The sequence below is a fragment of the Hemicordylus capensis genome, chromosome 6 (genome assembly GCF_027244095.1).
Source record: "Hemicordylus capensis ecotype Gifberg chromosome 6, rHemCap1.1.pri, whole genome shotgun sequence".
Taxonomy (NCBI): Eukaryota; Metazoa; Chordata; class Lepidosauria; order Squamata; family Cordylidae; genus Hemicordylus; species Hemicordylus capensis.
The window spans coordinates 51,434,787-51,578,965 of NC_069662.1; the positions used below are offsets into that span (position 1 = coordinate 51,434,787).

Sequence of the window (144,179 nt, forward strand, 5' to 3'; positions counted from 1 at the left end):
TCCTACATCCTTTGAGTCAAATAAATCTTTTAGTCTTATTTGGGTTTTTTCTGAGGTGATGATCTGGTTGGCAGATCTTACCACTTTGCACTCCTGTGGTTGGTTTATGATTAGAAAGTTGACCCATTGTTCCATCATTAATACTGCTCTTGTGGGTTCCTGTTTTTGGTTGTTAAAATTATCTTCTTACTATGCAACCCTTCATATTCCATATACATCAGTTGACATCCTAATGAAGCACTTGTGCTCCACAAGGATATTGTGCTAGTGCAAGGCTGCAGTGCTAGCATATTGCCCTACGTCCATCACTTGTATTCCAGATTAGTGCTGCTTTAACGCATGCACGTTTGGGTTTGAGCAATAGTTGCATAACTTGTGACACCCCTCATATTTTGAGGATCTTGAGCCAATCCCCTTGGCTTTTTGCACTGGCATAACTTTGTTCATTGTGCTGGTCCACCAGTAGTCAGGATGTCAGCCATCAAATTTAGAATGGAAGACAAAGAATTCAGATATACATGTAAGTAAAGTAAGTAAATAAATAATGAGTCCATTGTGAGCTGTTTTCCTGGTAAACATTTTCTGGACCATTTGGAATGCCATTTTAAATCAGATAAGGTGGCTCAAAGGTGCCCGGATATATTAATAGATCAAAACGCCTTACTGTCACAAGCCTGCTTGAAGGAGAAGGTCTTGGTTGCATTGCCTACAAGGTTCTGTGCTGTGCAGGTGATATTTAGATCATCATTATCTTGCTCATTGTCCTGGATGACAAGAGATTTCCCAAGAGGGAAGATGTCACTCTTCCTGGCTGAAGTCCAGTGGTATCCCATGGAATCTTCCCAGTTTCGGGCAGAGCAGTTCACATGCCAGGTTTGATTCCCATCCATGAAAGCTACTTTTGCACAGTAGACCTCCAGGTCAGTCTCCACAAGGCGCTCTGCAAGAGAGTTGGGGGAAAGGATGTACAAATTAATGCTAATTCATAAAAAGGCCATTGTGATGGGAACTGTAGTCCAACAGCAGCTGGGGAGCCTCAGATTGGCCAACCCTGCTCTAGAGGCTGCAGTGGGACAGATTGCACCCGAGACCATCATATCAGAAGAGGATTTGCTCCACATGCTGACAATGAGGGCGGCTCAATTCTTGTGCATTCAGAACAGGGCCTTCTCTGTTGCTCCCAGGTGCTGGGATGCTCTCCCAATAGGTATCCATTTTCTGACTTCTTTAGTTGTTTTTTAAAAAGTAGCCACAGACTTTTAAAAAACAAAAACTTGTTCAGGCTTTTACAGTCTCTCTCTGTCTTGGTCTTATGGCAGATGCTTTTTAGTGTTTGTTTGTTCTTAATTTATTTTTAAAATTGATTTTAATGTGTTAATATGATTTTTTTGGCATTTTGTTATATTAATTTCTGTAAATTTCCTTAAGATGAGTTTTATGAAAGGTGATACAGAAATTGATGAAGCAAGAACTGGAATTTGAACCCTAGGCCATCATACTGCACCTAACTCTGCATCCTAGGCAATCATGCTGCACCTGAAACTCTTTTAAACCTTCATCACTACATAGCCTAGGAGTCTGCCAACACGAACTTGAGAGAAGGATTATGCAAACATCCACTCTCCCTATGCACAGGTATCTACATTTGACTTGGGTAGTAGGGAAATGCATGACACAATGCCAACTGGCAGGCATGACGGTCCAAATACTTACTGTACAAATCCAGGTTAAATATCTCCTCTTCTGGGCTAGCTTTGGGTATTTGTATTAGTGCTGTGTATATGCCAGAGTCATCCTGACAGAGATTCATAATCTCTAGCATTTTACAATCCTTGGAGACCTTTATTCGCTCTCTAAGTTCAGGTAGGATTACCTGGAGCTCACATGGCTGTTTTGGTTTCACAAAAGCAATTGTCTTTAAGCCACCTGCTTGATTTTTAAGCCAGGAAATGAGCTTGATTTGGTTTGTAGTCCGCAGATAGAAAGTTACAGATTCTCCCAGGACTCCAGTCACTTCCTCAGAAGCTTCGTCTCCTCCTGAGGATTCTGCAAGACCTAGAAGAGGACAGAAGAAATCTTCAAGGACCAGATACATGATATCATCACTGTGGTTGAATCCTCTATCAGAACTCCTAGTCCAGCTCCCCAAAGAAACTGCTGTGGGCATAGGAGAACGTTTAAAATGCCTCTTAGGCTCCTGAGCAAGGTACTTGTGTAATAACTCCAAATGATGTCACAGGCACCCTACAATAGGTGCCTAACACATTCATGCAGCAGACATCCCCACAAGGAAAAATCCTCACTGGTTGTGTCTGTTGGAGCAAGAATTACAATTCTCCAGCAACTGCATTCTCTGTAGTTTGTGTACTAGGGTGGGAATGGTGCTTAGCTGACAATGAATCCTCTAAGGTTGTCCTGATAGCAGCTTCCATTCCCTATGTTCCATAAGTGAATGCAGTGAGGCAAAAATTGACTACTGCTGAAGAAGTCCTTATGAGTTATGATCGCACATGTAAGGTGCGATTATCCATCCCACACAACTTTTAAACAGGAAGGAGCTCCCTCCAGCCTCTGCGGCTAGTAACCCTAGTGTGTGTGCAATGCATGCATGAATTTATTTTGGTCCTAGGATGTTCATAGACAGGATTTCAGACTCTTCTCTGAGACATTTCAGGTAATAGAGGTAGCCTGATCCTGACCATACTTTTCCTCACCTGTGTAATCTGTTCTGCATACATTTGTGCGAGTCCAACCTTACTTGAGTATATCCATTGTGCACGTGACAGGCATATTTTTATCTAATCTCTTTTCTTATTTTGGAAAGCTAATGAAAAACTTGCTTGAACAAAGATAGTTTTCCTGCAAACCATCAGATAGTTAAACCAAATCCTACAGAAATCCTCAAAACATGCAATTGTAAGCAGGGGTGTATCTAGGGTAGGGCAGGCAGGGCAGGTGCCCCGGGCACCACTTGAAGGGGGGTGCCATTTTTAAAAATGAAAAAATAAAAAATAAAAAATGGCCACTGAAAACAAAATAGCCACCACACATGCTCAAATGGCCTCTGTGAGACTCTAAGCCATGCCAGGCCTCACAGAGGCCATTTGAGCATGCACAGAGGCCATCTTGTTTTCAGCGGCCATTTTTTTAAAAGAAATTTAAATTGTCACCACACATGCTCAAGTGGGCTGTGTGAGGCCCTAGGCCTTGCCAGGCCTCACAGAGGCCATTTGAGCATTTGTGGCAGCCTCCAAAATGGCCACCGCGCCTATCTTTTCAGGCCCAAACAGGCCCAAAAATCAGCCCGGGATCGGCTGCTGCGGTGAATTAAGAAGCCAGCGGGGGGAGAGGGAACCTTTGCAGACCCCCCCCCCACAGCCTTTAGGAAGCCCCCCAAAGGGACTACAGGTAAAAATTATTTTTAATTTAATATAATATAAGTCACTGTACACATATTCAGTTTGGCACTATGTGCAGAGAATCAGGGTTTGTGAATACTGAGCTGAAGCTTATGAGCTAGGATTGTATTCATTTCCTCTTGCTTTGCTTCTTGTGATAAGTGAGTTAAATGTGATGTCTTTAAAATATGGCTATTAATGGTGAGTTTGTCTTTGAATCCATGTGAAATCCTTTATATTAAGGCCACTGGGAGTTTCTTGCTCTCTTTCTCTCATTTTAACTGTCTTTCTGAAATACTAGAATATATTCCAAGCACAGTTTATTCTGCATATCCTTTAATTATTTTCAGAGTATCTGGGAAAAGCCAAATTCTCCATTTATTTTTAAAACGTATGTAATGATGCTACAATGTATAGTAGAGAATTAGACAGGCACTTCTGTTTAGTTTTCCAAGTACACCTCCACATAGTATTTGGGTATTTCATGAGCCCCAGACTACTGAACTTTGTAGTTTTCCAGCATTTTTTGGTCTGGCTAGTCCACTGCTTAAAAGATTAGCTAGCTTGACTTATATTTTGGAGCTGATATTATGGTAAAGTTATCTGAAATATGGGTGTCAGATATTTGGACATGGGGCGCAATTTAAGTGCTTGCCCTAGGCGCTATTTCCCCTAGATATGCCTCTGATTGTAAGACTCAGGCCTGCTCAGTTTAGGTCCCCCAGATATTTTTGGATTACAACCCTCATAATCCCCAGACACAGTGGCCTATAGCTAGGGATTATGGAAGTTGTAGGACAACATGTGCAGGAGGGCCGAAGTTGAGCAGCCCTAGACAATTCAATGTTCCATGCAAAGACAAGTGTAGGGGGAAATGCAGATATTTACCATTGACGGTCAATTGGGTCCCCTTACTGGAAACAGAGGGAAATTCTGCATCACCAGCCATACATACATAGAGTCCAGAATCGGCTATATCAGCTGTCTCCAGAGTGAGATGACTAAATCCTCCGAGATTAACAATATGAGTCCGGCCCGTGTTATGTATTTCCACATTCCTATCCATTTCCTTCTTATACCACTTAAGGAACCAGTTGGTAGAGATGCTTCCCTTGATACTACATGTCATGCTCAGGGTGGATCCTTCTGCCACATTCAGAGAGGCAGGCATCTGAATTACGGAAAAGGGTGGAATTTCCAGTGAGGATCCTGAAAGATATGAAGAGACAGCACGAAAAGATGAAGGATTAAACTGTGACACTCTCTCACACTCACACTGCATCCATTAGGAAGCAGATTCTGGAACATAAGAGCCCTGAAGGTCCATATAGGCCAGCATCCTGACCCTAATGGTAGCCAGGCAGGTGCTTCTGGGGAGCCCATAAGCAAAGCATGGAGGCAGCAGCCTTCCCCTAGCAACTGGCATTCAGAGGAATAAGGTCTCCAGTGTGGAAATCCCATTTAGTGATCATGGGAGACCATCATGTTACCTTTTTAACATAAAAAGGCACCTTTTTAATGTTGTGATTCTCTTTATTTAGCAGGGGGAGAGTAACTGGCCCTATCCACCCCCAGCACAGTACCTCCTGTGATTGTTGCTGGTGTCTATCTTATGTTTCTTTTTAGATTGTGAGTAGGGATGTGCACAGAGATCTTTGACGCCAGCGGGGGTAGCGCTTTAAGGGCGTGGGAGGGTGTATGCCGCATTTCCCCCGCCGGCGCATTTCCCCCGCCAGCACATTTCCCCCGCCGGTGTGCTGTCGGATTTAAGCCCCTCGGGGCGGCAGCGTTCCTCCATGCTGCCCCGTTTCTGCCATTGGCCGGAAGTGGCCGGAAGTCGCGAGTGCGCGTGCGCCTGTTGTGCGCGCCCCTCTGCCGTGCACGCGCGCGCACATACAATGGGCGCACGCGCACTCGCCACTTCCGGCTACTTTCGGCCGATGGCAGAAATGGGGCAGCAGGGAGGAACACTGCCGCCCCGAGGGGCTTAAATCCAACAGCGCGCCAGCAGGGGAAATGCGGCAGGAGGGGTGAGTACACCCTCCCCCGCCCTTAAAGTGCTACCCCCGCCGGCGCTGAAACGGCCCCAAAACCGAAATGTTTCAGAGGCCTTTACAATGGCCTCCGAAACATTTCGGGCACATGCCTAATTGTGAGCCCTTTGGGGACAGGGATCCATCTTACCTTATTTATGTATTATTTCTCTGTGTAAACCGCCCTGAGCCATTTTTGGAAGGGTGGTATAGAAATCGAATTATTATTATTAATAATAATAATCCTCCAGTGAGGCACTACCTTGGCATGTTTGTGGGGCTTGCGTGCTCTGAGTAAGGTGAGAGCTATGCCAGAGGTCCAACCATACTGGACAGGTCTCACCAGAGGAGCCAGACAAAGAGTGCCTCTCCCATCAACAATATGGTGAGACGTAACTTTAATAAATCTATACCGGATCGGTCATCGCCCGGGTCAACAAGGACCGCACCAGGTGCTGGAGTCCCTGGACATCTGGTAGCAAGTGGGCTACAGGACTCAGGATCTTCAGTTGAGCAACCAGGGCTGGGGACTGCAAGGTTACTGGAAGAAACGTCGCTTAACCAGAAAAAAATATACAAAAATGCCAACAAGGAAATAATGATCTGCCATTACAAGTCTAGTCCAACTAGAAGAGGTTATTTTAAAAGAATGTACCAAATTTGGAAAGAGAAGCATCCAGATACAGAAATAACAGAACAAAGGCTAGCAGACCAGAGAAGATTCATAATAAGAAATAAAGTCTTCACAGAAGTTGAGCTGGAAGAACTGCAAAGAGCAACACAGTCTCAAGATATGGAAGAAGAATTATCACCAACTGAAGAAGTTGCTCAGGCGCAGGTGGAGGAGGTGTTGGAAACAGAGGATGCCACTGTTGCTGAACTGTTTCAAAATCAAAACCAGGCAACCTCCCCTTTGCCTTCACCTCCCCTCCCCTCCGCCATATATTCAGTAGCGATATAGCAATGGAGTTTGGACTAGACAAGTGTGCTGCATTAATAATGAACAGAGGAAAAATAACAAAAACAGAAGGAATAGAACTGCCCAATGGAAGCAACATCAAGAACCCAGAAGAGAAAGAACATTACAAACACTTGGGCATTCTCCAGGCTGATAACATTGCACACACTGAAGTTAAAAGAAAAATTGGAAGTGAATACATCAGGAGAGTTAGAAAAATCCTCAAGTCCAAACTCAATGGCGGGAACACCATGCAAGCCATAAACACCTGGGCTATACCTGTTATCAGATACACTGCAGGAATAATAGACTGGACCCAGGCAAAGCTAGAGACGCTAGATCGTAAGACCAGGAAAATAATGACCATCAATCATGCTCTACACCCCTGCAGTGATATAGATAAGCTATACGTCCCTCGCAGCTCAGGTGGAAGAGGAATGCTACAAGTCCATCAAACAGTAGAGGAGGAGCAGGGGCGTATCTAGGGTGGGGAAGGCAGGGCATGTGCCCTGGGCGCCACTTGAAGGGGAGGCGCCATTTCTTTCTTTCTTTCTTTTTTTAATTAAAAATGGCCGCTGAAAACAAAATGGCCAACGTGCATGCTCAAATGGCCTCTGTGAGGCCCTAGGCCATGCCAGGCCTCGCAGAGGCCATTTGTGTATGCGTGATGGCCATTTTGTTTTCAGCAGCCTTTTTAAAAAAAAATTATTAAAAATTATGAGCGTGCCCCCACCCAGGGGTCTGCTTTGGCCGAAATGCCCCTGGCGGGGGCCAAGCAGATGCCTACAAATGGGCACGAAAGCAGCCCCCTCCCCCTGCATCACAGTTCAACCCACACAGCGCTAGCGGGGAGAGAAGCCAGAGCACTGAGAAGCCCACCCACCGGCCACCACAGCCACATATAAATTTAGAGGAGGAAGTGCAGTGGTGAGGCTGGAAAATAGGGGGTGTGGCTTTGGTGCTGGCATGGGGACCCCTCAAAAGAACTTTGTCCCCGGGCCACTGGGGGACTCCCTACAACTCTGGACATACTTCTAAATAAACATGCACAGGATTGTGCTGCCTACCTTTTAAAAGTCATGTCATTGCTCACAGTAACTCATGGACATTTACATTTCACTATGAATGAGGGTGAGGAATGGCACAACCATTAAAAGTCGATGGCCCTGATCCAGAAAGAAAGAGAGGTGTGTACAAAGCCTTCCATGGTTATCAGTTATGCTGATGTGTGAATGCCACACCGTGATACCCATCTGAGCACTGTTTTGCTGTCTAGATGTATTTTTAATGCATTCACACCCAGAGCCAAAAGTTACCATGTGTGATGAGTTGTCTATAATTACAGTGGCTGAAATACTGTGCAATATTCCACCTGCCTTGTAATGGAATGTGTATGCAGTTGCATAAGCACAAAATGCAACAATTGTGCAAATGCAGTTGTGCGATGAATGGCCATTGGAATTAAGTTATTAAGTTTAGTTATATTGCTTTTAAAAGGTATAATGGGATATCACCCCAATCTTAAACTGTATATATGTATATACATATTTTAATGTTTACTGGTTTTTACTCTCTGTTTGGTCAATGACTGTAAATAAAATTACATTACATTACATGGCCTTCTGCCATGCAACTGCATTTGTGCAATTCTTGTGTTTTGCACAACTGCACTCTCACGCAACTATGCACACGTTCCATTACAAGGCATTGCGCAGTATGTCAGCCAGTTAGATTAGTGCCACTGCCAGCCACTGTAGACATTGGGGACTCCTGAGATTGGGTGAGTGGCGTGCAGGTCAAGTGATGGGTGGAGCCAAAGTGGGTGGTGCCAGTGATGGTGGGTGGAGCCAAAGCGGGGCATTGCTAAAACCTTTCCTCCCTAAAAAAACAAAAGCAATATAAGCACTGCGGAGAAAGCTTCAGCTGGTGAGCTTTCTCCTGTCCCCCCCCCTCCGCTGACTTTTTACTTGCCCCCCCCAACTACCTATATTCCTCCCCCACTCCCCTCCACCCTACATACTGGGTGAATATGTATGTATAATTGAACATATTGTATTCTATGTATATCCTGCATTCTTTTGTTGCTAAGGTAAGAAGCACTGCAGCAGGCCTTTTGATTTCACTAACAATTCAACCAACCAAACCACAACAATAACTATAGCCCCCATAACAAAGTTCTCCACAATAATTGTTACAGTCTTGGGCCTAATACTTGCGTTAAAACTAGCAGTCAAAACAACCCTAATATTACACAAACATAACCAACTATACAACTTTTCAAACCAACTTGAGTTCTTTAACATGACTGCCCACCACAACCTACCAAAAACAACAGTCTTTATTGGACAAAATCTCTCAACCCATCTAAACAATGTGTTATGAAAGCTCCCGGTGGGCTCTCTCCTGTTTTCCCCTAGTGGGAAAGCTTTCTGACCGACCGTAGTGCCAAATGGAGCCCAGTTATAGTGACTACACCGCCTTAAGTGGTGCAGCGGGGAAATGTTTGACTAACAAGCAGAAGATTGCCAGTTCAAATCCCCACTGGTATGTTTCCCAGACTAAAAACCTATATTGGGCATTTCGACTCCTGGCACCCACAGAGCCCTGTAGTTTTCTTTTGGTAGAACACAGGAGGGGCTTACCATTGCCTCCTCCTGTGCAGTATGAGACGATGCCTTACAGCACCTTCCTATATCACTGCTGCCCGATATAGTACCAGTGGAGATTCGAACCGACAACCTTCTGCTTGTTAGTCAAGCATTCCCCACTGCGCCACTTAAGGTGACTGATAAAACAATATACTGGAGAGTAATTGCAGTGCTGTTGGTGGCAGCAGCCGCCAGAGGGGCAGGAAGTGAAGGATACATACCAGCTGACAGAATGTCAGCAAGACATTAAGCAAAAGCACTTCCAACAACAACAACAACAACAACATGTCGTTTTAAAACAGAGGCAAAAATAATAGCTATAAGCGAGCAATAGCTAGAATGCTCCTGGCCTATCCCCTAAAACTGTAAGAGTAGCATCCTTGGGAGGATTCATCCATCCACTGTGGGGCCATGAGCTGCCATGGTGGGTCTTTGGGGAGGCCAATAGGCGGTCCCTTAGTCCAAGGTTCATTTTGATGTGCAGCTGGGTGCATTCTATGAAGTGCATTTTTTAAAAAATGTGCAGTGGAAACTAAGATGTTGTGCAGTTGGGCCTATGGAGTTTAATAAGGACATACTGTAGGTTGTTTCCAAAGATGTAACGGGGTGGGGTGGGGCAAGATATTGAATATTGTTTGTTTTCCATTTCATAACCTTATACAAAAAGTACATTACAGCCTTCTGTTTCTCTCTCTCATTCTTTGTGAGGCACCATCATTTTTCTTGCTTCCCCTCTTTCTTTGTCCTTCTCATTTCCCCCTCCTTCCCTCTCTGTCACTTTCTATTCATTTGCCTCTTCCCTTCTGTTAGCAAATGCTGAAGGAAGGGGATGCTTGTGGATAGGGGTGGGCTGCAGCCACTGCTAGTGCAGAGTTATAATAAACCTGCATGAGTCCTCTGTAACATCTGAGTCCTCTGTAACTCATGAAAGAGTGCAAAGGCAACAGCCACACCCATTGCATGTCCCCAGCATCTGGGATTCAGCCTGTGCACCTGGAGGTTCTCTATAGCCATCCTGACCAATCACCACAGAGGGGCCTCTCCTCCTCCATGAATGTTTCTAACCCCCTTTCAAACCCATCTAAGCCAGGGATCATCACCACACCTAGTTCCACAAGTAAATTGGCTTTCTTTTTTGTGTATTCTGAACAGAGACGGGCCTTAGTGCTAAATGTGATGTAGAGGGATTTCCTAGCTAAGGGACTTCAGCAAGTAATTAGGTGGAAAACATGTGGGAAGCAGGGAAGGCAGGACAGGGGTGACTCTCCCCTGGTGCTTTGACACTTTGAGCTGACAACCAAGACAGTGTTTGGATTCAAACCAGAACCAGCATGGCCAGTAACTGATCTTGCGATCTCACAGTCAGCCACAGAATTCTGCCGTCATGGTCCCCCTTGGAGACCTGCAAGGATTCTGCAGGAGGCTCACCTGGCAGCATTCTAGATAAGCTGCAGCATCTTTGATAAATTGGCTGTCAGTTTATCATCTGCTTATCATCTTAGCTGTCAGGATGGGTGGCTGCTGGTCATGGGTGAACTGTAGGTAAGTCTCCGGCATGATGGGGAAGCAAAATCTAATGGCTGCCTGGATTTGGTTTTTAAAGATGCCCTTCCATTGTTTTACATGCCATTGCGCTCCCTATGTGAACTTCAGTGGTCACAAGTTCACCACCAGTATTCACACCACACAGCTTCTCCTTGAAATGCAGGTGGCCCTCGAAGGTCACTTGCTGGGCTGATTTCCACTGTATTTCTTAAGCTTACAGGTCCTAGACCTGTGAAACTGTAGCACCCAGGAGCTACTGGCTGGCCCCTGTGGGCCCACTTGGGGTTTTTTTTTTGGGGGGGGAATCCTGCCCACCAGTTGAAGCTGACTTCAAAAGCTGCCCCCCCCCCAAACCCCCATGTTATTTCCAAGAACATGCCTAACCTTTTCTTCTTTCATGTTCCCATAGGTCTCACCCAGAGGCAGAACCAAAGTGAGTTGCTTTCCCCCCTCTTGACTCCTCTTAATGCTTTTGGCTCTGATGTGGCCGTCTGAAGGGATGGGTGTGGAGGGGGTTGTTCAGACATAGCCCAAACCCAGGTAAAAGTGTGCCATCGAGTCGGTGTCAACTCCTGGTGACCACAGAGTCCTGTGGTTGCCTTTGGTAGAATACAGGAGGGGTTTACCATTGCCATCTCCCACACAGTATGAGATAATGCCTTTCAGTATCTTCCTATATTGCTGCTGCCCGATATAGGTGTTTCCCATAGTCTGGGGAACATACAGGCGGGGATTCAAGTTGTCACAAATATAAACCCTCTTATTCAAATTTTAAAAACCAAAACAGTATGTATGTTCTTTTAGCTGAAGTATCCCCCTTTGGGGGGGGGCGCTTTCTAAAAAGTTGAAAATCTTCTCTGGAGAGGAGTGGGAAAGCTGGCCGCATATCTATAAACTACGAGAGTGGGTCTGCCCCCTGCCCTGTCAACCAGTCAATCCCCAAGTGAAAACAATCTGAGCAAAATGTAGTGAGTGACTTTCAATAGCAATTACTTTCACTGCTCCCAAGTATTGAATCATCCAAAATTAGCAGGGCCTTCTAGAAGGATTATGGGTGAGGGCATGCTTGGGATGGCACAGCACCCCCTAGGATTACTGGGGGGACCCCTCAATTTCCTGTGATTCGCTACTAAGAATGTTTCTCCTTATCTCTGCAGGGATGAAGATGAAGAGGGGGCACAGACTGGTAAGTGGATGACGAGAGTGCTTGCTTCTTCTCAGGGCTCCTCAACCCCCCAGGGAGTGTCTCCTTGGAGACCTGTTTCACTTTGACAATGGAGAGAGATAGGCAGATGTCCATCTGATGGATGAATGGCAGGAGGGCAGGTTCATCCACCTCTATCCTTTGCTGCTGGCACTTGTTGCAGACAAAAGTGTTGGAGGAGACCAGGGGGCCTGGGCGAGTCACATCTGGATACCCTCCCTTCTAGGAGAAGATGGGGAAAGGGCTATGGCAGCAGGCAGGCAGGTTTGGTAATTCTCCCTTGGAGGTGGTGCACTTCTGGAAAAGCCCTGCAAGAACCTTTGCCCACACCCAGCCCCAAGACATCCTCTGGGCCTTGTTCCCCCTGCCTTGGAGAAGAGGAAGCTAAAGAATGCTGGTGTCTTGTTTCCAAAGCATCTCTTTTTTTGACAATTACATGGGTCAAGATGGAAATGGAGGCTCACCTGCAAACAAGGGCAACATTTCCTGGCCAATGAGCTCTGAGATCAGTCCAAAGAGACTCTTTCTTTCTCTGATCCCAGTTTTCTGCCCCTCGGAGCTGGGCCTGCATTCCTCAGATCATAGCTATGCTTCCTGCTTATGGCATCGAGGCAGATTTTCAAGCCCCACCCCTACCCCCGCACATAGGTCAAAAGGCTGTAACTGGGGGTTGTTGCTTCAGCCAGAGAGCAAATGCATTGTTTAGTCCATCTGAACCATCAGCTCCCACTCTGCCCAAAGGAGAAGCCTCTTTCCTCACAGGTATGGGAGGGCCCATAGTCCAATAGTGGAACAAATGCTTTGCATGCACAAGGTCTTGGGTTGAGTCTTCTTCATCTTCTGTTAAAGGATTTTAGCTAGCTAGGAAAAGGCTTCTGCCCAAGAGCGGCTGTCAGCCAGAGTAGGGCAAAGTGAACCAGGGGTATGACTTGGAAGAAGGCAGCTGCATTGGTATGTTCAGCAGATAGAGCCTGGCCATTGCACTCCCTTCTGAAGCGTAGTTGGTGAGGGCTGTCTTGCCAGTGCTATGCAATGTATTCCTCTTCATCCCTTGCTTGTTTCCTTGGGTGGACCGCCTCACCCACAATCCCAGGCTGCATCCCAGCTGGTTAACCTAGGCAGAAAGGGGAGGGAATTTCTATCAGGGCTATGGGCCATCCTCATTTCCAGATTCCTGCTTTATTTCCTCTCTTTCAGGTCATCCCAGAAATCCGACCCATGTTGCCCCGTGTCCTGGGGGACCCATGTTGCACCATGTTCTGGGGGACCCTCTGGGGGAAGAGCCCAATGAGGCAACCTTGGTGCCAGGACCCCTTCCAGGACTTCATGTCCCCACTGACATTCTGGGGAAAGAGCTCAATGAGGAAACTTCAATGCTAGGATCCCTTCCAGAACCTCGTGTCCCCACAGATATTCTGGAGGAAGAGCTCAATGAGGAAACGTCGGTGCCAGGATCCCTTCCAGAACCTCATGTCCCTACTGATATTCTGGAGCAAGAGCTCAATGAGGAAATGTTGGCGCCAAGATCCCTTCCAGGACCTTGCATCACCAATGACATTCTGGGGGAAGAGCCCAATGAAGCAACCTTGGTGCCAGGACTCCTTCCAGGACTTCGTGTACCCACTGACATTCTGGGGAAAGAGCTCAATGAAGCAACCTCAGTGCCAGGATCCCTTTCAGGACCTCACATCACCAATGACATTCTGGGGGAAGAGATCAATGAGGAAACCTCAGTGCCAGGTCCTTCCATCTCCACTGGCACTCCAAAAGAAGCAGCTTTTGTGTCAGAGCCCTTACCAGAACCTTCCACTGCTGACAATTATCTTGAGCAAGTAGTAGAAATCCTCACAGGATTACAGCATGACTACGTCCAGCAGCGTAAGTATTGTGGCACCTCAGAACCCTTTTGCATAGACACCCAGCACAAAGTTCAGCTGGAGTTTTGATACTCAGCCCAGATGATGGACCAAGCACTAGCACTGCCCCTTTTTGCAAGACACCAGCACTCGGCCTGGTCAGAACATCAACACTTGTTCCTTTTTGCTCTCTTTGTTGCAGAAATGAGGGTTCGCCGCATTTCCCAGCAGTTCCCTCGTTCTCTCCGGGCCATCAACCTGCAAATTGGACACACACGGACAAGGCTCATCCGCAGTGAAGTTCAGCTGCAACGGTGGGGAAAGGAAGGTACGTTTGGAGCATACCCCTGAAGTTGCTGCTGGGCTAAAAATTGTTCTTTTGCTCTCTGTTTCCTTCTCCTGAATGTTGAAATGTTTGATTTGAGTCTGCATCTAAGTTTCGGAGGGGAGGCCTGTGGGTGGGTTGTCAGTGCTTGCTGAACTGTTCCTTCGTTTTCTGTCTTTCAGGTGACCAAGCTCGGATGCCTGTAATTCAGACAGCTTCTCATGGTGAGCAGTGAGGGCAAGTGATGGCGGATGTGGTAGTATGCCAGCGTTTGCGGCTGACCACCTGTTGCTTCTTCTCTCTTGTAGATGTTCCTGAAGGCCCTGCTGCATGTCTCCGCCCCCCTGGGTCCAGTTCATTATTATCTTCTGCCTCACTGGAAGTTGGCTCCATCCCACCCTCCACCTCCACCTCTTCTTTCCTCCTGCATCCCTCTCCCCCTCCTCCTCCCCCACCTCCTTTAGAGCCGGACCTCAGCAATGTAGAAGAAACTCTGCAGAGTTTGATGGATTTGCAGTTCCATCAGCTGAATGACCGTAAGTTTCATAGAGGCAGCACCCCTTTTCCATCCTCATTGTTGTTTTACAATCTAAAACACTTATAGTCTAAAAACAGAGATGGGCAAGCAATAGAGGAAGGAGAGGGAAGTTGAGGTGGGACAAGCGGGGGAACGATGTGTATGTATTTCAGCTGCACCTCCTTAGGACCAGGGAGACCCGGGTTTGAATTCTCATCCAGCCATGAACCTCGCTGGGTGACTTTGGGCCAGTCACTTGTCCCGCAGTCTAACTTAACTTTTAGGGTTGTTAGGAGGAAAAAAATAACCATGTATACCTCCCAGAGCTGCTTGAGGAAGAGCAGAATGTGAATACTAAATTCATGAATGCTAATAATATGAATGCTAATATCAGCCCTTTTGAGTTCAAGCTGGGCTGAAACAAGAAACCAAGGAGGATGACATACAATTGTGCTTATCACAATCCTCCTTATAGCATCGTCAATGTACATGGGCAAAAGTTCCCGGCCACCAGGAGCATACAGTCTAAAGTTTGGCTTTGGAGAGAGAAGTGAGGAAGAGGAAGAAAGCATAAGGGGCATTCAGTTCAAGCTGATGGAGCTGCCTCTGCTGAGGCATTAAGCCAAAAGCTGCACAGAGGAGGTGGGTTGCATTGGAAGGATAGGAGAGAGACGTGAGCCCACATGAGTGGCGGTTCCAGACCCAAGGGTCAGCGAGGGAGAAGAAAAAGAGTAGTTTTAGAGAGCAGGAGACCTCCAGGTGGCTGAAGACAGAAGCTGGAGGAGCAAAAACCAACCTGACGGGGTGCAAGTTGGAGGAAGGGGGAGGATCAGTGCAGAGGGACAGGGTGGGGCATAGCCATGGTGGGTTTTCAAGGTAGAGAGGAGAAGTCTGTGCTGGGCATGGAAAGGGACTAGAAGTCAGTGCAGGGACTGGTATTGTGGAGGACTGGCCCCTTGACACTGTTTGTTTTCTTTCCTTCAAGGCCAAAGAGACCTCCGCAGCTGCCAGGAATGTTTGCAAAACCTCAAGGCACTGAGGGGACAGCTCCGGAGACTGCGGAGCAGACTGGCAAGGGTGGAAGCCACTATGGGGATCCTGGTTCCTCCAAGGGAGCTGGATATTGATGAGGAAAAAGAGAAAGATAAAAACCAGACAGTGCTTCATACATAGGTAGCAACAAAATGCTGCATATTTATTTTAAAAATATTAAACATTTGTTTTAATAGGATAGGATGTAGAGATAAAACAGCAATAGAACATGCATATTTACTGCTTAAAAATTAAAAAGTTGATTTTAAAGAAAATAAAGTTGTCTTACTTTGAATATTCTTTGGGCAGAGTTGGGTAAAAATGTCTTTGGGTCAAACCCAGCCACAGAAAAGGCTCTATGGCCAGTCCACTTGGGGCCAAGAGATGTTCTGAGAAGTTCAAGAGGTAGCTCAAGATAGACTGCTCCTTGCCAGGAGGCTTTTACAGAGCTTGTCTGCCCCAATATGTATGGCTAGGAGGCCTGATTTTGGCCCTGAAGAGGGATCTGCCTCTTGTGGAAGAGGATGGAGTGGTGATGCAGAAGGGGAAGCTTGATTTAGGGCAGGGCTGCACAACACCAGCCCTCCAGCTGCTGTTTGACTACAGTTCCCATCAACCCTGCCTATTGGCAAGTGCAACTGGGGACTATGGGAGCTGTAACCCAACAACAGCTGGAAGGCCCAAGTGGTGCAGCCCTGGGTTAGGTGAACCAATCAGGGCTGCTGGGTGGCAGGAATAATGGAAAAGAGGCCAAGTGTTCCAAATGGGAAGGAGGCCAAATGTTATTCTCCAGCCCCCTTATTTTCCACCAAGAGCCAAAGCAGCGGCTGGAGGCTTGGATCCAGGCAAAGAGTCAAGCTGAGTGACTTATTTGGCCCTGGGGGAGCAGCTAGGAGGTGCCCCCCCATTTCCTTTGCAGGAAGAAAAGCCATGGGGGTGGCTCTCTGTAGAGCATGACACTCCCAGTAGAGAACAAAAAAGGCAACATCGATATCTGCCTCCTCCCAGGGCCTTCTGGCCCTGCTGATCTTCCAAGGAAAGAACCAAAAGAAGCAACCTCCATATCAGATCCCCTTCGAGGATGTTCCATCCCTGCTGATCTTCCAAGGCAAGAACCCAAAAGAAGCAACCTCTGTATTAGGCCCTCTCCCAGGGCCTTCCATCTCTGCTGAGACTCAGAGAAAAGGACCTAAAGAGGCAAACTCTGCATCGGGTCCCCATCCAGAACATCCCATCCCTGCTATGAGCAATCTCCCAATATGGGCAATCCACACTTGGGGGAAATAACTCAAAGAGACAGGAGACGACCTCTATATCATGGTAGCTCTGCACCAGACCTCCACCCAGGGCAATCCATCCCTGCTGATACTTCAGGGAAAGACAATGAAGAGGCACTCTACATAGCAGGCCCCCTCCCAAATGCAGGATCAGCAATGAGAATATACTTTTAGCCTCCAGGCCATTTTTCTGCAAGAGGAGAGAGAAGGAAAGCCTGAATTGGAACACTTGTCACTGCAGATGCTAGATTTGATATGACTATGAAATAAGACAGCAATGCAGGAAACGCTGCATTTGAGCCTATCTTAGCTACACAGCTCAGTGACCAAATGCCTGTCCTTGACCATCTCTAAGAGCCCTTAAAGATGGTCAAGGACAAAGACATGTTTGCTCTTGATGCTCATCGTGCATGCATTGGGAAGAGTCATTAGAATCAACAGAAGGTGCCTTGTGAATGGGATACATTGGGCTTAGTACCTAGAAAAACACTTGAGCATAAGAGTGCTGTGTCCATGAATGCAGTAATCATGGGCGGAACTGGGGTGGGGCAGCAAGGGCAGGTGCCCTAGGCGCCACTGAGGGGAGGGTGCCACGTCAGTTACTGCCACCCCCACCCCATTGCCCACCTGCCCAGCCCCAGGGCCCCTCAGCCACTTGCCATCCTGCTTGCCTTCTGCGAGGCCTAGGATCCTCCAGGGGCTGGGCCTGCAAACTGCAGAGCAGCTCTTCTCTCCCCGCCTCTCAGCTGATCGGTGGGTGTAGGCCTCCCTGAAGCCTGAACTCGGCAGGCCCCAAGGAAGCCAGGAAGAAGAAGGCAGGCAGAGTTCTTTGCAGCAGCAGACCCTCTGCCCAGAACATCCAGCACAGCTTTTGCCAGGTACTGTGAATTCCTTTTTGTGGTTTACTCCCCCCCCTCCCATATATAGGGATCTTCTTGCGATAGGGCTTTGATATGGTGGTGGTGGGAGTCTGAATATTTAATTTAAAACAGAGTGGAAACTTGGCTGGCTTTAAAAACAAAAACTATCTTAAAAGCCCTATAAGTGGCTTGTTTCATGGAAGAAAATTACAAAAACTTCTGGAACAATATTATATTTATTTATTCATTCATTCACTCATAAATGCACTTATGTTCAAGTTGTTTTGCAACCCAGAAGGTCTGAGTGAGAACTGTGAAGCATGTGTGTGCTTTTATTTTATTTTATTTTATTTTTCTTATGTGTGAACTGCTCCCCAATAACTTGCAGGGACTTCAGGGTAAATCTGGCCAACATGTGAATGCAGCACCTCCATTCCAGAGGAGATGTGTGTTAAAGTGCTTTAAAAGCCTCGTGTGAAAAACCTCCTGGAATCAAACTTTACTGAATTTGTTCAGAATTCTGAGAAAACAAACATAGGCTCACCCTGCATGGTTGAAAGTCTCCTTTGCTAATCTGCAGCGAGGGGGTCATTTTAATAATTAGTGTTTCTAGTGTGTTCTAGGCATTAAAAGTAGCACAAACATATAGTACTCAATGTATATCACTATATATTGTGAAGTGTGTATTCAGTGAAATGTATTTCCAGGCAGCATACTTATTTTGAAATATCAGACTTAAATCCTTGGGGGCCTGGGATGTGTGGAGGCCCTGGACTCTGAGGGGCTGGGGGCCCATTTTAAAATCTCATCTCTGGGCCCATTCCAACCTTGCTATGCCCCTGGCGGTCAAACTCCCATGTAGAAGATGTGTCTCTTGTAAATTGACCCTGAATTTTCCATCCATGACTGGGATATCTAAGAGTTACAGTCAATAATAAAAGAACAGCACGCTGCTTGTGACAGGAAGGGGCAAATTACAATGATTTCTTAGTCTGGCAGGGGCTGGTTTTGGCCCTGGCAGAACTTGGCTGTCTGCTCCTGTTGCAAATGCCTCTGTCTAGTGTGGCAAACTAATGTATCCTCCTCCCTCCTGGTGTCAAAGTAAGCACTAGTGTGGTGAATGCACATATACCCCATCATGAGCCAACTATTATCACAAGACAAAGGCTGGCAGGAATCCTTCACTGGTTTATAGACTCCCCCCGCCACCTTCTTCTTCCCCTATTTTGCTAGTGGCTATTTGGGCAGGTGATCCTCTAGGACAAAGTCATGTTTTTTAAAAAGCATGAGATGAGACAGAGAAAATGACACTTGGAATCCTCACATAACTTCTGACTGTTGTTCTACAGGTAAGTCTCTTACAGAGATGGCTCATGTTTTCAGGTTTTGATCAACAACCATGTCTAGATGGTACAGTGTTCCTTTTAACAGGGATTTCCAGATATTGTTGGCTACAGGTCCCATCATTCCTGTTTGGACAGGGGCGCAATTTCACTGCTTGCCCTAGGCACTATTTTCCCTAGATACAGCTCTGAGGAGGAGAAAAGAGGCCTTGAAGAATATATCAAGGACAGTGAAGAAGATGCACTTAAAATGGTCAAGAATGAGAAACTATTCAACACCAATGAAACAAAGCAGGCCTACAAGAAAGAACAAGTCAAGAACCGAGCAGAAAAATTGAGAAATAAGCCACTGCATGGTCAATATTTGCACAATATAAGTGGAAAATCAGACATCACCAAGACCTGGCAATGGCTTAAGAATGGCAACTTGAAGAAAGAAACAGAGGGTTTAATACTGGTTACACAAGAACAGGCACTGAGAAAAAATGCAATAAGAGCCAAAGTCAAAAAATCCACAACAAACAGCAAGTGCCGCCTTTGTAAAGAAGCAGATGAAACCGTGGATCACCTAATCAGCTGTTGTAAAAAGATCGCACAGACTGACTACAAACAAAGGCATGACAAGGTAGCAGGGATGATACACTGGAATATCTGCAAAAAATACAAGCTACCTGTAACCAAAAATTGGTGGGACCATAAAATTGAAAAGGTTGTAGAAAATGAAGATGCAAAAATATTATGGGACTTCCGACTACAAACAGACAAACATCTGCCACACAATATACCAGATATCACTGTAGTCGAGAAGAAAGAAAAATAAGTCAAAATAATCGACATAGCAATACCAGGGGATAGCAGAATAGAAGAAAAAGTAATAGAAAAAATCACAAAATACAAAGATCTACAAATTGAAATTGAAAGGCTGTGGCAGAAAAAGACCAAAATAATCCCAGTGGTAATTGGTGCCCTAGGTGCAATTCCAAAACAACTTGAAGAGCACCTCAACACCATAGGGGCACAGAAATCACCATCAGCCAATTACAAAAAGCAACATTACTGGGAACAGCCTATATTCTGCGACAATATCTATAACAACAAGAACAATACTGATAACAAAATTCAGCCATCCCAGGTCCTTGGAAAGGACTCAGTGTCTGGATAAAACAAAACAGTCAATAACACCTGCCTCACTGTGTAAGCAAGACATAATAATCATCATCATTAAATGCATCTCTCCTCCTCTGTGTATTTGCATACTGCCCAGAGATGCAGGTTTTGGGCGGTATATAAATACATTAAATAAATAATAAATATATAATTTAGCCACTCCCAGTTTCTGTGCCATCTTAAGCCCATGGCCATCACTGCTACATCCTGTGGCAGTGAATTCCATAGGCTGATTCTGCACTGTGTAGCCTTCTTTTTGTCTGTCCTGAACCTACCACCTAATAGTATTATGGGGTGGTGATCCGTTACAACATTATGAGAAGAAATTAGGTTACTTTCACACACCCTTCATCCTGTTAACTGCAATCATAGCCTCCCTCTCCCTTCCTTTTGTGAAGCTTGGCTCCAGGACGTGGGCAGGCAGTCCTCTCAACAGGGTTGGATCCCCCCTCGAGAGCAAAGCTTCAGACCAGGCTGGGGCCTGAGCTCTAGAGAGGCTCAGGTTGCCTGCCTTCCAGGCTGTGAGGCAGGGATACTTTCAAGGGGCTAGAATCTGCAAGAGCAACTTGCTTATGAAGGCTCAGAGGCTAGAGCTGGAAACTAGCTTATCAGTGTTAACAGATGGGGATAGTTTTTCCCTTGCTTCCATGGAGACCCCTTACTCCTGAGGAGCCCTTTCTGGGAGGAGGCAGGCTGAGTGACCAGTTGGTCACTTCACTGTTGCTGCAACTCCATTTGGATGAGGGAGAATAAACTGGATAAGCAAGATAGACTGGACAGGGAGAATAACTGAATAAGCTGGATGAGGGAGAGTCAACTGAAGCTGAATCCAGATAAGACGGAGGTACTTATTGTGTGGGGTCAGAACTCTAGAGACGATTTTGATCTGCCTGTTCTAGATGGGGTCACACTTCCCCAAAAGGAACAGGTTCGCAGTCTGGGAGTACTTCTGGATTCACACCTCTCCCTGGTTTCTCAGGTTGAGGCGGTAGCCAGAGGTGCTTTCTATCAGCTCCGGCTGATAGGCCAGCTACGCCCGTTTCTCAAGATCAATGACCTCAAAACTGTGGTACATAGCAATAGCACTTACATTTATATACCGCTCTATAGCCGGAGCTCTCTAAGCGGTTTACAATGATTTTTAGCATATTGCCCCCAACATTCTGGGTACTCATTTTACCGACCTCGGAAGGATGGAAGGCTGAGTCAACCTTGAGCCCCTGGTCAGGATCGAACTTGTAACCTTCTGGTTACAGGGCGGCAGTTTTACCACTGCGCCACCAGGGGCTCTTTACATCTGCTGGTAACCTCCAGACTTGACTTTTGTAATGCACTCTATGTGGGGCTGCCTTTGTACGTGGTCCAGAAACTTCAGTTGGTTCAGAACACAGCAGCCAGGTTGGTCTCTGGGTCATCTCGGCGAGACCATGTTACTCCTTTACTGATGGAGTTACACTGGCTGCCAATAGGTTTCCGGACAAAATACAAAGTGCTAGTTATAACTTACAAAGCCCTAAACGGCTTAGGACCTGGGTACTTAAGAGAGTGTCTTCTTCATTACAAGCCCCACTGCCCATTGAGGTCATCTGAGGAGGTCCGTCTCCAGTTACCACCAACTCTGGCAATTTTCAAAAAACACATGAAAACCCATCTTTTCACCCAAGCTTTCGCAGCTTCCTAATATTTCTGGGTTTTAATTTCTAGTTATTTTTAAATTGTTAAATTGTTTTTAAGCTTTTGTATATATTTTTAACTGGTTTTATGTTATTGTAAACCGCCAAGAGACAAAAGTTTGAGGTGGTATACAGATTAGATAGATAGATAGATAGATAGATAGATAGATAGATAGATAGATAGATAGATAGATAGATTTGCATCCACTGATGTTGACAGGCATGTGGACTGGGTCCCTCTTCTGGGTCAGACTCAAGGGCAGGATCAGGAGGCTCTGACACTGGGGTTAGCCCCCCACCAATGGCTCAAAGGGGGCTTCAGGGAGTTCTTGTTCCTGCGATTCTGCTTCCATAACCTCTTCGGGTCGGGATCCCCAGGCCAGGATCTTCCATAACCTTGGGGCCCACATGTTCCGATGTTGTTCTCTGGGGCAGTCCTCTGGAGGATTGTTGGGCCCTTCACTGGTAGGCAGAGCTGGAGAAGTGGGTCTCCTGCAAGCATGGCAAACTCGAGGAGTGCCTCAGACACTTCACCTGAGCTCTCCCCAGGTTGATCCAGCTGGATCATGACACTTTTTTTCTGGGCTAAATAACTCCCATTATTCATGGGATAGTGCTCCAAACTCCTAATCATTTTGATTGGCCCTTTTCTAGGCCTCCTTCAGCTCTAAGATTCCCTTTTGAGAATGAATGACCAGAACTATTTAAAGGCATTATGATACCAGAAACTGGGTTTTCAATCCCTTTCTTAATATTCTACATTCATTGCAGCAGGATATGACCTATTCATTGAGCTCTCCTCCATGAACTTAAGATCCATTTCCTGGTCAATCACTACCCCATCAGTCTATAAACTTAGGATTTTTTGCCCCTGTGTGCATTACTTGCTTACATTGAACCTCACTTGCTATTTCATTGTGCATTCTTCTACAATTTGGAAAGATCTTTTTAACAATCCTTCGCAGTCCACTTGGGTTATTACCATATCTATTTATCTATCTATCTATTCTCTAACGTGTACCCATAACTAATCCCGTGAGTGGCAGCTCTCACAAGAGTTTGCGAGCAGAAGCACCGTGGTGATTGGGCAGTGGAAATTCCATATGCAGATAGGGAGGAGGAGCCTGTGAGAGCAGAAGCACCATGGTGATTTGGCAGTGGGGATTCCATATGCCGATAGGGAGGAGGAGCCTGTGATGGTTAAGGACAATTGGAATGCAACTGTTACTGGTTGGGAGATGTTCTTGATTGTAGAGGAGAGGAATCTATATATATATAAAGGATAGTCGGCAGGGGTCTGCGTAGAGAGGGGTCATGAGGGAGAGAGGAAAGAGCCCCTTCAGGAGAAGGAGGCTGCCGTTGTGTGAATTAGATGAGGAAACAACATGAACAAGATCTGTTAACTCAGGAAGGGAGAGAGAAAAAGAGAGAAAAATGGGGGAAAGAAGGGAGAGGAAGAAAGACGGGAAGAGCGAGTGGAAGAGAGAGAAAGAGAGAAAAAGAAGGGGGGAGGAAAGAGAAAGAAGGAAGGGCGAGGGACAGGCCCAAGCTTGTCAGTGACCTGAGGGGCATGAGTGGCCATGGCGGTGCCTGTTGGCAGCAAGGAAGGGCCCAGTCAACCACTGCTGCTGTTTGGGGCTACTGAGGCCATTGGCGGAGGGAGGCAGGCAGGCAGGATGGGCCAGGGCCTTTCAGTGGCCTGAGAGGAACAAGTGGCCATGGTGGTGGCAGCAGCGAGGAAGGGCCCAGTCAACCACGGCTGCTCCTGTGGGGAGGAGCAAGAGCTTGGCTCGGGGGAAGGGAGGGAGGTCTCTGGGGATAGAGGGCTCCAGCTTGGCCAAGAGGCACCAGCAACACGACAGCCACAACAAAGATGGGTGAGGGGGATGGCGTAAAGTGATGGAGGAGTGAACAAGAGAGGTGAAGGGGGTGGAAGCAAGCGGATGGAGGAGGAGGAGGAGCAGGAGTGCGGCTCAGGTGAGGGGGGATGAGATCTCTGAGGTGAGGGGGTGTGTGGCAGTGGGTGAGGGGAGCAATCAAGTACTAGTGTGCAGATGCTCTGCGTGGGTTAAGCTAATCCTGAATAACTTGGAATCATCTGCAGACTGAGCTACCTCACTGTTCACCTCCAGATAAGAGCCAGCATGGCATAGTGATAGAGTGTTAGACTATGACTGGGAAGACCCACGTTCACATCCCCATCCAGCCAAGAAACTCACTAGGTCACTCTGGGCTTGTCACTTATAACTCAGCCTAGCTTACCTCACAGAGTTGTCATGGGCTCCTTGGAGGAGCCCATGACAAAAGAGCAACCAACAAACTTAGAAAGGTTCACTATGCAGTAACTGTAAACAAACCAAAACCCTGCGTCCACTAAAAAGACTACTCCCACTATATGAAATGTTTGTTTAATATATTACCCTTACAGAACATAAAACCATTGCTCTAAACATTTATATGAGGAAAAAATCATCACAATGGCATATAACCTGGTACTATAATTCTATAATATCATATGCAAAATGCTAGATACTGTATTTCAAATATAAATGATCAACATGTAAAGACTGTGAGGCGGGTCTCACAATCAGTGAGAGCCACTTTGTCCGGGTTAGCGGGGAGAGCAGGCAAAGCCCACAGATGACCGGGAAGCCCTGCCGGGGCAGCCGGATCGGCCACCCACACAACTGCCGGCTCCGTGACGGAGCCAGCGGGGGCTGGGGAGTTTGGGGGCTGGGGAGTTCGGGGGCTATGTTCACCATACATGGTGAACATAGGTGAATGAATACATGGTTCTGAGCAAGCACAACATGAGAAAATATGTGCATATTGCCAACTGAACCCCTCTTCAAGTAAGAGGGTTACTTGAGCGGGTTACCTGCTCAGGAACCACCAGGCTCTCAGCCAAGCCTGGTAGTTCACACGGTATGCAAAAATCGGATTAGGCTCTCTTAGCCCGATTTTTGCAGACCGTGTGAATAGCCTCTGTGTTTCAAAACGAGACCAATAAGGTCACAAATTCTAAAAATCCAAATAAGTTATTCATCAGTTCCGCATGAGAGTCTTTATGGTGTGATCTCCATGTACAGGCAGAAAGGTCCCATAAACAGTATTAATTTGTAGAGGATTTTCAAAGGAGACCGTTCAGTATTTCTCAGTAGCCATACACATTTTGACCCACCCCACTCCCGTGGGTTTTCTTCAGTGGCACACTAGGAAGCCTCCAACTCTTTCTGAACAATCCAAATTATTGTGGTCAAGATTTCTTCTTGTACTTTGCATTTCTTCCTTCTCCTTTCCATGGTTACACTTTCCCCCTACTCACTGCTCTAAAAATGGAACATGGTGTCACTCTCCTGTTGCCTCTCCCTGGCTCTAGAAAGGAGAAGTAAAAACACAAGAAAAACAGTGCACCCAAATAAATCAGAGTTGTTTCCAGCAGCAGAGCAGAAGAGTGAGCATTCAACTCTCTGCTGAAACTTAAAAATAAATGCAGCTATTTGGCTTTAACTGAAGTGCTTTTCTATATTGCCTTCTTCTTTAAAAGTCCAAATCCCAATAGCACAGATCTGAGCTGGGCATTTGGGTGTTTTGTTTTGTTTATTTAACCCAAATGAATGTCAGTTTTGCCCTACACCTCTATGAGTTCCACTCTAAGTGTCCCTCTTTCAGATGAGCTTACTTAACCAGGAAGTTATTTCACCACTTCAAGGATGAGATCTTCTGCAGTGAGCAGGGGACCTGACTAGAAAACCTAGGAGGACACTTCCAATCTAAAACTCTATGATTCTGATTCTGTCCCCAGTGTTTGCACATCCTGACCTTCCTTTTAGCATAATAACTTCTCTCAAAGAAGTGGGGATTTATTGTAGAATTCTTGTTCCCCAGATCGCTGATCTACTGTGACCCTTAGGCTCCATTTCTACTCCATGGTGGATATAGATATACCAGAAAGATATAAAAGAAAGTATTTTGTAAGCTCCATTGCATAGCATTTCCACAACTTGCTCATCTGCCCCACCATAAGATTCCCCCTGCAAATTAGGCATTTCCCCGCAAGGGATACCCCATTGCAGGCTCAGACTGGCCCGCAGGGCAACAGGGCATATTAGCAATAGCAATAGCAATAGCACTTACATTTATATACCGCTCTATAGCTGGAAGCTCTCTAAGCGGTTTTACAGTGATTTAGCATATTGCCCCCCAACATTCTGGGTACTCATTTTACCGACCTCGGAAGGATGGAAGGCTGAGTCAACCTTGAGCCCCTGGTCAGGATCGAACTTGCAACCTTCTGGTTACAGGGCGGCAGTTTTACCACTGCGCCACCAGGGGCTCCCAGCACGCCCCACCCGCAAGGCACCCCTGTGCCCCGAATCCCACCCTTAATTACCCATTCTGCTCAAAACCCGGCACCCTCCCCACATACATTCCACCGCCCTCTCAGTGCCCCAGTCTGGCCCTGCCCCATTGCATCATCCATAGCTACAAGTTGAGATCTCAAGGGTATATAAATACTGGTGGTGGTTGTTTTTGTCCTTATTTTAAAAACCCACCAGTATTTATATACTGATTTTCAACAAAAGTTTCCAAAGCGGTTTACGTAGAGAAATAATAAATAAACAAGATGGATCCTTCTCCCCAAAGGGCTTTCTGACTCACCTAGCAGAGGAGACGAGAGGGCCACCCACAGCCACCACAGCATCCTTTACCTCTTTTTCACACTGTCTAACTGTGCAGCTCTAAGCAATGCCAAGGGAGAACCTAGTAAGCCACAGGGTTCTTTTCCTGTGTGTGGTAGCTTCCTCTTTGAAGAAAACCACTCCTCATGCAGAAACATGTCAGATGAAGAAGAGAAATCAGTGCCTGACTTCATAATGATGACAGAGATCTTGAGGTCATGGTGGATAGCTCATTAAAAAGCTGTCGACAGTGCACAGCAGTTGTGAAAACGGCAAAACCCATACTGGGGATCACTAATTTATTTATCTATCTATCAAATTTGTATACTGCCCAAACTTCCATCTCTGGGCAGTTAACAACAACAAAAAACAGGTTAACACACAAAAGTTTTTTTTAAAAACCCAACCTTAAAACAATTTAAAACCACGATTAAATTTAAAAAGCTTGGGTGAAAAAAATAAGTCCTTAGGGACTTTTAAAAAGTTATCAGAGATGGAGAGGCTCTTATCTCAAGAGGGAGTGCATTCCAGAGTCTCAGGGCAGCAACAGAGAAGGCCTATCCTTGAGCGGCCACCAGATGGGCTGGCGGCAGCTGCAGATGGACCTCTCCAGACGATCACAGTTGGTGATGGAGCTCAGGGCAAAGAAGATGTTCTCTTAAATACCCAGGGCCTAAGCTGTCTAGGACTTTATAGGTTATAATCAGCATCTTGTATTTTGCCTGGAAACATCGGTAGCCAAAGCGCAGTGCACAGAATATTTTTACATCTCCCAAGCCCCCACCTCCAGTCTCTCTTATTGATGCTTGCTCAGCTGCCCATGATGGAGGCTCTTCAGAATCAGTCAATCATTCCATGAAAGCCACAAATATAATAGTACAATGAACCAATGGTCCTCCCCGTTGCAATACCCTGGCCTTCACAGGGATGCCTTGTATTTCCAAATAAGTGAATTGATTTCCAACTGTATTTTATTTAAACTTCCCTGAGTGACAGAGATTGGAAGAATAAATAAGAGAAATAGCAGCACAACCTTCATTTTGATGTCCACAATTCATCCTGGCAAAAAATATATAGATTAAACCAGCACTTGGTATCCACATCCAACTTTGTGATTACTGGAATAAAGTTCTCTTCTATCAAGTTCAGAGGTGCTCTTACCCCTGGACTTTGGGGCCGAAGTCCAGGACCTCCACAGCCCCTCCCCGCCACAATCTATTTTAATCTGTCCTGGGTGGTGTGGTCGCCCAGCGGAGCATAATGATGCTTAATTTGCAGGGGAGGGGGGCCTGCAAAGACCTTTAGGTCCAGGCTCCAAAATTACCTAGGTGCACCTCTGATCAAGTTGGAGACATTCTCCCAGAGGAAAATACCAAAATATAATACATTCTTTTAATTTCCATCTGTCCATTGTCCAACACCCACTTTTAAATATTTGTCTATATTGATGGTTTTCTTTTGCTAACCTGGCGGCTAATATAAAACTTGGACAAAAATGGGAATAAATAAAGGGAACATTTTGGTTTTTGGAGGTAGAATAAATAGTGGTAGATTTAAGTTACAGGGAGAAAATATTTATTTATAACATTTATACTGTATTTTGCTTTTCAGTAAAATCTGTCAAGCAATGTAAATATACATTTTCAATTAAGATATTAAACAAGCTACAAAATTAAAACTAAAAACTTAAATGTTAGAAGCACCCCTGCTAACTGGGCAAAGAGGCACCTTTTACCATGGTGATTCTCTTTATTTAGCAGGGGAGAGTAACTGGCCCTATCCACCCCCAGCACAGTACCTCCAGTGACTGTTGCTGGTGTCTAAACTATGTTTCTTTTTAGAATGTGAGCCCTTTGGGGACCGGGAGCCATCTTATTTGTTTTATTTCTCTTTGTAAACCGCCCTGAGCCATTTTTGGAAGGACGGTATAGAAATTGAATTATTATTATTATTATTATTATTAATAATGATAATAATAAGTGCAAGCAGCAAAATCAATACAAAAAAGGAGCCAGTCACCCAAAATCAATCCTACAAGCCTGGCAGAACAGAAAGTCTTTCACAGACATCACAAACAAGGCAAAGAAGAGGACTGGCTGACTTTCCAGGAAAGAGGAATCCCCTGTTCCAGGGCAGCAAGAAATAGAGAATAGAATAGAATAGAATAGAATAGAATAGAATAGAATAGAATAGAATAGACTTTATTACAATCATAGACCAGACAATACAACAAAAAACATTACATAAGACTCGAGCATGTAATACAAACAATGTAGCAAAACCTAGCAACATTGAAAGTTATCTCCGCAAAAGTTAGATAACAAAAACTCTAAATAAAATTCATCAGCGTGACCCGGAAACTTCCCCAAAAGAGGAGAGGATCACTAAGAGGAGATGCATTGTCGACACTTTTTCAACGAGCTATCCACCATGACCCCAAGATCTCTGTCATCATTATGAAGTCAGGCATTGATTTCTCTTGATCATCTGACATGTTTCTGCATGAGGGGTGGTTTCCTTCAAAGAGGAAGCTACCACAGGAAAAGAACCCTGTGGCCTACTAGATTCTTCCTTGGCATTGTTTGGAGTTGCACAGTTAGACAGTGTGAAAAAGAGTAAAGGATGTTGTGGTGGCTGTGTGGATGGCCATCTCGTCTCCTCTGCTAGGTGAATCAGAAAGCTTTTGGTTATGTATGCTTGAGTTGTTTCTGAACATCTCTCCAGCAAGGAGGCCTATCCAACCCACAGCACAGTACCTCCAGTGACGGTTGCTGGTATCTATCATGTTTCTTGTTAGATTGTGAGCCCTTTGGGGAGAGGGATCCATCTTATTTATTTGTTATTTCTCTATGTAAACTGCTTTGGAAACTTTTGTTGAAAATTGGTATATAAATACTGGTGGGTTTTTAAAATAAGGACAAAAATAACCACCAACAGTATTCATATACCCTTGAGATCTCAACTTGTAGCTATGGATGATGCAATGGATGGGTATCCCTTGCGGGAAAATGCCTAATTTGCAGGAGGAATCTTATGGTGGGGCAGATGATCCATCACTATAAAATTTACAGTATAAAATAACATGAGGGATAGTTTCTATGGCACCCATCCCACAGGGGCAAATTCTTAAGTTAAACGCAATCCCTTTATATCTACCATCCCTGACAGCCGTCGGAAGGGCGTTGAGGCAGGCAAGAGTAAATGGATGCCTAAATTTAGGGATAAGAATATTATCTAAATATGCTGCCGGTTTAGAATTAAAAAGTTGTTTCCCCAAATATATACCACTCCTTAGACAGCCTGTATCCACTTGTAATTCTGTATCGGCAACACGGTGCTTAATAACTTGCCAGGCCTGATCATGTCCTAATCTAAGAATTTCCTCATGGGAAAGAAATAGAGAAAGTTCTGCTTCGGATAGAACAAAGCATAAATTTGCCATAAGATGACACATATGGCATACACAGCAAAATCTGAAAGGATGACCTTCACACCAAAGGAGAACATAAGAGTCTACAGCATTCTATGCAAAACAAAATTACCTCCCCCACGCCCAGGCCCCTACCTCCAGTCTCTCTGAGCTGCTGGGGGTGGTGGGTGGGTGCTGCCTCCCGTCCTCCTCCTTCTGTCCTCCTCTGGCTCCATCTGTGGATCTTGACGGAAGTCTCGTGGGATCTGCAGCTGGAACTGGAGGAGATCTGGCCGGGGGGTGGGGGAGAGGGAAGAAGAGGAAGAGGAAGCAGCACAGTGGTGAACTGGCCAGGGAGGGTGGGGGTCAACAGAGTGCCGGGCAGTTGGGCAACAGTGGCGGGTGCAGAGACTGCGCAGCCTCCAGAAACTGTTGCACGGAGGCTTGGTGGTTGGTCCGCTCACACGCAAGCCTTAGAGGAAACAGAGGGTCCTTCACTTAGAGGGCCCTTCACTTGGACACTTCAGATCTGCACTCTCTTCTTCCAACTTAGATTACATTCTCTTGGACTCTTCTTCCAACACCAAACATGTACTCTCACTCTTTTACAAGCACTAAAATTCTGCTTAAGGTGGACTCCTTATATACACTTTCCCCCTCTACGATTTTTTTAACAAACTAATCAAATCAGCTTAAGTTCCATCCATTTTTCACAACATAACCAATAAAACCAAACTTTCACTTCCCTCCAAAATCAAACCAGTACATGTCATCACCCTCGAAAATGAAACTGTTGAACAGGAGCCATGAACTTTGGAACCCTGCACAGTTTTTTTAACACAGTGACTAAGTGAGGCAATTGCAACAGAAAACCCTATATACAAAAAGAAGAGGTTAGGCCTCGTCCCTTCACACAGGCTCCCTCTCTCTGATTGTTCATGGGAAGTTGCCTGAGTCAGACACTTAGTCCATCTACAGTAGGTCAATATTGTCTTTTCTGACAGGGTTTCTCTCCAGGGACTTTTAAACACAGCAGGCTTTACCACGAGTTTATTGGGAGGCTTTACTGCGAACTTGAAGTTCTCCCAAAAACCCAACACAAATAGTGGATCTTTTTTTACCCCAGAAACAAATCGGGCTACATTCTAACGTGCAGTGGAAAAACCTGAATTGTGTGTGAACTATTCCCCAATAACTCGCAGGGAGTTCAGGGTAAATCTGGCCGATATGTGAACACACACCCCTCCATTCCGGAGAACATGTGAGTTAAAGGGCTGTAAAAGCCCCATGTGAAAAACTTCCACGGTTTCAGGCATGGAAAGCTCTTTCTCAGGCCTTCTGCTTGAATATGCTGCCTGAAGGCTTTATGCACATGGCTTTTACTTTGAATCTCCTCCAGAATGGAGTGTGCCAGTGCACATATTAGCTGCATTTACCCTGAAGTCCCTGTGGGCTATCAGGGACCCCTACAGACATAACTCTGTTTTTCCCCGAATCAAGCCTGCGCATTCTGGCTTACCCCAAATTATATCCAGCTTTTAAAAAATCCTCTATTTCCAGCAGCTTTAAAAAAAAAAAAACCCAACTCTGAGGCTTCTGTTATGCCTCGCCTCTTCTCCCTTTATGTGTGTAGTGGACATTGGCAGTAATTCAAAGTTTTTCAAAACTCAGTGAAGGGGAGTGGCAGTTGTGTATGGTATGGTCTGCTCTGAGTATTTGCAATTGTGAGCACAGGGGGTGGGGGCAGGGTTTTAGCAGATTGGTCAAATTCTGTGGAGGGAGACCAGAAGGGGAGGGGGAGGGAGAAATTCCTGAGTTAAGCACAAGCACAAACTACAAAATGTGGGTCTTGACATAGGCTTTAGATACGCAGAATGAAGATTGCAGTTTGATGTAACCTGAGACCTTTTTGTCTGAGCTGATTCGCCTGCATTTTTCTTCATGATAGAGAAAGCAATGATTTCTACTTTGAACTTCCCTGCCTCTTAGATGGTCTGGGGTGGGGTGGGGGGAACATGAGGTGATGAAGGCATTCACTCACAAAGGCAAGTTCATTATAAAAATCAGCAAAGATTTGGTTCAGATTTGGCAGGCTCGGGTTAAGCATTCTTCTGTTTGATCCGCCTGCTTGGCAACTCATCATGCCGGTCTTCTGTTCTTAGCTGTCTAACAACAAAAATGGTCTCCCTCTGCTGCATCCTCTCTGATGTGATTTGTGATTGATTGCAGGAAAAACCCAGAGCAAGCCGGTGGGAATGCACAGGAAAAAGATCTGCCAGGGATTGCGGAGAGGAGCCAACCCTATGTGGACTGTCCATTTAATCCCCCAAATTAAACATCTTGCAAATCTGCTGTGAAGCAGATTAGCTCTTCAGATGAAGCCATGTGTGAATAACCTCCAGGGATTAAATCCAGGAGTTTCTGCATGCAGAACAGGGGCCCTAGCCCTGAGTTCCATCCGCATCCCCAGAAATTACAAGAACCCTGTAAGACAAGGTCTCCCAAGCATGGTTCATCAGATGTTCTTGGGCTACAACTTCCATGTGGCTGGAGATGATGGGAGTTGTAATCCAGTAACATCTGGGGAACCAAGCTTGAGAACTCTTGCTATACAGTAAGACAAGTATTGCTATGATCTCCATTTTACAGACTGGTGGGTTATCGATTGATTCTAAGTTTAAATATTAGCCCTGCCTTTCTTTTCAACCAGAAGTCCTCAAAGTAACTTAGCACAGAAGAAAAAGACAATGTTTGAAAATAAAAAAGTCAACCCAAAGATCCATAAAACACAATTATCACAACCACAGGAGACAAAAATCAAACACATTTCAGCAGCAGCAGCAGCAGCCCAGAAAGTGGTCTGTTGGGATAAAAACACTTTTAGAGCTTTCCTAAAAATACCCACAGCAAAGATCTGATGCCTCTCCTTTGGATGTGAGATTTATTCTGATTTCTGATTCCACATAAACACAATAAGTTTCTACTACTACGATAATGAATATTTATATACTGCTCTTCAACCAAAGTTCTCAAAGCAGTTTACACAGAAAAATAAATAATACATAAATGAGACGGTCCCCTGTCCCCAAAGGGCTCACAATATAAAAAGAAGCAAAAGGTAGACACCAGCAACAGCCACTGGAGGGATGCTGTGCTAAATATAAGAGAATCACCACTTTAAAGGTGTCTTTTTGCTCAGTTGGCAGGGGTTCTTAAGCCAGCAAAGAGAAGCTTGATGCTTGGACTTCAGCTGGTACAATCTCAAAAGCCGGAATTGGACCTGAGTTTGATTTCTAGCAGTCAGGGAGTGTCACACACTAAACTTAGAGCCAGCGTGGTGTAGTGGTTAGAGTGCTGGACTAGGACCGGGGAGACCCGCGTTCACATCCCCATTCAGCCATGAAACTTGCTGGGTGACTCTGGGCCAGTCATTTCTCTCTCAGCCTAACCTATTTCACAGGGTTGTTGTGACAAGAAACTTAAGTATGTAGTACACTGCTCTGGGCTCCTTGGAGGAAGAGCAGGATATAAAATGTAAAAAATAAATAAAATAAAAATAAATAAACTTTTGTCCTTCCCTGGTGTACAAGAAGCAGCAGATTATTGACACATCAGCAATGATGTGCAAATTTGTTTCATTCACCCTAGCAGAATTCAGGAGTATGTGTGCCTTCATCCTGGTGAAGGTGATAGCAGCAGAATTTATTTCCAATGGCAAACATGCTAGACTACAAATTACGAAGGATGGTCCTCTTTTCTCCAAGTCCCCTCCTCTCCCAGACAAAGCCTCTATGAAGTTCAGTCACAATGAGATATTATAAGACCAAGAGAAAAACAGGGATAGAAGAATTCTAACTCCTGGACAGAACACAGGAATCTTAGAGAGAGACCTTCTTATTCTCCAAGGCTGATTGGTAGTGGCAGCTTTTATTGGCCTTTTCTTATACAGTCATCCTTGCCAGCCAGAAGGGTTCCATTCCGGGAAAACCTCGAGGTTGGAGAAGAATAGAAATACATTAGAAACAAGGGGTTACGGGAATCGTGGTTGGGAAAAGACAAAAAAATACAGTTAAAAATTTTAAAAATCACCCCCTGGCCCCCAGAAATCACCCCCTGATCCTTAGAAATTGCAAAACAAAAACAACAAAAAACCCCATCCCAAATTGCCCCCAAATCTCATCAAACCGTGGTCTCACCAACCGTGGTTGGTGAGACCTGCCACAATGCGCAGTTGGTAAGAGATGACTGCACTGCTTCTTGTTGCTGCTGCTGTTTAAATTCTTTAATTGTACATGAGCAGCTGAGTGTTTTACTGTTTGATTCGCTTTAATTGTCATGTTGGAAATTTCGGTAGGAAAGTACTGAAATTCAGTAGGAACTTCAGTAGGAAAATATTTATTTCAATATTTTTAATAAATGATAAATGAGCACCAGAATCAAAATCACTTCAAAAAAATAAACAAGTATGCCCTTTAACCTCTGTTCCATCAGTTAGAATTTGACTCTGCTGTTTCATAGGAACATAGGAAACTGCCATATACTGAGACAGACCATTGGTCTATCTAGCTCAGTATTGTCTTCACAGACTGGCAGCGGCTTCTCCAAGGTTGCAGGCAGGAATTTCTCTCAGCCCTATCTTGGAGATGCTGCCAGGGAGGGAACTTGAAACCTTCTGCTCTTCCCAGAGCGGCTTCATCCCCTGAAGGGAATATCTTGCAGTGCTCACACTTCTAGTCTCCCATTCATATGCAACCAGGGCAGACCCTGCTTAGCTATGGGGACAAGTCATGCTTGCTACCACAAGACCAGCTCTCCTCTCCTCTCATTGCATAGTGCAATGACTATGAAGAGTTGATCCACCTTTATTTATAGCTGTAGCCAAAGATATATATTTATATTTTCACATGTGGGTGTAATTTAGCAAGATCTATAAATCCACGGACCAAGTGAGAAATAGGTGATTAAGTGCAAATGAGGACAGGGCTCCTGCATCTTTAATAGTTATCTAGAAGGATTTCAATGCCCCTCTCCCCCCATATGATGATGAGCTTCACTTGCCAAAAAACCCTCTTCTACACATCCCTTAAATGCACAGGAGCCCTTTCTGCCTTTGCATGCTGGTGGAAAAGTTGACCGAATACCTATTAAATATATACTTCTGGGTGGTCTGAAGGATTATATATATCCTGCCAAATAATTTCTGAAATCTCAACTTTACAAAATTGGACAATTCAAAACGGTCACAGAGAGGGTCTGTCTGTGCCTTTTAATAGCTGCCAAAGAGACAGGAATGAATAGAGAATACTTTGCCTGGCATGGAGATAGAGCAAGATATGTTTTACCAGTTGATTTTCTACCTGGCTATACATAGCTGTTAATGGCACAGAGCCTCCATCTGTAAAAGAGATTGCAACCCTTTCATGTAAGAGTTTTAAAAATATGTATGAAGTTCCCCTCAGAACTGTCCAGAGGGGAGAATGTCTGCCAAGAGTGAGTTCTCCCTAAAGTTCTGCATTAGGCCAGGAAAAGCACATCTGATGAAATCCTGCTTTGTATACAGCTTTTAATGGCTCTCAGCCTGGCAGCTCAGCTCTGGCCAGCATGGTTGTGGCAACTACACTCCCTCTAGTCAGGTTCTTTTATTTTGCATTCCTGCCTTCCCAAGCCCCAAATTGCAGGCCTAATGGGAAGAGACAGCTGATGTAGCAGGAGGAATGTAATTAGACCTCAATTAGGCATGCTCGTTCTTCCAGATAATTGAAAAAGATCAGACTAGACACCCACACTAAATTCCCTGCTCCAGCTAGTTCTGCCCCTGCTCAAGCTTCTCAGTTTGATACAGTCCATCAGGCTGCATAAACATCGCTCTGCACATGGGTGGTGTGTGAGAGGAGAGAGAGAGAGCAGAGTGATCAGATTAATTCCACCACCACCCACAAAGCTGTGCAGGGGGTGGGAAGAAGCAAGAATAGAGTTGCCTATTTTTATTTTACTGGCCCTGTTCTTGTGCCTTTATCAACAGTCTGACATGCTTGCTGACATTAAACTGGGGACATTTCCCCCCATGGCTTTATCTCCATGCCACGAGCCCTGCCAGACAGCGATTTGACTTCGGAAGGGCAGGTGTGCATGCACATATCATCCAGATTTACGTCCAAGTCCCTGAAAGCTATTGGGGAGCACTCCATTCACGATCTGGGTTTTTCATTGTGCACTGGAGCTTAGCCCAATTTATGTCCAGGGTAAAAAATTCAAATTTTGCATTTGAGCAAATTTGAAATATCTGATATGCCCGGTAATGTGCAGTGTTTCACCCCTCTTAATCCTATGGTATCACCTTAAGTGGTGCAGCAGGGAAATGCTTGACTAAGCAGCAGAAGGTTGCCGGTTCGAATCCCTGTTGGTACTATATCAGGCAGCAGCGATATAGGATCTAGGAAGATGCTGAAAGGCATCATCTCATACTGAGCAGGAGGAGGCAATGATAAACCCCTCCTATCAGGGGCGTAGCAAGGTTGGAGTGGGCCCAGAGGCCCCCCCTCACTGAAGCTCAGCTCATGAAGTAAAGAAATCTTAAATGAAGCTGGATAGTGGTAACAAAAAGCATAGTAAAAAATTATTTCTATATATTTAAACACACACACACACACACACACACCTCTCCTATGTGCCACAATAGAACATCATCCTAAATTATGTTTTAAAAGGTTTTGTAAATTGTGGGCGATGCAAGTCATTTAATGGTACTAGAGAAAGACATGCTGTTCTGGGAGCTCCAGGTAGCTCACATCAATTTTGGAGGATGAATACAACTGAAGGAAGCCCAGGCGGCTGTGCAGCTGGGGAGTCAGTCATGTGACTTGCCTCTAGGGGGGCCTAAGGCAGTGGGCCCCCAGACAACTGTCTCCCCTTGCCCAATTATAGTTATGCCCCGCCTCCTGTATTCTACCAAAGAAAACCACAGGGCTCTGTGGGCGCCAGGAGTCGAAATCAACTTGATGGCACACTTTACCTTTAATCCTACGATTAAAGAAAAACTGCCCAGGAGAACTTCACTGACTAAATTTCTTTGGGTCATACTGTTGTTAAAGGCACAGGATCAGAGCCAGGAGCAAAAAGTGGCAACCCTAACCAACATTATTGGATGAGCAGGGCTCCTACCCACTGTATCTTCTCTGAGCAGCCTCAACTTCAAGGCAACCTTTGCAGAATCAGGCTGCCATTTTCTGAACAGTGACTTGGGAGTAAGTCCCATGCAATTAGTGGTACTTACTACTGAGTAAATATGCATCCATTAGGGCTGTACATTTGTTTTGGAGGAAAGAACACTGGGAACTAATACCATATTTACCCAAATCTAAGATTAGGTTTTTGTTGGGGCTTGGGATTATTTAGCAAAGTGCCAACAAAAGAAACTACCCACTCCCATTACAGAGTAGAGTGCAGAGTTTTTATTGTTGCCGCTATTTAAAGAACACTCATGGAGATTGTTGTACAATCTAAATACTAAGTTAATTTATTGGTGAAGCACATTTGAAATAGGAAAGACCTATTCTATCTGTTGGCTGCATAATGAATAGGCAGAGGGAGAGATGTTTCTATCTTCTCTCTAGGAAGAAAGGAAGAGAACGAATTCACTACAGGAAGTCCCCGAGGAGTCGAGCTAGAGGTCATAGCATAGAGGCAAGCAGGGACAGTTAAGGAGACCTTCACTAGGTACCTCTACTCCCAATGCCCCTAGTGGTCATTAGGACAGTTGGTGCAAAAGGTCGATGCACTGGAACTCCATCTCCAACAGTTTTTCCCCCTAATACTTGCCTCTTAAATATTGGAGGGGGGGAGGTGTCATAGTAGATTAAGAGTCCTCTTTTTTTGGATAAATACAGGTATAACCTCTATCTTTTAAGGCATCACCTTACATTCAAGAGTCACCTCCTATTTGAGTGAATACGGTATGATGCTTCCCCTGCACCCCAATCTGTTTATAATTCTGCGGATAAGGAAGAAACAGACTTGTCACCGTTCTCCCTTTATACAGTAGTCAGGATGAAACTTTCCCTATTGGTGTATCTTGATGATAGGAACAGCTTCGCCTGTCAGACGTCTGCCTGCAGTGCAGCTATGAAAGGTACAGAGGCAGAATAGGAATACTACCTTGGCCACTAGCAACGGGTCTGAGTAGCTTTTAGAAATGATCAGACAGTCAGAGAGAAAAGGTCTGCCACTGTCTATTAGCCTCAAGAGCTAAATGGAACTCTGTATCCTCAATCGTAATAATCATCCCCTCTAACAGAACTCAGGGGGTTGAGTGCCTATCAGTTGAAAAGTGAAATGGGCTCCCCAGATATAATGCAGTGATTCCTGCATACTTGGAGGACTCCCTAGGTATGTGGAATTATGTACATTTGCAAATTAAAAGGGAGAGAGGGGATTCAAAGTCCAAAAGAGCCCTGTGAGCTTTCAAGACAGCTAATGTAAACGCTGCTCCTGTTCTGAGCTGGCCAGATCCCAGGACTGGATGCAGTGTTTCTCAATGTTTTTGGAGTCATGGAAATTCTCTGTGTGCAGTTTCCTGGACCAGCAGATAGTAAAGGGGTTGCTCTCCACTCCCTCCCCCAAGCACCCCCCAAAACAATTTCAAGCCATTGGAGGACCATTGCCGCCAGGAGCTCTCTGGAGCTCATTTCTAGGCAGGCAGCCCTCACTGCTGGGATAACGCTCATTTCACTTCCTCGAAATGAATGTGAACATGAATGTGCGTGACATCACAAGCAAAGAGGGTGGGGCCTAGGATCCATGGCATGGAGCCTGGGCGAGCTCCCCAGAGCGCATTTCTAAGCAGGCAGCCCTCGCTGCTGGGATGATGACGTTCATTTCGAGGAAGCGAAATGAGCGTCATCCCAGCAGCAAGGGCTGCCTGCCTAGAAATGAGCTCCAGAGAGCTTCCAGTGCCCCCCCCCAGCTTGAAATTGTGTTTGGTTGGGTGTTAATTCCTCATGGCCCAGCACAGACCGGCACTCAACATCTCACAGACTGGGCACCAGTCCGCAGACCAGTGGTTGAGAAACACCGGACTAGAGCACTATCACTAGTACTATTTTGCTCCCACTTGGGACTTGTGCCAACTCCAAAGAGGAGTGCTGTTGCACTAGGCATAGCACTGTCTAGTGCTACTGTGCTGGACTCACTCACAGGTGCCAGAAAAGTTGCTCTCTAGGGCTGTCCATAGTGCTGTGGCAAGCAGGTTGAGCCTACACCATCCCCGCAGATCAACCCAGTATGGCAGTGAAATGGGTGAGAGACAGAGCTTGGTTTTCTGCATATCTGGGCAGCGGACACCGTATTGGCCGGCCTTAAGCCATTCACTCAGGCTTGGCTCCCCCAGTTGCATAGCAGGGGGGATGCGGGGAGAGCCATGACTTCTCCAATGGGGTTGTTGCAAAGATAAAATAATCACAGTAACATCTGCAGGGCATGTTGCAAATTAAAAGAGCTAAATGGTATGATCAGAAACAGAAGGCAGCCTGAAGGCAGCCTGAAATAACTTAAGTCATAACTATTCTTGGGAATGAAGAGTTAAAATGTTCCCTCCCAGGCTAAGTCTATTTGTGGAAACAGCAGTGCTGGCTCAACAGATGGTCATGTGGGGGGGGCATGTTTGATGTCTTCTTCACGTTTGCTTCGGCTGCCTACTGCACTGTGGGCGACTTTCTAAGCAGGCATATGCCATCTTTGCGTGGCTGGCCTTAGAACCATAGAGACAGCAGTTCTCTTTGCCCTCAAATGTCTCCTTTATGGAATTATCTTTCATTAAAAGATTAATTATCTTTATAATGAAGACACAACTCTTTATCTTTCCACCCAAACCTTCCTTTCTCACACACTTCTGTCACTACTGGAAATGCTGTCATCTCCAAGCGATGCAACCTCAGATGCCTTTCAGCTTAATAGGGCAAACTGCTAAAGGCAGCAGATGACATGGAATCATAGCGTTGGAAGGGACCTTGGATCGTCCAACCCTCTGCTCATGGTTGTCCAGTCTCTGTTTGAAAACTAGAAGTAGTGGGTTGAAATTACAAGGAAGCAGAAGGAGGCTAGACATCAGGAAGAATTTCCTGACTGTAAGATCTGTTTGACAGTGAAACAGTTTGCTTCATCAAAACCTAGCCCACCACTGGATGAAACAACCTATTTCATTGTCAAACAGATCTTACAGTCAGGAAATTCTTCCTGATGTCTAGCCTCCTTCTGCTTCCTTGTAATTTCAACCCACTACTTCTAGTCTTACTCTCTGGAGCAACAAAGAACAAATCTGTTCCTTCTTCTATGTGACAGCCGTTCAGATATCTGAAGTCAGCAATCATATCCTCCCTTAGTTTTCTCTTCTCCAGGCTAAATATACCCATAAATATATGCTCCTTCCACTGTTCCTCATAGGACTTGGTTTTCAGACCCCTTACCCATCTTTGTTGTCCTTTTCTGAACCCATTCCAGTTTATCCACATCTCCCTTAAAATATGGGGGGCCAATACTAGACACAGTATTCCAAGTAAGGCAGGGGCAGCAGGCACCACCATTGTGCGAGGGAGTTCCAAAAGCCAGTCTGATGAGCTCGGGGGGGGGGGGGGGCGCGCCTGGTGCCCCACCATGCCCCCTACGTCTGATGTCAGCTCCGTTTCTCAGAAGCTTAGCCAGCGCCAGCTTCCCAGCCTGGCCAGGAACACATCTCCCTGCCTTTTAAACCAGGGAGAGCTGCTCCTGGCCATGCTGTGAAACCACGCCCCCTGCATCTGATGTCAGATGCAGGGGGCCTGGCTGGGATGGTGGGGGCTCTAGCAGTGGGCTGAACCAGGGCCACCCCTGGCCTCCCTACACCACAGAAGTGAAGTCTGATCAGCGCAGAGTAAATTGGAACAATGACTTCTTGTGATTGCATTAGGGGTTTTTTACCAGCTGCATCACTGGTGGCTGACGTTTAGCTTGTCCACTAGGACACTTAGGTCCCTTTCACATATTCCACTGCCAAGAAAGGTCTTCCCCATTCCATACTTGTGCATTTGATTTTTCATACCCAAATGCAAGGCAGGCCATTTGGGAGTGAAGGGACAGAGGGACAAATATACATATACATTCAGAAATTATTATTACTACAACAAATATTTATATGCCACTTTTCAACAAAATAGTTCTCAAAGCAGTTTACATATAAAAAGAAATAAGAGAACTCCTTGTCCCCAAAAGGCTCACTATCTAAAAAGAACCATAAAGGTAGGCAGCAGCAGTAGCCACTGGGGGGGATGCTGTGCTGGGGCGGGATAGGAACAGTTGCTCTTCCCCTGTTAAATATATGAGAACCACCTCTTTAAAAAGTGCCTCGTTGCTCAGTTATCAGGAAAATGGGACATTCCATCTGAAAAACGGAGAACGACAAGAACCTGCCAGAGGAAGGTAGTGGTAGACAGAAGTGCCAAAGAATTGCTGTGAGGGTCAGGATTGTGTGAGCCTGCTTAAAAAAAAAAAAATCTACAGCCAGCTTCAGTGCCAAGAAAAGCGACCACTATTTTATACAAATCAACCCTTATTTTGCCCATTATTAAAACTTTACTCTTAATGAATTTAGTGCAACTTTAATGCTCTGCATAATTTATTCTGGTTGTGCTTCTTGTGCGCGGGCAAGATCATGGGCGCCCTGCCTCCAAACACGCCTCTGGCTTCTGAGTTTTCAGCAAGAACTGCCCCCATGCTTTCAAGCACATATCTGAAACCATATGCTTCTAAAAGTAAAGAGGCAAACACAGGGGCGTAGCAAGGTTGGAGTGGGGCCAGAGACAAGATTTTAAAATGGGCCCCCCCCCACTGAAGCTCAGCTCATGAAGTAAAGAAATCGTAAATGAGGCTGAATAGTGGTAACAAAAAGCATAGTAAATTTTTTATATCTATACCTATACCTATATGTGCCACAATATAACATAATCCTAATTTTGTTTTCAAGGTTTTGTAAATTGTGGATGATGCAAGTCATTTAATGGTACTAGAGAAAGACATGCTGTTCTGGTGGCTCCAGGTCTTAACACTCACATCAATTTCGGAGGATGAATACAACTGAAGGAAGTCTGTGCGGCTGGGGGAGTCAGTCATGTGACTTGCCTCTGGGAGGGGCAAGGCAGGGGGCCCCAGGCAACTGTCTCCCCTTGCCCTATTATAGATACGCCCCTGGGCACACAAGTAACTGAAAGCTAGACTTCTCAGGAAGCTGAATCACTGGCCTACCCAGCATGTGGGAGGTCTATGTTCTTCCCCCAAGACACAGAGCTCCAACCCACCCACGACAGTGGGGGTCCCACTCACCCTCTGCTGCCCACTGCCGCCCCTCCTCTCCCTGCCTGCATGGATCCTCTTTCTCTCTCCTCATCTTCCTCTGCCCACACATGCATGTATGCACTGTTTACAAGCACTCCCTGCTTCCATGTGCAAGAGCCGCAGAGGAGTCGGGTGGGCCCATGTGGAGGCAGGCGGATTTGAGCATGAAGGAGCAGGAATAGCAGCAACAGTCGTCAGTCAACTGTGGCAAGCAAGAGGAGAAGGAGCATTAGGGTAGCCATATTCAAGCTTCCCAAATCCGGGTGGCCTAATCTTCATGTTATGCAAACTAATTTGCATTTTATTTATTTGACAATTTGTATACTTTCCCCTCCTTCTCTGCCTTCCCATGTGATTGAATCCAGAGTAAAATCCAGGCAATCTGGGCAGCTCATTTGATATCCATGTAAATCTGGGTGGAATTAAGTGGCCTGGTGGAGGAGCCAAAATCTGGGGCTACCCTAAATTCCAGTGGACATGGCAACCCTAAGGGGCATGCTCCTGAGGGTCAGAAGCAGTGGTTCCTCTAATTTTTTTCCATCTCTGTGTGGAATGCGTTTTGTTCTGGGCAGCAGTATGCACACCTGCATTCAGAATGGAGCCTTCCTGATTCAACCTGAGCGGGATCGAAAATGAACTGAGCGGACATCCAAAAACTTGTGAGTGTGCACACATGTGCACGCCTTAGAGGGAAGAGTGGTCAAAAGGATCCTGAGGGGTGGATGGGCCCGGGTTCCATGGACAGCCTGGAACACTGATAGCTCTGCCCCTGAGCTGAATACTGCACTCATGACCACATTTGATGCTTTGTCTGCACTCACAGCAAAAACCCACCTAACACAGCATTCTGCTGACCAGCTGAAGCAGCCAGCCATATGTCATGAAGAAGTCAACCATATGGCATGCCAAGAGCAAGCAGAGGACAATGGGAGTAAATATCCATCACCTGGTAGTCAGGAGCAGAGTGTCTGAACATAATCTGACCTTGCACTTTAGTGTAACATCCCGACTAGTCCAGGGGTGGCCAACCTGAGGCTCTCTATCTGTAATTGGACTACAACTCCCATAATCCCCCACTGCAATTGGTTCCATTTGTTAACAATCCATTTCAAGGGACACCTCATAGGTCAAACTGGGGGGGGGGGAGACACAGAGGCAGTCTACCTAAATGATGCAGAGAAGGGCAAGACTTATGGTCAGTGTGCAACCTGACTGTATATGGAGCTGCCATGCAAACTGCAATGCCTGGCTCACACTGTGGGCAAAGAATCTGCTGTGATTTCTCTTTAAATATGATGCCTGTCATTACATTTAATATACATGGCTAACAATCTACATGGCTGCCAAACCAGCAGTGCACTGTAAAATGAGAGCTCCTGGTGTCATGCAGTGACTGGGAGACTGAGGTATGAATCTGGAAATTGTTACTTTCACTCTTGTCTCTACTACAAACTCATTAGGTGGCCTTAGGCAAGCTACTACTACTTCATAAGAACACCAGACAATCAATCAATCAGTCAATCAATCATCTTTATTAAGACCAGCACAGGATATAGTACAGATACAATGAAATAAAACTCATTAAAATTATTATAAACCAGATAGATACACCTAAAATGCTGTGAATTCATGGCTATAATTAGCCTATAAAATAATAACTATAATTATGATTATTATGGTTATGATTATATTATGATTATGATTGACAAAATACAACTCTAAAAGCTGTGGGGTAATTAGTAAAATAAGATACCGCAGGCAAAGCCTAGAAGCTGTAGAGAGGTTAATACAGTAGAGATAGAACAGGAGTAAGTATACAACTAGCTTTAAAAGTAGGACATAATAAAACTCATTAAAATTATTATAAACCAGAGAGATACACCTAAAATGCTGTGAATCCATGGCTATAATTAGCCTATAAAGTAATAATTATAATTATGATTATTATAGTTATGATTATATTATGATTATGATTAGTGAAATACAACTCTAAAAACTGTGGGGTAATTAAAAAAATAAGATACAACAGGCTAAGCCTAGAAGCTGTAGGGAGATGAATAGAGTAAAGGTAAAACAGGAGTAACGATACAACTATCTTTAGAAGTAGGGCATCTAAAAATATATAGATTAGAATGGTTAAGATAACATATAAAAGCTATCATGTGAAGTAGAGGAGGAAATTAAAATTATACAATCAAGTAAAATAATCAGTAGTTAAAAGTCTGCTGCAAGGGATCTTAACTGGCGCTCAAGACCCAGAGGATCTTGCACGCTGCCCCGCAGAACCTGGCAACATTGTACGTGAAAGTCCGATTGTCATCGGAGAGCAGCATCTTGGTGTAGACTTGACTAGAGCGACCAGGATATTTGAGAAGTAGGGGAGATATGAGCTTGTCATGGCTGGCTTTATAAAAGGGACACGAGAGGAGCACATGCTCTATGGTTTCCACCTCCCCAGAGTCACAAGGACAAAGCCTTTCCATGGGTGGAATCTTCTTGTATTTGCCTTCCAGAAAGGCGGAGGGAAGGGCATGAAACCGGGCAAGGGTTAACACCCTTCTATGGCTTGATATTTCCAATTATGATAGATATGCAAAGAGGGAGATGGTAAATCTACGACTATCCGGGGCCAGAAAGCCTGGTGCCTTCCTTAAATCTGCCTGGCGTTCCGTGTCCAGAATCTTCTGTTTGATGGCCATTTTCACCTTGTCCCAGCTCATAGCAAGCAGAAGGGACAGAGAGAAGCCCAGATGCACAACTTTCCATGAAGATTGAAAGTTGTCCTACAGGGTTAGCGTGGCCAGGCCCCATGGACAAAAGGTTAGTTTGAGCCAATGCTTGAGAACTGTCATCCAAACCTTAGCCCCCATTTTTATCATGCCAGTTTCCAGCATTAGGGTGGCATTGGAGATACAGCAAGGCACTTGTAAGGTCCCTCTCAAGAATTTAGATTGAACACCAGTATAGCAAGATTGGATGGAGATCCTGGGTGGGCGTCATATAATAATTGTGCCAGCGACTTGGCTTCATATAGTTTGAGCGCTGCAGGTACGTAATGGCCGCCTCTAGAATGAAGGAACCTCAAGATGGCAGTGGAGCTCCTCTGTGCCGCTAGGGCAACGTGATCACAATGGGCCCTTCTTGAGGGACCACCCTCAGGTACGTAAAGCAGGTGACCTGCTCAATTTTGTGTCCATCAATATTCCAATGGTAGGTCTTCAGTCTTCTAGCGAAGGCCATGACCTTGTTTTTTTGTTAGTTTATTTCAAGTTGTTCACTCTTGCAGTGCTGTGATAATGTTGCCATCGCCCTTCTGAGGCCTCACCTTGCCCAACCAAGGGAGATTAGAGATTGGCCTGTAGCTGTCCATCGCTAAGGGGTCCAGAGAAGGCTTCTTTAAGAGTGGTCTAACCATTGCCTCCTTCAGGCAGGGGGGGCACCCTACCCTCCCTCAGCAATGCTTTTATGATATTAACTAGGCCACCTCCAACAATCTCCCTGCTAGATAGAAGCAGCCAAGTTGGGCAAGGATCCAGAGAACAGGTGGTAGGCCGCACCTCCCCAAGCAGCTTGTCCACATCCTCAAGAGTCACAGATAGAAACTGATCCAATCTAATACTGCAAGAGGGATTGCTGGACACCTCCTCCATAGACCTTGCAGAAATAGTGGAGTCCAAGTCAGCCCGGATACAGGAGATCTTATTTGCAAAGAACCCATTAAAGGCATCACAGCAGAGCAACTCCGGGGACTGATTGGAAGTAGAAGGAACAGAAACCAAATTCCTCACAACCCGGGATAGCTCCGCCGAGCGTGAACCAGCAGCCGCAATGTGCGCAGATCAGAATCTCTTTTTCACTGCGCACACTGCCACCGCATAAGCCTTCAAATGGGTCACATGCTGAATCCTGTCAGATTCAAACTGAGTTCTCCTCCACTTGTGCTCTAGTCGCCTACCCAACTGCTTCAGCCCCCGCAGCTCCTCAGTATACCAAGGGGCCATTTTTGCAGCAGGTCAGAAGGGACGCTTAGGAGCAATCGTGTCTACTGCCCTGTTGAGTTCCCTGTTCCAGGTTCCTACCAGGGCATCGACAGAATCACCAGCCGCACCAACGTCAAAATCCTCCAAGGCCTTTTGAAATCCCACTGGGTCCAGCAGCCTTTTTGGATGGACCATCCTAATAGGTCCACCACCCCTGCAGGGGTGGATTGTGGCTGTGAGACCAACCTTAACCAGGTAGTGGTCTGTCCATGACATTGGGGAAACCACTAGATCCGCCACTCATGGAACACCCCCCTGATCCGAACAAAAGACCAAATAGAGTGCATGGCCAGCAACATGAGTTGGTTCAGCAACTAATTGGGATAGGCCCATAGTTGTCATGGCCGCTATGAATTCCTGAGCCGCACCAGACAAGCCAGCCCCAAAGTGGATATTGAAGTCCCCCAGCACCAAAAGTCTAGGAGACTCCAACACCAACTCTGCGTCCAGCTCCGTCAGCTCAGTTAGGGAGTCAGTTGGGCAGCGGGGTAGACGGTACACCAACAGAATCCCCAATCTATCCCTAGTTCCCAGCCTCAAAAATATGCACTCAATATAAGTCAGCTGTCTCACAGGGGCCCTGGTAAGGGAAATGGTATTCTTATGGACCACAGCTAATCCACACACACCCGCCGCCCACTTCCCCTGGCCTGCTCCATGACAGAGTAACCTGGTGGGAGTTTGTCTTTGAATCAGTGTGAAACCCTTAATATTAAGGCCCACTGGGAGTTTCTTGCTCTCTTTCTCTCATTTTAACTGTCTTTCTGAAAGACTAGAATATATTCCAAGCAGTGACACAGTTTACTCTGCATATCCTTTAATTATTTTCAGAGTATCTGGGAAAAGTCAAATTCTCCATTGATTTTTAAAACTTATGTAATGGTGATGCTACAATGCATAGTAGAGAATTAGATAGGCACTTCTGTTTAGTTTTCCAAGTACACCTCCACATAGTATTTGGGTATTTCATGAGCCCCCACATACTGAAATTTGTAGTTTTCCAGCATTTTTTGGTCTGGCTAAGTCCACTGCTAAATAGTTTTTGAAATGTTAAAAGATTAACGTGCTTGACTTGTATTTTTCAGCTGATATTATGGTAAAGTTAACTGAAAGATGGGTGTCAGATGTTTGGACAGGGGGCGCAATTTCAGTGCTTGCCCTAGGCGCTATTTCCCCTAGATACGCCTCTGCGTATACCATAGGTTTTGGGTGGCTCATATGTTCTCCAGAGCATTTCTTTTAGTTGGAAAAGCATCTTACATTTTATAAATAAATAAATTTCCCTTTCTGTGGAACATATACCATCTGGGGAAGGGAAGATATCTACACCTTCCTTCCTTCACCCTCAGAATATTCACAAGGAGACTGACACAGATGTTGCCTTGCAAAGAGCTGGTGGGTGGCACTGTGCGTTTATTTGGAAATAACATCACCATGAATCAGACAGCCTGCTTTGTCAATCTGCAAATAAAGTGTTCTGCACTAGTCACAACAATACAGACATCCCCCCCCCATTCCTTCTATTATTGGCAAAACGTCAGACATTTCGTAAAACCAAAAACACAGAGCAACTAACTGTGCTGTATATGAGCCACATACAGACCTTTGGAGAAGTGAGTGGTACAAAGAAAAACCAAGATCTGAGCAGCCAACTACTAGTTTAAACATATCAAGACCAGGTTGCAAACTGGTTTCTGGGAGCCTCAATCAACAAAGTTCCCATTCAAGTGCTGAGGTTATGTTAAGAAAAACACTTAGTTGAATGTTTTGATTACATGCTTCTAAATGCAGTTATTGATGCAAAGTGTGCCATGTAAGGTTAGGACAACACATATCCCACCCCACCCCACAAGGGCACATCAGAATTTCCAAAGAGTTTTGGGCTGGTGAGCTATGTAAATACCTTCTAAGTTTAATCTTTCATTTAATTTAAAAAAAACACACACACACACACACACTACTGTGCAAAATTCTGGTTCTCCAGAGATCAGTTTGAAAAGGGGCAGGCAGCACTGCAAAAAGGATCTGGGCCAGAAACCAAAGTACCATGCATGTAACTAGTCCCGTATGCCCAAGGCAGCTTTGAGGCAGCCCTGTTCCCATATGGTGTGGCAAACCATTTTTAAAGCTGAGGGGAGTTTCAAAAGCAAGCTGTGACTGAGATATAGTGCAGGATGTAAATTCCAATGGGTATGCCTGAAGTCGTCCTTTGGATCCCAGCTTCGGAACTGCCGGTTGGTGGGGTCGATTCAGTTTTCGCCAGCATGCATGGCTTGCTGCTGTGGCCTCCTGACTTCCAGCCATGCCCCACTCTTTGCAAGCATCAAGTGCCCCTCAAGTGAAGTGCCCCTCACCGCAGCACACAGAGAAGGCTCAAGACTGGCCTTTTCTCTGTCACCATATCAGGGGTGGAGCTAGAATCGAATGGATGGATTCAAAGAAATTGGGGGCCCCAGCTCCACCCCTCCCTATTTTCTTCATTATCTCCCTCACTTTGGGGGGGCCACCAGGAAGAGGGGTGAACACAGGCCCCCTCTCCCCTAGCTCGCCCCTGCACCATATAATGCCATCCATGTGCTTGGGCACCTTCCGTAGAGTGTGAATTCAGGCAGCATTCAATCGCCCCCACAGCTCAGCAACAAGGACATGGCACAGGGCTTCTCCTAGCAGTGCCAGCTTCTCAGCTGGCGCTGCAGTGGTGACTTTCACAATTTGATGCACAGACATTAGAAAGTGACAATGTTAATCCCTTTGTGATACAAAGCTTCATTTGCTGATTTCCACATGTCTGACTCGTGTATGTGTACACACACGCACGTGCGCAGGAACAGGCCAAGGTGTTTTCTTCCCATCAGTTGGCAACCTGTGTGGGCATGGCCCCAGAACAAGAGTTGGAGTGGGTGCTATGAGCTGAAGAGATTAACGTGGCACTTTGCCCGTGGCCCTGCCCACCATGGAGGAGGATATCAGAATACCCAGTCTTAGCCCACTTCAAGCATTACATAACCACGTAAGCTGTGCACGGTTACACCAACAGGAATATGCCAGCAAGCCCTGCACTGACATGGTCCATAGTCCTGCATGCATACGTACATGCATACATACACATACACCCCACTGTCCACAAGTACAGCATTTGCCTACAGAGACAGACACTGTACTCAGGGTGAGTAGAGATCCTCCTTGTGAATGGCAACACTGGATGCCCAGCAGGGCGGTTCCTCCATGAGGCAGGGTGGGGCAGTTGCCTCAGGTGCAAGGAAGGGCACAGGGTCCTATAACTGAAGCAGGGGAGGAAAAATACCCCTGGGCCCTTAAGGGAAGAGGCCTACTGACTGGGTGACAGCTTGTTCGTCACTCTCCCCCACCCAACTCATTGGCACAACTGATGAGGTGGACTAATCTCAGCTTCCAAAAAAGAAAGAAAGAAAGAAAGATGAGCCATCCCCAGGAGGCATAGATGTAGGTACTGGTATATGTTGGAAAATATATTTCTGAGCCGGGGGGGGGGGGGAGGGGGAGACACACAGACACAGACAGTGTCTGTGTGCATGGGGAGTGTGATAGTATTTGCAGAGGAGTGAGAGAATGGCCAACCCAAGAATTTTGTTTTTCCACCATGCTCTTCTGTAGCAAAGACATTAGGCCAGAAGTAGGGGAGGCACTCACCTCACTTTTGGCTCAGGGCCCAGTCCAACCTTGCTACCCCCTGAAGTGCCAGCCCCCTACCATCATGAACACCACCCCATTGACTGCCCTGCCACCCGCTGCTGCCACCACCCCTTCTCACTCCAATGGTGTATGCATTTCGCTCTCCATTACCTCGGGGGTAAGTTTCTTCTTCTTTTCTCTCTTCCCCCTCCCTCCTACTTCCACTTCTTTTGCTCTCTTAAGCAAGCTCATCTGCACAAACACTACTAAAAAGGAACGTAGCAATAACAAACTTTCACTCCTTATTTTTATCCAATACTCTGGGAACAGGTTGGCCATCAAATGTGAATTTTTAGGACCCTTAAGTATGAGCAGGAGCTGTGTGTACAAGCCCCTCTCTCTTTCTCCATCTTGCATACACCATACCTGCCGTCGTGGGTAGACGCTAGGTAGAAACCGGAAAGCTTTGGTTTAATTGCTATAATTTCATTTCAAGTGTACTGTGTTCTAATAATAGCAAGACATGTCTCGAATTCGTCATCTTGGAACAGTTTTCTCCTGCTCTTCACATAGACGCAGATGGCTCCCTTGTGTGCTGCTCAGAGAGAGGGAAGAGCAGAACCAAAATTACCTCTTGTGAGAATAAAAAGTATTCTCTTTTTACATATTTCTAGGCCACTTTCTTGCCAACAGGCCTTTAAAGTAGTTTACAATTACAATCAAATGAACATTACATAATTAAGCATAGCATTGCCACAGTAGCATCACCACCACAGAGAAGGAAGCCAAACAACCACTCAGGGAAGGCCAAAGTTGGCCAAAAGACCTTGCTCATGCATTCCAAGCAGCAGGGACACCAACTGTATGCAGCTATGGTGTCTCCAGGGGTGCCCTCTGAAGTCCCACCCCAATGGGCTCCAAATCCATCCTCTGCTGTCCATGAGCACCAGGGTACAGAATTTGTCTCTGCACACAAACACTGGGCTTTGCCATCTGTTGGTTTATTCCATTTCTTTCAGCACTCCCACCTCACTTAATGAGGGGCTCCGAGACAGGTTCTGAAGAAAACCCAGGCCTCCTCCTTTTGGGTTTTGGGGCCTAATGGAGAGCACCACCCCCGTGCTATTTTTGCAGCACCACCTATCGATGCCCAGTGCTTACTTTCCCCTCTTTTTTCCCATGACCACTTTAGAGTCTGGAGCCTTTGCAAAAACCTATTAAATAAGGCAGAAGTTGAAAAAGAAACTGGATAAACTAATGTGTGGGCAGGCTGGTGGCGTAGTGAGCTTAAGGGTGGCCGAGGGACAAAATGCAGCTAGCCAGCCCCCTCCCCCATTTTTCCATCGTGCACATGCCCCAAGCCACATTCACCGCATCTGATGTCAGATGCAAGGGGGCGGTGCAATTAGCTGCTGTACTCACGTTGAGAAACCCACCGCCTCCTCGCCAGCATGGTCAGCTCTTTGAGTGCCACTTTGGCCACTCTGCAGCCAGCCGAGCAGGCCACTCCTCAGGCACCGCTCACCCACGGCCACTCTGCAGAAGCCCGCCCAGCACCTGCCTGCTGCTGCAGCTCTGCATGGTTGCCGCTGCTGTACAGGCAGAAAGAACTGCCACTAGTTCTTCCTGTCCAGCCTAGCCCATCTCACTGACAAACCCTGTTGGGTTTATCAGCTTTAGCACTGCCCTTTGCATCTGATGTCAGATGCAGGGACAGGACCAATGCCCGGGAGAGGGTCCCTCCCTCTTCTAGAAAGCTGGAGAGGAGAGGAGAGGAGAGGAGAGGAGAGGAGTGCTTTGTGCTCCCAGCTGGTGAGCACCTTAATCCCCAGCTGGGTGTGGGTAGCAATAGCACCTCAAGCCAGGGAGAGCCTTGTGGGGCCCACTGACCCTCTGGACCTGGGGACAATTGTCCCCCCTTGCTCAACCACTGAGCTACAGCCCAATTCCTTAAGGGAACTATCTTAAAGCAGACCGTGTTCATATATAGTCACCCATAAGATACAAACCAGGGCAGAGCCTCCTTAGCAGCAGAGACCATTCATGCTTGCTTCCACAAGACTGGCTCTCCTCCCCAGTCACAGTCTATATACCACCTGATGTGTACATTCTAACCAAAAGCATGCCACAAGTGGAAAGCAGGTAATAAAATGCATGCAGAGCACAAAGCTCTAGGGATGTGCACGGAACCGCAGAGCTGCGGTCCGGCATTGATGTGGGGGGCTCTTTAAGGGCTGGGGAGGGTGTACTTACCGCCCCCGTCGTGTTTCCTCCGCCGGCACGTTCCTTTTGTAAAGCTTTTGGAGCAGCAGGATACCTCCCTGCCGCCCCTTCCCCCAGTCGTCGGCAAAAGGCTTCAAAAAGCCTTTTGCGCATGTGCATGTCGTGCACGCACATCACGTCTCTATGTCACATGTACGTGCGCATCGCAGAGACGTGACATGCACACGCGACGTGCGCACACGCAAAAGGCTTTTTGAAGCCTTTTGCCAATGACTGGGGGAAGGGGTGACAGGGAGGTATCCTGCCGCCCCAAAAGCTTTACAAAAGGAACGCGCCAGCAGGGGAAACATGGCGGAGGGGGGGTAAGTACACCCTCCCCCACCCTTAAGGAGCCCCCCCCACATCAGTGCCGGACCGCCCTCATGTCCGGACCGGTTCAGAGGCCTTCAGAATGGCCTCTGGACTGGTCCAGGCTCATCCCTACAAAGCTCATGAGCCCAGTACTATACCCACCAACATTTTGCAGATGAAACTGGGGATACAATCAATTCTCATACCAAGGCTTACTGCCCAAATGCCCCACCCACTATGACACACTGCTGAAGCCTAGATTTCACCTGCTACACATGGTGCATTACAGAGGGCCTTAGTATCGCACCCTTATATACATGCAGGTGCACAAGAGAGCAGATGCACCACCCACCCAGAGAGTTAATTTCTAGAGACTCTGGGGAGGGAGCTGAATCCTGAAGAACCACTAAAAAAAAACCCCACCCCACCCCCCAAACCAAAAACCACTCACATTAAAAAAAAACCCCTGAACAAGGCCTTCCCAAGAGGCAAAGTTAGTCACAGTGATTTACCAGGGACAGATTCCAGGAACCTGGGACAGTTTTAGCCTGTGGAGTTAAAAGACCGATTATCACGGTCACCTACTGAAGTTCGGAAGATGTGTGCAGCACTTCCGTTTTCTAGTTGTCTGTGAGTAAAGAGCCAGATCGGAAGGGGAGGAAGCCATTGTCTGCTAAGCAGCAGCTGGGCCAGAGGGTTCTGCCCCACCCCAGCAACTGTACACAGGTCATTGCTGCCCCAACCATGCTTTTTACTCACACACAGAAAATGGGAAGGCACACAGCTCCCGAACTTGGGCAGGAGGCTTTCCCTACCCAATCAATGATAGTGAGAACAGCCCTAATGCCTTGTGGTGCTTATTCAAGGTGTGACATGCTTTGTGATCCGACTCCTATACAAGAGAAGTAATGGGGAATGTGTACATTTGGCAATAGCCTTGCTCTCTAGAGCGTAGGGAATTGGCCACCTTTGCATTATTCTCTGGAAAGCTGCTAAGGAGCTTGTAAACAGTTCTAATTGTAATGTCCCCGCTTAGATCACACAAAGCTTATCAAGCCCACCTGCCCCAGATCAGAATTGGGTAGATCAAAGCACAAACATGACTCATGTCGTTTGTGCAAGCTAAATGTATGAAGTGCTTCACAAAATGGCCAGTAAGATTTCAGACCTCCTCCACAGTGTTAGGGTCCATCCACAACAAGTGAAAAGCAGCCAAAGGCACTGTTCAGACATAAGACTAAACCATGGCTTCTCACTACACAGGAGTGGAGCAACCAGTGTTCACCGGCTACTTGCCACTGCAAACCTGCTTCCCACCTGCCCAGGCCCACACGCCCCACCATGTTTTACTGCTGCCAGCAACCAGCAACTGCCCACATGGTCTCAGCAGGCCCTGAAAGACACTGCTGCTGCCGACCAGCTGCCCCTTGGTCTCTGCGAGCCCTCCTGATGGTGCCACCAGCTGCCTCATTATACTGCATCATGGCCAGTGACAGCAGTGTCCAGGAGGGTCTAGAGAGGCAAAGGAGCAGCTGATCTACAGCAACATTTTTCAAGGCCTGCCAAGACCAGGCAAATGGTCGGTTTGTTGGGCAGTGGAAGCAAACACATGGTGGGGCCATGGAGGCCAGGTGGATGGCTGGCGGGCGGCCTGTGGTAGTAGCAGCAGCACCAACAGGCGAGTTAAGGCCTGCAGGAGCAGGGCTGTGGCAGCAAGGGCTCGAGAGCTTGGACACGGGCCACCACCAGCCTTGCTATGCCATTGGCACTACATGAACAAGCTCAAGGAAGTAAATGCTATACTGAAATACAGTTTGGTTTAAGCCAGTGGTTCCCAGCCAGGTTCCTCCAGATGTGGATGAACTCCCATTACCCCTAGCCACAATAAAATTATATCTGGGAATGATGGGAGTTGTAGTTCAGCAACATCTGGAGGAACCCTGGTTGGGAACCATTGGTCTAAGCCCTCGTGTGTGGAGAGTGCAGGAGCCCATGGCTCCCGTAAGCTTATGTAGCCCTCTACATCAGGGCTTCTTAACCTTGGGCCCCCAGATGTTGATAGACTACAACTCCCATCATCCCCAGCCTCAATGGCCATGGCTGGGGATGATGAGAGTTGTAGTCCATCAATATCTGGGGTCCCAAGGTTAAGAAACTCTGCTCTACATCATGGTTTAGCATTCTGTCTGAAGCAGGCCAAGGCCTAGAATAGGTGTGGGTCAGGCCCTGCTGTGTCCACAGTCTGGAATTTAAATGAACTCGAGTATTCGGACATCTGCATAAAAACCAGGCACTTTTTTGCCTAGTTTTCACTGTGGTCCAGCAAAGAGGAGTTCCAAGTTCTCTTGGTATCATGCAAAAGCTGCAGACAAAGAAAGCAAGCACGACTAAGAAGTCTTTGGAATAGTTCCACATTCTTTATTGGCTCTTTTTTTTTTTTTGGCCAGCAGTTCTTTTCAGTTTCTCACAGCATTACAAGGCAATTATTCCGAATCTAATTGTATCCACAGATCTGCCTCAGTGTGCTCCATTTCATCATTCATGCTCCGTATTCATTGTACCACATAATCAATGCAAAAGGTCGAGTTCCAGAAAAGAAAAGAGGTGGCAATGAAGACCACCGCCCCCATTACTAGGTCAGACAGCTACATCTTGCAAGCAGAAGTACTGGTTGGGACCCCCTGAAGCACGAGGGTCCTAAGACTTAAGGGGAAAAAAGATAGCCTGGAAACCAAACAGGAAGACGAAAGGCAAACCGAGGGAGATTAAAAATAAATCTACATGTCATTTGGTACAAGCAGCCTCTCAATGTGCAAGCCAGCTCTTCACCATAGACCCCTCTACAGCCCTACACAGGTCAGACCTCTGGCTCCTTTGGCTTTAAAGCCACCAAACAGTGGTACATGGACCCTATATCAAGGGTGGACCCCCACAGAAGGTCACAAAGCTTAGTGTCGCAAGACAAATTTTCCCCGCCCAATGGTATTGTAGAAGCCCCTGGTACCATCTGGCCCTCGAGGGAGGCGGATCACTCCTGGCCGGATGCCAAACGGTTCAGACATCCTTTTGGTAGCAGGCATTGAGCTCAAGGGCTCTGGTTTCACGTGGAAGGATTGAGTCCAGGCCGGTCCTCGTGGCATGGGCGACCACAGGATCTCAGAACCCACCCCACTGTCCCAGCAAGAGTCAGATGGCATTTTCAATTCAGAAGTGTTGTTGCCCAGCTTGGGGGTGGTGAGAGGCAAGGGGCAGAAGGGCCGAGCCAGTGACTTGTGCAGTGGGAGAGGGCCAGCATATGGGATACTGAAGAAGTTTGGTTTGAAGGCCAGGCTGGCAGAGTTATAGAGGCTGGTGGTGGGCCACACGGGAGCAGAAAGGAAATTCCGAGGCAGGATGGGAGTGGAAACTGGGGTGCTGTCTGACTCCGTGGATGAGCTGTAGAAGAAGGAGTCTTCGAGAGCATGCTGGAGGCCTTCTGGCAACAGGCTGGCCCACTTCCTCGAAGGCTTCTCCATCTCCTCGCCATCTTCCTGATTGGCTGTGCTCTTCTTTTTGGAACCTCTTCCAGAGAGGCTGACCACTTTGACAGCCTGCCCCAGAGAAGAGACCTGGCTGTGGCCCAGCTCCTCAAAAGCCTTCCGGGCATTCTCCAAACTCTCATACTCGACTAAGGCACAGCACTTGGTTAAGAGCTCAGGGTACCGTGATGAATACTTCTTCACATCTGAAGGGAGCTTCTTGCCAGGCCGAAGGATGCGAATGGAGACGATGTCACCAAAGGGGCTGAATAGCTTGGTGATCTTGTCAAGGAAGGTTGCCTGGAATAAGAGTGAGGCAGGAACTGTTTGTTCCTGGGGGAGGACATTCCAGGCCAGGAGCATTTTGCTTGGAGGAATGTTCACAAGATATTCTGGGATGGGTTTCTTCCTCCTCACTTTTGTCCCTTCCTCATTGACTTCCAGCAGCTCTGAGAACTGCAGAGCATAGAGGGTCACCCGCCAGTCTCTGGTTAAATATTTCACCTAGTTATGAAGTGGGGAAACAAGACAGAGTATGTGTGTTAGAGAGAGTTTTACTTCCTCCTTTATTTTAAAGAGAGGGGCATCTAACCTTCTGGGAGGAAAGCTCCCTGTAGTTCTTATGACAGGCTCTCTTCTATTGATAGGGCCAGAGCCACCTTGCCACTCCAAGCGACTTGCCCTAAGCAATCCAAGAGCCCCAGCATTCTCTGCATGTACCCTTGGGCAAACCTTTTGAACCATGCAGTGCTTTGATCAGCATCCCTAGGAGCACTGCCTCCCTAGGAGCACCATCAGCTGCTTGTACAGAAGGGCCAGCCTAATTACTGCAAACCAACATACTCACTCATGTTAGTGTGCGCGCTATAGGATAGTATTTAGAACTGGAAGGAACTTTAGAGGTCTTCTACTCCAACCCATATACAACTGTACTAGGACTATTAGATGTTGACAGTAATAAGTGCTATTGTATTTAGACTGCCATTTTATCTTCTGTGAACTTGTCTGAACACAGCACATTATTACAGAAGTTGCAAAATAGAGAGACGTATCACTATGACCTTGCAGTGAGATTTTAACTTCAGTCAAGGAAGCAGATTAAAATTCTCCCTTCTTCTCTCAGTCAAAGACAACTTTGTCCTCTCATAATCTCAGAAATGCTTCGGTAGGGGATCAGACTCAGAGAGCCTTTCAACCCCCAGTCTTGCATGCAACCCTAACTAGTAGGCCTTCTGTTCCCTATATCCAGCAACCTCCTACATTAGAAGTTCTCAAACTCTTTTCTCAGAGACCTCTTGAAAATTACTTGGGATCTAAGCACACCACTTTTCCTTCTACAAATCAAAGTGCATTACTCATATAAGATAAATGTTTAAAAAGTGAAGTGTCCGGCGAACCACAGATATTCTCAACTGATCTGCAGGTCACCTGGATCATGGAGTTTACCTAGATGATCCACAGTTCACAGTTTGAGAACCTGCCCTACACCTTCCACTCCCTTTTCCCAGCTCCTACAGCATCAGCATTCCCTTCCTTATTAACACACACAGGAAAAGCTCTTAGACACTTAAACCTGCCCCAAAGACAAGCCCTCTGACCTAGGACCACTTTGTACATTACATATATGCAGACATTGCATTGCAGCCCAGAGAATGATCTGAAGGCAGAGGTGGCAGCATATGCCAAGTAGCTCTGACCTTTGGATCCATCCATATGCCATCAGGTCATCTTCAGAGGTGGTGCAGGTTACAAGCATGGCCACCACTATTATTATTATTATTTATTATTATTAGATTTCTATACCGCCCTTCCAAAAATGTCTCAGGGCGGTTTACATAGAGAAATAACAAATAAATAAGATGGATCCCTCTCCCCAAAGGGCTCACAATCTAAAAGAAACACAAGGCAGACACCAGCAACAGTCACTGGAAGTACTGTGCTGGGGGTGGACAGGTCCAGTTACTCTCCCCCGCTAAATAAAGAGAATCACCACGGTAAAAGGTGCCTCTTTGCCAAGTTAGCAGGGTGTTTTGCCAAGTTAGCAGGGTGTTAGCACTACAAATGGCTACCCACCTTTTTGAAAGATGTCAAGAGCTTGATGCTCACAAACCCCATCTTGTTCTTCTGCACATGCTTCAGGAGGAAAGCATCCTTGGACAAGTTCTCATCTGAGAGGTAGAATTCTACTTGCAACACTATCCTCTTAACCAGCTGTGAGTCTGGCATGGAGCAGTTGCTGCTCTCAAGCAGACCAGGGCTGAGAAGGTCATTCAAGTCATAGGGGCTCCTAGCACGTGGACAACAAAGAGAGAATTCCCTTACAGCCAGCAGTCAAAAGCATGAGGTATTAAAAATTGTTTTGCAAGCATAACCTTTGCAAGCACTGGCCACTGGAAGGTGGAAACAGGATTATTCCTTGCCAAGCAATTAAATAGAACACTGCCTTCACTTTTCCCTTTATCTCTCTGTATGCAGGGCGAGAAATGACTTGATTAGCAAGCCAGAGGTTGCCAGTTTGAATCCCCACTGGTATGTTTCTCAGACTATAGGAAACACCTATATCGGGCAGCAGCAATATAGGAAGATGCTGAAAGGCATCATCTCATACTGCATGGGAGATGGCAATGGTAAACCCCTCCTGAATTCTACCAAAGACAACCACAGGGCGCTGTGGGTGCCAGGAGTCAAAATAGACTTGACGGCACACCTTACCTTTAAGCAGGACTAGAAAGACTTGGGTGGGATTTTTTTCTCCCCATAACTGGACATTCAAAAAATGGGTCTGACTCATCTTCAAAGGGACCAGGCCGTCATATGTCTGGCCACATGAGCTATAATTCCCAGCCATAAGCTTAGAAGCAAATATTACTGTGCATTTTTGCAAGTTACCCTAGGCATGCAGTTCATGGAGAATTTGAATCAACTCCTTATTTTAAGCAGAGAAACCCAGTGTGATGGGAACAGAGCTCACAAAGGAAATCTGGAGGCAATAGCTTAAGGTCAAAAAACAAATCAAGGTGGGTTTTTTTTAAGTTACAAACTTAAATAGAAAGCCTGCATCCTGTACTAGCTAGCCCATGGTGGAAGAAGAAAAACAGAGAGTAAGGAAGGATGGAGTGGCCTAAGAGTATCTATCTACCAATCCGGTTAGAGCAGAGAATAAGAAATAAGGGAGAAGAAGGGGAAGTCCTATACGCTCTACCTCCACTTCTAATGTTCCTAGTGGTCAGTAGGAACTAGGGGTCAATACCTATGAGACATATCTAACAGTTCAACGCATGCTATGTACAAGTATGCAAGATAATTACATACACACACACTAATCTGCAATTCTTTTCTAGTAAACTCATGAGGAGGGGAGAGAATAAAAATTGCAAGGGAGTGGGGCTAAATGTCAGGCTTTGTGCCACATATGCACCATGTACATACTCCATCCAACACATGTGTATGAGCAGAGTCCTAGGGCTGCAAGACCACCTTCATCACACACACACTTTAAAGTGGGGTAGGCAACACCTGCTCACCAGCGGTTGGTTGAACTACAACTCCCATAAATTGTGGCTGGGAATGATGGGAGTTGTAGTCCAACAGCTGGATGGCCAATGTTGCCTTTCCCTTCTTTAGGATATGCATTAATAGGGTTTATTTTGCCCTGCTGTATTAATACGACCTCACAGATTATCTCAGCCATTTGTCTACAAATACATGCGCTCCCTGGAGCAGAACCTATTTTGGAGCTAAAGCCCAGCCCCTGTAGAGGTTAAAACTAGACACAACCCACCACAATCCTTTAATCTTTCTATATTATGGAACTGCCTGCAGATAATGCCTTTTTGTGCTTTGACAGGGCTAACATTTGTGAGCCATCTTGGTTCTAGGCAGAGTGAGGTTAAAGGATGACTTGGAGGTTCCTAAGCCATCTTCGGGGTCTCTCTCCCCACACGTTCAACTGTAAAACTACAAAGAACCCAAGAGGGCTTCCACACATGTAAGAACCTTGTTTGCCAAATTGCAGTTGAACGCATGAACCAACTGTTAAGCAGCACCCCAAGCCATGACAAAAGTTCAGCCCAAGGTACTCTCTCTCCAATGGCTCATTCAGACATGCAAAGCAACATTGATGTGCAAGTCAGAATGAGCAGTGTGCATGTATGAACCACCCTTACTAAGCCAACCATGTACCACTCCCACCAGAGCAGGACCTAGCCACTCTCCCAGGCAATATCATTGCTCTGTCTTACAGTAGTTGCCTATCCCAAGAACTCAAGCTCTTTTAACATAAAAGCAAACAGAGTCCATTTGGGAACCATTAGATTTTTGAGCACTTGGTGAAGAATTGAATTTTGAGAACCCTAGAACCCATTGTCCTATTGGGAATGGGATAGAGTTTATTCTTTTTCAAGGGTGCATCTGGTCATATGCAGAGCATCTCACCACTGCATTGCCACAGCCAGGCCTTTCACTACTGGGCTACAGGGCGAGGTTTCCAGGCAGGTTCAACAGCCTGTACCTTTTCTCTCTTAAAGAGGACCACTGATACATAGCTAACAATTCTAACTAGAGATGCTACTTACCCATCCAAGCTCTCCACCAACTCCTCTTGGTTCAGTAAGGGGACAGACCGACTTGTGCGAGGAAGGAAACCAAAAGCAGAGAAAGGACCCCCCTGGACTGAGACAGGGGTGCTGCATTTCAGCTGGGTGTCAAAACCCAAAGCCATTCCAGGATTGCACAAAGACATGGTGCATTGTCTGTGGAAGCCGAGAAGAGAAAGATCTCAAAATACATAATTCCACTGAAGACTCCCCAAAACATAGACGGTTGAGTTCCTGAAGAAACAGCCTGCATGAGATCACATGACTTCTGTAAGGGCCAGTGTAAACTATGACTTAAATTTGTTTCAATTCAGTGGCCCACAGCTCCCAAACAATTAACTATAGCACTAGCAAGACGTGACAACAGTTCCCAGGAAGCTTTGTAGGGAATGCCATGACAGTTAACCCAACTCATCTTTGTAGTACAGAAATCTACCCTTTCAGTCTCTGCATAGTTGCTCATCCAGTCAGTTTCAGCTTCTTAGTCCATTAACAATCAATGCTTCCCTACTGTACCTCCTCTTTTGACTGCCTTTGCCCCACTCTGTTTGCAGAAGCTCCTCTACTTTGAGCCCCTTTTGTGTTTCTGCTTAGCTTCGGAGATAGAGAGGTACTGAAAGCCACCATGTCTGCCTAGCACTCATACCCTTTGAAAACCAAAACTGTAGTCCGACTAGATCTCAGTTTCAGGAGGCCTCTGCCCTCCATGGACCTCCTCCAACATGGCTGGTCCCTAAGAGAGTCACTTCACCCCCTTCCCCACCCTAACACTACAGGTGCAGAGGTGGTCACAGTGATCAGCAACACGCCCTCAACAGTTGCTCAACAATGCTGACCCCCCAAAGGTATCCTCCACTCTCTCACTCATCGATGTGCAGAAGCTGGCTGCTAGCTAAAAGAGAAGCACTCTACATATGCCTAAAGGCACCCACATTACTCTTAAATACCTCTGTTTACCTTCCCATCCCAGCTAATCAAAGCAGAAGTATACTAATCTCCTTAGAGTCTATCTTCAGTCTATCCCTCTCCCCACACCAGATCATAGCCAGGCCCTCAAGACATAAACTCTTTACCCACAAAGCATTCTTGATTATATCACTTTTCAACACACACACACACACCCAACCCACTTCTAGCTGTGCAGGAATAGTAGCTTAGCTCTGAACTCCACCATCTTACCCAGGCGTCAAAATGCCCCACCAGCTATTCACTCCAAGAGATTTTGACTTCTACTGCCACTCAAAATAAAGTTGAAGGAATAACAGTGGGGAGAGCAGGAGGCTCTGAACCACTAGGCCAGTTGTTCTTAAGGAAGAAAGGTGTTCCAGGAGAAGAGAAACATCAGCTGGTGTCATTTGAGAATTAAAGTGGCAAGAGAGGAAGAGGAGCTTTGCAAGTGGAGAGCTTCAGGTGAAGTCTTTCTCCATTATTAGGTTCAGTAGTCAACAGGTGCGGGGGTGGAGGATGTTATCAACTGGACTAAACTCTTCCTTCCTTTAGCAGCCGCTGGAGCCTACACATATTGGCCTAGTGAATTCAGTGGGCTTACTGCCAAAGTGTTAGAAACAGTTTTATGGAGAGTTAGAGGTAATTTGAAAGAGAGATCAGTTCTCACCAGTACACCCATCTCACTTTTGTCTCTGGTAAACAATTTTGGGTTTTTGTTGACCAGAGGCAGCAGTGGGGCAATCATATTTTTATATATGCTGCTGCTTTTGGTGGCATTCACACACCACTCTGAACTCCCTTAAAACTCTACTATGTGTTTCCAGCCTCAGAAAAAAAATCTGGAAGAACTGGGCTGGATCTTCAGGAGTGCCATTTCAAATTTCATAGTGGCAGCAGTGGAGAAATTCTCCACAAACAGGAAGGACCCATTCTTGAAAATATCCATGGGCAGCCAAAACTTTATTAGATATAATTTATTAACTTAGTTTGTAATATTTCTATCTCGTCTCTCCAACACAAGTACTAGAAGCAGGCTCGAGGTGGCTCACAACAATCATTTGTTTATTTAAAATAGTTCTATACCGCCCAAAACTGCACCTTTGGGCGGTTTACAATTAAAATAAAATTGGAAACCACCCCAAGATGCAAGTTTTGGATGGTATAGAAATATTTTAAATAAACAGATTATTGTTGTGAGCCACCCCAAGCCTGCTTCTAGTACTTGTGTTGGAGAGACGAGATAGAAATATTTCATATTGAATTAATAAATTATATCTAATAAAGTTTAATAGAGGTTTTGCTGCCCATGGATATTTTCAAGAATGGTTCCTTCCTGTTTGTGGAGAATTTCTCCCCTGCTGCCACTATGAAATTTGAAATGGTACTCCAGAAAATCCAGCCCAGTTCTTCCAAATTTTTAATATTTTTTTTAGAAAACACTGGAATCATCGCAATAAAAGAAACATGCAATAAACAAATGGACAGCCAGACAGGAAAGCAATATAAAACAGGGCTAAAACTGGAATCTGAACTAAAATCAAATTTTAAACCCAAAGATCAGAGGTACGGTCATCATAGAGGGAGGCCAGCAAAGCTCTTCTAGGGCATTCCAAAGTCAAGGGGGCACGACCAAAAAGGCCTTATATCAGAGAGCCAGCGTGGTGTAGTGGTTAGAGTGCTGGACTAGGACCAGGGAAACCCGAGTTCAAATCCCCATTCAGCCATGAGACTTGCTGGGTGATTCTGGGCCAGTCACTTCTCTCTCAGCCTAACCTACTTCACAGGGTTGTTGTGAAAGAGAAACTTAAGTATGTAGTACACCGCTCTGGGCTCCTTGAAGGACGAGTGGGATATAAATGTAAAAACAATAAAAAATAACAATAATAATATCCCTAGTCTCCGCCAAATGAATCTGAGTCTATGACAGGACTAAAAGCAGAGCCTGTGACATAGAACAGAGGGCCTATGTCCATTCATATGGGCAAATGTGATCTGACAGATCCCCTGTCCCCAAGTTGGAGTAGCTCTTCCTGACTTAAGGAGGAAGTTGAACCAAATATGAACTCCAAAGCTGGTTCAGAGCGCTATGGTGATTGCCCCCCATGGTGATTCCATGGTGATTCCCCTTTGCCCCCCATGGTGATTCCCTGACAAGTCACCCCCTGTAGCTGCTATTACCCATGGAGGGAGAAATTTATGGGCACCATTTTTATGCCCATAGGTTTTTCCCTGCAAAAGAACCCTGCCTAAAACCCTCAAGAGCTACTGCTGCCTGTCAGACTAAGGCAATATTGAGCTAGATTAATGAACGTATTAGGCAGCTTCCTTCCTATGTCCCTCTTTACTGGTTTTGTTGCAATCGACTGAGAGGGCTAGCCCTCAGGAACGGGGTAATTTGATTTTTTAAAAACGAAACAATTACATACCTATCATAAGACCTTGCTGCCTTGGCATCCAAAGTCTGGTCGTCATAAGGCAGCTACCATGCTGCAGCTAAACAAGCCTGGAACCGGCTGCTGTGGAGACTGCCTGGAAATCTTGTGTACGTTGCCTCGGGTTTTAGCAGGAAAGAAAAACTAATAAGTAAAGAAGCTATGCAAGTATAAGGACTCTGGGTTGTGATTCCTTAAATATTGCAGTATTTAAATTACACTTTTGGAAGGCTAACAAATGGCTTTAATGGAGAACCCATTTTAAGGAACTGCTTCTGGTACTTAAATCTGTACCTGCTTGAAATTTTTAAGGCACTTCAGGGATGTTGTTCAGAATCGTTTTGTTTTGCTGTTGGTGAGAAAAGTAATTGATGTGGTTGTAAATACTGGAATCTCAACCATTTTTTAAAAAATTGTCTGCTGTTATTGCCATATTTTTAGAAACCACAAACCTTTATGTATATATATTTGGTGTACATAATGTGGTGATTCTCTTTATTTAGCACGGGGAGAGTAACTGGCCCTATCCACCCCCAGCACAGAACCTCCAGTGACTGTTGCTGGTGTCTATCTTGTGTTTCTTTTTAGATTGTGAGCCCTTTGGGGACAGAGATCCATCTCATTTATTATTTCTCTGTGTAATTTATTTATTATTTCCCTGAGCCATGTTTGGAAGGGAAGGATAGAAATCGAATGAACGAATGAATTAATTTGCAGCCTGAGAATATGCATGTTACCTTTGTAGTGTATACATTTAAGTCAACACATATTGATCATTCAATGAATACAAATATCTGGCCATATTTACCAAAACGTGTTGTAGAACTCTGAGAACGGGAAGGGCACACACCTGGTTTCTCCATATCTGGCTTGTGGATTTAAAACTATTAACTGGTGCCCCAGCGTAATTCACCCCAACCCCTATTTTTGCACATAATTGGCACCCTAGACCAGTGGTCTTCATTGTAAGGCCCAGGGGCCATTAACCCTAAATGTGGCTCTCTGTAAAGTAAAGTGTATCATCAAGTCAGTGTCAACTCCTGGCACCCACAGAGCCCTGTGGTTGTCTTTGGTAGAATACAGGAGGGGTTTGCTGTTGCTATCTCCCACGCAGTATGAGATGATGCCTTTCAGCATCTTCCTGTATCGCTGCTGCCTAATATAGTCTCAGAAACATGCCAGTGGGGATTCGAACCGGCAACCTCTGGCTCAAGTCATTTCTCCACTGCACCATTAGGTGGCTCCTGGCTCTCTAACTGTTTATTGAGCTTGTGAGAAGCTTCAGCCGCAACTGAATACACCACAGTCTCCCTGGCACCATGCAGGGGTGACTATTCTGCCTGTGCAGTGCTGCACTTTGTCCAGCACCAAAGGGGGCTCTTTAAAGTTTTCGCTCCGTTTGGGAACTAAACCATGCCCCTGGATCTGACATCAGTTATGGGGGCGTGGCTAAACGCTGCCTGCGTCTGATGTCAGATGCAGGGGGCGGGACTAGGGGGGCCACGGCAGCAGAAACTGGACTGCTGCTGGTCGCCTTCCACGCCTGTATGGAGCGTCAAATTGTCCAGGGCTCTATTCCTGTCGGTGTCCATTTCGGCAACCAAACTCTGAGCTTTAACCCTGCTAGATACCTAAATTTGATAACTGTACCAAAATATCACAGAGCGTTGACACAGAGACGATGCAATGCCTTGCAATCAGCAGTTTTGGAAGGAAGACACCAAAAAATCCCCTACAAAGAACGTACTTGTCCCTGCAACTCAAGGGAGATTGAAACAATGGCACATGTGCTCTTTTACTGTCAATTTTACCGAGATATATGGCAGAAATATGATCTGATTTTATGATCTGTCATCCAGGTTGTACAGATTCTTTTTATCTCGATTATCTTTTAACTGACCAGAATGATTCAAGATCTTATAATGTGCCTAAATTCTGTTTAATAGCCAGTAAAATTTGCCAAGAGCTCATTAAGAATCATTTCTAGTTGATCTGTGTGTTTAAGTTTAACCTATAACCTTGTCGATTTATTTTGTTGCGCTTCTGTTTGTAACTGTACTGGTCCATGACTGTAATAAGGATTGATACATAAAGGTTAGTGGTTTCTAAAAAGATGTCATTAACAGCAAACCATCACACACAAAGGAATCTAAGATCAAGCCTGGACTGTGGCCCTTGCTTGGTGAAAAAAGGAGAAAGCCAGTTTGATAAAAACTGGCTCATGTTGGTCCAGTTTTAGCAAACATAAAATGGTGGAGGTGGTGCTGCTGAGCAACTTTAGTAGCTTGTGAATTTGTCTCTTTCTCTCCCCTAATAATCTCTCCCCCCCCCCATTGAAGCTTGCTCTCCCTCCCTCCCACGCACACTTATACTTCCTGCTTCTTGACTTTGAAGTTCATGTAGGATTTTGGCTTTGGCAGATACAATTATAGCTTCTTTAGTACATTTCTTTAAATAACGATGATTTTTTAAAGCACCCTCAAAAAAGACAATTAAACAGCCAACATTCCAAAGGTTTTCATTAACTGTGACTCGCTGCTGTTATATGTGTTCATGTGTTACCATAGATACAGTTGCCAGAGTTATTGTGGTACCAAGTTTGGTCTTATTCGGGGCTGGTTGTTGGCTTGTGAAATATAAATATATATGTGTATGTGCAGAGATATGCTCTTCCTTCTGTTGCCTCCATCTGCTGCTACCTGGTTCTGAAATGATGTTCTCACCTTCTTGTCTGTGAGACATGAGATGAACAATTAACCATAATGGAACAAGTTGTTCTAATAAGAACTAATCTGCCTACTTTCCTTTCATGATCCCTACAATTGCACTGAATTTGACCCAAATCAGTTAGGCAGTTCACAGGTTAGCCCACTTATACCTCAAATATCCATGCACCCACCATCTTGAACTGGGGTGGATGACATAAAACAAACTATGCATTTGAGGTGTCCCTACAACTGTACCAAATTTGGTCCAAATCAGTTCCCACTTGCACCTGAAACGTTCATCTTGAAATGTTGCCATCTTGAATCAGGGTGGATGACATCATTACAAACTACGCCCTTGAGGCTTCCCTATGTGTTCCTACACCTGTAGCAAATTTGGTTCAAATCGGTTAGGCAGTTCACAAATTAGCCCAATTACGCCTCAAATGTTCACGTGTCCGTCATCTTGGATTGGGGTGGATGACATCATTACAAACTACAACACTGAAGTTTCCCTATGTGTCACTCACTACAACTGTACCAAATTTGGTTCAAATCGGTTAGGTGGTCTACAAGTTAATCTTCTTGTGCCTGAAACATTAATGTGTCCGCATCTTGGATTGGGGTGGATGACATCATTACTAACTACACCACTGAAGTATCCCTATGTGTCACCCACTACAGCTGAACCAAATTTGGTTCAAATTGGTTAGACGGTCCACGAGTTAGCCCTCTTGAGCCTCAAACGTTGATGCATCCACCACCTTGAACTGGGGTGGATGACATCATCTCAAATGATTTATTTGATTGATTGATTGATTGATTGATTGATTGATTGATTGATTTCTATACCACCTTTCCAAAAGTGGCTCAGGGCAATTTACATAAAAATAAAAACAACTAAAATCAATTAACAGTTAAAATCAGAAACTATAAAAACATCATAAAACCATTAACAATTAAAACATTTAAAACAGTTTTTAAAAACTCTGGAAAACCGGGCCAAACATTTACAGTTTACAGCCCACCTCTAAGTCGCCACCAGATGTGCTTGTGGTAACTGAAGATGGACCTCCTCAGATGACCTTAACATGTGGTGGGGATCAACGTGCAGAAGAAGGCACTCTCTAAGATAACTTGGACCTAAGCCGTTCAGGGCTTAAAAGTAATAACCAGCACTTTGTATTTTGCCCAGAAATATATCAGCAGCCAGTATAACTGTTTCAGAACAGACATAACATGGTCTCTCCAGGTTGGCCCTGAGACCAATCTGGCTGCTGCATTTTGAACTAACTGAAGTTTCCGAACTACGTACAAAGGCAGCCTGTCATGGGCATGATGGAAGATTCCAAGGAGGAGTTAGAGGCAGAGACAGCAGAGGAGGGTGGGCAAGGACCAGAAGTTGCAAAAGAGAGTGGGTCCAACACAGAGGGAGTCGAAGATGAGTTAGAGCCAGGTGAGGCAGCTCTTGTGGAGGGGGCGCGACCGGTCTCAGCTGTGGAGAGGCGCCTCTCCAAGAGACAGCAAGGAGCCGCATGCGTAGAACAACAGGCAAAGCTGCTAACTCAGCAACTCTTAATTAACAGCACCAAGGGTCAGCCTATTTAAGATGCATGTAACATAGCTACCCTGCTGATAGCAATAACAGTTTCCTGTGAGCTAATCAGCTGCGTTCGTTTATTACCTTGACCATGTTTGGACCCTGGACTGTGTTGACCTTGCCTGTGGATTTCGCTTTGGGCTCTGTTGGATTTATTGGATTGACTCGGACTGGACCTGGTTCGGAGAATTTATTCCTGTTAGATTTTGCTGTTCTGCTTCTGCCTCTGTTACGCTTTGTCTGGCTAGACTGACAGATTTACGACACAGCCCCATGTAGAGCGCATTGCAACAGTCAAGCCTGGAGGTTACCAACTGATGCACCACTGTTTTGAGGTCATCCTCTTCAAAGAATGGGCACAGCTGTTGAATCAGCCAAAGCTGATAGAAAAATACTCCTGGCCATGGCCTCTACCTGAGATACCAGATACCTTGGGAGTACTCCCAAGCTACATACTACTCCTTCCAGGGGAGTGCAACCCCATCCAGCACAGGAAGATCTAACTCAACCCTCAAATTCTGAGCCCCTTCAATGAACATCTCCATTTTGCTTGGGTTCAGTTTCAATTTGTTATCCCTCATTCAGCACATTACTGCCTGTAGGCAGGCATTTAGGGAATGAATGCCATTTCCTGATGATGAAGATGAAAAGGAGAAGTAGATTTGGGCGTCATCAGCATAAACTATGCTATTGGTATGTCCCTATGTGTCCCTGTAACTGTACCCGATTTGTTTCATATTGGCCCAGGCATTGCAAAGTTGATTGGCCGGTCAGGGACAGACACACACACAGAATGCCAGTGATCTCATAAGTCTACTGGAAAGTAGTCTAAAAACTGGACACAATATGGAGCAGAAAGTGATATTCCACTTAAAGCACAGCTAGATGGATTTTTACATTATAAATTGAAAGAAACATCAATTTGCCTAACCCAAGTGGACTTGAAATGGGGGGAATCTTATATTTGAGTGTCTTCATTTTATTTTATTTTAAATAATCCATTTTCCACTTTTCCATTTTGCCTTTCATATCACAGAGCATGGAAGCTGGACTCTGCTATGCCAACTGACTTCCCAAGAATCCCACTTTTCAATTCCACACAAGTGAGAGTTAAAACAAAATGTTGAAGTAATTAAATTTTTTTGCAAATCCAAACATTCAGATTTGAGGCATTAAATTCCACACAGTAATGCAAAATTTGAGTTTGGGGGTTTTAACGGGTTCAGGGTCTACAACAAATATTGGAATCACAAAACACATTTCTCCCAGCCTCCACTTATCATTGTTCCTTAAATACTGCTCAAGAGTACTTCTTAGGAATACCTGTGCCCTAATTTTGTGATGGCAATCCTCATATGGAAACTGACTTCCAGAAGTGGATCTACTGAACCGGGTATGCAGAAGAAAGGAAAAGGCCACATCAAGGGAATCCAGTAAGGCAGGGTTCTCAAACTTGGATCCCCAGATGTTGGACTACAAATCCCATCATCCCCAGCCACAATGCCCAAAGGCTGTTGTGATTGGGGATAATGGGAGTCATATCCAACTGTATCTGGGGCCCATGTTTGACAACCTCTGCAATAAAGCATATCTAACCAACCTAGATTATCCTTAGCCTGGCCTCTGAGCTGGCAAGATGTGATGGCAGAGATGATATCAAGAGAAGTCTTGGATTAAGAAAGAAGCAACTAGCCCAGTCACACAGAATTAGGATTACTTATTTTGCAATTCTAGATTCGGACGCATTATGGGAAGTCCTAAAACTCTCCTGGACATCACAGCTGGGTTTATCCAACAGAAACATAGAACTCAAGGTGGTGAGTAGGTTTTCTTTGCAAGGTCCTTCTTGATGAGAGTTGACCCATTCTGTTTCACTGCTCAAAATTCTGAGAGTATCCATCTGAGCAGTTCCAGACATTCTGGTACATCAGTCCCACAGTGCCTCACTGCCTGGCCAATAGGGAAAGAGCCAGACTTGGCTCTGCTGAGAAGATCCAGCGCAGCATCATACATGGAGAAAAATTAGCAGCAGCCAAAATGGTGGGAGGGACCAGTGGGGAGACAGTGAACAAGGGCACTCAAAAAGGAAAGGGAGGTTCAGTTAATGAGAAATGCATCCAGGCTGGTGGTAAAAGCTGAGGCTTTGTAGCTATTACCTTGGCCGCCTTGCAGAGGAGATGCTGGGCTGCTATCCAGCGCTGACTTCTGCATAATAACACTGCCACAATTATCAGTCCAATACGTGTTCTTTTAAATGAGACTTCCCCTTGAACTGCAGTCATTGGACGGCCAACAAAAGGAATGGCAAATGGAAAGTACACAAGTTGCCAATGGTGACACCCCTGCAAAATGTGCAGCTGTTTGCCGTTCTCACAGGGTACATTTCTCTATAGGTGGGTGGGAAACTGTAGGAGCCGTCTTCTCGCCAATGCAACTGAACAATAGATTGGGAGGGGAAGAGAGGAGCCATTTTGATTCCTGCCAAAACTGTCATTGATGTTGTTGGTTCTCTTTCCCCCTGCCCCTGTGCATAAATGTTCAAAGTATTGATCTTTCTACTAAAGATGCACACAGCCATTATGGTAGAAGTGACCAATCTGTGGCTCTTCAGCTGTTGTTGAACTATAACTCCCATCAACCACAGCCCCGAGAAAATGCTGCTGTGGATTATGGGAGTTGTCATCCAACCACAGCTGGAGAGCCTCAGGTTAGACACCCCTGCACAATGGGACGTCATTATTTATCATCTTTTAATTGTCAAGAGCATGGTCAAGGAGCAGAAGTCTGGAGAATGGACCCACAGAACTAATTCCTCGGTAATTCTAGTGTTTGGTATGATGATGGACACAAATGAGGAGCCCTAAAAGGTTTCCCAGAGTAATAGAGTACCACTGCTGGGATCATCCAAAAGAACTGGATGATTCAAGAAGGCGAGCTGGTATAGGGGCAGGGTTCTTCTCAATATGGTTGAACCCCCAAATTTCAACTCACAATTCTAAAGCAATCCATTCCAACCGTGATCTCAGTGGATGCCATACCAAGTCTGTCAAGGGTGATACAGGTTCCAGATGTTGAGCCATTTGGAAGCTGCAGTTGAAATCTGAAGAGGCAGTTTCGCCATGAGGTTAGGAGGAAGCAAAGTCAAACAGGTCAGCACAAGATGGGTCTTTTTAAAGTGGCTAGCTTAAAACATAAAATATGAGTAAGACAAATGAGTTTGGGAACAGATTTGGCTTCCTAGGGTTTTTTTTGCTGTGGAGTATATGAAATACTCCTGGAAACTATGAGCAAAATCTGGCTTGCTTGACCATGGTAACCAACAGACTATCTAGAAGAATGACTGACTTGACTTAGAAGTGCAAAATGATCTTGTCTATCTTGTCTGCCTCTGTCTATGTGATTGAGGCATCCATTTCCTTCCCAACCCCAGACAGCTCCATAATGCCACTTTGTCCTTTACTGAAGAATCACTGCTGTAAGATCTGCCAGCTGGCCCACTCTAAGGACAAACAGGACATTTGTCCCAGACACCAGCCAACTGCCCCCCACTTATTCCATCTGGAATTCTAACTCTGCTATGAGCATTTTGTCAGATGCCAAAGGTGGCACAGTTGCAGGATTTATTGGTTAATTTAAACTCACTCCTGGAGCAGGACAGCGGGAAAGAAGAAGAAACAAATACACACACACACACACACACCATTAAAGCAAGATCCACCCTGGTTGCATATGAATGGGAAACTGCATGTGTGAGTACTGTAAGATATTCCCCATAGGGGATGGGGCCGCTCCAGGAAGGGAACCTGCATGCTTGCATGCAGAAGGCTCCAAGTTCCCTCCCTGGCATCTCCAAAACGGGGCTGAGAGGCTCCTGCCTGCAACCTTGGAGAAGCCACTGCAAGGCTGTGCAGACAGTACTGATTGGGAGTTCTGTTGGTGTACCGATTGCCCCGCTGCTCAACAGAGTCCCTAACTGAGCTGACGGACTTGGTCTCGGGCTTGGTGTTGGAGTCCCCCAGGCTTGTGATGGTGGAGGACTTCATTTTGGGACCAATCTGTCTGAGTGGCTCAGTAGTTCATAGCAGCCATGCCAACTATGGGTCTATCCCAAGTGGTCTTGTGACCGATACACATTGCTGGTCACGTGCTTGATTTGGTCTTTTACTCTGATCAAGATGGTGTTCCATGGGTGGGGACTCCTGTGATTTCCACATCGTCATGGACGAACCACCATCTGGTTAAAATTGGACTCACAATCACTTCCCACCTTCGCAGAGGATAAGGGGCCTATTAGGATGGTCCACCTGAAAAGATTATTAGATATGATTCCAAGAAGCCTTGGAGGGATTTAGTATTGGCTCTGCCGGCGATCCTGTTGATGCCCTGATGGAGAACAGAAACAGCAGATTCACCAGGGCAGGAAACATGATCGCTCCTAAGCATCCTCTCTCACCCAATTCAAAATTGACCCCTTGGTATACGGAAGAACTACAGGGGCTGAACAGGCAAGGTAGATGACTAGGAGCACAAGTGGAGAAAGACTCAACTCGAATCCAACAGATTGCAACATGGAGCACATTTGAAGATCTATGCTCAGACAATACATGCAGCAAAGTTATTATTTTCTGCCCGTATTGCATCCGCAAGTTCACATCCAGTGGAGTTGTTCAGGGTTGTGAAAGGGCTAGTATGTACCCCTTGAATCAAAATCTGGAATCATCAATTACCCACTGTGATATGTTTAATGAATTCTTTGTGGGGAAAATCTCTCATATTTGGGCTGACTTAGACTCAGTCTCCCCAATTACTTCAGTGTCTGATGTGTAGGTGTCTACCAACTCCTCTTGTGTGGTTAGGTTGGATCAGTTCCAGTTTGTGACTCCTGAGGATGTGAACGAGCTGCTTGGAACGGTGCAGCCTACCATCTGTTCTCTTGACCCTTGACAGATATGGCTTATACTATCTGGCAGGGGGCTTGTTGTAGATGGCTTGGTAGAGATTATAAATGCTTATCTGAAGGAGGGCAGGATGCCTCCTTGTCTTAAGGAGTCAATTATTATAACGCTTCTGAAGAAGCCTGCATTGGATCCCTCAGAGTTGAGCAATTACATACAGGCCTGTCTCCAACCTTCCATTGCTGGGCAAGGTAATTGAGAGGGTGGTGGTCTCCTAGCTCCAGACAGTCTTGGAGGAAACTGATTATCTAAACCCATTTCAAATTGGCTTTCAGGCGGGCTATGGGGTGGAGATTGCCTTGGTCGGCCTGATGGATGATCTCCAATTGGGAAGTGACAAAGGAAGTGTCCTTTTGGACCTCTCGGCAGCTTTTGATATTATTGACCATAGTATCCTTTTGGAATGTCTGAGGGGATTGTGGGTGGGAGGCATTGTTTTGCAGTGGTTCCACTCCTACCTCACAGGCAGATTCCAGATGGTGTCCCTTGGAGAATTTTGTTCTTCCAAATCTGTCCTATGGTGTCCCTCTGGGCTCCATATTGTCTCCAATGTTGTTTAACATCTACATGAAACCGCTGGGAGAGATCATCAAGAGACTTGGTGCAGGGTGCTATCAGTATGCTGATGACACCCAAATCTATTTCTCCATGTCAACATCATCGGGAGAAGGCATAACTTCCCTAAATGCCTGCCTGGAGGCGGTGATGGGCTGGATGATAACAAACTGAGACTGAATCCAGGTAGCTCCCAAGCTCAGCAGAGATTACCAAGGATGGAGGCAATGAAACAAGCTATGAAGCACTAGACTTGTTCACACACCAGGATTAGGATAGGAGAAGCTTCCTACCTTAAACTGGGAGCTGAGCAGACTCCCATTTGCAGATCGTCTGCAATTTAAACAAAGGTTGAAGGGGAAGGAAGCGAATATGTGGGAAGCAGCAACTGGGCAGAAGAGGTTTGTCCTACCCAGCAGCTATACTCAGCTGATTGAGAAGGATGAACACTTCTCAAGCCCAGCTGCTGCTCCCCACATGATCACTTTCTCCCCTTCCAACCTCTGTTTAAATTTCAGACAATCTGCAAATGAGAGTGTGCTCAGTTCCCAATTTAAGGTAGGGATGTGCACAAACTGGTTCAGCAGTCCTTTCTGGACCACTGAACTAGTTCGGAGGTCTGGAGTTTGGGCTGGTTTGGTGGCTAGGGGGTGGTTACCTTTAAGGAGCAGGGAGAGTGCTCATTCCCCCCACCCCGGCACTGCCCCACCACGTTTCCCCCACCAGCGCTGTCTGCCAAACTGCTGGTGCGGGGTGGCAACGTACTTCCTTGCTGCCTGAGTCAGCATCAGACTGGAGGTGACTGGTGCACATGCGCATGTCTTTTCCAGCATGTCTTTTCCAGCCTGTCTACTCAAGCTCCTTTCTCACTAGATACAGGGCCAACATACACGATGGACATAGCTGAGATCAGAGGAGGCTCCTCATTTCGGGCAGAGGGGGAGTTGTCCTCCTCCTCCTTCACATCCACAGAAGGATTCAATTTTAATTATTTAAATCACCATTTAAATCATCATTTTCTATAAAAGTACATTCTTGTTGTCTAAAAAAACCTTAATACATATTCAGAGATAGATGTAGGTTTCATTTTTACAAGGCAGGTACACACTATACAGTGATAGCTACACACTTCTCATAATGCTATTTTATTCAGGCAACCAGGCACTGTTTACCTTTCACATGTATGCATCTCTCACCTCTCTCGCCCACAGGTACAGGAACTTCATTAAAATATTCCCAAATGGGGTCTAATGGCCTGCTATGATAGATGTTTCCCTTCTACAATGGAGGATATACTCAGAAAACGTTTCCTCAGGACTGCATGAATATGTCCTATTCACTTTTGGTTTCACTTTCTATTCCCCTCCCCTCTCCATCCCATGCAATTATATCCTGACTCCTCCTTCTTGCTCAGATCTACTCCATCCCCCCCAATCCTCTATTCATTCATTGACCTTCTTTGTCTTTGCACTGGGGGTGGGGAAGCAAGGGCTTGACACTGTGTGTTTGTGTGTGCATGTTGCATGTGCACCACCTGCAGAATAGGGCTGATCAGGTCCGTTATCTCTCATTCCCATATACTGCTGTTAACATGTTTGTAGAATACAATTAGAAGTTATGATTAATATTATTGATGAATTGTTTTTAATCAACTTAAATTTTTAAAATCTGATTTAAATTTTTAAAATCTGATTTAAATTTTTAAAATCTGATTTTTTAAAAACTTGAAATCAATGTTATCAGCCCTGATCCCTGGCATCTCAAGGTAGGGTCGGGTTGGGAAAAACTCCTGCTTGAAATCTTAGGGGGAAGAGGCTTACAAAGTTCTTGAAGTTCCATTTTCCTGTACATACTCACCATTTTTTCCTTCCATCATTACCCAGAAATATTCTAAGAGTTTCCTATCCCTTTTTTCCTTCTTCTATTTAACTATTTTGTCATTGTGACTGAATACAAATATTACTACCCTTTATGTTGAATAGAACTTGTGCCTAGAGAGATGAAATCTGATTAATTAGTTCAACGATTCTAACAGCACGAATGCAATTTACATTAATATATTCTTTTCACAGAGGGCACAAAGAGATTTCAGCTTTTCAGAGTAGTGAAGTTGTGACTTACTGTAAACTGATGAAGCTGGATGATAAGTGAACATAGGCTACTTGGCAGAATTGGGAGCAGGGCATCCAAAATGATTTCCTCCCAGAATAGGCTGAAGCCTTTGCATTTCTTCTGGAACTGATGTTGCCTTAGCAACGCTCTCAGCATCTCCAAAGGGACCAAGGAGCTGGCATGCTGATTTTGCATGGTGGGGTGAAGCAGAAGATGGGAGCTGAGGGACAGCTCAGAGCATCTTTCTGCCTAGGGGCAGCTCAGAGACAATCCTTCCCAACAGGAGACTTGGGGAGTGAGAAGGCAGGGAAGGAGCCAAATTACAGAACTGCAGAGCACTAAACACAGTTCAATCAACTCTTGCAACATTGAATTGAATTCTATTGAATTGAACATAGAACTGTCCATCCAGCACCACCCACATCTCACAATATATGAGTGTTCAATACTGAGAATGACTTGTGCCCAAACCACATATTGGGCATCCTTCCGTGCTCTCTCAGCATATGTAATTTCTGGAGCGGAAGTTGCAGGGCTTGGGTCTCTCTAGAAACCTGACCCTGGGAACTGGAAGACTGGTCACTGGATTCTTTTGGTTGCTGAGCAATGAGAGAAAGGCATTATGTATATGACCGGGAGCCCTTTACTATTTATTCAAAACCTGACCATAGAAACAATGGCCAACATGATGTGCAGCAATAAATCCTCAGGAGGCGGGTTGCAGGTTTGCAAAGAGCCTCTAGCATCTGGGAGCTGAAGGCTTCTTGCACAGACAAGTGGGCAGCAGTGTTCCCGCTAACAGGAATCGCCAGATATGGTTGACTACAACTCCCACAATCCCTAGCCAAAGGCCTTTGGCTGGGAATGCTGGGAGTTGAAATGAACAACATCCGGGAATTCCTGTTAGTCGGAACACTGGTGGGCAGTGATGCACCTAGGTAAAATTGGCACCCACACCACCCACACCATGAGGGGCCCCCCTTGCCATGAGGCCCCCCCCTGCATGGGGGGGCTCTTGCTGACACTCTGCACTAGGCCTGTCTGGCCCAGCAGTCCTTGAAAACTGTGAAGCACTCCAGCACAGTTTTCAAGAACAGCTGGGCCAGACAGGCAGGCCCAGAGGCCACTCCACCCACCACCATGGGGCAAAGGGAGGCCTGCTCGGCTCACCCCCCACCCAGCCCCCCGGCCACACAAATTGGTGGCTAAAAATAAGGTAACTTTTGGCAGTTCTGCGGGGTGGCAGCAGGAAGCCTCCCAGAGCCCACCTCCGGTCCCTTGGAGGCCGACCCAGACTTTGGAGGCCACGGGCTGGGTCCCCAAGGTCTGGGGGTTAGAGCACCTTTGCAAGTGGGTGTGGAGAGGAACAATTTTAACATCTCTCCCCTTGCCGCCACTTCCACTTGCATAAATAGATATTTCTGCAAGCAGAAAAGATCTTTTGCAGTGAGGGGAGAGACACTGAAGGCTCTTTGCAAACGAGCAGCCCTCCTGCGTTGACGTCATGCTGCATATCTTGTCAGTCACTGGCATTAAAGGTGCTAACATAGAACGCTGCAGGTGGGGAATGTGGACCAGTGAATATGGACCAGGAATGTGGACCAGTGAATCAGCCCCAGTTGGATAGGCAAAGCTGCTGTTGCACCATAAGAGCAACAGGAACTCCAGGTTTTCATATCTGAGGCAGGGACATAGTGAGTGAGGCCAAAGGCAGCCCTGGTGTGAGATTTGAGGCAGTGGCCCACTCCCTGCCTTCATGGAGGCAGAGACGAGAGCTGGTCTTGTGGTAGCAAGCCTTTACTAAGCAGGGTTTGCCCTGGGTTGCATTTGAATGGGAGACTACATGTAAGTACTATAAGATATTCCCCTTAGGGCAGGGTTTCTTAAGGCCAAAGGCCATGTCTGGGGATTCTGGGAGCTGTAGTCCAACAACATCTGGGGGCCCAAGGTTAAGAAACCCTGCCTTAGGGAATGGGGTTGTTCTGGGAAGAGCACCTGTCTGCTTGCATGCAGATGGTCCCCAGTTCCCTCCCCAGCATCTCCAGGTAGGGCTGAGAGAGACTCCTGCCTGCAACCTTGGAGAAGCTGCTGCCAGTCTGTGCAGACAATACTGAGCTAGATGGACCAATGGTCTGACTCGGTATAAGGTAGCTTCCTATGAGGCTGCTGCCACCACCACCCCCATCACCCAGCCATCTGCCGCCACTGCCCTGCCTTTGCCGGACAGGGCTTTCCCAGCTCTGCACCAGCCATGCTAACCCAGTCTGATGTCACTGCCCCAGCATGCTGCCTCATGCTGTTGTCATTGGCATAGGGCAACTCCGCACCAGCTTGGCAACATGGCCAGTGGCGGATGGAGGGAGGGTGGGAGGGGCTGGCAGGTGGTCTCCAGAGACATTTGGCTATTGTCCCCTAGTTGAATGGTGGCTACACCACTGGCTTGAGGATCCCTCCTTCCTGAAAGTAGGCACTCACTCTGTCCGGTCTGTCGCTACTGCTGTGCTGGAAGTGCTCAGAAGAACCATCAAGACCATCTTATTCCTTTGCCCAGGTGAGTGCCTACTCCACATTAAACTACGGACAGGTAGCAAATGTGTACTTTATTCTACTCTACATAACTTATTCACCTTCCAGGGAGAAGGGCTAACTCCCCTGCTAAGTGAGCAAAGTGGCACCTTTAAAAAGTGGTGATTCTCTTTATTTAGCAGGGAGAGAGCAACTGGCCCGATCCATCCCCAGCACAACATCCCTCCAGTGGCTGTTGCTAGTGTCATGCTTCTTTTTAAGATTGTGAGCCCTTTGGGGACAGGGAGCCATTTTATTCATCTATGTAAATCTCTTTGGGAACTTTTGTTGAGCAGAGGTATTTAAATATTCATAGCAGCAGTAGGGGCAAGAAACTATGGGAAAGCAATGAAACCCCACCTCTTAGCCATTAGAAACCTTATTCTGCTGCCACATCCCCTGGCTTCTGAGATTTCAGCAGGCATTGCCTATACACTTTCAAGTATGGGAATTTGGAGGCAGACATTAAATGGGTTTTTCATCACAAATAGCAGCCACGGGGCCTCATACTGGAATGATGACTTGAGGGTAGGAAGATGTAACCTTTACCCCACTGCAGCCCTATTCCGGGTCACAGGGCCACCGTGGCTATTTAGGGGAAGCAGAGCCAAAGACACAAGGCCACATTATGTGCTGTCTACTTTGATTCTCAGGAATTCTGCATCCAGTGCCAATCCTGTGGGTTTTCTGCACTTCCATATAGAATCAAAGCACATGCACAGTCCTGACTGTATTATTCAAGCCTGCAGGATGCAGAGAACTTAAGTGCCTGTGGCACTCCACTGGGAGACATCCGCTGGGAAATTGCCCGCATCGGGAGCCATCGAATATTCCAAAGCACCACAAGTCCTTCTTGATTAGATTTATTTTAATGATTGCAGCCAGGCAGGCCATTTTCATTTGATATTGTGTTTCGTAAATATTCTGTACTAACGGTTCTGTTGGTGCTTGTTTCTTCAGGTGTTGCTGCCTATCTTTAATGGGGCTAGGTTCTTTCTCCTGGAAGCTGTCTTTTGTGCAAAATGCCTTCTCTGGAATGTGCCAATTAACAGTGAAGGGCAGCCTGTCTGGAGCAGAGGGCATTTCGCTCACCACTGTGGGGTCACAACTAACCTCCTCTTCACCGAGTTTAGGAATAAAATCCTTCCTGGTCACAGAGTGTGATGTCAAGACTTGTACCCCACTCATTTTAGAAATTGTGATCTCAGCCCCCCCCCCCTCCGAAATGGAGGTGGGATTCAAAACTGAATGCATAAATGAGCTCTGAACACTCCAAAGTTTTCCTCCTCCCTCTTGCCAGGTGACACTAACAAAGGAGAAATATGCTGGTCCTGGATTTTTGCATTTCCAGCTCACCTTTCAAGCCTCTCACTTGTCACAAGGCATTAATCAAAAGGCAGGTAGTGCTGGTCTCTCATCCATAAATCCATTGTTTAAGAGACAGCTCAGCCCCCCAGTGCAGCAGCAGCCTGAAAGGAGCTCTAGGTACAGCAGGTCTCATTAGCAAAACCTGCACACATACTGTGACAGCAGGGAGGGGACACCCTGGGCCTATGAAAGCCACCTAATGAGACATCCCTGATTCCAAGACACCCTGCTGACACTGATCTAGCTTCAAAAGAGAGTGGCTTGCAAGCTGGCTGCTAAAAAAACTCCAGCAAAATGTCAGTCAAGTTTGTTTACCCTGAAGCATGGCCAAATAGCTACATGGTTGTGCTCCAATGCAAGTTAACAAGAAAAGGAGTGGGGGCTGAAGGGGAGCGTTAAGTAATCAGAGCCTTGAGCTCATTTTGCAGTCCCACATATCTCTAGTCCATGACCCTTTTTATGACCCAACTGTTGCCTGTATGCATGTTGTCTAACAATTGGCTGAGCTGCTGTGATATCACAGAATGTCCATGCCATGAAAGTTGTGTGTGAAATGTAATCTAGGAAATAGACTCAGTCCGTGTAGAACACAGGCTAGGCTTTTGCTGTCGCAAGGGAGGGAATGAAGAAAACGGGAAATGGAGGAGAGATTTTTGCTCTCTTCCTCTGCCAAGGGGAGGAACAAAACCCTAACTAGCTCCCTAAAAGGAGAGGCTTCTGGTCCGGCAACTAACATGTATCTCCATCCCCCAGCTTCTTCATTAATCCGCCAGGCTCTTGCCATCATAAAGGAAGCAGGTGCTGTCCAGGTGCTGAAATGAGACACCTTCCAACTCACTCTCAACAAATTCTAAACCCACTCCACTCTAGAAGAGCGGGGGTGGGAAGACGGCACCACTCCAATCCCACCTTGGACTTTGCTAATTACAGTTTGACTAAAGATTAGTCAGGCATAGGCTATTCCTTCATCTGAAGCTTGAATCTGAGCCAACTAGCAGCTGCCGCGGAGTATTTGCAAGACAAAAGGGTTCATTAACAACCATCCACACACTCCCTCTTCTTGCTTGTTAAGCTTTATTTTAATGGGCTTTTTGTTCCTATCCAAATTCTTTGCATAAGTGCTTAGGGAGCTGGTGGCCCGTGGGCTAAATTGGACTGGCTTTTTGGCAATTGGGCACTTGCTCTTTCTTTGACCAAAAGAAGCTTTTTAGCCCAGACATCTTCCTCACAGCACTCATTTTCCTCTTCTGGGGAATATATAAGCAGCAGCCTTATTATTCAAGGCAAGACACTAGTCCACAGATAGAATGTAGGACTAGGCCGTGCCCCCCCCCCCCAGTGTCTGAAATGAAAGTCCGACACAAACCGAACTCTAGAGTTGCCAACGGCAGAAACTCTGACTTCCTACTTATTACAAATGTACTCTGCTATTGATCCAAGACCTTTTCCTTGTATTTTGTCCTAAATGGAGCCTCCAGAAAATCAAATTGCTTATTGCTGCTATACATACATACCAGCTCTAGGAGGAGGAAAGCTGGTCTTTTGGTAGCAAGCATGGCTTGTCCCCTTAGCTAAGCAGGGTCTACCCTGGTTGCATATGAAAGGGAGACTTGATGTGTGAGCACTGTAAGATATTCCCCACAGGGGATGGAGCTGCTCTGGGAAGAGCAGAAGGTTCCAAGTTCTGCCTCCCTGGCTTCTCCAAGATAGGGCTGAGAGAGATTCCTGCCTGCAACCTTGGAGAAGCCGCTACCAGTCTGTGTAGACAATACTGAGCTAGATGGACCTATGGTCTGACTCAGTATATGGCAGCTTCCTATGTTCCTAAAGAAGCCAGTTTGTTTCAGGGAGGCTGGAATGGGTAACAATACCCTTTTGTAATACAAACAGTTCTGCACATTGAAAGCTTTGTACAAGCCTTTTGCTTATTTTTCAATCATGTTTGTTTGTTCATTATAAGGTATCCTTAGTGGGGGGGATGTTTGGTAGGCATGCACACAGAGGCATGACCAAAACTTATATAATAATTGATTTTTATATAACTCAGATGATTCGGACTTTGGAGCATATGGATTGGTGTTACTTTGTGAAGACCAATTTCCACTTGAAAAAGACCAGCATCGAAACGGAAGTCACTGGGTCACCGTCGTGGGTGTGTGGACTAATTTATTTACATATTACATCAATCTCCACACTATGGACTTCATAATTCCTCTTATGCTAGATATGTTTCATTGATATCATTTCCAATTGGTGGTTTTGTCTTGTCTTAGATTGTATATATCTTCAGTTCTAGTTCTCCTGCATTAAGTTGTTGCTTTGCTTTTCATCACATGGTTAGTGTATCATTTGGTGGGGGATCTTCTTGTTTTTTGTTGGTTTAATCTCTCAGATCCCAGTATGCTTTATCTGTCTTCTAGGTTAGGTCACCTAATGGTGCAGCGGGGAGGTAACTTGCCTAGGGAGCAAGAGGTTGCTGGTTCAATTCAAATCCCCTCTGGCACCTGTATCGGGCAGCAATGATATAGGAAGATGCTAAAAAGGCAATTCAATTCAGTTTATTACAATCAAAAATCAGCACACAGATACAAGAGTCCCCAAAAGTGAACATCAATAACAGTGCATGCATATATTATTAATTATTATTACTACATTTATATCCCACTCTTCCTCCAAGGAGCCCAGAGCGGTGTACTACATACTTGAGTTTCTCTTTCACAACAACCCTGTGAAGTAGGTTAGGCTGAGAGAGAAGTGACTGGCCCAGAGTCACCCAGCTAGTTTCATGGCTGAATGGGGATTTGAACTCGGGTCTCCCCGGTCCTAGTCCAGCACTCTAACCACTACACATAAAATATACAATTAAGACCTATTACATAAAATGTAAAATGGAATAAGATAACAAAATAAAAACAAAATGAATTAAGAACCTGTATTAACCATCTCCGGGTTAATACAGGTCTTAACAGGTATACAGGTCTTAATCGCAGGTGTACAGAATTTGGCCACCTGTCACATCTGTCACCCCATTGATCACCAGGGTTGATTTGGCTGATCTGGCTGGCAAGGCGGGTGTCCCCTTACCAATCCATGTGCATCCCTCCCAAAGCTGCATGCTCGGTGGAAGAGGACGACCATCCCAGATAGAAGGAATGTACCATTCTTCTGCTGAAAGGCATTGTCTCAAACCGCGTGGGAGGAGGCAATGGGAACCCTCCTGTATTCTACCAAAGTCAACCACAGGTGGGCTCTGTGGTCGCCAGGAGTCGACATCGACTCAATGGCACAACTTTACTTTAGGTAAGGCTAGGCCAGGGGCAGCTAAACTGAGGGTCTCCAGCTATTGCTGGGCAGTAATCATCACAACCTGCAGCAGCAATTTATTGTGGCTGGATAAAGATGATAGGTAGTCCAGCAACTGCTGAAGAGCCTCAAGTTGGCCTCTCCCATTATAAACCTTCCAAGGGCATGGGGGCGGGGGCAGGGCAAGAGTTTCAAATTTCACACTTTAAAACACAGTTTCAAATTTACTTAAAAAACACAACTGATTATCAAAATTAGGAAGCCTTAATACCTCCAACAATCTATAGAGATCTCTTGAGACCAGGAAATCTAGAGAGCACTCTCGAGACAATCCTTAGTGAGGAAATGCACTAGTAAGCTCCAGGGGCTAGACCTGGACTCCCTGTATGGTTTTGGAGCAGGGCTGTTGTATCCTTCATAAGAACATAAGAACAGCCCTGCTGGATCAGGCCCAAGGCCCATTTAGTCCAGCATCCTGCTTCACACAGTGGCCCACCAGATGCCGCTGGAAGCCTACAGGCAGGAGTTACTCCCCTGCAACTGGTATTCAGAGGCATCCTGCCTTTGAGGCTGGAGGTGGCCTATAGCCCTCCAGCGAGTAGCCATTGATGGGCCTCTCCTCCTCCATGAAGTTATCCAAACCCTTCTTAAAGCCATCCAGGTTGTTGGCTGTCACCACATCTCGTGGCAAAGAATTCCACAAGTTGATTATGCACTGTGTGAAAAAGTACTTCCGTTTGTTGGACCTAAATTTCTTGGCAATCAGTTTCATGGGATGACCCCTGGTTCTAGGGTTTTTTGTGTGTGTGAGAGAGAAATTTCCCTCTATCCACTTTCTCCACACCATGCATGATTTTATAGACCTCTATCATGTCTCCCCGCAGTCGTCTTTTTTCTAAACTAAAAAGCCCCAGGTGTTGTAGCCTTGCCTCTTAAGGAAGGTACTGGAGGCCCCTGATCATCCTGGTTGCCCTCTTCTGCCCTTTTCCCAGTTCTACAGTGTCCTCCTTCAGATGTGGTGACCAGAATTGTACGCAGTACTCCAGGTGTGGCCGCACCATAGTTTTGTATAAGGGCATTATAATATTAGCCATTTTATTAGCACTTCCTTGGCCAGCAGGTCACTGTTCAGATGAAGGGAGCTTGACCTGCTCTAATTATGCTGCTTCCAGTACACTCTTGCAATTCGTCTATCTGGATAGTCCATAAATATAGATGCTGTAATTCATAATTCTTCTTAAGCATAATCTGTTTAGCTTCCTTCTCTCATAACTGGCAAGCTTGCAATAGCCCAGACCAGCTCTGGCCCCTGGCCAAAAGCATCCATCTCCTTCCACTGACTTGACCCTCTCCAAATGTCAGGCTGCTCTGGCTCCAAATTGGCTTTCCTCGTCCTAGCAGTAGAAAAGAAGATTAGTACTGCAGCCCTCCATTTCATTTCCACTTGGGAGACCAGCCCAAGTAAGAGCTCTATTCATTATTTTCTGGACTAAGACTGGGGAGACCCGAGTTCAAATCCCCATTCAGCCATGAAACTAGCTGGGTGACTCTGCGCCACTCACTTCTCTCTCAGCCTAACCTACTTCACAGGGTTGTTGTGAGGAGAAACTTGAGTATGTAGTACACCGCTCTGGGCTCCTTGGAGAAAGAGCGGGATATAAAATGTAAATATTTATTTATTTATTTACTTACTTACTTACTTGTTTGTTTGTTTTATTTCCCTTCCAAAATGGATCAGGGCGGTTTACAACAGAATAAAAACAAAACAATTAAAATAAAAACTATAAAAACAGAATAAAACCAATTCAACGTTCAAATGTCTAACAACCCTGGAAAACCAGGGCAACCATTTAAAACAATTTAAAGCAGTTTAGAAACACCAGGAAGTTCAGGCCCAACAGATAGGTCTTAAGGGCCTGGGTTTTATATGCAGGGAGTAGGTGGGAATAGGAGGTTTCTGGAGGTGGTTGCGTCCAAGTTGGAAGGGTTCTGGCGTAAGCATGGGGGTGGGGGGAGACCAGGGCAGGGTGTGAGGCTGGGCAAGTGACCATGTAATTGCTACTTAGGTGGAATGGGAGGATGGAAAGGGGAAGGCTAAAAACATTTTTAAAAATCAGCTTTTATACATTTAAACCAGATTTTAAATTCATTGAAATCATTTTTCCCTTTTAAAGTTAAATTAATTTAAAGTACTCAGACTCAAGGTGTAAGGTGTTAATGAAAGTTGTATGTCCATACTTTACTGCGGAGTTGTAAAGTGGACAAATTAAAACAATTTGTTACAGGTTAGCTCTGAAATGTGTAATGCTCTGTAATGGGGTAGATCATTCAACCCCTGCTAATTTGGCAAAGAGGCACCTTTTAAAGTGGAGATTCTCTTTATTTAGCAGGGGGAGAGTAACTGGCCCTATCCACCCCCAGCACAGTACCTCCAGTGACTGTTGCTGGTGTCTATCTTGTGCTTCTTTTTAGATTGTGAGCCCTTTGGGGACAAAGATCCATATTAGTTATTTATTATTTCTCTGTGTAGACCGCCGGACCAGGAAGACCCAAGTTTGAATCCCCATTCAACCATGAAACTTGCTGGGTGACTCTGGGCCAGTCATGTATCTCTCAGCCTAACCTACCTCACAGGGTTGTTGTGAGGATAAAAATAAGCATGTACACTGCTCTGAGCTCCTCGGAGGGGAGCCGGCTATAAATGTAAGAATAAATAAAATAAATACAATAAAAACAAATAGAATAATAATAAAATATGAAAACAGTGACCCACAAACCTTGTTGGTAAAGCAGAGGATTGTCCTACTTATAAAGAGAATAGTATAGGGATCCTAGTGTGTTCACTTCATCCTGATGTAAAGTGGGGTAGCCGAACCTGGCTATTCAATATGAGGAAAAGACACTTTGCATGTATGCACAGAGGCACTTTGCCACCTGCAATGTCCCAGATAATATGAGTGATTTGGTGAATATGATCCCTGAAGAGAGCAGGAATGGCTGTGATTATTCATTCAGAGGCTGGTGTGTCTAAAATCATGCACAGATGCACTGAACTGAAGACACAGATAGGAAACAGGAGTCCCAATTTTATGCCCACCAGCTCAAAGTTTCATCAGCACTAGGGGTGTATCTAGGGTGGGGTAGGCAGGGCACATGCCCCGGGCGCCACTTGAAGGGGGGTGCCATTTTGTAAAATTTTAAAAAAATAAATGGCTGCCAAAAACAAAATGGCCATTTGAGCATGCGTGGTGGCCATTTTGTTTTCAGTGGCTTTTTTTTAAAGTTTATTTTTAAAATTGGCCACCGCACATGCTCCAATGGTACCTGTGAGGCCCTAGAGGCCAGTGGGGTGAGGGGGAACCTTTGCAAAAAAACCCCCCGACTTTAGGAAGCCCCCCAAAGGGGCTACAGGTTGAAAAAAATTAAAAAATTAATATAATATAAGACACTGTACACATATTCAGATTGGCACTATGTACAGAGAATCAGGGCTTGTGAATACTGAACTGATGCTTATGAGCTAGGATTGTATTCATTTGCTCTTACTTTGCTTCTTGTGATAAGTGAGTTAAATGTGATGTCTTAATAATATGGCTATTAATGGTGAGTTTGTCTTTGAATCAGTGTCAAATCCTTAATATTAAGGCCCACTGGGAGTTTCTTGCTCTCTTTCTCTCATTTTAACTGTCTTTCTGAAATACTAGAATATATTCCAAACAGTGACACAGTTTACTCTGCATATCCTTTAATTATTTTCAGAGTATCTGGGAAAAGTCAAATTCTCCATTGATTTTTAAAACTCATGTAATAGTGATGCTACAATGCATAGTAGAGAATTAGACAGGCACTTCTGTTTAGTTTTCCAAGTACACCTCCACATAGTATTTGGGTATTTCATGAGCCCCAGCAAGCATACAGAAATTTGTAGTTTTCCAGCATTTTTTGGTCTGGCTAAGTCCACTGCTAAATAGTTTTTGAAATATTAAAAGATTAACGAGCCTGACTTGTATTTTTCAGCTGATATTATGGTAAAGTTATCTGAAAGATGGGTGTCAGATGCTTGGACAGGGGGCGCAACTTCAGTGCTTGCCCTAGGCGCTATTTTCCCTAGATACGCCTCTGATCAGCACCACTGGGCCTGGCCTTCCCTGCAATAGTTATAACTGAGTATTCCCTTGGGCAGAAAAGCAGTATTGGAAGTCTCTCTACGGCAGCACACATTACCATGGCAAAAAAGAGGAAAGAGTCACACAGGAATTGTGTGCCTCAGTTTCACGACTCTTGTACAATTATTTGGATCTTCTCTTTCCTACTCTCAAGATTCTGACTTGGCTGGTGGTCAGACTCTAAGAGACAACTATGAGCAACATAGTCAGTGTTCTCTGTACTGAACCTTCTTCAAGGAGGCAGACAAAACAGTAGAAGTGCCATTAGCTGTACTAATAATCTACATTTACAGCAGCCACTGTTCTATAAAGTCTATGTTCTCTGCCAGTATCTTGCATTTCTCTGCCCTCTCCTGGGCTCTTGAGGAATGACAAGAAAAATCAAGCCGATTCAGTCCCAGTTCCTTTTAGTAAAATGAGTGGTAAGTGTGCCTTTGACTCCTGGCGCCCACAGAGCCCTGTGGCTTTCTTTGGTAGAATACAGGAGGCGTTTACCATTGCCATCTCCCAAGCAGTATGAGATGATGCCTTTCAGCAAGGCGCTTCACACCACACATGTGAAGCGCCTGAGGGGATTCTGCCGGGAGAGAGGACTTAATCCGCTCTCCCAGCAGACGAGCAGACGCACGTAGCTGGGCAGCTGGATCTGCCTCCCACACAATTGCCGGATCCGTCACAGAGCTGGCGGGGGCTGTGGGGATTTGGGGCCATGTGGCCTCAGGAAGTTCCAGGATGCCCCGCACGAGAGTATGGGGCATCCTGGAGAGACCTCCGAGCCCAGGAAGCTGCTTGCAGCCTCCCAGCCGGGGGCCTACTCATGTGTCACCATGTGCCACAATGACACACGAGCAATGAAATGAGTTTAACTGAGTGCTTGCTCCGTTAACCTCATTTAAGGGGGAGGTGGTTTTAGGTGGGCTAGCCACCCAGTGGTTCCCACAATCACTGGAAAACGGGCTACGTTCCCTTGGCCCACTTTCCAGTGATAGTGGGAATAGCTTCCGCATCTTCCTATATCGCTGCTGCCCGATATAGTACCAGCAGGGATTTGAACCAGCAACCTTCTGCTTGTTAGTCAAGCATTCCCCTCCTGCACCACTTAAGGAGGGTAGGCCAATCAATAGCTATTAGCCATGACAGCTAAACAGCATCTCTGTTGTTCACAGGTAGTATACTTCCAATATCCAGATGCTGGGGGCAAACAAGAGGCCCTGGCCATCACTGTCACACCCTGCTTCTGTGCTTCTTAGAGACATTCATTTGGGCAACGAGACCGAATGCTCTACTAGAAAGATCCTTTGCCCGGCAAGGCAATCATGTTCTCATTACCTGTTTCAGAAGGTGAAATCAGCAATGCCTTTTATTAAAGATCTCAGTGCACCACCATCCCTATGAGAACAGGCCCCTCAAGCCTGCTTAACATTTATACTTAGGGGGGCTCAGGTACTCAAATACACAACACACACAAGTTTACATCTGTCTGAATAGGAATATAGGAAGCTGCCTTATACTGAGTCAGACCATTGGTCCATCTAGCTCAATATTGTCTACACTAAGGACATTCTCATGACCAGCCTTGTCCAGGCTAACACTCTCCTACCTGGATTGGGCTGGTCGTGTGAACCACTAGGATCGGTCCCACTCCCAATGTTCCTCCACTGGGTAGCCTGGGTTTTGTACCTGGGCTAAAAGTAAGGTAGGAGGGCATGCACACGTCCTCCTTCCTCACTGCCTGGTCATGTGGGTCCCATGGGCTGCTGGCAGCCATTAAAATAATAGAGGCGTGGCATGTTTCTGAAGTCCCCTCTTATGGGAATTTCCCTCTTATGGAAATTATGGGATTATGCCTCAATTTCTAAAGTTTCAGCTTACATGAATGAAGTCTCAACTGAGTCATTGATGTCAACTTGGGATCCCTTTATAAACTTTAATATGCAACAAGGACATCATTTGTTCCCATTGTCTGGATTTGATTTGTGAAGCTTTATGTACCCAGCTTTATGCAACCAAGTATTGATCAGATGTAATCAAATGTTGATCATTGCTGCCAAATTTTCGTAGAACTGTTAAAATACTCAGGATGTTTTCTTACTAGTACTTGCTTAAAGAAATGTCATGACACTGTTTTTCTTTTCTTTTGCTTATGTTTCAATAAAATTGTGGGGGAAAGGAAAATAAAACAAACAAACAAACAAACAAACAAACAAACAATAGAAAGCTTTTTAGAAAGCTTGTTAAAACCTGGCTTTTTACCCAGGCTTTTACATAATCGTTTTTACTGCTGCTTCTGTGTGTTTTTACTTGTATTGTTTTTATGCCTGTTTTCTATATGTTTTTATATTTTTTAGCTTGATGTTTTTATTGCCTTTTTATTGTGTGTTTTTAACTTTTGTAAACCGCCTTGGGGTTGTCTTTTAACGAAAGGCGGTATAGAAATGCAACAATCAATCAATCAATCAATAAAATACAGGCCGGGGGAAGGAGCGACCTGGCCTCAGGAATTTCTACTGTGTGACACGCTGCTCATGCAGTGCATTGTGGGATTCCCGCTGGTTGGACTTTGCTCCCCCCGTAGGACCGCGCTGCTGTGCTGCAGATTGTCTGGGCAAGTGAGCGGCTCGCCTTAGCAGGAACCTGCAGTCTTGTGGGGGAAGGTAGGTACAATCCTGCCTTCCCTCCAGCCCCAACAACCTGGCAGGGGCTCTCCAAGGTTTCATGCCATCGTCATTCCCAGCCCTACCTGGAGGTGCCAGGGAAGCTTCAGCACACAAAGCAGGTGTTCTACCACTGAGCTCTGGCCCCATCCCCAAATGGCACACATTCATTCAAATAGCCATTTTCCTCAACCAAATACATGGAGAAACAGGTTGCTAACCTGTAACTGATGACCCTCAAGTGATCTTTGTGCTTCCAAATTCCATATAAAAGCACAGATTAGAACGCAGGCATACCATGCAGAACCTTTCTGAGACAGCCTGGGGTGTTTTGTTTTTCGTTTTGTTCGCGCTGTAGCCATGCTTCCAGGGCATCTGGGCCCCTTGCTCATCTCAATTTAGAATGTAAGCACTGGCTTTTAGGAAAGGCTGCCAGGTCCACCTTTCTAACAAGTTCAACCCTCTCTACAACCTGACTGCATACTGGGTGATTTCTGGCCTCTGCTGCACAGGGCGAGAAACACTCCTAGGGCTCGGAGAATGTTCAGCAAGATGTCCGACACTGAGGGAAGGTTTCCCATTTCTTTTCTGGGAAACTTTCCGCCTCTATGCTTCTTCACAAAATGTTTCAACTTCTAAACATATCCACTAGTTAATTTTATGAAACCAAGTCACATAAATGAATGGCAACCGATACAATATCAGGCAAACATGGCACTTTCAATGTTGCGGTTAACTCTGTTCAGGCGATTATCCCTAGGAAGAGAGGGATAATCTCTGTTCTAACATGCACGTGAACACATTTAGCACAGCGCCAAAAAAAAAAAAATTGTGTGCAATGTAAAACAACTGTGCAGGGGAAATCAGGATTTTGTGAGTTGGGTCTCTCTTCTTTTCTAATAAGGGAGTAGGTTAAGAAATAGAGGAGAAAAAATAAAGATGAATGTTTCCTTTCAATCTTATTATGCAAAAAGGATATTAGAGCCTTCCCATAGTCTCTCACATTTTTTAAAAGGCACTTCCATTTTTTCTTGCTTCCTCTCCTCTTCGACTCTCATTTTCCCCTTTCTTCCCTTGTTTTTCTGCATTTATTTTCTGTTAATTCTCATCTTCCTTCCCATCCTTTCTGTTAGAGAACTCTGACGTGAGGAGATGCTTTTTGATGGAGTAGGCTGTATCCTTCACTTGTACAATGCAAGACAACATTTACAATAAACTGTGTGTGTGTGTGTGTGTGTGTGTGTGTGTGTGTGTGTGTGTGGCCTCATTCTCTTTCACTAAAAGCTGGCGTTGTTAATGAGTCTATGGGTAAGGGCAAATTATCACACCTCATCTTCTTCACTACTTGTGTTCAACTCATTCTCCAGATACAGCATGAGATTATAAGAAACAGAAACAATCTTAACAAAATATGTGTATTTGTTAGTCTACACCAGTGATTCTCAAACTTGGGTCCTCAGGTGTTATTGGACTTCAACTCCCATAATCCCCAACCAAAGGCCACTGAGGCTGGGGATTATGGGAGTTGAAGTCCAATAACACCTGAGGACCCAAGTTTGAGAATCCCTGGTCTACACACACACACACACACACACACACACACACACACACACACACTTTATTCTAAACTCTGTCTTGCATTGCACATGTGGTGGGTACAGCCAACCCTATTCACAAACATCCCTTTACTTCAGAATTCTCTAACCTTCCTTCTACCCAATGAATTATATGGCATCAGTTCTCTTTAGGGCCGACACATAGATATGAAAGTGCCAGTAGCCCATTATTGCTTAATTTGTGCCAGGATTGCCCAACTCTAGAACAGGGTTCCAGTCCTATGGTTGAATCTTCAAACATGCAAAGCAACAAAAATGCCTCTGAGCATGTACAGAGCACCTTTTTTGCTCCACTGAGCAAGCATAGCTAATCTTGCCAGATCTGCAATTGGTGGGCAGCAGATGTGAACAGGATGTGAACAGGCAGTAATGGGCTGGATAAGGGAGAACAAATTGAAGCTGAATCCAAGCAAGACGGAGGTTCTCATGGTGGGGGTTCAGACTCTGAGGAGTGAGTTAGTTCTCCCTGTGCTGGATGGGGTTACACTCCCCCGGAGGGAGCAGATGCGCCGCTTGGGAGTACTCCTGGACCCAGGCCTCACCCTGGCCTCTCAGGTGGAGGCCATGGCCAGGAGTGCTTTCTATCAGCTTCAGCTGATTCGACAGCTGCGTCCATTCCTTGAGGAGGATGACCTTAAAACAGTGGTGCACCAGCTGGTAACCTCCCGGCTTGACTATTGCAATGCGCTCTACGTGGGGCTGCCTTTGTACGTAGTTCGGAAACTTCAATTAGTTCAGAATGCGGCAGCCAGATTGGTTTCTGGGGCAACCCGGAGAGACCATATTACGCCTGTTTTGAAACAGTTACACTGGCTGCCGATATGTTTCCGGGCAAAATACAAAGTGTTGGTGATTACCTTTAAAGCCCTGAACGGCTTAGGTCCAAGTTACCTTAGAGAGCACCTTCTTCTCCGCGATCCCCACCGCACATTAAGGTCATCTGAGGAGGTTCGTCTCCAGTTGCCACCGGCTCGTCTGGTGGCGACTCGGAGGCGGGCCTTCTCTGTGGCTGCTCCGGAGCTGTGGAATGCGCTCCCTGCGGAAATCCGCAATTTGAGTTCCCTGTTGGCCTTCAGGAGGGCCCTTAAAACGTATTTGTTTGGCCTGGCTTTTCAGGGTTTTTAAATTTTCAAATTTTAAATTTTAACTTGATTTAGGGGTTTTAATTACTTAACTCCCCCCCTCCTTGGCCTTGTGCAGAGGGGAGGGAGTTTGTCCCAGCCTTCTCTGCACGAGGCCCAAGAAGGGTTCCGATTGGCCCTTTTGGTCAAGGGGCGGGGTTTCGGCCAGGATCGGCCGATCCCCGCCCCATTCTCTTTTCAGTTGGGGCCAGGCAGTCACAGGAGAAGGAGCTCTTTCCTCCCTCCCTCCCTCCCCGGTACAGAGCGGGGTCTAGCGACTGGTCGCCTGAAGGGGCCGAGTAGGAATTTTTTGCTCCCAACGCATTGGCCACTGTTGGGTTTTTTTCCGCCTAATCCGTTCTGTGTTCTGGGTGCGTAGTTAGAGTTAGGTTGGCCACAATGGCAGTAACAGTGCGGGCGGGGTGGTCATTTGAGGGTTAGAATATCAGTGAGCACCCTTGGATATGTAAAAGGGTGATTGGTTAATCGCTCCTTTGTGGCCTGTGCGGCACGGGGAAAATGATTGCCATGAAACCTGCTTCAGGACTTCTCCAACCTTTGGGCTGTGCGGTCCGGGGTGGACGAATGCCTAGAAGTATCCAGATCCCCTCTTACAGAAGGGAGGGTTGGCTTTGAAGGAATTGAGTGGGGCGTACCTGCCCATTCCCGAGCCAGGGTGTGTCGCCCAGTAGGGTGAGAGTTCTGACCTGCTTCTATTGGCCCGCACTGTTCTCTAAGGGTGATTAATCACCTGGTATTCCAGTCTGCCATTCCTGTGTAATAGTTAATAAAGTTGTGGCCCTTTTCATCCATATTAAGTCTGTGTGTCTTCTTGAGCTGGGGTCTGGGGACAATGTTTAATTCTTGTTTTAAAATGTTTTTAAATTGTTGTGTTATTGTTTTTAATTTGTTTTAGCTTTTCATTGTTTTACAACTTTGTTTTAATTGTAAACCGCCCTGAGCCATTTTTGGAAGGGCGGTATATAAATCAAATAAATAAATAAATAATGTGTCTTTCAGGTAAAGGGTTTAGCCCCAGTGCCTATCTTTTTAGACATTTATCACCACAGTGATCAGAAGCACACACACTCCACATATCTTCAGAACCAGTCTCATTCCTTTTACACACAAGGCTCACCCGGCACGTGGTTGGGCAAGGTAATTGAGAGGGTGGTGGCCTCTCAGCTCCAGGTGGTCTTGGAGGAAACTGACTATCTAGACCCATTTCAAACTGGCTTTCGGGCGGGCTATGGGGTGGAGCCTGCCTTGGTCAGCCTGATGGATGATCTCCAATTGGGAACTGACAGAGGAAGTGTGACTCTATTGGTCCTTTTGGATCTCTTGGCAGCTTTCAATACTATCGACCATAGTATCCTTCTGGAAGGACTGTTGCTGTTTGAAATCTGAGCTTATGTATGGTGTCCCTCAGGGCTCCATACTGTCTCCAATGCTTTTTAACATCTACATGAAACTGCTGGGAGAGATCATTGGGGATTTGGTATGGGATGTTATCAGTATACTGATGACACCCAGATCTACTTCTCCACGTCATTGTCATCAGGAGATGGCATAACCTCCCTAAATGCCTGCCTGGAAGCAGTAATGGGCTGGATGAGGGAGAATAAACTCAGATTGAATCCAGATAAGTCAGAGGTACTTTTTGCGCAAGGTCAGAACTCCAGAGACAATTTTGATCTACCTGTTCTAGATGGGGTCACACTTCCCCAAGTATGGGAGTACTTCTGGATCCACACCTCTCCCTGGTATCTCAGGTTGAGGAGATGGCCAGAGGGGCTTTCTATCAGCTTGGGCTGATACACCAGCTGCGTCCGTTTCTTGAGATGAATGCCCTCAAAACAGTGGTACATATGCTAGTAACCTCCAGACTTGACTTCTGTAATGCACTCTATGTGAGGCTGCCTTTGTACGTAGTCCAGAAACTTCAGTTGGTACAGAATGAGGCAACCAGGTTGGTCTCTAGGTCATCTTGGAGAGACCACATTACTCCTTTGCTGTTAGAGCTATATTGGCTGCCAATAGGTTTCCAGGCAAAATACAAGGTGCTGGTTATAACCTATAAAGCCCCAAGCGGCTTAGGCCCTAAGTATTTAAGAGAACGTCTTCTTCATTATGAGCCCCACCGCCCATTGAGGTCATCTGTAGAGATCTGTCTCCAGTTGCCGCCAGCTCGCCTAGTGGCTACACGGGGGCAGGGCTTCTCAGTTGCTGCCCTGAGACTGTGGAATGCACTCCCTACTGAAATACGATCCTCCCCATCTCTGAACATTTTTAAAAAGCATTTTAAAACCCACCTCTTCACCCATGCTTTTTCAGCTTTTTTTTAATTTTTTAGGTTTTTAATCGGTTTGATTTTAAATTGTTTTAAGTTTTTGTATGTTTTTAACTTGTTTTTCTGTTATTGTTAACCACCTAGAGATGGAAGTTTGGGGTGGTATACAAATCTAATTACTAAATAAATAAATAAAAATCCCAATCCCACCCTCATTGCAGACAAGTCTCTGAAGGAGCAAATACCCTCTCTTAGATATCCAGAGTGTCTGAGACACATCTGGCTTGGGATTATTTAATCTACTTGTCTCAGGGCAAATTCCTCTCAAGTGAAGACTTGGTCTGATTTTCTTTAATCTGGGGCGGGGGGTGCTCTTTGATGTCATCAGCCTCAGGGGCTTCCAATTTTGAGAAAACTTCACTTGGAGAAGGTGAGTAGATATCAATTATGTTCACAGGTGCAGCTCCTTTAGATCCAATGATCTTCTGCCAATTCCCCCTCAGTGGAGCCCTCCCCCAACAAACACACTATAAAAGACAAAAGCGGCCCTGTGGGGTCATCTATTTCAATCCCTGTCCTAGGCTGCATGCCTCTACAACACAGGATTTCAAATACACTGCATAGGCAAAGAACAGACGTAATAGTGTGGTTATTAATGCAGAACTGTGGGATGGGCCCATTCTGATGGCTAACTTGGCCATTTGGCTTGATCTAGGTTTCAGGACAGCACAGGCTTGGGGCCTATGCTATAAAGCAAAAGGAGTTTGTGTGTGTGTGTGTGCGCGCACGCACACACGTGCGTGCTGAACTGTCAAAATACAGGATGAATGGTACAGATGTACCCAGGAAGCTAACTAACCACAAGAAGTCCCTTTTAGATACAAGAAGTCCCTTTTAGATCAAAAAGAGGAACAAGGTCTTGAAAAATAATAGTCCAAAAAGTACCAGGTGAATTACTACTATCTCTGCAGTGCTAATTTGATTGGTGTCAATTCACAGAGGGATGTGGTACTGGCCAATCATTATTAAATCAAGAGGGGGGATTAATTCGGTGAAAGGTGTGCGTACACAAAAACAAGATGCACAGAGTGTCCGGCAGGCTAGCTTCATCTCTGAACTTCTTAAACAGCTTCTAGTTGCCCTTCCTCCTTTTGCCTTCGCTTCTGTATTGCTGTACGCCAGTGTGATCCACAAGACTGCTCAGTGAGAACAAACCTTTGAATTCATAACTTGTGTAGTCTGGTCCCTTAGGTTAACGGGCAACAATTGTACAAGAACCTAGACTACTGATTCCTCCATTTCCCCTTAAATTCTTAGGGGGGTTATTTATATAAAAACCTCCAACAGTCGCGTGTCTGAAGAGGATGGTTCAAGTCACAACTCAACCCAGTCCATGAATTTATTTGGAAATTATTTGTATTTAAGCCAACCTTAAAAGGTCGCCTTTTGCATCATGCTGATGAAAACTCTTCTATTACCAACACAACCCACCATAATACTTCTGTCTAGCCTTATAATCTATATGCAATAGAATTACTTAATGCAGTTTTAAATTAGTACACACGGGTCTACTGACGTTGGCTTGGTAGCCATCTACTGATTCTAGTGGCCAGCAAGGCTTGCCTTTCTCACTTCCTGCTTCCAAAGCAGCAAAGCAAGCATGCCACTTTTGAACCCACTGCCTGGCAAGAGGGTTTTACAGCAGAGTGGATAGTTTTGTGTGTGTGCACGCACACGTGTGTGTTATCCTCTACCCCATGGCATGGAGTCATTTTGAAAGAGGCACTCTCTGCCTCCCTGTGTTGCCAAAAGCTTTTAAAACATGTTACTCATGGAGTGAACAATACCGGAAGATTTCCCTGCTAGTCACCATAATTAAAATTTGTCTCCACCATCAACTGTTTTTGTGGTGTGCTGAGTAAGTATAGTTTATATTTGCCTGTGAATAAGGAGTGGGGTCTCTAGCACAAGGTTTATTTAGATTCCCTTGGAAATGGAGAAAGCAGAATTGGAACATTTTATGATGGGGGTATATTCACCACCACTAGAGGGCAGTCCTTGTCCACAAAACTGCTTTGAGATGCTCACTGCATTCTCTTGGAAGAACCACAACCATTTGAAGAGGAAGCAAGTTTAAAAAACAAAAACAAAAAAAGCTCTCCAGGTTACTCCAACACAGTGTGTTTAAACAGCATTAGAGGGGTGTCCTTTTGTGTTCTGAATCTATTGAACCTAGAACTATGCACGATAAACTGTGGTTCCATGGCGTCAGCAGCCTAGAAAACTCCTGGCACAGAGCCCAATGGGGAAATTATTAACTATTTGGTATTGCCTCATTACTCATTGATTTTGCTGGCTGCATAAAGCACTAAGGACTCCAGGAATTCCTGAGCTGCCTTTCAATGGAATTAAACTTAATTGGTTCAAGCCAGTACAGGATACACTGAGAGATCTTGTGATCTGATGCCTCTGCTGTGGTCCAGTGAGGTCAGAAAGCATCTCATCGCCCCTCATTCCTCTTGGGGATACTTCATTGCTGCCACTGCAGGAAGTTCAGGGGCATGGCATCTTCATTTTGCCAAAATGTCCCTTATAACGACTAGACGGTAACTTGCCACCACTTTTATGGTCAGGGAAGAACTGTCCTCCAGGTCGGATGTGGGCTTCAGGGTTTGATGGGTTTTCACAGTTACCTGCAGTGTTGGGTCATTTGCTTGAGTTGCCTGGAGCAATGTGCTCTGCAGCATTATTTCCAGCAGCATCCCTAGCCTTGGCCAAGGTACACTGTGTTCTGGACTTTACAGGCTGAGCTGGAGTAAGTTATGGTGTTGGACTTCGTGGCTTTTGGATCCCATCCAAAAGCCACGTATACATCATTTCAATGGGTGAAAAATCAAGAGTCCAGTTGCTCTTTCTGCAATCTTAGAAGCTAGAAATGGGGAAGGCGGGGCAGGAAGAAGAAAAAAAAGAGAGTGCCAAGTGTCTCCACTTCTGACACACTTTCGTGAAGTAATCCCAATTATGATCCTCAAACCTGAATGTTCAGGGGCACTCCATGACATGGCTGCAACTATTTCTTGCCTATCGCCTGTAATCTGGGGGGAGTTCGTGGAATTCTCTCTCGGAAGAGAGATTTGTGGTTTGGCCAAATATTGTTTAGAAAGACCAAACATCTGTGCTCAGTATCCCAAACTCTTGGACCCCCTTATTTTCAGTACAAATTGTTCTCATGGGGCGCTTGAACAAGTTCACTTATTCTCATTGTGTTTCCCCCCCCACAACCTACAGAGCTAAATTTTTCTTTTTTAACATGTTTAGAATCCTATGTTAAAAACTAATTCTATGTTAAAAGCACTGTGTGATCACAAACAAGTGAACCAACACTGCAGGTAATCGCAAAAATCCACCAAAGCCTAGTAGCCCACGTATGACTGGGAGGACAGTTCTTCCCTGACCATAAAAGTGGTGGCCAGCTGCCAGTCACTCAGTTATAGTAAGGGACATTTTGACAACATGGGATACCATGCCTGTGGCAGCACCTAAGATTCCCAGGAGGGATGGGGGTAATGAGATGCTTTCTGACCTCACTGGACCACAGCAGAGGCATCAAATCACAAAATGTCTTAATGTATCCTGTACTGGCTTGAACCAATTAAGTTTAATTCCATTGAAAGGCAACGCAGGAATTTCTGGAATGACAGTAGGCATATGGATGTCTAGCAAATTCCTCAACAATATATCTCCTCTTAAATAGAGCATTTGGTCCATTAAGAAAAAAAGGAAAAGAAGATAAGAATTAGAGTGTATAAGACAAGACAGGGAGTGGCCAAATACAAGCTCCAGTATTGTTCACAGACAACGCAAAAGGTCAAGCCAAGAAGATTCAGAATCTGACTTTCTCTAAATAGCCCTTCTGATTACGGAAGGGAGGGACAAGCAGGAAACAGGTGAACTTCATGCTGTTGGTAACAGTGAATCTGCAATGGAGTTTATTGTGATTATTGAAGGGAGTTGAAGTGGGGAAATCAAGAAAATTAGGCCCTTGATGAAATGTTGGCAAAATGTTCCCAGTTTGAGAACTAGCTTTTTAAAAATTAGATGAAGTAACTGCTGAAGAAAGAAAATGTTCAAGCTCTGCACATTACACAAGGATGTGGAAAAACAAAAAGGCAGATTCTTGAATATTGCAGGCATTAAGCAACAGGCAGAAGGTTGAGGAGATCACAGCAAAAGAGAAATTAAAAAGGAACACCTTGGAAGCCACCATGAAAGAGCTGTGCTGAAAGTACGTACAAGTATACTAGCTTCAGTGCAGAGATAGAAGAGATAAGAGATGAAAGCCTCACAAGGCTCCTCAGAAAGTGGCGTCCCACAGAAGGATCCCACAATAGCAGTGACCAAGTGATCTATTCCTGAAACAGGCCAGTTCATACAAAGTTATTTTGGTGAAATATCCAAATTCATGGCCATCTATGGGGTGTCAGACAGTACTCCTAAACTCCCTGTGTCCACTCCAAGAACTCAGACACATACTATAATTCCAAAATTAACACGTAGAAACATAAAACAAAGACAATACACTTAATACCAGTCTACTTTTTCAAGGTTCTGGTTGTCTGTAATAGTAGCCCTCCATTCTCCATGTTTCAGCATTTCCCTCTCACAAGATGACTACTGAAAAGGGAGGTTTGACTCCCATCGATTTCTGCCCATTAGATGGCCTTATGGGCCAAAATATTGGCTTCAATGCCTTAAAAATGAGTACAAGAGAATGCTCAATGACCAATCTGATAATGAGTCAGCAAGTTTTACAACAGATTCCTGAGGCCCTAAGACGACAGTAAGTGGTCTTTAAACAGCTGCATAGCTGTTTAACTGTTAGCAGGAAGTTACAGTTCTCTTTCCATATGTATAACAAGTAGGCAAAACGGATAAATACAGTGATCAAAATTTAAATAGTTGAATCGTCAAGGGGAACCGGCCCTGTGCCTTAAATGTTTACGGAGTTGTCAAGATCGGTTTTCTAGTTTTTTGTATGTAGAAAGCAATAAGGAGTTTATGTAAGAAAAACTAGAAAGGTTCCAGAACTTTAGGGAGACAATATGCTGAAAAACGCCCGAGGAAAAAAGCAAGCAAGAAAGAGCAGAGTGAAACCACAACTGCTAAGCTGAACGTTTACCTTGGCTATTTTGGAAGTGTTCTTAATCTGCTTAAACCAACTGAAACACCACTCATATCAGTCTGAATGGAACAAGAATCAAACAAATAAGAAATGATAACGGAACAGGCCCAGATAGCAACTTGTACGTGGCATTGTGATGTGTATTTCAGCACAAGGCAGAAAGCTGCTGTTCTGTGCCACGGCTTCAAACTGCAGCCTTGATAACACAACAATTAAGCAGGATTCTGCAGTACATTTCACAATCGGGAAACTCTCAGATCTGCAACTAAAATAGAATACACCCGCTATTTACAGAAACCGGAGTACGTCTGCGTCGTCTCTTCAGGGTTCCTGCAGAGATTATGGAGAACATCTTACTTGCTGTGGAGTTTGCTGTACATCTTGCAGGGATACAGCTGTGCCCATTTACCTCTACCTACTACAAGAGGCTGTTAGTTCGAATCCCCGCTGGTATGTTTCTCAGACTAGGGGAAACATCTAAATCAGGCAGTAGCAATATAGGAAGATGCTGAAAAGCATCATCTCATACTGTGCAGGAGGAGGCAACGGGAAACCCCTCCTGTATTCTACCAAAGAAAAACACAGGGCTCTGTGGTTGCCAGGAGTTGACACCAACTCAACGGCACAATCTTTACCTACAAGCAAGCAGGGTTCTACTGCCTTATTGTGAGATAGGAAGGAGAAATGAGATTCATGACATATAGGCAAAGGATCAAGAAACTGCTCCTCTCAGAAGCAGAAACAGCAGCACAATATTATGCACACTTTGTCAGAAGTAAGCCCCGATACGTTGTGGCAGTAAATCCCACTGAAGTGCATATAGGACTGTAGCCATAGCTATTCAGCAGTAGGTCAGCCTCTCCCTCAGACAGCATGCTCTAGTCTCAAGAGTCATTCAATCCTGCCTCACCTTTTTATGCGTCACCTTCTTATCCACAAGGACTAGAAAGTTCTTTTCAAAAGTGAAAGCTTGAATTCTCAAATCTTTCGCTGCTGTGCTAGATGCCACATCTTACTACAACCACTACAGCTATGTAGAGAACTAACCGCCTCAATTACAACAGGATCTTTGCAAAAGGGCTACACCTCCAAATGGTAGGCAGGCTGCCTATCTCCCAGAGACGCATGTGCCTGCTCCTGCTCACAAGCCTTTTGTCACGGGATAAAGGGTTAGCCAGATGCCACAAACAAGGGCATGACACCACCATCCATTGCACCAAGGGGCCTGAATCCACTCATCACGATTACTTGGTTGAAAACGGGTTACTCTACTTTAATTAACCCAGTCTTCATGATCTGCTCCTGCTTATCCCGCAGACACAGAATCCATGGCTAGCAGGAAAAGGAGGTCTCTTCAGCACATGGAATATGGGAAAGTCTATTTACTTCCAATAGTTGTGGGAAACAATACATTCTTCCTGCCCACCCAGCCCTCAGCCCTCTAAATACAATCAAGCCAATAGAACCACTAGCACAGCTGTTTTGTTCTCTCAGTTTACCCTGCCATTGGATGTAACCAGGCTGTTAAGAACACCAAGGCCAGTAGTAGCTTTTGCGGGGGTCTGTAGTAGTTCCAATGACTGCACACCTGGTTCTTGCAGAGCCCCCGTCATGATTATACTGGAGTTACATGGCCACATGTGCCATTTACATGAGCTTCAAAGAACCAACATGTAACCCACCAAATCCAAGTGTCACATGGGTAATATGTCCGCCACACAACTGAAGGACCTTCAGCCACATGGCTTAATATGCACCACTCCGCAGCAAGTGTCACAGCCCACATAAGCTGCCACATTTGTACATCATTTGAGTCAGATTCAGAAGATGACCAATCCAGAAGGCAGAAGGTTCCCAGTTCAGTCGGAAGTCAATGCAGAAAGGCAGTCTGTCACAGTTCTCTGGCCGCTCATGTCAGATACTGCACTATGAGGAACATGAGCACACATGTCACCAGCATGCCTCCGATCATAAAGTACTTATCCTGGAAGGCACGTTTCTCAATGAGGCGCATGACTGTGTTGGACAAGCCCAACATGTTGGCAACATCCAGGATCTTCTTGTGAGTGCCCTGAGATCAAGAGAGAGAAGCAACAGTGTTATTTATTTACTACATTTATATACCAGCCCATCCAAACGGCTCTGGGCATTGCACAACAACAAAAATATAACCTACAAATCAATCCATTTAAAAACAATCACTATAGAACAATTTAAAAACAGCATAAAACCATTAACAATTAAAATATTTAACACAGTTTAAAAACTCTGAAAGGCCAGGCCAAACAGATAGGTTTTAAGGGCTCTCCTGAAAGCCAACAATGAACTCAAGACTATGGATTTCTGCCGGGAATGCATTCCACAGCCCAGGAGCAGCTACAGAGAAGGCCCGCCTTTGAGTCACCACCAGATGTACCAGTGGTAACTGGAGACTGACCTCCTCAGATGACCTTAACGTATGGTGGGGATCATGCATAAAGAAGGCGCTCTCTCAGGTAACCCAGACCTACGCCTTTCAGGGCTTAAAAGGTAATAACTAGGACTTTGTATTTGGCCCGGAAAAGAGAGAGTAGTGAGAATAGTGTTGGGGTAGGGGGATTTTTTCCCTTTTAAAAACTTTTTTGTCACACCTCTGAGGGCAGCAGCAGCTTCAGCAATGCTGGGAGGTGCTGAGAATGTTCCCAGGGACCAACTCCCGCCAAGCACCAGTTCTTTTCCTCCAGAATACTCCAGGAAGTGACCCGTTCATCTCCCAACACTACCACCACCAATGGGAATCTCTCCCCTGAAGCAGAAGAGTACAATTTCTTTTCCCAGACAGGTTACTTTTGGCAGCTTAATTACAAGGCGGCAACAAGAGGAGTAGTCTTCAACTTTCCTAGAGTCAGGACTCGTGCTTAACATCAACCTAAAACCGAGGTCCCTAATCTTTCTCCCCTCCTTGCATACCCAGTTTCTATCATTCTCTGTCCATCTTTCTTTGCTTTACTCCTGTTCCCATCTCTCTCTCTCTCTCTCTCTGACCATCTCTTCCCCACACGACTTACCTTTCTCTTTCAAGTGGGTTTGGATCCCCATATCATCCAAAAACATGTATTGCTGCTGACGACTTGCACCAGGAGTCTTGTAAACCATCCCAGGGCAGATGGCAACACAAGAGTAGGCCATGGCCCACTCTACTGAAGACCAGTACTAGAGAGGAACAGCTGTCCCCAAACCAGCACATAAGCCATTCTTCTATACAGACGTTGCCCATTTTCCAACTGGCAGATTGAAGACCAGTCCTCCACCAATCCCAATCAAGGTACACAGCTTTAAAAAAAGAAGATAGTGTGGTGGTGGTGGTGGTGGTGGTGGTGGCGGCGGCGTGGGGTCCCTATATAATTTACTTTTTCAAATTCCATTGGGTGTTTTTGGTGAATGTTTTCACTTCACTGAGGCCCTCCCTTAGGAAGCCAGACGTATGCTGCAGACTCATGTAACCTTGATGCTTCCTTTTCCCAATGAGTCTGCCCAGCCTTGAGGCAGTGTCACACAAAGTATGGCAGCAAGGACCAGAGAGCCCATGGAAGAAGTAGCAGAGAAAATCTACAAGGTCAGTGATGGAAAGGGCTGCAGCATACAGGACAGCTGGAGAGGTCCAACAGGCATAATAAGGTCTGCCTACAGGGACACAAAGCATGAGAACTCTTGCACTGGAATTATTAGAGGAACCTTCTGCTTCTTCCATCTACAGGTATTCCACCAAAAAACTTCTACCTGGCTGAGCTATCTTAATTTTTGTCAGGATTATAGTGGAATGGTAGACGCCTACAGTTAAGTTTCCAAGATGACAACCTCACCCACAACATGAAGCCAGCCCTGACTCCAATGCCTTAAGTGGCACAGGCTGTTCTGCAACTGGCATGTTGACCTGAGAGAACAGCTGCATTCTAAATGGGGCCAAGATAGAGAATGGAGGTAATTTCTCCAACTCTGCAGAAAAGCAGGGATTGTTCTTCTCAGGATCCACACCCAGTTAATTAACCCGGCCTGCTTCCCCATCTGTCGACACCACCAAAGGAAAAGGGCTGGGGTCGGAACGAACACATGCATTGGGTTCAGAAGTGGTATTTACGTCAGCAGCTACTAAGAGCTCTGAGTTCTTTTTAACCTCTGTATAGCAGGGATGTAAGAAAGCCAAGAAATCCTAATTCGGTGGAAAGGAAACCGAAACTCTGCCTTCAGAGCAATTCTGCGGCAATCTTTTCCTTCAACAGCAAAATAGTCATGACAATCATATAGTATGTTGGAATGGAAACACCCAGATGTGCTTTGCAGAAAACATCTTGAGGGGAGAGAGGGCTGGAAGTCATCATTGTCCATTTCCTTCCCAGAAAATCCAAGTGGATTTTGTATCCTAATGCTACTTTTTCATGTGAAGGCCAATTTCCTCCATAGATATCCTTCCACAAACAAAGGGAAGGATATTTGAATTAGAATAATAAACTTTTTTTCTATTGTTATCACCACTATAAGTTGAGAAACACACACAAAAAGTGAAGGACCGGGTCCAACTTGCTTAAATTGCAACTATCATATGACAAAACATGGCAATAATCTTCCTGCTATGATGCCACAGAATGTTCATGGGCTTTAACACTGCTGGGAAAGAGTCAGTTACTGAATAGTGGACATCAGTACAACTGCTTTGAAAGATATGAAAGGTCAGCTGCTCAGGGGCGAAAGGAAATGACACCTATGAACAAGAGAGGTGTTGTGCTGTTGATGCTGGTATGTGGGATGTGGTGAGATGCACAGAAACAGGGCAGATATGAACTCTAAAGAAGTAAGAATGAGGGCCCAGAAGGATGGATAGGTCAACTAGAAAGGAAGGCTGAGGAAAACTTCATAAGTACTGTGATGCCAATCTCACACTTTGGAAACCACTGGCATGGAGGACCTTTTTTCAGGACAGGTTCGAGGTATGATAGGCAGTCTCAGGTTCTCTTTCAATGCTACAATCGTACTCACACTACAATAGTCAAAAGGGCTTCTTTTCCAGAAGTGAATCTACAGACCTTGATTCAACTCTGCAGATATGGACATCAATACTGCTAGAAATCGAATAAATAATAAATAAATAAAACCTTTAAGAACTGAAATAAGTACACAAACTCTGAAATGCAGGCTTTCCTACAAAACTTGAGCACAGTGGCAGCAGAACTTCCATGAGACAAAACCTTCACTTTGCTATCAAAAAATAATTCAGAGATAGATGTGGGTTCTGTGCAATTCAAGGCCAGGAGTAAAGTGGAAGTGACAAAGAGAAGAAAAAAACCCACATCTGAATTTGATGGTTCTGAAATTTTGAAGTTCATCATATTTTAAATATGGGGGATACCTAAGTCAACATACAATTTAAAAAAAAAAATTCAGAAAGAGCTAACGCCCTCATCCTATGCCCACCTTTAATGTCACTCTCTGATCCCTCAGGCCATGTAGGATGCTGGTTCCGCTGCCAATAAGATCATCCATGCCACGGTGTGCATTTTGAAGGGACTCGTTAAACTGTAATGTTTCATCAATCGGGATGGTTGTGTCAGAATCCTGCAAAAGTGGGTGGGGAAGGGAAGCATCTTGGTTACCTTGCCTTGACACTGAATCCAGAGGACAAGTATAAATAGAAGCCCGTGTCAATCAACCTTAACTACAACAGTGAAGTTCAAATGCCTTGCCCTCATGGAATCTTTTCCTCATCAGCCTGCCTGCCAGATAACTTTGTGCATTCTAGGGAGCACTGTTTCAGCCAGGGGTCTCAGAAAGCCTTGATGGGCCTAGCTGCCGCTCCATGTGCACCAGAAGTGTGCCCCAGAACATGCCCCTGTATTTGTGTATTTCAGGAGAAGATTGCCAATGGCAGACAAGTTGTCTTTTGGGGAGTTTGCCCCACGATTACTAACCTTCTCAGTGTTGAACCCCAGGGTTCCACAAAACCCTGTTTGTGAACTATGATTGTAAGTATTTAAGGGGCAGGAGAAAGAGGACACGTTTTAGCATGAATCTGCTGGCTTTGGGGCAGAACATACGTTAGTGGTGAATGTCCGGGCCAGAAGCTCCTCGCGCTGTCTCTCTTGCTGCTCCCGTGTGTAGCGTCTATGCTGGAAGTTCCTCAGTGCCGTCTGCAGATGCTGGATGTCGTATTTCAACTGGTCAACTCGGCTGAAAACAGAAGTCACAGAAAGGAGGGGCGTGTGTCAAAAATGCAAAGAAGCTTGTAGGATCCTCACAGTCGAATACTGTAATACCAGCATTGTCCAATAAAGCATTGAACTGGGCCACAGGAGGAGCTGGGCTGAGATGCGCCCTTGACCTTTACACCTGCTCCTATGCACATATGTACAGAGCTGATTTATACAGAGTCAGGCCCATCCAGCTCACTACCATCTGTTTAGAATGGCAGCAACTCTCCAAAGTCCCAGGTGGGAGCCTCTCCCAGATCTATTACCAGAGGTCCTCTTGGAGTGGAGATACCAGGTCTGCACCTGGGACCTTCTGCATGCAAAGCATACTCTCTTCCTCTGAACTATTGCTCTTTTCCAAGACAACACGCTGTTTCCACACACAATAGTTCACAATAGAGCAATAGTTCAGAGGAAGAGAGTAAGCTTTGCATGCAGAAGGTCCCAGGTGCAGACCTGGTATCTCCACTGTAAGAAAAGCTCAGCTCAATAATTTTGTCTGTTGGTTTTAGAGGGCACCTTCCAGTGTTCCCTCTAACAGAGATTCCCAGATGTTGTTGACTACAACTCCCAGAATCCCCAGCTACAATGTCTTTTGCTTGGGGGTTATGGGAATTGTAGTCAACAACATCTTGGAATCCCTGTTAGGAGGGAACCACTGGTACCTTCAAGATTCCCATTTGCACCTGCCTCTCCCTTGGTACCTGGCACAGAGGCCTCACTTAAGAGATCATTCCATGAAAAAAGCAACATTGACTAGGACTTCAGACATAATATTCTCTAAGATGACCCCAACCTTATGGAGCTAGACACGACATATCTAGGTTAGTCAGCAAGTGTTCACAGGGACACCAAGATGTTGTTGCCTAAATTCCCAGCATCCCCAACCAAAGGCCACTGCAGCTGGGAACGGTGGGAGTTGTAGTCAACAACATCTGAGAATCTCTGTTACAGGGAACACTGCAGTCAGCCTTCATTTGCAATAATTCTGCAAGCAGTATGACACATCTATCTAGCTTGGTATTCATTTGCCTTAGAGATGCTCATGTATTTGTGATCTACTAAGTCTTAATACTTTATTATATGCTGCAATGAGTGTATTAGAAAATTAGTTGGGGAGGGAATTAAATAACTTGGGAGGTCAAGGATGAGAGTAACTCACAGTTTGGCATTCTGTCGCTTGCTGGGAGGTTCTTTGTTGCAAAAGATTTCCAACCGTTCCAGGTTACTAAAGATCCTGTCTATTCGTGCCTGAATTTCATTTTCTACCACTGGCAGGGGTGGCGGGGAGACAAAGAGACAGAAAAACATTTTCCTTTTTGATCTGCACAGTACTTTCTTCCCAGTCCTCAGCCTGCTTTTGCCAGTATGCTCTGCCTATGGCATATGAAACAGTGCCAATGTGGCAACTTGAACAGGGCTTACCAGAGAAAGTATGTAGGACTATGTATACCTGCAGCTGCACCCATATTGCCTGATGAATTATCATAGAGTTTGTGCAGGCAAGGTGATAGCCATGGTATTCTGGTTGAAAAAATACCCTGCCACTTGAAGCTTTAGTTTGCAATATGTGAGAAATACTTTACTATACCCATTTGGTTAGGGCTGTCACCATTAAAGAACAAAACAGATGCACAGTACACATTTTGATAAAATCTGCACATGAATTAAACCATCATTTGGATATTTGGGTGGGGAAGGGGAGCACACTTTCTTTTTTAGGAGATCAACAAGCCATTAAACATAACGGAGCACAACAGTGCAAAATTTCAAACAAACAGGTATGTTCACATTTGCAAAATCCTTTCTGAGGGCTGGCCAAGTGGGATACTTACTCTGGTATCGCTGTTGATGCCTTTGTTGGATAGTATAAGAGTACATACTCTCCCTTGCCACTGTTCTCATGAAAAGTTTCTTCTAAATGGGGCACATTTCACCTGCTGATCAGTGTTCTCTGTAACAGGGATTTCCAGATGTTCTTGACTACAGCTTTCAGAATCCCCAGCTGCAATGGCCTTTGGCCAAGGATTCTGGGAATTGTAGACCACAACGTCTGGGAATCCCTGTTACATGGAACAGTGCTGCTGATACTGCATGATGAAACACGTACATATCACAGCAGGCAAAATCTCAGAACAGGCATTCCCTCCCCTTCTCTTCTAAAATGGCACCTGCTGTCCATTCTTTGGAAAATATTTGTATTTTGAAGTCTCTTTCTAAGAGGAACCTATTCCACCAGTACACTTGACTTTTCCCAACTCATCCTTGAGCCACTCCCAAAATACACCCTCTTTAATTTAAACTTAAGTTCTATCACTTCCCAGGATTTCAGCGCCAAAGTCTGTTTTTCCAGTACAGCAAATGGAATCTTAGGCACACAGAAGATAAACTGCATATAGGAAACCCAACCCGGTGATATTAGATCAAGCCAGTAGTTAAGACTGCTTGCTTGGGTCCATTACTCACAATGCACTGACTGCTTGTCTGAAGTCTCCAGGTGTCCCATGTATGACTGGACCTCATGAACCTGCCTGTTGAAAAAGAAGAATCACAGGAAATGGGAGAGTTCCATTCGGTCAACAGTTACTTCAACAGGAAAGCAGCATTTTCAAGAAGGCAAAAAAATGACAATTATGAATTGCAGGTGCACAGTGCAAAAGGACTCTGCAACTCAAACTCCTAATATACCAATGCAAATGCTAACCACACAGTAGCATGAACACCATCTATTCTGCAATACTAAATATTTATACCACATTTTCCCTAGGTGATCTAAGTGCTTTTCATACATGCTGAGTAATCTTTAGAAACAGACCAGTAAGCTACTTTCTCCCACTTACCCCCATCTATTACAAAAGGGCAAAGACTGAGACTTGGTGATTTGTCTGTGGCCACACAATGGATTAAACGTGGAGCTTTGAACTACTGATTTCCTGGCCTACAGCACACGCTCTGACCCACTACACCACACCAACTCAGTGCTGGCATCAATACCTCTCTCCACCATGAAGACGACCTTACCTAACATTTTATGGTTAAAACCAAAGGCTTTAACAACCCTTCTTGCCAAGCACTTCATGCAGTCTGGCAGAAGGCAAAACTGAATGCAATAAGTGTCACTTTTAGTCGCAAACCGATGGTTGGGAGTGAGCAGCCAAAGAGCAACTCAATCTGTGTCTGAAAGGCAGATTAGTGGATGAGAATGAAGAGTAAGGTCACAGTCAACAGCTCTGAGGAATTCTACTGGCCCCTTTGTCATCTGAATCCTGCTGTGCTGGTAGCTGCAATTCCACCTTCTGACATCTAAAGTGGTGGCACTGCAGTGCAGCAGAGAACTGGCCAGCAACTCCTTCCTCTGGGAAGCTGCCATGAGGGGAAAACTCCTGAGTCTCACTTCTGGAATGCCTCACTTCTAAAAGGCTGGAGATCCACAGTGTCTTACAGACAGTAGCAGAGGGAAAATAAAGGGAAGAGTTGGGATGTGGAAAACCTGAGTGAATATTGTGTAACATTGGTAAGAAACACATAGTACAGTCAGGTAAAAAGGGGGAAGAAAACAAGGAAATTAAATGAGGCAGGCTTGCAAATACATGAAGACAGATTTATTCATCCAGGCTTTTAAGCAGATTTACAGAATCTGTTATTGTTTTAAATTGTTTTAGTGTTTAATGTTTTAAATCTTGTTTTATGTTATTTTATAGTAAACTGCCCAGAGATGTGAAGTTGGGGCAGAAGACAGATAGCTATCCAGTCACCTGTGGCAAGCAAGAGTGGCTTCCAGGCAACTAGTCAGGAAATTTTTACAGGGTTTTGTTTTGGTTGTTGTACTGGACAGCCTATCACTGCATACCTATGCTGGTCATTTCTGGCATAAGGTTGTACTTTGTTTTTTTAAGAGCAGGCTACCCACTACTGTGAACTTACTTGCAAAGCTGCGCTAAGGGGTACCCCAGTTTTGAATGAGCACAGTTACACTTGTGTGTTTATTCTAGTTTGCCTGGAGTAAAAGGAAGCAAGGTAGTTGCCGAGATGTCCCAAAGTGATTATCTGGCACTTCTCCTAGGAATTCCCTCCAAAACAAACAGTGTGAATGGCACGGTGGGAATGGCTCAGCCCTGCCAGCCGGAAAACCTGTTTTGGAAACAGATCGAGACGTATGGCCAGAGGCGCAGAAAGGGGGACAGGACATGGGAGCTCAGGCAGTGAAGGGAGGGAAATAATAATCTGCCCCACGGCACCTCCTGGAAACGGATGTGTGGTGGAGAAGCAACTTGTACACACCAAGAGCATGACTAAAAGCAAAGAGCAAGGAAGAGTAGTTGCCAACATGAAGAAAGCATGAGACAAAGGATCTGAAGAGAGAAGAAACAGCCCTGCTACACTTTGAACTGCAAGATGCCTAGAAGAGCCCTGACACTGATGGAGCCATTTGTTCTACAGGCTCCTTTTCTGCAGTGCCCCAGCAGTCAAGGAAGATTGATCTGTGGAGATCTGTTGCTCCTGCCTTTAGTGTGTCTGGATGTAGTCAGACTATAATTCACACAACCACACCTAGCTCATTTTCAATGCGGTGAAAGCCAATAAAAGCTTTTGCCACAAGGGAAAACAAGCTAACACTTGTTTTCACACATTTCCAGATCTTTATTATTTGTTGCATTTATTTACAGATATGTACAGATAATATTGTGTTGCCACATCCTTGAAGTAGGTTGAGGAAAGCCATGGTGACCTGAGATTCCGAGATGCGCTAAAACAGACAACCAACTAGTTCAGGGCCTCAAAAGGAGACATAATTGTCCTTTCAGCGAGTCAACAGAGTTTACACCTTTTTATGAGCCAACTAACATCATAAGGCAAAGTATGGAAGAACCTGGCTCCCAAGCTCAAATAGGTTTCTACTCCTTGAAAGTGAAAAATAGGCCTGAACATGCAGAAGGATTAGATGCACTCATAATCAAGTCCATAAAGCCACCCTCCCCCGCCCCGGGGCAGAGTCAAACTTGTCACATCTGAGGGCATCAATTCCAACCCTGTAGAATAAGTGCAACACATCTAGCATGCATGTGGAGTGCCTCCATGACCCAGAGGATAGAGAGAGACAAATCTGGACTTGGGTTTAAGCTATACATTTGGAAGATTAGCCTTAGGAGTACTGGCACAGCTCTCATTCTGGCTACTCCAGCCTTAGTTTTCCAATATCCAAAGCAGATGAATGAGATGAAGGTGACATAGTCCTCTGTGCAATTGAAATATTAGGTCCAAACTACACATTCCAATACATAAATACGGCTTGCATGCTTGCTTTTTGTAATTTAAGTAGGTAGCCCTTTCCCAGAGGAACCTACTTCCTGAATTCCTGCATGAATTATCCTTCTAGGTATGCCTCCTGATTGAAGGAGACAAAATTGGAACAGTAATGTACAAAAAGAGATAACAAGGAGCTTCTTCTGAGGATGGGAAATTCTGCTGCATGAGAATGACTGACTGAATGATCCAAACCATCAATACAAAAGACGTGGCAGATGTATCCACTCCCCTGTAGGCAAGTGCTTTGAGCTAACACAAACCTTCCATTATTCAGTTTGTCTCACTGACAGACCATAATCTTTTCCAGCACACAACTTGGAAGTTAATGCAACTTCCATTGGTCTCTCACTTTCTTCACCCCCACCTGTTCTTTGTTCTGGTGGCCAGTTGTTAATTACCCAAGGCCACTGCTGTTTGACTTTTTTTTTTTAACACAGTTGTAGGATCTAGATTAAATTTTAATTTGTGAAACATACAACTGAAAGACATATAATGCATTATAAATAAAGCAAACAAACAATGAGAAGAAATACTGACATGTTACAGTGTACTATGTAAAGCATCTAAGGCGGGGGGGAACAGATTTTAATTAAAAGGAAGAAGAGCCATTGCCTTTTTCACCCTGCATGCCTTGCTGCAACCTAAGACATTTTTTCAGCAGGCACAGTCCAACCTGATTCAGGTGAACACAACAGAGAGTCTTGTAGCATCTTAGGACTCTTTATTTCAGCAAAAGCTTTTGTGGTCTACAGTCCACTTCTTCAGGTGCATGAACTGTCATCAGTTAGCAGGTACACACAAGGAGGGAGGGGTGGGGTAGAATAGAAAAGAAGTGGGGCAAACAGAGACCATTTTTATGTTAAGTGTGCGCTGGAGATAAATTCAGGGGCAATTCAACAGTACAGTCGCGAACTATCAACACTAGTGATAGCAATTTTCCTGGCTATGCAAATTAACTAACAGTAGAAGTGAGATGGGAAGAAAGGTTTCCTACTGGAATTTAAACAGGTGGATCCAGACTTGTGAAGGATGAAGCCAAATAGTTGAGAAATGTCTAAGATACAATAGGTGACTATTCTATGAGAAGCTTAAGTGCATGAGATCAATACTGCGTCTTCCATAGTTAAATATGCAGTTAAGAAATAAACCCCTTCAAGCAAAGTGGGCTTGTGAACATCTTCAAAATGTCTCTTCGACTCCACCTTAAAAGGCCATTACAAACTGCAGCCTGGGGTTTCCATCAGGCTTTCTTCTGTTTCCCTTTCACTTGTTGCTTAATATCCAGCCCAAAGAAAAGTTCTGGTGAACTTGAAAGCTTGCACACTACTTTGTAATATTTATTTGGCCCTAACAAAGGTAACAATGATAATTTTTAACTCCTGCCTTATGCCAAAATGTAACCCACCACCCTGAGACTAATAATAAGGAACCTTTCTGCAGGATTGAAACAACAAAATAATATGGTGTCATGTAAGTGGCTAAGAGACTAAAGTCATGAGCAACAAAACGAACAGAGCCTCAGTTGCTGCTCTTACTCAGTAGCATTAGGCTAAGAAATCTGACATGTGGTCATTGTTACAGCTAGAACTATGATCTCTACCGTTCTGACACCAATAGAAGCTTCTAATGGCTAGGAAAATAAAATTTGTCTATGCTACACTTGATCTTAGCCATAAGGCCAAGAAGCGATAATAAAACTTGTCAAAAATCTTTACCACAGGCACTGAGGTTCTTAAGCCAGTATTTGGCCAGCATGCAGTACCAGTGCCACAATCTGCATTACAGGTAAAGTGAGTTTTGTTCCAGTTGTTTGCCAAACCTTTAAACGAGGCGGCCCCAATCTGTGGTCCTCCAGATGTTGCTGATCTACAACTCTCACCAGCTCCAGCCACAATAAACCATAATTGGGGATGATGGAGAGTTGTAGATCAGCAACAGCTAGATGACCACCGGGTGGGAACCCCTGCTTTAAACCAATTAAGACTAGCATTTTCGACAAGTATCAAAACAAATTTAAAGGCACTTTTTACTGAAACTGGGCTTCCTCTCCGCCACAAACGCAATAGATGGACGCGTTGTGTAAAGTGCTCTATAAGTGCTAAGTATGGATCACCGCCACCAACAGATCCATTTCCCCCGTTGCCATCGTTACCCTCGTGCCTCCCCGCCCATCATTGCTTCCCCCTCCCCAAGAGCTATTTTTACAGGGGCCGCCGCCCCCGCCCCCGGTGCTCACAAGCCCACACACCCACTTGTTGGTCTGGTGATAAAGCGCCTCCATAGCGGCCGCTCACCGGCCCAGAGAGTGGACTCCTTGAGCGCGCGCTAACACGTCACCTCTCCGGTCAAGCCGCTTCCGGTTTCCTGCTTCCCGAAGGCCCGCCTGTGACGTTCCTCTCCCGACGGCGGCTGTCCACGCTGGTGCCTGAGCAATAGTTTCGAATTCGAACGGACGGAGCCGCGAGGGTGGGTACGCACCAGCCGCTCTGGTGTGTTGATTTTTATTAGGTCCCTTTCTGCTTAAGGCTTTGCACCTTAATGCTTCGGGCCCCCCACTATTTAGCACCTGCAGATGAGCAATGGCTTTTCTTTTCTTTTTTTAAGTTTTCTGTGGGAACGGCTGAAGAAGTTCATCTTCCCTAGAGCCAACCAGGCAGAATGGGTTGACAAATTGGCAGGTTTGGCTTTTTTTAAAGCCAAACTTTGGGTTACAGCCCATTTGACCCACGAGTATACCCCTTAGGTTTTGTCAACCTGATATCGCGGGTTCCGATTAACGCAAACTAGCTGGGCTAATTAAAAAGCAAACAAGAATGATTTGCATTGAAGATTTATTCCGAGCAGCTAGAAAGTCCTGCGCATATTGAGTTCCTCCCCTCAACCGGAGAGCTCTGAAGCAGCGGCAATAGCAATGAATAATAATAAAAGATCTTATCTGCCTTCTTCAGTGAGTGACCAAAAAGCTAAGTTTTGCTGGCACGATTCTGTGTCCTGTACGTGGCAACACTCTGCCTGCAATTTGATCATGGGTTGATAGCTGACAGCAAGTACTTGGAGAGGGTACCACTATTTCCTTCACGCTCTACTCATGTACTCCTCTATGTGTTTCCCTTCATCGGACGCTACTGTTTAGCATCCAGTTTAAGCTTTTTCTCTTTAACCGTTAGTTCTTTTCACGATCACGCTCCTCCTCCATCTGTGATGCTTTACTTTCTCTCTCTTCTATCCCTCCATTCTTCCGTTTATCAAACTACTAAACTTCTTATTCAGCCTCCCCTCCCTATGCCTAGTCCTAATTGGTTTCTCTCTCTCTGAAATGGTCTCTCTTCAAATATTCAGCTGGCCTTTTTTCTGTATCAGTTTTTATAAATTTTCAAAAGCTTATCAGGGTGCTTTCCAGATTAAACCCTACAACAGGGTCACTACGGATCTGCAAAATGTGCTTCCATGCTTCCTGTGATGTGACACTTTGCTGTCAGTCCCTGTGCTGACAGCAAGGTGCTGTTCACATTTCCAATGCCTTATTTCAGATTTTATCTTTGTGTTATAGTGCTACACGTTTCAAGTCTGTTGCCCCCCCCCCCAAAAAGTTGTATTTTCCCATTGTAGGAGTTTGAGATTCTAGGGATTGTTTTCAATACAATCCTGCCAAGTTGAAGCATTTTACCCCTGTTGCGGTGTATAATCTGGAAAGCACCCTGCTGTGCTTCCCTGTTGATGCACTATTTGGCTTTTTTGTTCCTTTCCTATCCCTAGGTTAAAGGTCTAAAGCAGGAATAGGCTAAGGCAACCTTGGTTCTCCAGCTGTTGTCAAACGACAACTACCATCATCCTCATCCAATTTGTCGGATGGGAATGATGGGAGTTGTAGTCCAACAACAGCTGGGCTCATTCTGCATTACACGCTGCAACAGTTTCGCAACATGTCTGCTAAGTGTGCTTCCGTACTGCCCACAATCTGACATCACTTGCAGTAAGGTGCCATCCATATTTCTGATGCCCTATTTCGGGTTTTATTGATGCACTGCAACGTTGCATTTGTGTTGCAGGAAAGTAGCAATATTTTTCTGTTGTAGGAGGTTTGCAACAATGTTGCCCGGGTGTAAATGGTGTGGGGTTGACGGTTCATTGGGAGGGGGGTGATCTGTCCATATATCCCCTTCCCACTTCGATTTTATTTGTCTATTTTTATTTTTTCTTATTTTTACACTGTCTGAAGGAGGAGCAGTGGGCAGACGGGCAGATCCTTTGCCTTCTCTGGGGCAAAGCAAGGGGACAGCTGCCTTGACTCCCCCACTGTGACCCTCTTGTTCAAAATCTACCTGATCCCCAACTCCCCTGATGTTTATCTAGGGGCCCTCTCCACCATTTTTTGTTGTTGTTTGTTTTGCTGGATCGCTTGTGCAAGGGTGCAACACGGCAAGTAAATTCTCGTTTTGGAGCAGCGCTTTCCTCGCCATTGATTTTGTTGTTGTTTTTGCTGTACTGCTTGCGCAAAGGTGCAACGCTGCAATTAAATTTTTGTTTTTGAACGGTGCTTTCCCTGTCAGCTTTGTTCAAGGGAGACAAGAATTTTTTTTTTTTAAAAAAGATGTCATGCCATCCCCTCACCTCCTCTGCGACCCCATTGGCCCAAAATGGGGCAGGAGGAGGGGGCAGATAATGTGGTTCAAGGAGAATATGGACACCCCCCCACCTGGAAACCACATTGCAGTGGACAGCAGTATGAGCCTACCACAAAGCATTAAACAACCCTTTACTCACAGTTTCAAACTGTCGCATGTTTCAAACTTTCATTCCAGAAGTTTCATTCCATCGCACCATGCAACACTTCTACTGGCACAAAGCTCATAATCTAGAAAACATCCTGGAGAGCCAAGGTTACCTACCCCTGCTCTAGAGCACAGATTCTCAACGTTGGATCCCCAGATGTTATTAGACTTCCATAATCCCCAACCAAAGGCCACTGGGCTGGGGATTGTGGGAGTTGAAGTCCAGTATCATCTGGGGACCCATTGTTGAGAATCCCTGCTTTAGAGGATCTCAGGAGGTAGCAGTTTGTCTGCCTATTATTTTAATTAATTAATTAATTGTTGACTTTTTATACCACCTTTCATTAAAACAATCCCAAGGCAGTTCACACCAAAAAATTAAAAAGTCTATAAAAATTACACAATTAAAATATTAAGCTAAAAATATAAAAACATAGATCTGACTAAAAAGATTTAAAATACAAGCACAATATAACAATTCAAACATACAAAGCAGCAGCAGTAGAGTTAATCATATAAAAGCCTGGGTAAAAAGCCAGGATTTCACAAGCTTGCTAAAAACTGTGATGAAGACCGAGGAGCAAATAGCCACTGGGAGAGCATTCCAGAGTCTGGGGGCAGCAACAGAGAAGGCCCTGTCCCGCGTGCATGACAGCCGAGACTCCCTCATTGTTGGCACCCGAAGCAGAGCCCCCTCAGATGATCTCGTCAATCAGGCAGCAACCCTTGGGAGCAGGCAGTCCCTCAGGTATCCATGGCCCAAACTGTTAAGGGCTTTAAAGGTCAAAAACAGCACCTTGAAGAGGACCTGGAAACAAACTGGCAGCCAGTGCAGCTCTTTCAAAATGGGTGTGATATGATCCCAGCAAGCAGCTCCAGATAAAATCCTAGCTGCCGCATTTTGCACTAGCTGCAGTTTCTGAATAGTCTTCAAGGGAAGCCCCACGTAGAGCGTGTTACAGTAATCCAGCTGTGACGTGACTAAGGCGTGGGTGACTGTGGCCAGCTCTGCCTTCTTGAGATTATTCCAGCACCCTTTCCTGAAGATGCCAAAGGTTGCCACAAGCCTACCAGGTCCTGGGCCTTTTGTCACCTCATGCTGTCTTCACCAGCTGGCATGCCATACGGTACCTGCTGCCAAATCATCTCATAAACAGCCGCACACTACAGGACTTCAGGCGACTTTCAAGCAGGAAGGAAGTGAGCAAACGAGTGAGCAAAGGTCATTCCATCAGTAGCGACAGAGCTTAGAATGTGAACAAGAGGCAGGAAGGAGGACAAACAAGGGCTTTATGATAGTGACTTCCTGTGTCTGCAGTGTGCATCTTTTCTCGCCTGAAAGCATCATAGACTGCACCGTCAATAAGAGAAGGTGAGAGAACTGGAGGAGCAAGTTTCTACGCTTTGCCTCATTAGAGAGGAGGAAGAGCTCTTAGGCAGGACACAGGGAATGCTTCCAGAAGGCCAACAGCAGGAGTAGACTGAAAAAGAAAGATGAGATATCAAAGTGGGAGGAAAGTGCATAGAAGAAAGTGACTGTCGGGCAAGAGAGTCAGACTTCTAAACCATTGGAACTAAGAAACCACTCTCAGTAACTTCCCAATTAGATTGACTCTGGGCGCCCCAGTGGATGACCACTACAGCAGACTACGTTAGGTGGGAAGCAGGAATGGCTTTGTGATGATGAGGCCACAGGAAGAAACAGCCTCAGGAGGCAAATGCACCACATGGTGGCAAATGCAGGCACCGTACCTCACCCCATGCCCTATGTGGGCATCACTGCCTCTGTACCCCCCTATTAGCCCTGCCCGTCATATCCCTAGCCAGCCCCACATCCCTCATTACCCCTTCCCCCTCACTATCAGAGGGGGTCCAAGCCCAAAGTGGACAAGTTTGGTGCTGGAGGGGAAAGACAGTAAAGGGGGCGGAGGAAGAGAGAGCATTGGCACTAGCACAGTGACGAAGAAAAGAGGCTAGTGCACCGAGCTGCCAATGCTTAGAGGCATGCTTGCTGCTGCTTCATGGTGTGCAATCAGCAGTGGCACTCCCCATCTGGAGGCGAGGGGGGAAAGGTGACTGGGCCAATGAGAGCTGTGGGGCAGGGTCAACAAAGGGGTAGGGTGGCATCTGCACCAGCTGCAATCCAGGGGGTAGGGGCAGAGCAGCTTGTTGCTATTTGTCTCAAGGGCACACAGTAGGCCTGATGCTCAGTAAAGATGGTGATATGTTAATGGGTAAACCGCCCAGAGATGTAAGTTTTGGGTGGTATAAAAATGTTTTAATAAATACATGGGTGACAAAGAGAATCAGAACTCTCCAACTCCTATTTTGCCTTCATCTTCTTCCAAAAGGGGAATTGTGAGGTTGCACACAAAAGCAGCATGAATGGTGAGGGGGATCAGGATTCCAGTTCAAGACTGATAATGTGTTGTCCAGAAAACACCTCGCTACCTTAAATGGGCAAGGTTCAGGGCTGGGTGAATTGCATCCATAAGACAATTTGCTGATGTACTCTCGGAAATGTTGTCATCTTTGAGAAATCCTGGAGAATAGGTGGGTAGGGTGCCACAAGACTGAAGATGCATAAATGTTGTCCAGTAAGAGGGAAAAGGAGGATCCAAGAATCTACAGATCAGTCAGTCTGACTTGAGTACCAGGGGAAATACTAGCACTGATTGTAAAACAGTCACTGTATGCATTTTGATAGCAATGCTTGGATTTGTCAAGGATAAATTCTGCCTGACCAACTTTCTCTTTTTTAAAAAATTTGGATTAATAGTTCAATGGATTGTAGGAAAGGCACAGACATAATTTGATTTGATTTCAGCAAAACATCTGATAATGTTTGCCATTATCGGAGAGACCACATTACTCCTTTGCTGATGGAGCTTCACTGGCTGCCAATTGGTTTCCGGACAAAATACGCAGTGCTAGTTATAAAGCCCTAAACAGCTTATGCCCCGGGTATTTAAGAGAGTGTTTTCTTCAGTATGAGCCACACCGTCCATTGAGGTCATCTGAGGAGGTCCGTCTCCAATTACTGCCAGTTCGTCTGGTGGCTACACAGACATAGGCCTTCTCGATTACTGCCCCCAGATTGTGGAATGCGCTCCCTGTTGAGCTATGATCCTCCTCATCTCTGGCAATTATTTAAAAACATCTGAAAACCCATCTTTTCACCCAGGCTTTCCCAGCTTCTTAAAATTGTCTATTTTAATTATATGGTTGATTTTAAATTGTTGAATTGTTTTAACTTTTTATATGTTTTTTATGTTAACCACCCAGAGATGAAAATTTGGGCAGTATAGAAGTTTGATAGATAGATAGATAGATAGAAAGTGCTATTTTGGATCGCAAACTGGTCAGATGTGCACTGTGTAGCAACACTGTCAGGTAGATTCACAACTGGTTGGAAAACCATACTCAGAGAGTCGTTATTGATGGCTTCTTCTTAAACTGGAAGGAGGTTTCAAGTAGGGTGCCACTGGGCTCTGTCCTGGGCCTGGCACTCTCCAGTTTTATCAGTGAGTTGGATGAAGGGGTGGAGGGAATCCTCATCAAATGTGCCCCTGCTAACTGGGCAAAGAGGTACCTTTTAAAAGTGGTGATTCTCTTTATTTAGCAGGCGGGGAGCAACTGGCCCTATCCTTCCAGTGGCTGTTGCTGGTGTCTGTCTTACATTTCTTTTTAGATTGTGAGCCCTTTGGGGACAAGGAGCCATCTTTTATTTTATTTTATTTTATTCTGTCTATCTATCTATCTATCTATCTATCTATCTATCTATCTATGTAAACTGCTTTGGAAATTTGTTGAAAAGTGGTCTATAAATATTTGTAGTCGTAGTAGATGACACAAAACTGGAAGAGAGAGGGACTGACACGTAAGAGAGGGATCACATTCAAAATTACCTTGACAGAAAGGAAAACTGACTGAACTATAAAATGAAATTCAGCCGCACGGTCATCTGCCAGGGATACTCCAGCTCTGGATTTCCTGCATCAAGCACAAGGTTGGACTAGACGGCCAACAAGACCTCTCCAACTGTTATCTCACAAATTCTCTCTTTTTGCTTTCTCTGCTTGTGCATGTCCCCCTTTCCCTCCAGCTCTTCCCCTTTCATTGCAAGATTAGTCGGTGGTGAGGCTGGGACAGGGACTTTTGGTTTTTTTAATGTTTGCTAGCTGCATTGTAAGCCATGTTCCCTGTAAGGGGTTCCCAGATGTTGTTGACTACAGCCCCCATAATCCTCAGCTGCAGTGGTCTTTGGCTGGGTATTATGAGACTTCTAGTCCACAACATTTGGGAATCCTTGTTACAGGGAACACTGTTTATAAATAATGGCTGTCGTACAGTGCAGTGTGCCGCCCGTGGGAGAGTAATGCACACGTAGCCTCAGCCAAGAGCCCATCCTCACTGTGCAGTGGTGAGGGCTGCTGCCTGCACACTCAGATGTATGTCATCATTGCTGCGCTGCAACCACCACTGGGAATAATGGAGGTGGGAGTGCAGCTGCGATTACGCACACTTTTGTGCGCACTCAAGAGCCCCAGCTGCCACTCACTGCAAGGACAGACGCAGCTGGGGCTAAAGCAGCCACATGCATCCATGGGCAGCACACTGCACTGTATGTTAGCTACTAACTGATGATGATGCATTGCTCCTGCAGCCTGAGTATCTGCTGCCAGCATCCCTGGCTCCCACTACTGATCCCATTGCTGCTGGCAAGCAGCCCAGCCATGGCTAGCAGCACTAGCAATGATGTCGGTCAGGAACACCATCAAGCCACAGGAGGGGCCAAGTTTGGTGGGCGGGGCTGGCCTGAAGAAGGTGCTGGGGTCATGGAGAGAGCTCCAATATCCCTGCCAGTTGCCTATAAGTGGGCCCAGGGAAGAAGGAGTGAGAGAGGCAGGAGAAGGGTGGAGAGCATGAGATCAACCTAGTATTTTGATGCTGTAATACTAGTGTTTTTCAGTGAAATGACATGATATTTTAAGGCAGTGTACTACCTCATTACAACTTAATATCTGCCAAATTTTAGAAAGATTGGATACAAGGGCCCCATTTTACAGGCAATTTGAAAATACTTAGTGTAGTATAAGATTTCAAAATGAGAGACCCGGGAGCTTTTCTTCATTCTTGTAACTTCTGTGTTTTCTGTCCTATTGACATGAAATTCTTACGCACTATTTGGCCCTTGCAAAGGATCAAAACTTTCAAATTTCAAACACGGGGCAAAGGTTTCTCATTTTATAGGCAATTTTAAAAGGCACATAACTAATAAAACTTTTCATTGACTTCAGTGCAGCACTGTGTGCAGGGCAGGGTGTGTGCAGAAGAGCAGGGGCAACAAGAATTTCAAATTGTAGGAGATCTGGGCATATTCAGCCAGTTTGAAGGACTAAATCTTGACTGGATGAAAAATCACAATATGTGCATGTGCCTAATGCTTGACTAACAAGCAGAAGTTTGCTGGTTCGAATCCCAACTAGTACTATATCAGGCAGCAGCAATACAGGAAGATGCTGAAAGGCATCGTCTCATACTGCGTGAGAGGAGGCAATGGTAAACCCCTCCTGTATTCTATCAAAGAAAACCACAGGGCTCTGTGGGCGCCAGGAGTCAAAATTGCCAAGAGTCGACTTGACGGCACACTTTACCTTTAAAGATAAATTGGGCTGGCTGTTGGAAAATGCTGTGCTCTGATCTAACAAGGCAATTCTTACATTCATAATGTGTTGTGCAAGCCTAAAATACTGAGTAATTTGAACATGCATTCTTACTATTTTGCTAATCTGAAGGCCTTTCAGGAAATACATGGCACGACCTTCAACTCCTAATAGATTAAGGAGAAATGTGCACTGATTATTCAGCTACAGGTCAAACTGAGGACCTTGCAAATTTACAGGAAATTACCTTTCCACTAATATAGCCAACTCCGCATTCCTTGTCTGTCCCACAATCCTGTCCTGTTCTCCCACTTCACTCCACTTGGAGCCCAAAGAAAGCTTGAGCAGCTCAGAAATGAGGCAAGGGGCAAAACCCCTGTTCCATTGGACCCACGGTTCCGCATTACGTCCGAACTGGGCCATTGCATTGACTTCCATGAACAGGTTATTCTAGCACAAAAAGATCTTCACTGGCTTGAAACAGTTCATTTCCAGGCTCAATGCAAAGTGCTGGTTTTCACTTCTAGACTAACTCTGAGCTGTATAACTTCGGCCCTCCAGATGTTGTTGGACTACAACTCCCAACATTGTCAGCCGCAATAGCCAATAGTCGGGGATGATGGGAGTTGTAGTCCAGCAATAGCTGGAGGGCCACAGTTGTGCAGCCCTGCTCTAACTGACTTGGGGCTGAAGTGTCTACAGGACTTGCCACGCGGCTCTGTTTTTCAGACGCTTATCCACCGCTGGCTTCCCAGCCTGGCCAGGAACGCGGCTCCCTGTCTTTTAAAGCAGGGAGAGTCACTCCTGGCCAGGCTGCAAATGTGGCGCAGGCCAGAATTTGCTTGCAAATGGGGCGTGTGGCCCCATTTGTGAGTGAAACCACGCCCCCTGCATCTAACATCAGGCGCAGGGGGCGTGGCTGGGGCACCAGGCATGGCCCCTGAGTGCATCGGCCCAGGTTCTTTGAGCAGGGGGAACCCCACACAATGGTGGCTCCGCCCCTGTGTAGGCCAGGGTCTCTTCTGTGGTGAAACTCTAAGCCAGGCCTGCTCAACTTAGGCCCCCCAGCTGTTTTTGGACTACAGCTCCCATAATCCCCAGCCACAGTGGCCAATAGCCAGGGATTATGGGAGTTGTAGGCCAACATCTGCAGGAGGGCCGAAGTTGAGCAGGCCTGCTCTAAGCAAAGTAAGTGACCTTAGGCAAACTGCTGTATCTCCACTTCAAATGCTCCCCATCTGCATTAAGAGTGGGATAAGACTGACCTACCTTACAAGGTTGTTTGTAAGGATTACAGAAATACAGTTTGTGAATCTTTTTGAACCCTCCCTCTCTCAATACTAATTTTTGTTTTTAGCATGGGTTAATCCTGGATCCCATCAAGGCAGAGGGATTGAACAAAAAGAAGATGATCAAGTGAGCTAACCAATCTATGTGATCCCTTCAGTTTAATTTGCCAAGCGGACCAAGCAGCTCCTCTGCTCTCCCACCAAAGTAGGCCAATGGATCCTGTCGCTTTGTTCTCATTTCTGAAAACTGAACTTATCTGTTTGTTTGTTTTCTCCAGGTGCAGCAACCTGGGTACACCTCCCAAGAAATCTGGGTGTGTGGAGGCAGAGTCACACCAGCAAATTGGCTCAAATAGCTGACAACAGCCAGGAGCATGGAGCAGCTAGGCGGCAGGGCAGGGGGTGGGGGAGAAATAGGTTTGTGTTGGAGGAAAAGCTGTTGTATTGTAAACAGGATAGAAAGAGATTGAGACAGCCTCTCAGGGCTTGTCTGATGTGTCCCCAGGTCATTCCTGTGTGGGATCCTTGCCAGCAGCATCTACATGGGGGGAAAAGGCATTGCACATTAGCAGGGCTCTTGTTAACGTTGAGGGCAAAGGTTACAATTTCCTCAGTCTGAGTGATTTGCAGATATACGATGCATTCAGCAGAGCAGAGGGTGGGCTCTCTACTGGCCCTTCAGAAGGGTGAGCTACCTAACGTTTCGCTCTCAGTAAAAATCCTTCACATCATCCTTTTACCAATTCACCCATTAAATCCTTCACATCATCCTTTTACCAATTCACCCACCTACAAAAATGTTTCCCCTCTCCTTTGTCTTTGATGCCCAGGAAACTTTCGCTGATTGGAAGTAGCAGCAAAGGGCTTTCTTTTCTATCTGAGTAACATTTAAGCAAATCAGATATGATTTACTCATCTGAGGACACAAGAGTTGCTATGCTGAATCACATTAGAAGACGATGCAATCCAGCCCCACTTTGCACTACCCAAAAGGCAGGACCACACTCACATACTCAGACAATAACATTGCCAACTATGGATTCCAAACATTGGGGCATGCTGTTGAGCCAGTGTTTTTTGCTTCTGACAGGAACCAGTTCTTTTCCAAACCTGGATCTTGGAGCATCTGTGAACATGTGTAGCATTCCTTTCCCTTGTGAGTGGAATCAGCTTCTGCTCCAAAACACCGTCTTTCAAAAGATGAGATAGGAAACAAGGAAACCGTTCTCTCTTTTATAGCCTGCCTCATCAACGAGTAGTATTAAATGGTTTTACAAATTATAACACACTAAAATAAATCATACAAACTCATAAACAGACTTTAAAATATAGCAACCCTAAACAAGAATTAAAATAGGAATTAAAACCAAGTGACCACCATCTGACGTCCCACAACCTTTCCAAAACCTTCTCTAATAATATGGTCTATCCACTATGACAGGGGCAGGCCATGGTGTGGCTCTCCAGAACTAAACTCCCATCATCCTCAGCTATAATAAATTGTGACTGGGGGTGATGAGAGTTGTAGTTCAGCAATATCTGGAGAACTGCATGTTGCCTATCCTTCTATGAGCTGCTGCATGATGTGCCTCTGAGGGTTTTGAGAAAAATGTGTGTGATTTACCCCCATTCATTCTTTACAAACAATGCAAGTAGCTCGGCTCTTGACCTCATGCAAACCTAATGGACTGTGCAATTGTGTCCCCAGCAGTGATCAGGCAGATGTAACTGGGAAGCTTACAAGCAGGGCATAAAGGCATTAATTACCCTTGTTGTTTGCTCCCAGCAACTAGATAATTAGAGGAATTTGTTATTGTTTTGCTGTCAGTGTCGACTCCTGTTTACCACAGAGCCCTGTGGTTTTCTTTTGGTAGAATACGGGAGGGGTTTACCATTGCCATCTCCCTCACAGTATGAGATGATGCCTTCCAGCATCTTCCTATATCGCTGCTGCCCGATATAGGTGTTTCCCATAGTCTGGGAAACATACCAGGGGGATTCGAACCAGCAACCTCTTGCTCCCTAGGCAAGTTACTTGGAACACAAAGGTTGCATGTGGTTAATTACCAAACATCTTTCTCTGGTTTCTTTGAATAGAAAACAACATTGTTTCAAGAAAGCCCCAATCTTTCCAGGAAAGTTGTAAGACATGAAGTGGCCCTTACATGGCTGTTCTTCTGGAATTTGATCCAGACACAAATGTACCTTCTGAGCAGCTTTTCTTAAGCTGTCTAGGAAACAAGCATGCCTTCTTAATACCAATAATTTTATAGCGTTTTTGAAAGCGAAGGAGTGCAGGTCCTGGGGGCACAGTGAAGGAGCGAGGAATTTTAGTTAAGTGCTGGATCGATGCTCCTTACTTGGTTGGTCCCCCTTCGGGCCACGATGGGGCCTACCTGTCCGAACGTTGACGGATTCACTCTTACACAAGCCAGAGCTCAGAAAATGCCTTGAAGCCCTGGGCGGGGGCCAGGGAGGGTGGAGAAGGAGGAGGAGGGAAATGAGACAAGTGGTGAGACCCCCTCCAACAAAATTCTTCAAGTGACAGGCAGCTTGTGAGATCTCAGATCTACCCAAGACTTTTGGTGTTTTGAAAACGACATGGTGGTAGAGTCAACTTCTTCCACACTCTCTTCTTCAGGGAACCATTTCCCCTCATAGAATCTGGTCACGGGGGAGGAATGAAAAAGCCATCTAGCCCAACCAAGTTTTGTTTATTTTTATGTCTGCCACATGGGAGACCACTTGGAAAGGCTTTCCTAATTTGAAACTGACCTTTTGCACTCTGATACAGTTGTGATGAATGCATGGAGGGAAGAGAAAAAGAGAAACTGCAAAGGATGGTTGGGTTCTTGCATGATATGTGGCACTGTTAGGTTTGTTGTTGACAACTCTGCTATTTTGGGTCAGCTTGACTGGTGTGGAAAACTGTGTCTTGATAGACAAACATCTCAGGGGTCCACAGTGCTCAAGATACAGGGAGGTAGAGGGGCCTACCTCTCTACCTTTTGTAATGTCTACAGCCCCCTTATATTGGCAGGGGGGAATTATTTGGTTAGAACTGGAGGGTTTTTTTAAAATTTTACATTTTATATCCCGCTCTTCCTCCAAAGAGCCCAAAGCGGTGTACTACATACTTAAGTTTCTCCTCACAACAACCCTGTGAAGCAGGTTAGGCTGAGAGAGAAGTGACTGGCCCAGAGTCACCCAGCAAGTCTCATGGCTGAATGGGGATTTGAACTCGGGTCTCCCCGGTCCTAGTCCAGCACTCTAGTCACTACACCACACTGGTGTACTACGCCACGTAATCAACAAGAGCCCTCTCCCCTTTCCCCCTGGCTCAGAACATGCATAAAGTGGACAAGGGCTATCCACTGCCTAGAAATACTGCTCCTTTCCCTTCACACTACACATTTAGTACAGTTGTACTGGAGTAGAGAAGAAGTTTTTATTTTGACATCCACTGTTTCCTCTAGCATTTATTTTTCCTGTCTTCATCATGGCTGATCATCAAATATCAAACACTGATAATCAAACATCATTGTCCCCTTTGCTAAGCAGGGTGTGCCCTGATTTGCATTTGAATGGGAGACTGTATGTGTGGGCACTATAAGATATTCCCCTTAGAGAATGGGGCTGCTCTGGGAAGAGGACCTGCCTGCTTGCATGTGGAAGGTTCCAAGTTCCCTCCCTGGCATCGCCAAGATAGGGCTGAGAGAGGCTCCTGCCTGCAACCTTGGAGAAGTCACTGCCAGTCTGTGAAGAAAACACTTAGCTAGATGGACCAATGGACTGACTCAGTATAAAGCAGCGTTCTATGTTCCTATGGTTGTATGGATAGGGCTGTCACTTTACAATCCATCAGACACATCCCTGTTGCAGTGGGGAGAGAAGGCAGTTATGGCTGGTCCCCTTGTCCATTTTGTATCCATTTCCCTTTTACCTGCTGGGTAACACACCTGGGTTTCTGCTCTCACTACAGCACGTAAGACAGGCTGTTGGTGATGGCAACAGGAAGGAAATGGGCAGGAGGAGTTGCAACTTTATACTTACTCTCCCAGCTGCATTGGGAGGTTGAAAAGACTCTTGTCTAGATTACTAGGGTGGGATCCCTACTGATAGACTACTGTCAGGGCTGAATTTGTGCTGTTTCCAGTGCTAGTTCTCCAACCTGGAACCAGGGCTGGCAAGAGCAGCAGCTGCCCACCAGGGAGGACTGGACCCAGCCAGAAACTGGCAGCTAATGGCTGTGTGCCCCTCCCCCAGCCTTTCCTTGGCAGTAGGTGTGGCTGTAGATATAGGAGAGAAATAAATGTGCACCATCACACTTGCTGCCAAGATAGGGGAGGGGGCCCACCAAAAGGCACCTTGCCAAGGTCCCCAGATGGGCCAATCCTGCCTGGAAGGTACAGTATGTTATCAGAGCATAGGAAGGGTACAGAAAATATTTTGTTTTGACACTAACTGCAGAGAGTTCCCATGCACCAAGTTTATGGGGAATGGTTTCCAGACAGAGGATGGGACCCTTTGTAATAGTCAGTACCAGGGACCAAATCTGGAAGGAAACCTCTGCACACAAAGCGGTGCTTTTATGATGAAGCTGTGGCTCTTCCCCACTGAATGAGAGTCCATGAGGTTCTGAGGGACTTTGATATTTTGGATTAAGAGGGAGAACTCTTAAAAAGAAGTAGCCACCTGATGGCACAGCGGGGAAATGAGTTGATTAGCAAGCCAGAGGTTGCTCGTTTGAATCCCCGCTGGTCTGTTTCCCAGACTATGGGAAACACCTATATCGGGCAACAGCGATATAGGAAGATGCTGAAAGGCATCATCTCACGCTCTGTGGGAGGAGGCAATGGTAAACCCCTCCTGTATTCTACCAAAAGAAAACCACAGGGCTCTTGTGGTCACCAGGAGTCGACACCAACTCAACAGCACACTTTACCTTTTAAAAGAAACTATTTTTAAAAGAAAAAGGAGTCTACTGGGTATTAAAAATGTAGCTGCATCTAATTACAGTTGCCTCTAGGCTGAAAGTGTTATGTGAAAGAAATTCAACTTCTTATCGCTTCTATAACATGAATGGGGCTATTAGAAACAGGTCAAAAGTTGAAGGCATGCTGTTGGGCCAGCCATTACTCATGACAGACATTACAATACAGGGCTGGCGTACTGGGGTGGCTAAGAGATGGAGCTGTGAATCAGGACTTCCCTGGTTTGAATCTGCCATGAACTCACTAGGTGGCCTTAGGCAAGTCATTCCCTCTCAGCCTCAGCTGCAACATAAGGGTGATAAAAAATACTGACTTACCTTACAGGGGTGTTTAGGATAGCAATAGCAATAGCACTTACATTTACTGTATATACCGCTCTATAGCTGGAAGCTCTCTAAGCGGTTTACAATGATTTAGCATATTGCCCCCCAACGTTCTGGGTACTCATTTTACCGACCTCGGAAGGATGGAAGGCTGAGTCAACCTTGAGCCCCTGGTCAGGATCGAACTTGTAACCTTCTGGTTACAGGGCAGCAGTTTTACCACTGCGTCACCAGGATGACGTCAAGATAATTCATGTGCCCCTTGAAAAATAATAATTGGGAAGTTTTCCACACCTGGCTTTTAGCCTGCATCTCCTCCAGAATGGAGGGGGGTATATATTCACATTTTGGCCAGATTTACCCCAAAGTCCCTGCAAGCTATCAGCGAGCACTTCACACACAATTCTGGTTTTTCACTGTGTGTTTAAATGTAGCCCGATTTATATCCAGGGTACAAAAACCCACTTTTTGCATCTTTTTTGGTTGGGGGGGCAGCTTCAAACTCACATAAAAGCCTCGCAGTCAACCTGCAGTAAAGTCTGATGTTTGGGAAAGCTCACAGAGCATTCAAATACTCATTATTATTACTACAGCTTTTCATTCATCGGCACCATTTTCCTAATAAGATGCTTGTGCTTGTTAGCAATCATTGAGCCAAAAAGGATTTTCTCCCATCACCGAATCTCCATGCTTGGAAAGAGCTGAGCTAACTCATTGAATTTCTACCTACCGAGTTGCTGTTAATGACTCAGAATCTCTGTCAGGTGAGTAGGTAGAAATCCAAAGTCTACCCATTGGCCACTCTGAGGGCAGCAAGGGGGGTTGCAATGAACCGACAGTGGCTTCGGCATGCCCCCAAACCTTTAAAATTGACTGCTACAGTGGTCTGGAACTGCACTTACGAATCCGATGAATATTTATATGCCACTTTCCAACCAAAAATTCGCAAAACAATTTACATAGATATAAATAAATAAAATGGCTCCCTGTCCCCAAAGGGCTCACAATCTAAAAAAGCAACAGCCACTGGAGGGATGCAGTGCTGGTACTTGAAATGCAGGTAACCACCTTTCCTGATGATGCGTGTGGATCACTGGAAGTGTATTATATCAGTGCTGCAGCATCTGTGCATATTCTGGCAAAAGGGGTGCTGCTGGGCGGCCTTCACAGTGACCCACCAAGCCAAAGCAAGCTTGCTCACCAGCTCCATATGGTGGTCCTTCATGGATCCAATCAGCCCCTTTTTGATGACAGGTTTGAAACATGGCCCGTAGTCTGGGTGTTGCTTGGTGGGTTGCACGTTGTGCAGGTTTGCTTAACTCTGTGAATTCCTACATTTTTAAAAACTGAGCCAGACATACCTTTGATTCTGTATGGTCACCTAAGAGAGGGCTCTGAGCAGGATCTTTCGTTTGCCAAATAGAAAGGCCAAGGCATGTAGACAGACGTGATCAGAGATCACCTTCCATTTTTCCTCAGAAGTACAGCAAACCCCAATACCAAGTATTTTCCAGGAAAAAATATAACTTTTTTTTTAAAGTTACTGGCTTACATGTTGCAACTGAGATAAAGCGATTGTTTGTAAATAATGTATCTAAACCACACTGAAGAAGGAAGTAGAAAGATAAGATAAGATAAGATAGATAGATAGATAGATAGATAGATAGATAGATAGATAGATAGATAGATAGATAGAATAAAATTACAGTGTTTTATTACATGCTAGCCTTTCAAAGAAATTCAAGGGGTGGGAGGGGAGTTGGTGGCTACCTGTTTCTTGCAGTTTCCCTTGCTAACTGAGCAAAGAGACACCTTTTTAAAGTGGTGAATCTCTTTATTGAGCGGGGGAGAGCAACTGGCCCTATCCAACCCCAGCACAGCATCCCTCCAGTGGCTGTTTTTGGTGTCTGTCTTATGTTTCTTTTTAGATTGTGAGCCCTTTGGCGGCAGGGATCCATCCTTATTTATTTATTTTTATTTCTCTATGTAAACCGTTTTGGAAACTTTGGTTGAAATGCAGTATATAAATATTCTTCGTTGTCGTCGTAGTAATTTAGGAAAATATCCCTCCACTTGGGCCCTGTCTAGCTACAGGTTCAGTAACATGCTCCCAACCTTCTGTGGCTCTGTCTATCAGGGTGCAAGAAAGAGTATCCCCCACTGCTCTCTTTCCCAGCATCACACCTATCAACTTGAGGAGGAGAAGGACCAATGGAAGGATAGGGTTAAACAAGACTCAACAGAAAGCACAACATTTCTCCTCACCCTTATACCCAGCCATCTAATGACTAGTTTAATGACAAGCATAATATCAGGTAGATCACAGAAATTCTCAAGTGTCTAGGAGATTGGGATAATTAGACTTCATTCTGGGTTGGTGACTGTTGAGCCAGAGCAAGTGAACAAATAAGAAGAGCCAGTGTGGGCCAGACTAGACTCTCATGTGGACCCTTCGCTCCTTTCCCACCAGTCCTGTTTCCAGTAGGGATGTGCACGAACCGGTTCGGAGGCCCTTTTACGGACCTCCAAACTGGCTTGAACCCTGGCCGGCTCGAGGGTTCGAGAGCAGGGGATGGCTTTAAGGGCAGGGGAGCATGCACTCCCCCCACCCCCGCTGCATTTCCCCCACCGGCGCACAATTCCCTAAAAGCCCGTTGGGGCAGCAGCATACCTTCCTGAACACAACACGCACCGTCGCAGCGACTACTTCTGGTTACTTCCAGACAACGTCAGAACAGGGTGACAGGGAAGTACGCTGCCGCCGCAAAAGGCTTTTAGGGAATCATGCACTGGCGGGAGAAACGTGGCAGGGAGGGAGTGCATCCTCCCCCGCCATTAAAGCCACACACCCCTGCCGTCGAACCGGCCCCCACCAGTTCCGTGCACATCCCTGGATTCTAGCCAGGGCCACCAAACATTTGTGCATGGATGAGTGTAGCATGTTTAAAGGTGTACTCACATAAAATCCAGTGTGCATAGACCAAGAGTGCACAACCCAAATAACTCACTGGGCCCGAACCACCCATGACTTCGTGTGTGGGGTCCAAGGTCAATGTTCAGTACATTAATGATTACATTAACATTAATTATTAAATATAAAGGAAAGCATTGAAAATACTAACGAACAGAGTTATTGGTTGGTTACCCACAGCATGAGAGGAGGCTGCTAGCAACCTTCCTTCCTTCCTTCCTTCCAGTCTTTTGTGCACTTTCAAAGCTTGCAGAGGTTAACTTTGAAAGGGGGCTCACGTCCACTAGGGCCATGGGGCAAAGCAACATTTTGTACCTCACCTTGGGCACTACAAAACTTTGGGCTACCCGTGAGCCAGAAAAAAAGTCCCCACGGTCCAGATCTGACGCTCCGCCCCCGGCCTTATGTTGTGCAGGCCTGGCATAGACTCAGATGGTATGGTCAATATCTGGGATGTATGTCAGCGAAGAACCACATAGTATATCCCATTCCATTCTTCTTTTTATAGGCCAACTTTTCAGCCAGCTCTTGCCACAAAAAAGCTTCCCATGAGCCCTTTTCTCTGGAATAGGTATCCTTTTACACACCTTCTTACTGAGAATCTGCACAATTTCATTGTCAGTTGGCAATGTTATGGAATTATCTTAGCCATGGGGAAAGGCATTACTGGTTAATATAGTATTACATTAAATGATGTGTGCTTTAAATTTCATATCCTGCTAATTATCCAGTGTTTTCTGTGTCATCCTCCTGGGTTTTTCCAAGCCTGGCTTGTGGCAGTTTCTTTTGCAATAAAACACAATTGCAGCATCAGCCTGTCCAGTGGAAGGAGGGGGCAAAGTGCTAGTGAGACTAATGTGGGGGTGGGCTCCTGTGCATTTAGTTAAAAGTTTCTTGTTTTTAGATCTTGCCTGTTGTATTGCTTCCTCTAGGTCACAGCTGGGGAATTAGACATGAATAGACTCCCATATTTTCCCTGCTGTTCCTTTGTGAAAGCATTAATTACTTATTTCTTTCTTCATTTTTGTAGTGAAATATTTCTATATAGAAATTTTTAAAATACATACATACATACATACATACATACATACATACATACTGTGCTTTAAAAAGGAGAAGGAAAAACAAGCAAAGAAACTAATAATTAAGGCCTTACGACCACCGCTTTCTGGAAACAGAAAAAGGCACTGGGCAATGAAGAAAGCCAATTCAAGAAGCAATTCCGAGGCTGCTGATCACATAACTACAATCAACAGGAAGCAATAAAACTGGCAGGATCTACTGTAAACAGGAAACTTTTAATTAACATTGGAAGGACCCTTTGCTGAATGGAACTTACTTGTGAGTAAATGTTATGGAATTATCTTAGCCATGGGGAAAGGCATTACTGGTTAATATAGTATTACATTAAATGGTGTGTGCTTTAAATTTCATATCCTGCTAATTATAAAATAACAATGCAGTGGAAGCAGTTCTGCTTATTTCTGCAAATCATGCTGCTGTTAAAGACAGCAGCAGGATTGGCCTTTTTCTTCTTTTCTGTTAGCCACCCCCAATAACTTGTGGATGAGGATGAAAGGGTTAAACCAAAGCTTTGAGAGAGAGGTGGCAGTATTCAGGTGTTCAGGAAGGCAGTTCTGGGCATAAGGATGCCTAGGATGCAGAAGATGCTTCTAAGTGAGTGAAGAGGCACCTTTAACTCCTGCTAACTGAGCCAAGAGGCACCTTTGAAAGTGGTCATTCCCTTATATTTAGCAGGGGGGGGCCCTAACCAACCCCAGCACAGCAACCCTCCCATGGCCACTGCTGATGTCTAGCTTATATTTCTTTCTAGACTGTGATCCCTTTTGAGACAGGGAACCATGTCATATTTTTATGTATGTATTTATGTATTTATTTATTTATTTTACTTTTTATCTATCATATTTCTATACCACCTGATATATTTTATTATTCTATGAAAGCTGCCCCTGAGTACTTTTGTTGAAAAATAGTATTTAAATATACTATAGTATATTAAATAGTATTTAAATATACTATATTACAGAGACATAAGACGCCAACAAATTGCCCCACTTTTGATAAATTTTCCGGGTCGTGGAGAGGATTTCTATTTAAACTATTTGCTCACTAATCCTAATCCGGATGTTATTCATATCGTGGCCAAATATTGTTATATAATATGCCAAATGCGTATAAATGTAGTCTGATTTTATATTATCATCTTATTATTGTTATTATCATTATTATTTTAATATTGTTGTATTGCTGGTCTACGACCGAAATAAAGTTTTACAAGTAGTATTTAAATATTAAGAGTAGAAGTAGTAGTAACAGAAGATAATTCTGTGGATTTGCAGATATTGCTGGTGACCTCTTACAGCCAGACAGCCCTGTATATCTGATGGCACAATAGGCTCATCCACAACAATGTCTTAGTGTCAACGGGTAGCCTGAAGCTACCTGGAAAACTCACAATACACACACAGAAGATTTTAGATTTTAATGGATGCTAAATGTTTGTAGAGACCTTTGACCATGTGCTCATGGCTGAAGCGGACTGTGCCAAGACCTTTTCTAATCACTGGCCACCCATTAGGTTCAGCTGCTCATTTCAGTGTCACAACTAGGACAAGGGCAAAGTCTTTACAGGCTAGATGGGAAGTCTGAAGGAGGTATTTCCCCGCCTCCCCCCACTTTCTTTTTTCTAAAAGTCTCCTGCTCAGAGGAGATGAGGAGAGAGGGGGAAATGCACACCTCGGAGACTAACTTGTCAAATTCATTACTGAGGATGTTTCACAAGGGAGGTTAAAGGAAGGCTGTCTTGAGGAACAGGGAGGCCAATTTTTGTGCCTGGCAGCTAAAAATGGGTAATGGGAGGAGGAAGGGTGGGGGACAGCATGTTGAAAAGCATTCCTGGACAGCAGTGAAGGGAAAAAATCTTTAACTTTAAAAAAAAAAAAAAGGTCCATGAATCCTTTTCCATCTTCTTGCAAAGTGAAATCCATTCTACGCTGCAGAATTGAGACACACAGCAGACAGAGGTGGTAGAAAGGAGTGTTCTAATTCAGCATCTTCCTTTGGTGCAAGTTGTCTTATAAGGATTCTGGTTTTTTTAATTATTATTATTTCTGCACCTGAAGTGATATCCATTCTACCTCATTCGGCTGCATGCGTATACTAACATAGGAGGCTACCTTGTACCGAGTCAGACTATTGGGCTGTCTAGCTCAGTATTGTCTACACGGACTGGCCGTGGCTCTCCAGATTTTCAGGTAGGAATCCCTCCCAGCCCTACCTGGAGATGCCAGGGAGTGAAACTGGGACCTCAGATGTTCTCCCACTGAGTTATGGCCCCATCCCCTAAGAGAAATATCTTACAGCACTCACATGTAGTCATCCATCCAAATGCAAACCAAGATGGACCATGCTTATCAAAGGGGACAATTCATGGTCACTACCACAAGACCATCTCTCCTTCCTATGTACTAGGCCTACACTGAGCGGTTGAAGGTAGTCATCTGAGGCAAATGAATTCTGGATTGTACCACTTCATATTTCAGGTGGAGGTAGGGTTATATTTTTAAATGCCTGCCTACTTTAAAAGGTTCCATGCATGTTAATAAACTAGGTTCAGGACATCGGGAAGAGCAATACTCTAAACCTTTCTCTACTAGTCTCCAGAAGGATTCCCCCCCCCCCCAAAAAAACACCTATCCTCCATCTGTAGTCTGGTTTAACCCAGATTTCTATCACTTCAGTCTCTACTATATACAGAAGGCCCACATTATCTGTGGATCACAGACTGGGTTTTAGAGACCCAGTTTCTTTATCCATAGGTAGAAAAATAGGCAAAAATTGCCTACTTCTGGTATCATTTCTGGTTGCAATTTTGCAGCATGGAACCATTTTCTGGCCCACCCACCCACCCCACCCCCAAAATTCTGCGAATATTCACAAATATTCATGAAAATTCAGAGGGTTTGGGGGTTTGGTGGGGCATTGCTGGAGAGTAAGGTATAGTGCTTTATTCCTCTTATTTCTGCTTTTTTGGCCTTTTTTTTTAGCTTAAGGAACTTAACCCCTGGATTCCCATAAAGGTAAGGTTTCTTTATTTGCAGTTTCCGTGCTCGTAGTTTCAGGTGAGAATGGAACCCCCCCATAAATAAAGAGGGCCTCCAGAATAGAACAGCTCTAAATGTGTTGACAAAAGCCTGCATTTTTAAAGCTTTTCATCAGATAAAACACATCAGGCTTTGAATAAAGTGTTGACTTCCTCTAGAGCAGGCCTGCTCAACTTCAGCCCTCCTGCAGATGTTGGCCTACAATTCCCATAATTCCTGGCTATTGGCTGCTGTGGCTGAGAATTATGGGAGTTGTAGTCCAAAAACAGCTGGGGGGCCTAAGTTGAGCAGGCCTGCTCTAGAGCCAGGGTGGGCAAACTTGAACTACAACTCCCATCTTTCCCAACCACAATGGCTGGGGAAGGTGAGAGTTGCTGTTCAAAAACAGCTGGAGGGCCAAGTTTTCCCACCTTTACTCTAGAGACTAGAACGGTTTAATTATCAAAATAGTGGGGAGCTGTAGGCCTGGGTCTTGAATCTTTGAAGTACCTTGCTGTGCCCCTGTCTAGGATCTTCTACTTTTTTCTCTTGTGATGCTCTGCAAACTGGATGTGTCAACTCCAATCCTTTTTGTACTATTTCTTCATACATTGACCACATGGACTAAATTTCTTCATTTATTGACTATATTGACTACAAACAGGGGCGTAGGGAGCTTTGTGGGGTCCAGGGGACAAAGTCTGGCTGGTGGCTCCCCCACCCCTGGGTTTTCTTGTCCCCTGGGTGTTCTTGCAGGGGGCATCAAGCCATGCCCCCTGGGTCTGGTCAGATGCAAGGGGGTGGGGCCAGTGCAGAGATGACAGGGTTGTCAGTCACAGCCTCAGCATAGTTTCATTTCCCCTGTCAGTGTTTGGTGGAATTGCTGAAAGGGAGCTCCTTTTCCGGGAAAGGAGTGATTCCACCAAGCGCTGACCGGGAAAATGAAACTATGCTGGGGCTGTGACAGCCACGATTTCTGCACTGGCCCCGCCCCCACCCCTTCTGTCTGACATGAGACACAGGTGAGCGGCCTGGAGGGAGAGGAGAGTCCATCCCTCCCCAGCCAGCATGAAATGCTGGCTGGAGAGGAGAGGGGCATGCTTCACGCTCCCAGCGGGTGAGTACTTTGCTTGCCGGCTGGGTGCGGTGGGAGGGGGGGCAAGGGGATGCCCTGGCTGAGGTGGAGGGGGAGCCAGACAATGTTCCCTCTAACAGGGATTCCCCGATGTTGTTGGCTACAACTCCCAGCATTCCCAGCTGCAGTGGCCTTTGGCTGGGGATTCTGGGAGTTGTAGTCAACAACATCTGGGAATCCCTGTTAGAGGGAACACTGGAGCCAGGCCCTTGGGGCCTGGGGACAATTGCCTCCCCTTGCTGAACGGTTGCTACGCCCCTCATTACAACCATCACACAGATTGTTTTGAACATCACTCTATGTGACCATTGCCATCTCCCCACTTAGCTGTTCAAGGGCAGCAGTTCTCTTCACAAATCAATCTATTTCCTTCACACTGCTGGAAACTTTGTCTTTCTGGATATCTGTACAGAGGATTTGAAGACACAATCACTTAATCGGAAATTCTTGATTTCTGGCAGATAATGCAAAACTGGCAAGTATGTTTTTAAAAGAAAATAATATATTTCTAACATTTGCATAGATCTCGAAGGCATTTTGTGAGAGCTTTGATTGAAACAACTTGAATAAAGGAGACCCATTTAGGAATCCACAAATAGCATTCCTGTTCTCCGATGCCGCATGCCTTCTTTGCCTGTAGTTCCTCTTTGTTGCATAGATTTTAATAAGCCTGTCATGCCATTCACTATCTCTTCATTTCCCAGGCATAACAAACTTGTAACATACAAAAAACAAAGAAGAGGAATTCGATGTTTTGAGCCCAATGCTGTAGGAGGGTTTCTTGCACAAGCAGAAATGAACAGGTGCTGTGCAAGAACACCATAGTGTCGGGATGTGAACAGAACCAGTTTTGTCACTTTGGCTCAAATCCAGACCAGATTCTAGCTGACCTGGCCCAGTCTGGTTCGGCCATCGAGATGGGCCAAGCTGGCTTGCAGGAGGTATACCTGTAAAGGGGAATCTGGCAAGGATTCTGGATCCTTAATAAATAGGATGGTGGGGGTGGCCACGGGAGAGACATTGGAGGTGGTGGCGGGGATTCCTCCAACCCCACCGCCGGCATTGCAAATGACAATCCAGGCTGGCTGCTGCCCGTGTCACCATGCGATTTGCTATTCAGCACATGATGCTTCTTCGAACTGGCGGGGGCAGTCCAGTTCAAACTCAGACCACCCAAACCAAGCCAGCTCGATGTCAAGCCTGGCTCAAAGCAAGCTGGCTCATGCATCCCTACCATCGTGCTCATATCCTATTCAGCTCATAGTGCTTATGCAGGAGCACTTCTCACTCAATTGTCAACTACTGTACATAGAAACTGTCAGGCAATATAGAGAAGGCTGTCTTGCTAGACTGTGTTCTTTTTGTTTTCATTATGGTTTCTTTTAAAATTAACGACAAGCTTTTTTTAAGGCAGATTTTTCTTTTAAGACAGACAATTGACTGATGGTGAAACCCTGCACATGAGCCGCTTGTCACACTGGGTGCAGCCACCCTGCAAAGCAGTTTAATGTGACCCTCATGTGGTGATGGCTGTAGCAGCCCTATAACAAGATGAAAAGGGTTAGCTGAAACATGTGGATGTATGTTGTGGAAATGGGCATATGCAGGCAACAGGGCTACCCAGATTCCTGGAGGAGAAGGTCCACTTCTCCTTTCACACGCAGCCTAGTTCCGTAGCCCTGGCTTAGTGCCTAGAATATGTTATGCAGGCACAAGGAATGGAAGCCTGCAGCATGTACCCTCTTGGGAGGCCCAGAGAGGGTGCAGGCTTAGAGGTTTGAACTTCTGCATGACCTCCCTTCTTCAGCGCTGCCCCCCACCTCTTGGCTGCTGTGTTGGTGGTGGAAGAAGCCTGTGAGGTCAAGGCGGTGGAATTTTAGCTGCAGGCGTCTCAGGTGAGATGCTGTTCAGCTCAGCGATCTAAGGTGTAGGGCTGTGGCTAAGGAGGAGAACAGCCACTTCATGAGGCCAAGGCCTGGCCCATTCTGGAACCACTCCAGCATGTTTACTCAAGCTCCTTCACTTTTCCGTCCCCCTCCCTCCCCGCACTCCAACCTCTTTCTTCTCATCTCTTGTTTAATCTTTAATGCGTCTCCAACCGCCCCAGGCTTGAACCCCTCTGTGAGACAGACCTGTGGTGGAGGCCATAATTACCATCTCCACCCTTCTCTGTTATGTTGGGATTTTGGAAATGTGTATCTAATGGACAGTCCCCTCACTGACTGCTAGCTAGCCACCCCACCCAGGCCAAGGACAGCAAGGCTTCGTGACCGAGGGTCATGAGTTGAAAAGATGCACGATGGTTTGCAAACACACTTCAAATCATGGTTTCTGCATTTGGTTTGCTGTCTGATCACACATGGTTTGTCAATACAGACATCAAACCATAGTTAAATTTCTTGATGCATGGCTAGGTGCAATTTCTAATCTGAGCCGATCTTTCTTTCTGTCAAGAAAATGAGATACAATTAACATGCAGGGCATGCTAATCGTTCATGTTCACCTGTTTGGTGCAACTTTGCTTTGTCACATTAGTCTCAGTCTGCTTGTCTGCTCCTTACTGGTGCTCCCATGTTCAGATCACACCTTCTGGTTGCAAACATTTCTGGAGCAGTGTGGATCGGAGCAAGGGTTTTTCTTTTATTTCCAACTGTGAGCAGCCAGGTGCCTCGAAGAAGCCCACGAACAGGGCATGATGATGAAAGCATTTCTTGCTTGTGTCCCCAGCATCCAGTCTTCAGAAATACACTGCATCTGAACATGGAGGTTCCATTGGACTATAGCAGCTAATAACTATTGATATTCCGAGATCTTTATTGCCCATTAAGATGTTTTAATCCTTCAGTAAGCAACCTTCTCTCTTCATAAGCCTATTAACTTTTGATTTCAGAAAATCTCATCTGCCCTCTGATAGTCCATGAGGAATCTCATAAATGACTGCCCCGAGGAATTCCCAGCAATGCATTCCTTCCTTGACACCCTCTATCATCCAGGCAGGCAAAGCTCTCTCCTTATGCAAGTCTTCTGACACATTATGAAACCACAAGTATTTTAAGCTGAGTGGAAGGGATGACAGTGGCCTGTAATTCAAACTGACAAGCAACCAAAAGGGCATGGGGGGGGGGGGGTGGAGACGAGAAAAGGCCCTTGAAGAGCAAAAATAATTGCTCAGCGTGCAGCTGCTTTGGGTGGGGTAAGAGGAAGTATTGAAGTGATTGAGAGGTATTGAGGAGAGGTGATAGGCAGAGATGAACTGGTCCCCTCTGGGAACAGGATATGCGTTTTAGGCCTCCTCTGGTCAAGAGGAAAGCCCTATTTGACAGGTCAGGTACAGTACCTAATGCATTTCCAGTACTTGTCCCAACCTATTTTTGAAAATGTTCAAGGAAGCTGCTACTTTCTAATATTCTAAGACAGGATTTGTGTTCTCTGTAGAGCAGAACTTTCCAAACTGTGGGGCACCTAAGTGAGTGTAAGGCATTAGAAGTCTTTAAAAAGGAATTTAGGCAAAAGGGTCCACACAGCTTACTGTTTGCAGCACCGCTAAGACCACTTGCAAGGAGAAGGTCTAGCTGACCTGAGCCATGGTGCTACCTTAGCATCTCCTCCTCCAACAGCAGCCAGAAGGGAAACTGCAACCAACCAGCACATGAGAAATCAGGTGACCTGGGGACAGGGGCGTAGCTAGGGAGAGGGGCCCCGTGTTCACCCCTCTCTCTGGTGGCCCCTTGGAGTGAGGGAGATAATGAAGAAAATAGGGAGGGGTGGAGCTAGGGGGCCCTTTGGAGCTGGGGGGCCCTGATTCTTTGAACCCATCCGCTCAGTTATAGCTACACCCCTGCCTGAGGAGCCAATAGGGTCTCTGCTGGCACTACATAAGAACTTCCCTGGGTTTGGCTTCCTGTCCAAAGCAGAAGATGCTAGACTCTGTCCTACACTTTTGCCCGACTGTTTCAGAATCCAACCTCCAGCCCATCCTTGACTCTGTGGTACTACTCTGACTCTGACTCTTGGCCTGCTGTTTGCTCATGCTGCAGCCTGACACACACACCCAGCCTGTCTTAGACTATTCGATCTGCCTCTGGTCCTTCTTATCATAATCTGCCTGGCCACCAGACTGCTTTTCCATGCCAGTCATCTCAGACCATGATGGATCCTGAGAGAGGGCTGCAAAAATGGTATATCATCCATATTCACCAACCTCTTATATTTTATGTAACTTTTCTTGACTGTATGGGGGTGGGGGCAAATTGGAGCAACCATGATGAAGTTAGCTTTGCTTCAAGTCAAATCTCCACCTACTTTAACCTGAGTTCCTTATGTTTTGCATCATCTCATAGCTACGTATGCTGTGCCCCTTCAAGGGTAAATGCCTTATTAAGAGAATAATCAACCATTAAAAAGTCCCATGGTTGGTGAGGGAGGAAGTGGGAGTTGGCTGTGATACTAGGCTTGCCAAGTTGGCTGTAATTGCACAACACCTCTTTGGTTTCTATGTGACCACTGGAGATCTTGAAAGTGCTTCCGTAAGGCAAAGAGTTTCCAGGGGCTTGCCAAACCAGCATTTGTCTCTTTTTATTGCAATGTTTCTAGTGACCATTCCTGTTGCCTTTAAGGTGCTACAGATGCCCCGGATTGCTTTTGGAAAGTGCGAGAATGGAATGCTTTGATTTGGTTGACACAATAATATTAATTTTACTTATTATTACACAATATTAATATTACTTATTACACAATAATATGAGCAAATCAGTCAGCCCACAGCTACATGGGAGACCTGGACTGAGCACCCTGCTAAATGAGCAAAGACACTTTTTAAAGTGGTGATTCTTTTATATTTAGCAGTGGGAGAGCAACTGGTGCTACCCAACCCCAGCACAGCATCCCTCCGGTGGCTGTTGCTGGGATCTGCCCTGTATTTCCTTTTAGATTAAATAAAAATAATAAATAAACCGCCTTGTGATTATTTTAATGAAAGGCGGTATATAAATTTAACAATAAAATAAAAAAATAGATTGTGAGGTCTCAGAGATAGGGAACCATCTTATTCATTGTTGATTTATTAATCTATAGAAACTGCTCTGAGAATCTTTGTTGAAAAGCAGTAGACATAGATATAGATATAGATATAGATGATATAGATGATAGATATAGATATAGATATATTTTTTGTAGTTGAACCCAGCTGTGAACCCTGCCATCTATGTTCCCTCTTGAACTCCTTTTCTACTGTGGACTCCCCCTAGAGACAATATGCCCATAGGTGCGTAAGGACACTAAGATCTGGTCTGCACTCTATATGCCTGTTGCGGGGAGTACTGGTTTAACATGAGTGCAGGGGTTCCCAACTTTGGGCCCCAGATACAACTGGACTCCAACTCCTATCACCCCCAGCCACAATGGTCAGGCTGGGGATGTTGGGAGTTGTACTCTAATTACATTTGGGAAAGTTGGGAACCCCTGCATTCGTGTACCATAGTAACTGCGTCTGCCAAAAAGAGTAGCCATGTTTGCCACAATGTACCAGATAGTGTTGGGAGACACTGGTGCGGGTGAAACATGGTAGGCAACAGCCACTGGCTAGAATGCTGTAGTTGCTTGTTTGGCCCTGCCAGGAATTAAAGACACCTGTGTCCACCACCACAGTACGGGGAAGAGGGCCCACCCAGCTTAGGGCTGCCATTTTTGGAAGGGTGGTATATAGATCAAATAAAATAAATAAATATGGAAAAGCAGACAGGTCTCCTGTAGCATTATGAGAGGCACAGAAGAGAGAATTTCAGCAGGGGCAGCTTGTTATGCGGGGTGGGGTGGGGACTGCAGCTGCTAAGATTCCCTCTTTTATGCATCGATGAAAGATGCAGGGGACCTGTCCTCTTTTCCATAGGGCAGCCCTAGCCCAGCCAGCTGCCGCTAATGGCTGACAGTTGCCCAGTTGGTCCTTGGCAGCAGTTTGAGGATGTCTTGTGCTGATGCCAGCAGCTCTGACGGATTTCCTGCTCTGACCTTACCTCTTCCTGATCAGCCTCTGGGTCTGCTAGGGCAAGTTATCTGCCCGGCATCAGGTGTTGTTGGCAGTAGTGGTCCCTACAGGCAGAGCAGGGAGGGACAGTAAAAGAACCGCAGGTGTGGCTTGTTCCCTCTCACCTTTCCCCGCCACAGCTGCCTCATCCTGCCTCACCTCCCCTGCTGCCGTGTGAAACCCAGGCCTGCGGGCTGCTCAGTCACACTGTTCCCCAACCCAGATGCAGTGGCGGATTTAAGCAGAGGCCTACGGCAGCAAAATCTGAGGAGTGGCAAATTTTTCCGCCCCTCTCTGGGAGCGAGGGGGAAGCCTCTCCTTTTTTCCTCTCTCTCTTTAAAAACCGCCGCTGTGCGCGGTGGGATAACGTCAGTGAGGCCACACAGCGGCAGCTATGGGGAGGCGGGGCGAGGGAAAAGTTCCCCCCTATGTGTGGAGAAAGGCCCATAACGGACTGCAGATGGGGCATGCAGTCATTGGGGAGAGAGGAGGGGAGATGGAAGGAGCTCTCCCTTGTTGCCCTCGCTGCCCACGCAGCAGCATTGCTAAAAGGGGGAACTTTCCCCTCTGCCCACTACCGCCCTCCCCGCTCAGCCACAACCTCAGGGGTATACTCATGAGTCAAATGGGCCGTAACCCAAAATTTGGCTTTAAAAAAGCCAAATCTGGCAACAGATTGCTGCAGCCGCTGCTGCCTCGTCACCTGCACATTTTAAAGGTAAGGGGGGACTTTCCCCTCACCCTGCTCTCTGCAGCCGCCACTGTGCGGCCTTTGCTGACCTTATCCTGCTGTGCACAGTGGTGGTTTTTAAGGAGAAAAGGAGGGGGGCTTTCTCCCTCCACCCCTACCCTCACTGCAGTGGCAGGGGCGGCAAATCCTTAGCCGCCTATGGGCAGTGAAAGGCTTAATCCACCCCTGCCCAGATGAATGACCAGCCCACGCACCTGGTGTTAACATGGCAGCAGGGGATGTGGGGTGAGATGATTGGGGGATGAATGAGCTGCACCTGTGGCTCGTTTACCACCAACCTCCACTCTGCCCATATGGCCACTACTGGTTATTGGGTCATTCCACCATTCCCAGTGCAAGATGCAGCAGCCTGATCTCCAAGTCACTCTTCTAGACCTACCGCAAAAAT

At 45.6% G+C, this 144,179-nt stretch overlaps 3 protein-coding genes across 6 annotated transcripts; 1 reads left to right on the forward strand and 2 right to left on the reverse strand.

Annotated features, from left to right (window-relative positions):
- Positions 1-1,498: 1,498 nt before the first annotated feature.
- On the forward strand, positions 1,499-15,874 carry LOC128330702 (uncharacterized). Its single transcript, XM_053263928.1, has 9 exons — positions 1,499-1,635; positions 1,972-2,206; positions 10,992-11,015; positions 11,740-11,768; positions 12,984-13,664; positions 13,845-13,970; positions 14,150-14,191; positions 14,276-14,503; positions 15,470-15,874. Exons 5-9 carry the CDS (start codon positions 13,031-13,033, stop codon positions 15,655-15,657), a joined length of 1,218 nt encoding a protein of 405 aa, XP_053119903.1. The 5' UTR covers positions 1,499-1,635; positions 1,972-2,206; positions 10,992-11,015; positions 11,740-11,768; positions 12,984-13,030; the 3' UTR covers positions 15,658-15,874.
- A 39,073-nt stretch (positions 15,875-54,947) lies between these two features.
- On the reverse strand, positions 54,948-62,050 carry LOC128328996 (la-related protein 6-like). Its single transcript, XM_053259343.1, has 4 exons — positions 61,845-62,050; positions 60,645-60,821; positions 58,144-58,357; positions 54,948-56,574 (listed from the first exon to the last, which is right to left on the reverse strand). Exons 2-4 carry the CDS (start codon positions 60,809-60,811, stop codon positions 55,501-55,503), a joined length of 1,455 nt encoding a protein of 484 aa, XP_053115318.1. The 5' UTR covers positions 60,812-60,821; positions 61,845-62,050; the 3' UTR covers positions 54,948-55,500.
- Positions 62,051-96,440: 34,390 nt separating this feature from the next.
- Positions 96,441-114,206, reverse strand: GOSR2 (golgi SNAP receptor complex member 2). Of its 4 annotated transcripts, none has more exons than XM_053265027.1 (6): positions 114,018-114,200; positions 108,925-108,985; positions 107,621-107,729; positions 106,306-106,438; positions 105,686-105,826; positions 96,441-102,308 (listed from the first exon to the last, which is right to left on the reverse strand). In XM_053265027.1, exons 2-6 carry the CDS (start codon positions 108,962-108,964, stop codon positions 102,147-102,149), a joined length of 585 nt encoding a protein of 194 aa, XP_053121002.1. In that variant the 5' UTR covers positions 108,965-108,985; positions 114,018-114,200; the 3' UTR covers positions 96,441-102,146. The 4 variants fall into 4 exon arrangements, with proteins under 4 accessions (XP_053121002.1, XP_053121000.1, XP_053121001.1 ...); XM_053265025.1 differs by having other exon boundaries at positions 108,925-108,989; positions 114,018-114,198; XM_053265026.1 differs by having other exon boundaries at positions 108,925-108,989; positions 114,060-114,134.
- Between the last annotated feature and the right edge of the window lie 29,973 nt (positions 114,207-144,179).

Coding starts and splice junctions, on each gene's coding strand:
- LOC128328996 (XM_053259343.1), bottom strand. CDS start 60,811: ATGTCTTTGTGCAATCCTGGAATGGCTTTGGGTTTTGACACCCAGCTG. Junction 58,358..60,644: donor TTGGTGGAGAGCTTGGATGG/GTAAGTAGCATC, acceptor TCCACGTGCTAG/GAGCCCCTATGACTTGAATG. Junction 56,575..58,143: donor TCTTGACATCTTTCAAAAAG/GTGGGTAGCCAT, acceptor CTTCATAACTAG/GTGAAATATTTAACCAGAGA.
- LOC128330702 (XM_053263928.1), top strand. CDS start 13,031: ATGTTGCACCATGTTCTGGGGGACCCTCTGGGGGAAGAGCCCAATGAG. Junction 13,665..13,844: donor GCATGACTACGTCCAGCAGC/GTAAGTATTGTG, acceptor TCTTTGTTGCAG/AAATGAGGGTTCGCCGCATT. Junction 14,504..15,469: donor GTTCCATCAGCTGAATGACC/GTAAGTTTCATA, acceptor CTTTCCTTCAAG/GCCAAAGAGACCTCCGCAGC.
- GOSR2 (XM_053265025.1), bottom strand. CDS start 114,046: ATGGAGGCGCTTTATCACCAGACCAACAA. Junction 107,730..108,924: donor AGACAAGCAGTCAGTGCATT/GTGAGTAATGGA, acceptor CACCCCTGCCAG/TGGTAGAAAATGAAATTCAG. Junction 105,827..106,305: donor CCCGGACATTCACCACTAAC/GTATGTTCTGCC, acceptor CCACTTTTGCAG/GATTCTGACACAACCATCCC.